Source organism: Lonchura striata, chromosome Z (assembly GCF_050655825.1).
Source record: "Lonchura striata isolate lonStrDom1 chromosome Z, ASM5065582v1, whole genome shotgun sequence".
NCBI lineage: Eukaryota > Metazoa > Chordata > Aves > Passeriformes > Estrildidae > Lonchura > Lonchura striata.
In genome coordinates this window covers 33,310,937-33,455,115 of record NC_140740.1, presented here as the reverse complement: position 1 = coordinate 33,455,115, position 144,179 = coordinate 33,310,937, and the positions used below count along the sequence as shown (strand labels likewise).

General features: G+C 38.5%; 1 protein-coding gene across 12 annotated transcripts; it reads left to right on the top strand.

Annotated features, from left to right (window-relative positions):
- The first annotated feature begins 28,841 nt into the window (after positions 1–28,841).
- ZNF608 (zinc finger protein 608) lies at positions 28,842–130,384 on the top strand. 12 transcript variants are annotated; one of them, XM_085567280.1, is made up of 11 exons: positions 28,842–29,209; positions 31,909–32,002; positions 32,272–33,322; positions 65,946–66,222; positions 109,342–109,429; positions 109,909–112,360; positions 114,127–114,544; positions 115,089–115,261; positions 116,153–116,306; positions 117,406–117,487; positions 118,532–130,384. In XM_085567280.1, the coding sequence occupies exons 3-11, from the start codon at positions 32,435–32,437 to the stop codon at positions 118,536–118,538; spliced, it is 4,539 nt and encodes a 1,512-aa protein (XP_085423406.1). In that variant the 5' UTR covers positions 28,842–29,209; positions 31,909–32,002; positions 32,272–32,434; the 3' UTR covers positions 118,539–130,384. The 12 variants fall into 12 exon arrangements, 11 of the variants coding, with proteins under 11 accessions (XP_085423406.1, XP_085423407.1, XP_021401920.1 ...); XM_021546245.4 differs by having other exon boundaries at positions 28,843–29,209; positions 65,946–66,201; XM_085567282.1 differs by lacking the exon at positions 28,842–29,209 and adding an exon at positions 29,224–29,736.
- Positions 130,385–144,179: the final 13,795 nt, after the last annotated feature.

The following is a 144,179-nucleotide window of genomic DNA, read 5'->3' as shown; positions in this document are numbered from 1 at the left end:
TGACACCCAGCCCTCAGCGAATAAAGCAGCGCCTGAGAGACAACCTGCCGTGGTGTACGCATTCTTATTACCACCGTATCGGCGGAGCCTCCGTACCGGAGAGCCGCGCCTAGATACTCACTTCTACTTTAACCATGAGAGATATAAAATAGAAAAACTACATCTCATAAGATATGCAGTTTAGCAAGGTGAATCACAGCCATGCATGTATCTCTGAGCTAATGCTGTTGTCAGACACACTTAGCCAATTAACCATTGGATTTTGTTTGCTATAATGACAGCTGCCCTTAAGTAGAGAAGAACTGAGGGAAGAGATCACAGAAGTATGTCAGAAGGCTAAAGCTGTGCTATGAGGTCAATATGTCATTCCTGCTCCTGCAAAGGTCTCTGCCTTCTTAGCTGCAAGATGATCCTCTCCAGACTGGTGTCACCTTGCAGACAGTGACACCACAAGTGCTTATGTGCTGTGAGCTGGGATCAGGAAATTGATACAGCTCAGAGACTGCCCTTGTCTGTCTCTATGTGTTTCAGATGGATCAGTTCCCTTATCTGGCTTTAGTCTCTGCTTTACAAATGCTGCTTCTGGCAGGTTCTGGTCAGCACAGTGGAGGGAATGGGCAACATGAGGTGTACATGGGAATGGCTGTGATTTTGGCAGCACTGCCAGTTTACAGGTGCCTAATCCTACAGCCTAAGATTGTCAATAAATGATAAGGCTTCATGACACAAGGGTTCCTTGGATTCTTTTGTCTTATAAATTAGACATGACTGAAAAGTTATATATACTACCAGTACAGAACTTATAAATAAAGTAGGAATGTAGTTTTATAGTGTAGTTTCCTACTCTATAAATAAAGTAGGAAAAACACACAGGCAATGCAGTCTTAGAAATAATTTACCAGAGCTGCATTTTTCTCCTTTCTGTCTCTCTTCACAGCATGAAGTCATTCAGTTAAGCCTTCTCCTTATTAAAGTAATCTCTTAGTTGTACAGGATGGCCTTTTCTTATGATCTGTTACAATGACAGAAACAATACACAATAAAGATCATATATGGATCCAGGATCTCCTTTGTCAAGATTATCCCAGGTAATGCAGAGGTTAGTAATCAATATATCTGTTCAACAGAGGAGATTTTAATTATGTATATTTCTACTAATTCACAAAAAGTCATCCTGGTAGGGAAACACTATGAAAGGAAACTTATATTGCCATACTCTGAAAGGATTGTGTGCAACTAGTAGAACAGTAATGAGAAAGTAAACATTTATATTTCTCTATCTTTCTCCACACAGACTATCTAGCTGACTATAACTGAAGGATTGTTACCAGAGGAATACTTTTACAAATCCCTTATTTCCCATTACATGTCCAGGAAAGACCAGTAAAGTTAATTTGTACTTAAGGAAAGGGAAAAGAACAGAATATTCCTTTACAATATCATCCTAAACCTTCCTTTTAGGGCCATGTCTTTCACAGTGATAACACCATGATGATACACATTACAGAACACCCACTTCATAATTATTCTTCTAGGAAATGGTAGCTACTGGAAAACAAACTAACAACCCAAACAAACAAATAGAGAACAACACCACCCACGGTTGCAAAAGCTTATGTGAACCATTTGAATAGCATTTGTCATTAGCAGATACCACTGCAATGAAAGAAAACATGGTGCCAACTCATACAACTGATTTTAACCTCTGCTCCCAATGGATCAGATGTTGACATGGCCAGGGAGATGTCAGAGCTGGTAGGGCTAGAGCGGTTGCAGTCCAATGGGGTGTGAACAGCTTCTACCATCTAAACAAATCCCTATTTCATGTGACTCAGCGGCTCTTGAATCTTCAGTTTGTTTTGCCTTGGTGAGGTCTAACTTTTAGGACCTTGCCTAGAGCAATGCTCTGTTTACATATGATTTTTAAATGTTGGCTACTAATTGTATTGTACTTAAAGAGACCTGAACTCAAACAACAAAATTTGCACAAAATTGTATGTCTCTTTTTGTCTTGCCATGCAACAGTAACACCACGGGGGAAAGAAAAAGGAGTCCTGTTGCTTGTCATGGTTGATAAAATAAATATGTTTTTCAATCCATTAGTGATATAGTGCTTTCAACAGAGGAGTGAATAATACCAGGTGTTCTGTGGGATAGAGACACTGTACTCACATTTTGTTTCATAGGAAACCATGGAATAAAGCCATGTTTGCATTCTATAGCTGAAAACAAAGGAGTGTATACTCTTGAACTGGCTGCCTTCAGTGTGAAATGTGGAATGAGAAAGGTTTTGTTTACTGTGAGGAATGTCACTACCAGGTTTCTTAATCCTTTGTCAACACCCAGCTAATTCAGCTTGCATAAAGATAGGGTAGGGCAATGAGCAAATGGATCAGTTACATTCTTCTACTACCACACTACATTAACATTAGAGTTTGCGGGTTGCTCTGCTGAAAGAACTGTCTAAAATTTATGTTTCACATGGATTCTTTTTGGCTAATAGTTGGCAGACTATGCTTTAGGAATACAAAAAAACAACAGAAGATGTCTGTGAAACAAATATGATGATTTTGCAGTGATCTCAGCTGTGCAGTAATAGCAATTAAAAGCTAAAATATCTCAATGGCCACTACAATTAATGCCATTAAACTAGGCCCAACAGCTGTAGGGTCAAATAAACACAGCTCTGTAAATGACAATATGGCAAATTTAAATTACTGACATTTTCATCTAAATTATATTCCCTAAGTTATCATTTTAACACTAAATAAATAAAGCTATGATAATTCAAAGACAGATTACAGACAGAAAGTAGTGTAACTACTTGCTCCAGAGTGTTAAAATTTAACTGTAATTAATAGCCTTTACTCACTGTCTCTGGTTATACATGGTGTTTCTCATTTACATTCCTTTGCAAGATGCTGACAGCACTAAACATCTGAGAAGAAATATCTCATCCACCAGAGGAAAATGGCTCTTCATGTTTTAGTGCTGATAATGGACTTGGTTACTGCACTGTTCTAATAATAATGACCAGGAAAAGGAACGTGGGAGAAGGAGGCTCTAAGCTGTTTTCTTTTTGGTTTTGTGTTCCAAGTCTTTCCTGGAGTCAATGTGAAATGTAATTGCTCTTTTGACCTCTATCTTCTCTCTCCCCAGGTCTGAGGAAGAGCTACACTGGTTGATTATTGCAGGAATGAAAGGCCCTCTGACCTTGCCGACCGAACGCCTTGCTGCTTTCAATGTTGCCCATTATGCTGAAGGCAGGCAACTCCTGGAGAGAGGTGAAATCTACAGGAGCACTGCTTGCCGGGCAGGCTGCCAGCAAGGGCTCTAGCACACATGGGAAGCCAGCTGGGGGAGGAAGAGGGGGGAGACTATATCAAAACATTGTTAGCACAGGGTATAAAGAGCTCTCAGATGCTGATCACAGGTTGCTTCTTCATTAGTAAGACTTTATTTACACCATCTACCTTAAATGAAAAGGAACAGAGACATAAGGGAGAAAGAAGAGTACAGTGATAATGTTTTTAAAATGGAATCTGACAGTCATTAAATTTAAATAAATAAATAAATTTAAAAGCCAACAAACCAAACAAAAAAACCTGAGCCCAAAGCCACAATTTTCACAAGAGGAGACAGATTCTTGCTGCATAAGGATCCATTGAAAATACTCCTCCAAGGAAAATGGGTCAAATACTCAGTTGCTATAACTATGCTAAGTTGGAAAACATTCACCATAAAATCTTCCATAGAATATTTCTGGAGCTGTAAAAGGTTGGAAAATGTACCAAATTCTATTTTACATTCTCTCTCTTTTCATGTGTGCATGTTTTTATATTTACATATATTTCAGAAAATTAAAACCTCAGAATTCACACAAGTAATAAGATATTATTTGAAATTATTTCCTATCATTCTGACTCTAAGTTTCATTGCCCTAAGCCAGCCACAATGACTGGCTGAAAGAGGTTTGTGATTTGACTCAAAGATAATACAGATACTCAGGTGGAGCTCATGAAGGGCACTTACAGTTTGAAGACAGCCCATTCTAAATAAAGCTGTCCAAAATGATGTTCAAATAACATGGGCATTTCATTTAGAAGCTGAGTTTATCTCAGCAGAGCCATCAGTATTTCAGTGTCATCATGACTTGAAGACGTGTATGTCTCATGTTTCTCTAGTGATTAATTAAAAATGAATTGGTGTGTTTGGTGGTTTTTGCTTTCTTTTTTCTCTCAGTCATTTATCCCTATCACAAAAAAACTCAAATAAATGCAGGCAAGAAACACACATTTTGTTTCCCCAGGCTGATGCAAGGACTGGGTGATTGCTAGACCACTCTAATGGTCTAAGCTAATACTGCTCTCTTGCCTTTGAGTGGGAGAGCAGCTGCCTTAGGACGACAAACACAGCACACATCCTGGATCCAGCAGCCATGCCGCACATTTCCCAGGTCCTCATATGTCCTGCCAGGCTGTGGACAGTGGTGATGGCTGCTTTTTGTGGTAGCCGAGCCAGAATATGCTGGCAATCCCTGCCCTCCCCCTTGCCATTCCCTGTCTCTATTCTAGGAAGCAAGGCACGTGTCATGCCTTCACAGGCACTGTCTGCCTTGAGAAGCTGGTTTTCTCAGGTCACTGCTGCTCAGAAAGTGAAGCCCTGCACCACACTGATGCTGTGCTGCTGATGCTGTGCTTCAAGAAGCCTGGAGGAAGAAAGACAAAAAAACTGTTTGTAAGTCATGACCAGAACTGGGATTATATTCTCCTCATTGCTTGGGCCAGAGAGTTTGGACCAGAAAGGGAGAATCTAAGAAAATTTAAAAATAGTTAATGACCTTTATTTTTAGAAGGAATGCTGCCTATCAAGATGGCACTGAGATGATCTGAGTTTATCTAAGTTTATCACCAATACATTCCATGCACTTATATCTCTAATGGAGCTCCATATCATCAAATTCCTGATTTGTGGCATTTGTGACTATGACCAACACTCTTCAACTTCTCTGTGATAAATAAATATGGCTGCATACCCCAAAACTTTCACAATGAGGCTTGCTCTCCAGTCTTTCGATTTCTTTTCTAATTATTTCTGCATTTTCTCTGGAATATCAGCAGCTTACTTGAACAGAGTGCTCCTATACGAACTGTCATACTAAAAAATATTTGTAACCTTATTTGAGAATCATCCAGCTTTGTTATTCAGTTGACTATTCGCCATAGGCCTCCATTCTTTTTCAGAGCTGCCAAAGTCCTCTGCCCTGAAATACTGGCTTCTATTATTTGTTCCAAGCTGAATTGCTATATGGTAGGTCTGGTTCTTTTCTCCTTCCTTTTGTTGGAAAAAGAATAGCCATAGTGTTGTGTGAAAATGCAATAAACCATGCTTTAAAATACTATGTGTAAAAAACCTGAGTGAGCAAATACAGTTACCATACTTACCTTGTGCAGTTACCATACCTTCAATAGTTTTTCTATTGAAGGAATACAGATTATATTCTGTATTTATATTGTTATATTAGCACCTTATATAAAAAAGATATTCATATTGAATACTATTTTTGCTATTATTTTTATTAATGCCCTGTACATTTCAAGAAGCAGTTACCAGGATTAGTGAGGGAAAAGGGAGTATATTGTACAGGCAGAATTGACATAGTAACAACAATGAAGCCAGGTGACCAGGAGTCTAACACACAAATGAGAGTAAATATATTTTCTTCAACACACTAAGGAGCTAAAGACTTTTTTTCCCCATTCTTCACAGAGTTCAAATCCTGGCAAACAGCTTGCTGCAGCTCAAGTTGTTTTGTTTGGAGAAATCTAAAAAGGTTAAGCCAACTAACAATATGAAACAAATGGATCAGAGGTATTTGAGCTCTGGAAAGTCAAAGTATTAAATAAATTGTAAGTCCATACTGTGCCAGTTTTTTGTTTTCACTGTTTTAACTTGAAAGATGACACAAAATACAACTACATTAGATAAAAACATAACAAAATATGAGTATGAGTAATAAGACATGACATGTCATGACATGACAATAGTAAATGCTTGTTTTCACTCAGCCAGTTTACATAAAACCTCAGCAAATCTGCTTATTTTTCTTGAAAGCAGTTCAAAGAACACAAGCTGCCATTTGTACCATGTAGTTTTTGCATCTTTCATGCTTGCTACCTAAATGCTTTGTATTGTAGATGCAAAATAGGAGTTTTGATTGTGCACCTGACAACATAGTCTGAGGATTCTGGCTGTCTCAATGGGTACAGTTCTCCACAATACAAGTATCTGCTTAACACAAATGGCTTATGAACATAAAGGTCTGTATGTACTTTCAAAACCAAATATTTCTGAATATTTGGTTTGCAATGCTTTGCACACAGTGGCTTGAGGTACTTATTTTGCCTGCAAATCAGGCATAGTAGGTACTCAGCCTAGAAACACATGATACATCACATGCTCTCTTGCCCACCTGGACTTTCATCCTATGAAAAATAATAGTAAGTGTTATTTTTCTAAAATATGGTAGCATGTTCACCACAAAATCACTGTTAGACTAAAAAAATACATATATTTATGAGTTACCTAGTATAGCGCTAAAAACAACTAAAGCAAGACTTCAAGACTTTCTCTTGGTCCAAAAATAAAAACTGAATAATAATAAAATTGAAATGATACAAGTAATTTTCCAGTGTGTATGTGTGCATTTTGGTCTATAGTCTCCTTTAAACTTTTTGGGAGGTTTTATTCTCTTTGTTTTGGTTGACATTTTTCTTATACATATGACACTTTCTATGCTTAAAGCTCAAAAGAAGGTGTTGGTGAACTTCATAAAGATGACCAGAGTGAAATCCCTGAAAAAATACGTAAAAATGTTGGTTCTTGTCCTATCTGTCCAACCTGGCAAGATGTCAGAGTTTTCCTGTTGTCATTGATCTGATGTGGGAGAGATTATAAACCCCTGGAAAAATTATACACCACTGAGGTCCAAGTGTGTCTGTGGGTTCAACAACTGGGCTTGATGCAAACACGCAATCTAATTCTTGCTCTTTGCTTTATTTTAAAGGTTGGAATGCGACATTTCAAAAACATAATGCCAGATAGGAAGAAGAGTGAATGTTAAGGGTTTACTGAATATCAGATTTCATCCAAAGCGATGAGAAAGACATAATTTCTGCAATATTTGCTAGATTATGACTTTTATTTTCATAGGAAGAGTGGCTGGCAGCTCCTTGTCAGCAGATGGGTAGGAGTACAAGAAGTTCCCTTGTGTTCAGTATCAGCACTCCTGTTTAATTTGCATTTGAGGGAGCTTTTCCCATAGCGTATTCATTTGCCAGTGAGTTAATATGTCCCTGCAAAATCAGATAAGAATGGAATAGAATTACTAATGATAAGAGGAGGTGGAATAAGAGCATGCCAGTAGAGCAGCCTTTCCTTCAACCACTTAATCTGAGTAGGTCATAATTTCAACTATCTCAAGTTTAGGTTGGTCTTATTTCTTTTCCCAAGGTAGAAAGGTTTGTTGTTTGATGTTTGTTTTTATAGGTTTTTTCCCCTCTCAAAGGTGATTTTAGAAAATTAAATGCTATGAATTGGCTATGACAGCTACTACATTCTGTGAAGCTGAAGGATACAAAACTTATACTTGCAGCTAGAAGAATATGTCATTCACCTCCTAAACCAAATAGAAGAGCAAACTAATTAAAGCAGAGTAAAAAATACTCTCTGTGAAGCATGACATGAGAATAATAAAAAAAAAAAACTAGAAAAATGTTGGTTGCAGTGCAACATAATCTTAATATATGCAAATTAATAGTCATACTTGCATTAAGTAAATGCAAATGTCATAAGCCTTTAGGGTTGTAATGTGCCATTCATGGGGCAGCCTGCACAGTGAAGGAAGGAGGACTTCCAAACAGCTTTGTCAGCTGCTATTGAGCCCCTGGGGCTCAGCAACTACGCTGTGAGCGAGCTGCCCAGCCAGACTCGTTGGTGCTCAAGAGGTGGTGCCTTGACCTCAGCTGAGAAGTCACGGCTGCATTGGAGGGGTTTGTGTTGCAGCCAAGGACAATCCTCCAGGCTGTTTAGCAATGCATTTGTGGGCCCTCCTGTATCCTTTGGAAAGGGGCGCAGTGACCAGCAGAAGGCTGCAACATGAAGCTGCAGCATTTTACAACATCCTGCAAAACCCCACGAATTTACCGCTAGCAAATTCATCCCTAGAGGTGTCTCTTGGACAAAGTAGCAGGACAAATGCTCTTGAGTTTTATGTTTCATTTTACTTCTAAATTTCTGTAACTCCACATAGATTATCCCTTCTAGCTGAAATACTTTGTAGCGTAGATTAAGCTACTTTTGAATCAAAGAGAGACAGGTGTTAATGGCCAAGATGCAGGATGCCAAATTTTAAACTCATGCATGATGTAATTTCATTTGGATTAACTCAAATCCTAATTTGGTTTTCTGTGGAAATTCTCAGTGAATTTATTGAGCTACACCATTTAAACACAATAGCTAATGCAGAAAGTTGATACATCATATATTCACCAATTCTGCTTTACAAATTTCATTGTGATTTTAGCATAAAACTGTGAGTATATAAGCCATGATATATTAATAAGTGTCATGAATATCCACAGAAGCATATAAGCAGTTTGAAAGAAAAGGGGAGGAAGAAGGGGGAGAAAAAGAAAATTAAAAAAAAAAAAAAGTGCAGGGGTAAGGGAGGGGATGGAAAGGAATGGAAGGGAAGGCAAAGCAAGGCAAAGGAAAGTCTCTAAAAATGTATTATGTGCCAAACCTCAAACAGTTTCTTCAGCCTAAAGCATTCCTGTGGATTTAAAATTCTTAGACATTTCCTATTTGAATATCATCTGCTCAGCAGGACAGATAAGCCAACTATAAACTATTCTGCCTAACTGACATAAACTACATAACCTTGCACTGGCCTTTGCAAATTATTTGGACCAATGATGTGTTTAATTGGGAATTTAATGAGCAAAATAGATGTTCCTGTGCTTTTCCAATTCACAATTATGTTCTTCTGCTTTTACTTCCAGATAACCCTACTGACTTTGAGGAAGTTACAGTTAGAATGCAAATTTAAAAATAAAAAAAGCAGAGCAACAGGCCCATGAAAATGTTGCTGCTGAGAAAAAGGATTAGGATTTATACCACCATGGAAGAAGAAAATCCAGATGTAAAACAAGGTAAGTAATTACGGTGTCTGCTGAAACCACCTCCCCAAAAGCAGCACCAATCACTGAGAGATGTTTCAGCCACTGACACTAAAACTAAACTTTGAGATTGCAAACCCAATTGAGCATTGAAGAATGCTTGATCCTGTCATTGAAATCACAAGCATCTCCCTCAACCATTACATCCCAAGAATCACCTTAAAATTACACTATAGTCCCTTCTGAAGAAAGCCTACACTTGATGCTACCAAGTTCAGTGTTTCTAGTTACTTTTCTTATAAACTCATTTTTAGTAGATTAATTGAGAAAAAATTATAGCTACCTCAGCAGAATGAGTGTTTTTATATTTTGTTCATCACTGTAAGGCTTGAACATTTAGCACTGTCTTGAGAAATATAGCATAGAGAGTTATGGGGTTACTCACTCATATAGAAATATAGAAATGCTTCAGAAATCATACTCAGAATTCAGATTATACTAAAAAATTCTAGCTTTTGACTGATTTCAAAGTCACCTTATAATTAGCAAACCACAGAGAAGATGCAATATGCAAGACATGAGGGTCTGAGATCCAATACAGAACACAGAGTAAGAAGGCTCATCTCAGACATTATTTAATGCAGAAATGCTAAGATAAAGACATCTAGCCTTTAAGGTAGATACTCATACCAGATGAAGAATCCAAGCAGGATCCTTATTCTAAAGACAAAAATTTAAGAATAAAAGTCATTGACCAAGATATGACAATGAGTTCAGATCACAGAGAAATCAGGAGGAAAAGGTTCTGCTTCAAGTACATTGTGCTGTGAACATATTTGACTTTTCCACTGGCTTCTACTGGTGCCACTGAATTTCATTAATTAATTAAAAAAAAAAAATGCATTCTGGCTGCGCTCACACTAATTCTTCATTCCCTCGTGGAGTCGTGGTAGGCAACTGATAAAGTGACAAGAATTACATGCCTCTGATTTTTAGATATTGTTTTCTTCCTTTCGTACTGAAGATTCTTTTCAAACATAATACATCATTTAATTAATCAGTAAACTTATAAGAACCTTGAATCCACACAAAATTTTCCAAAGCCAGGTGAAACTAGCTTTAGTACTTCAACCTTCCCTCAATCACCTAAGGGACTGGTGTTGCCTTTCAGGTACCCAGAAAATATCTGGGAATATCTGCAATCTTTAGAATATAAAATTCCAGCTCCACCATACTTTTATGAAAGCAAATTATGCATTTTTTCCTAAGCCATAGAAAATGTCAAAAGCCATCAGGCATAATTACAGAGTTAGAGTCCCTGCTGTATTATTTACACACATTAAGATATGTCACAGCAATTGTACAGAAAGAGGCCCAAGTAACTTGTATTTTTAGAGGTCTTCAAGTGGATATTTACATGACAATGCCTGTGAAGACCCAGTAGGTGTGTTGTGCTAGGAAAACCTCTGTGAGTCACTTCTTTCTGCTGCTGGTAAGAGGTTGTTACAAAGCCTAGGAATTGTCTACAAAGTTGTTGTCAGGCAGCCAAAAAAAAAAAAAAAAAAAAATCTGCATTTTAAGAAGGATTTATTCATTCACATAACTAGACTTTACAGCTGTAAGTGGCTGTATGCTTCCACCGGTCTCAAAGCTGCTGCATGTACTTATTGAATTGGCCCATTACAGTTTTTAGCTCTGGTCAGACCTGTCTAATTTTTAGTGCAAAGCGGAACAATTAATTTCATTTACACAAACCACTAAGGTCCCAAGTTAATGCAAGCAAAGATCTGTGTTTTGGATCCATATTATCAAGTCTCTTTCCTAAACTCCATCAACGGCATTAAGGCAATGAGATACAGTCTTCAAGAAAGTTATGCTGAAATCTCTGAAACACAAGGTTTTTTGCTTCAGCAAGGAAGATGAACATCCATTCCTGCCTATTCATAAGCCACCAGAAGGCTTCTGAAACAGTGAACTTGCTTGTAGAAAAACCACAGACTAACAAACTGGATCCTCTGTGGAAACAGGATAATCTCAAATATTTGGGCTATGGTTTCTGTAACTGCACAGTGAGGTGGAAAGATCAGATTTCCAGTATGTGGGCAACCCTCTATTGCTTTGTATCTGATTGTTGCTGCCCAGGCAGCTTCAGGGACCTGCAGGGCTGCTGAGCATCTTTGTAGAGATTGTACAATAGATTCAACATTCATGGAGTTGAGCTTTGTGCACTGTCTGTTGGAGTCTAAGAATGGAGACATGCAACTCCATGCTCTCGGGTGCTCGTGCATAGGAGCAGTAAAGAGAGGAACACTCAGAAACAAGATTCATTATCCTTTTGTTTTGGTCAATTCTTACTCAGTTGTGAAAAACAAAGTGATCACCTTTCTGATTTTGAAATGTAGGTAGTGATGAAAGACATACATAAATTCTGCCAGCAAAGTTAATTCCCTTCTTCTGCTTTAGTGTGTCATGGTGACCTACAAAAACATCCAATGGGCAACAGCGAAAACACTGCAAAAAGAGGAGATGGCGTTAGCAATCAGGTGTTCAAATATTTGTTCTTTTTTTCTCCTGTTTTTTGTCAAAGAGCTGCAACTCAGAATTAAAGTAATTTGATTGCAAATGCAAAGTCTTGTGTATCATTCTGTATTACTGGTCCTATTGTATTCCTTCAACATGGAACAACAGACATCAGTTACTATTTGCAGGTTTGCAGATGTATATATTTGTTACGTCTTTTGTGAAAGGCTTGAAAATAAAAGCATTTCCATTTAGCTTATTAACATTATGCAAATTACAACATAACTAGTCCTGATTTGCTGCTACTACATTGGAAATATTTAAATATTATTATTACTGAGCTCAAGCTTTCAGTTTTATCTCAGAAATTTATGCTTTTAATCTCAATTTATGCTTGTTAACAAATAATGATCATAGATGTGAGCTGGTTCATAATCCAGAGGTGCTAGGTTACAATGTGTTGCCATGGAAACTGTGTTTTATTGCATTTTCTCTACTTGATTTAAAACACTTGACAATCATAGCAACTGTTTGCCTGTCTTCCCATATCATAAAATATTCAAAAACACAAACAACCTATAGGAGACATTCACGCAGGTCTTAGACCTCACAAAAAAAAATAATAAAAAAAAGAAATTACAACCTTATATTTAATAGAGACCTTTTCTGAATAGTTTATCTCATAGAATGCCAAAGAGTGTTGGAAAATTCAGTCAGAGGTTAGTCATCGAATAGACCTGTCTTGCCTGTGGTTAATTTTGTTTATTGCATCATATATCTTTTATGATCACTGGGACTTTAGCCTGAAACAGTATTTTCTTCAACAAGAGCCATGTTTCCTCCAATGTTGATTATTGCATCTGAAACATTACTCTTTGAAACCACAGAACATTTTCAATTGAGCAAAGGTCTGTAACAGCATACAGCATGTCTGTGTTTATTCAGGATCGTGAGTAAAAAATATACCAGTTCATGTAACATTAATCACTTTGCCAGTGTTCAGCTGAGGTCATTTCCACATTCCTAGCAGTATTAAGCCAAGTCAAGATTAATCACGTATGTTAAACCCTGCAAGGAAAGCATGTGCAGCAGATCTGAAATTAAACATTTGGTAAAGGACTAAGAGAGCACTGTAAGAAAATATGTTAGCATTATTGTAGCAATCTTTCAGAACAATTTGAGATTTTTACCTCGCATGTGCTTTTGTCAGCTCATCTATATTTAAGGTCTTGTTGTTGTGTCCTTCATTTAAGCCATTTTTAAGAAGTTCTAAATAAAACCACAATAATCCTTTCTAGATTGTAGGAATTATTTAGCCATTTGTTTACTCATTCAAATATTAAAAAATGCATTAATGTAATCTTTTGTGACTGAAATTTGACTTCTAAGATTCTTAACAAGCAGGTGGTTAAATCCTGAGATATTTTCAGATAGAAAAGTTAATGATAAAATATTATTTCATATCTATTGTCTTTTGTACTTTCACTTATTTTTGTATGTGCACATACATCAGTGCCATAAAGCTTCACATTTTGTGCTGATGCTGGAAGTGTAAAAGATGTATTTTAAACTTTTCCTTTATGTTCTACATGGTAGACAGTTAGAATTCATTTTTCTATTCTTGTAAACTTCCATTAAACATTTGTTTGGTTTTTTATGGTATACGTTTGGTTTTGTTTGGTATTTTACACAATCACAAAAGGATAATTGAAGGACAAATAATTTCCACTCAAAACCCCAAGGAGAAAACCTCATTGTGACATGAAGTTTTAGTCAGTTATTTCTGTCTTGAGAATATGTTGATATGTCAAAAAGATTAGATTAATGTTTAAAAAAAGAAATAGGAAACTCAGCAATTCAGCAACAAAAATGGGAATTAAACTGCTGAACTATAAAATTAAATTAAGCAGATTAACATTATTTTGCCATTCTGCAATGGCTTAGCCTTCAATACCAAATGTTGGGGTTTTTTTTCAAAGATAACAAAGTGTTTCATACAGCAACATCCAAAACTTGGGCTTGCCATAACTGTAAAAATGTACAGTTGTGTCCTTATACAGCAGTACAGGGTCACAGAAGTACATAAAACATGATCTCACACCACCGACTAATCCAAACACACAAAGCACTCCCAGCTGGGGGATAGATGGACCATGCATAGAAGGCAATCCTCTGCTTGGAAAGTTCTCTACATCCTGCCAGACTTTTGTGACTAGCAGAAGCAATATCACCACCTCAGGATCCTCAAGAGAAAGGCTGTATTCTACAGGAAAGGTAAGTGTCATTTCACCTTGACAAAATCTCTCTGGAAAAGGATGCCTAGCACCAGTTTCTGCAAAGGTTCAGATATGATAGCATTTTTTTGTCTCCTTCTTTACAAACCTTCACTCAGCAAGAATGGGCTTTTTGTAGTAAACCAGCACAGAAAGCACTGAGAAAGTTTTATACTTCCTTGCACTTAGAGAACAGCCTTCCTCTTGTGAATCATCAGAGGCAATGGTCACAGATGAAGGCAGAAGATGCTTCTAGTAGCAATGACATTTATGAAACATCTCTGTCATGTGTGTTTCCCACAACTTTATGCTAATCTGATTTCTGGAAAAAATCTTCAGATCTAATTGGCATGCATTCTTGATGTTCTTCCATAGAATTAATATTTTCCTTTTGGTTGTGTGTGAGGTTCTTCTCTGCTGCAGAGGCTTACAACATAGGATAAATAGTCGGCTGCCTTCCTTAGGTATACAATGGCTGTGAATTTTCACATTTTTTTTATAGGTCTCATATTTGCCGTAGGACTTGGAAATGAATTCTGTGGCCTTTGATGTTCCAGTAGTATGTAGAATATATATTCTATGAAACTCCTAAAATAATTATTGCAAGGTTTTGTGCAATGGGAGGGATTGGGATTTCTTACACAGTGTCCTCTCCAAACCCATACTCCAGGGATTCAGTGATTTTGACTGTTTTGCCACAGAGGTTATTAGTGATATTTGATCTTGTTCTTCTGTATATACTACCTGTCTATCTAGCAGTTTGCCTACTAGGTGTCTGTAATATTTTGGCTTCTGCTTCATATTCTAAAAGAGTAATAAACACACCTGCTCAGTTTTTTCTTAAATCTTTGTAGAAAATAAAAGTTAAGAAAACTTAACAAAAGAATCCAAAACACAACATAAAAAAGGAGCACTGGTCTCTCTTTTTTTGCCTTTTGTTCCCAAAAATCTTTATTACTGCAAGTTTAAAGTCAACTGGAAGGATTTTACATGCCTGCAGTTTATCAAACTGCATATGTTTTCCCTGGAAATCAGTTTACCACTGGCTTTATTCAAGACCAAATTCATAGACTCACAGAATATGCTGAGTTAGAAGGAAACCACAAGGATCATTGCATTTAGCTCCTGGTCTTATGCAAGACACCCCGAGAGTCACACCATGAGCCTGAGATCACTGCCCAAACACTTCTTGAGCTCTGTCAGGCTTGCTGCTGTGACCACTTTCCTGGCAAGCCCGTTCCAGCGCCCAACCACCCTCTGGGTGAAGAATTTTCCTGACATCCAACCCAAATCTCTCCTGAAACAACTTCAGGCCATTCCCTTGGGTTCTATCACTGTCACCACAGAGACCAGATCAATGCCTGCCCCTCCTATTCCCCTCCTGAGAGTTGTGACTGCAGTGAGGTCTCCCTTCAGTCTCCTCCTCTCCAGGCTGAGCAGACTGAGTGACCTCAGCCACTCCTCACATGTCTTCCCCTCAAGGCCCTTCACCATCCTCATGGCCCTCCTCTGGACACTCTCTAACAGCTCAATGCCTTTTTTGTGTTGTGGTACCCAGAACTGCCCCCAAAATGTGAGGTGAGGCTGCTCCAGAGCAGAGCAGAGCAGAGCAGGACAATCCCCTCCCCTGCCTGACTGGTGATGCTGTGCCTGATGCCCCGCAGGACACTGGGGTCCCTCCTGGCTGCCAGGGCACTATGGGTTCATTTTCACCCTGTCATTAACCAGGACTCTCATTTGTACCTATGCCATTGGCTTTAGGTGATGCCATAATACTATGCTAGAGTAAAAGAATTCACACAGTAAAAGTTTCATCACCGTAACAATTTGACAATATTTTTCTGAGTATTTTTTGATCTGTTTTGTTTCATGTTTTTGGGTTTGTTTGTTTTTTTGTTTTTGTTTTTTTTTTGGTTGCCATTTTGTGGGAGGGAGTTTGGTTTTTTGTTGTTTTTGGCTTCTTTTGCTGGTGCTGCTGTTGTTGTTTTTGTTGCTAGGTTTTCTGTGCTTTAGTTGGTTGGTTTTGGTTGTTTGTTAATTGATTGATCGACTGACAGTTTTGAATGAATTCCTGATATATTATGGATTTTGAATTAATAGTAAACCTATGCCAGTTCTAAACGTAAGGATGCCTCTTAGAGATAATTATCCATCTCAACTTTAGAGCTAAAGAGACAAAATTAATGTTTCAACAATGCCACTAAATGGTCCAGCAAAGATAAGACTGTTGAAATATTCCATGGAAAAAAAAATGAAACTGTGGCTTCATGTGTTTGTAGTAAATGCTTCCCAGACTGATGCACTGAATACCAAGGAAGACACCACACAAAATATTCTTCATGGGTAAGTCTGATTAACAGGTAAATTAACATCCTGCCCAGAAGACCTGGAAAAAGACAATGGGTATAACATAGCAAGAAATCAGTCACTTTGCATTGAGCCTATGTACTTGAAAGTAGTCACAGAAGATTTACTTTGAATTTCTAAGATTTCTTACAAATTTGTAAGATTGTTTTGTAGTCAACAGCCTGAATATTCTCTCTGATTTTTCCAAATAATTTTCCTTGCAAACCATTTACTACCTTCAGCTCAGCTCATCATCGATTCTATACATTGGTCTCACAGCCAAATCTTAGTTTGCTATGAAAGCAAGTTTATTTCTTCCCTTCATTTGCTTAGAATTTCCCATGTGTCTCTGTGAGCTCCACCTTGATTTCTTTGATATATTCTTTTCACTGAGAAAGTTATTGCAAAGTATACTGTTTTGAACTTATAATGCAGTCATTCTTCTGCACTAAATCCCTCACAATGCTGATGCTCTAAGGACAGAGGTAGATAATTTCTTTTTACTGCACCTGTGTCAGAGGAAGGGATTTCTATCACTAGGTAGCAAAACTTCTTAGCTATTCCTCTGAATGAGGTGTTTTCAAAAGTATGTCTTAATCTGCTCTTGGAAAAATGAATGGGAGCAGGTTATGTCTAAAATGTGATTGTTTTGGGGCACTTTTTTTTTGCAATTCAATCCACAGATCTTCTGGTGGTAGGTCTCTGTCCTTATTGTACAGTTGTATTAAATGGTATAACAATTTCACTGTTTTTGTGATGTTCTTGTGCTGTTCAAGCCTCAGTTTCCTCACCGTTACTCCCACCTAAACTGTACACTACCACTGAGCCCCTTAAGATGTAACACATCTGGTCCTCTCTGACTGCAGAGTGCACTCATTCAGTTCACTGAGCCAGCAGCAAACTAACCCCACAAAACAGTCAACAGTTTTTGTTGGCTTAACAAACTCCATCGACTCACTTAGGGGTCAAATAACTGCCAGATCTGTGCAATGGAGAGGATGAGACCACACAGCTTGAAGGGCTGTAGAAAAAGTGGGAAACCCAGGCCTTAGAGAAAGGAACTTCCTCTCTTGGCAGCAGCAAGCTGTTAGAGCAGCTGAAGTATTTGTCTGAACTGCACCCTCACCGTGCACAAAGGATGCCCATACGAGAAAGAGTGCAGTGATGCGCTGTAAAGTCACACCCCTGCATACTTTGCAGTAACTTCACTTGAGCCATAACTCTTTTGTGCTGTGTTTTGTTCTCCAAATTCTCTCCCTTCAGGAAGGTAAGGGAAGTAGCTTCAGCTAATCCCTTAGCATACCTGTTGTCTGTCTAAAGTACAGTCATTATGTTCGACAAGCCTCCATTGTAACGAGTGTGGGAGAGAGAAGACACAATCCACGTGACTAGGACCCCCATTTGCCAGAGCATTCAGAAATACAGAAAACCTGCAAGCTCACCACACCAAACAGAAATCCTGAATCTTGCCCGTTCACCCCATCACTGCATTATGTCAAGAGTTCAAATTACTAGACACTGATTAGTTGGGAGAAAGATTTGCCAGAAAACTTTTCTGGCTGAATGCACATACACTGAACTGCAGAACATGTCGGGCCTCTCATCTAATTAATTCTGTAATTAACAGACATTGCCCTGTTTTGGAGAAATCAGCCTTTTTGTGAGTGTAAGTAATGCCAGTGACTAGGACAGAAAATGTGGGTTTGAATTAAATTTTCAGTGACCAGTTTTGACCTATTCACTTCAGTAATTAGCAAGAATATTCTACAAGAATCAATGGCTTAACAATAGAGGCAGCTCCAGGATATTACTATTGGGCTGTAAACAACCATTGCAAATGAAATAGAGTTATTCTCTGAGTCTATTGTGACTTGTTTATCACTGCACTCCCATGTCTCTTCCCAGCAATAACTAAATAGCATCTCTTCCAGGAAGAGCCCCATCTAAATCGCCTCTGGTGAAATGGGTTCGACTACTTAAGCAATAGTTTTGCTAATTTGCCTCATTTTGGTTGAAATGATCTAGACAGTGCTCAGGTGGAGGGAATATGATGTACAGTCCCCAGGCAGATGATGAGCTGTATGTCTTCACTGGCACAGCTATTTGCAGAGTACATTGTTATCTCTACTGCTGCAGTCTCCCAGGGAGACAACCAGGAATATCTTCAGAGTAAGAACTTTTAAGGTGCATTTAGACATATTTCAGATAAGCCATTAAAACATTATTTCATTTTAATGATTTGTATATGCAAGAGGACATAACTTAGTAATGGCTGATCAAATTTTGCAGTTCAAGTTATTTAGAAAGACTTCTGAATTGTAGGTTTTAAAAAAACCCCATATACATATATATGTATATATGTATGTATGGATATAAATATGCATATATATATGTGTATGCACATATAGTCTCACACTTATACTACTACAGAAAGAGCTAAAACCAACTTTTTTTTTGTTTCTCACAAAATAAATGGTTCACACATGTTGTCTGGTTTGAAAGTTTCCAAGAGAGCTGATTGCCAGCAATTATTTTATTTTATGATGCATTCTTTCACTCTATATTTGGTTTTGCTCATATGGAATGCCTAGTGCAATGTAAAGGTCTCTATAGGCTTGGAATTCCTAGATTTTTCTTCAAAGCTTGCTACTATTAACAGAGATTGTTTAAAAATCTTTCCCATTGCTACTGGCTGCTCCTGAAATGCATAACAAGATTTCAAGGGAAAAAAATCTACCCGTAAAGAGAAAAAATAATGAGAGGATACTAATTTTCCTCATTCTGAGCAGAAGGTATAAAGTGTTCATAAAGTAATAATAATAAAAAAAACCCAAAAATAAAACAAAAAAAACCCCCAACAAACAAACAACAGCAACAACAATTGGTGCTTTATCTGGACCTTCCAGGTGTACTTCCCCTTTTTGCATTAGCAGTGTGTGTTCTAAAGTTATGAAAAACCATGCAAATCGCATCTTAAGAGGAATTTTATTCTTTTTCCTAGATTTGATTGAAACAGACAGCTACATTTTTTGTATATATAATTAGGCAGTAAAATAGGCTTTGAAGGCAGATTTCTGTTTAGTATGTGAGTCGCACGCACAACAGTCTTTCATTCAGCAATGAAAGACCGATCTTTTTAATGCCTCAATTCGCTCAACATGTTTTCTGAATGCTACATCTTGCAGGAAAAAAAAAGGGAGAGAAAAAAAAAAAAAAAAAAGACAACCCAAGCAGATTTTAAAGCCATATTCTTTCTTTCTTCCAGTTTTTTTCCTTGTTTCCCCAAGTGAAAAACAATCTGAAAAGCCAATCTAGCTAGTCTGTAGTGATTTAACCTTATGACAAACTGATTTTTATCATCTTTCTTTCCAGATTTTTGTCCAGAGCAGCAATGAATGCTGCACCAGCTCTAGGCATATCTAATCCCTCTCATAAAAGGCCATTGTGGTAGTAAAACTGAGACCAATGGCTTTTTCATCCTCCACATCTCAGCTCTCCAAAGTAATGGCAATGGGGTCTCCTCTTCATGTTTTTCTTTTCAAATGCATAATTTCTCCTTTTAATAAGGCTAAAATAGACAGAAATAAAAGGAACACAATCACGTTTTCCTCAAAGGTCATTCTATAAATACCTTCTGGATAACTGAACTTAGGACCAATTATCTGTATTCTGTGTTGTTGGGACACTGTGTGAATATAGTAAACTATTCATGAAAGTTTCTGATCATTATGAAGTATGTTAACATATTTAAATTTGAGGCACTATGACTTAGATCTTCATATTTTCTGCTTAAGGTCACACTGCCATTCTTTATCATCCTAAAGCCTAAGGATACAATAAAGGTAGTACTCAACACCAGGACAGTTCTCATACTTTTTCCCGGCAAAGTAATTCTGTAAAAGCAATTACCACTTATTTTGTGCATTTGCAGTGCATTCCTTTCAACAATATTTTCCCTAAACCATAATCCATGTGTATTTACAAAGAACAACTAAGAAGGCTAGACAGTGAAAATTCTCTGGGGAAAAAAAAAAATAGTGTATTTTTCTTTTTTTTCCTTCTCCAAAAAGCCTTGACCTCAGTGCTAAATGTTTTCATTAACAATATGTTAACAGATTATATTTCAGAATTAGTTCACCATTTTGAACAGCAGTATGAGAGAGCTGGCCTGCATTTAATTACAAATTATTTGACCTCAGAGGAATGCTTTTAACCAGCAAAATACCAAGTGCTAGATAAAATTATTTAGAGCCAGAAACAGCTCACATAAACTCATTTCTCCAAATAAAAAATGGTTGCACTTTAATACACCTGATTAATATTGATATACTTGCAGATATATTTTTATATTACCATTAAAATAAAACTGAACAAATCTGCTTAAATAATGTAGAACTTTGATTCAGGCAAAATATTAATACCTTTTTTTATTATTATTTTTGAGAGCATTACATTTACGCCCTTAAAATTATAGATGTTTAAAATGAAAAAGTAAAATTTTATAGTAAGAAACATATAATTTATTCCTTAATTTCAAATCTGGAATTAAAAGGAAGGAGAGGTATATAGTCTGCAAAACAATATTCCATAGGCCGCAGCATGAAGCAATTAATAAGTATTCTTGCTGTTTAAATACAAGAAATCTTCTAGGTGTTCTTGATGAGTATCTGCTAGAATACGCTCTGTAGAAGCAGTGATCCTAACAGGATTTCTTTCAGTAGTACATCTGTGGGAACATGTTGAAACAGCAATTCTGGCTCCAGGACACCACAGACCTAGGCTCCAGAACAATTCCTAAACATCTCCTAAGGACTCAAGACTTCTTTCACAAGAATTACAAAAAGTGCACTAGGTTTTTGTTTTTTCCACATCCCCAGTGGAAGCTCAGAGAACAGGTCAAAAAGTCTGCTTCCATGCCAATTTAAGGGTTTGAAAGCACAGAGGATCTGTACATAAGGCAGATAAAACTGAGACCCCTGTGCGATTCTTGGGTCTTGTCATTCTTTTCTCTGGTCCCAAAGAAAAGAGCAGTTGCAGTCACTGGAAAGTCTGCTTTAATAGCAGCTATTTGCAATACAGGTCTAAATCTAATGCAGATGTTCTTAATCACATTACACTTGATCTCAATATGCTTAACAAATACAGTCCTCAGGGCACCCTGTAAGGTAAGTAATCACTGTTACATGAAATTACAAGTGAGGAAGCAGAAGCTTTGTGATGAGGATACCTGCAGGTTTCAAAGTCCAGATTGTGCAGAGGCTCACCAGCTAAGCAGATCACCTCTGCCCCCTTGCCTGACACAAACGGTGCTATGTTTGAACACACACCACCGCTCTAAAACAGAGAGATATGAGGTGTTCAGCTTAGCTACAATCACAACTTGCTTCCATTAATACGAAGAATGATCAGGCAGATATGATTCTGTTACTTTCTTGTACCACAGCTGTGGTGTGAAACACCTCCTATGTTTCATGGCCCCTGCTGTGGTAAAACTCCTTGAAGTTGCATATAAAAAGGTGCATAATAAGTTATACACATCCCACATATTAACAGAGCAAGAACTCACTGAAATAATTTTTCATGTTGTATAATATATTCTAGATTCCCAGATGTTTTACTGCCTTCAGTGGGAAAGTCCCATTGCAGGTGGTTTTTTTTTTATTATTTTTTTATTTTTTTATTTTTTATTTTGTTTTGTTTTGTTTTTAACTTGATATTCCTTATTTCTGTCTTGGTGTACTCCCTGCAGTTTTGGTTTGGTTTGTTGTTAGTTTGTTCTTAGGTTTTTTTTCTGTTTTGGGGGTTTGGTTTTGGTTTTGTTTGATTTTGCTGTTGTTTTTTTTTTTTTTTTTTTTTTTTCATTTTCTCTTTTATTTACCAGGCTTCTTTTTAAATTAAATTATGTTTGCAATCATACCTCTGAAGAAAATCTCTAAAAGCTGGATGGGTTTTCTCCTCAAATGTCAATAGTGCAGTTCTGCAATGTTTCAGGTAGCTCCACGGAAAATGTAAACCTTGAAATGAGTAATGTTTCACCTAACTGTGTTTAATCATCAACTGAAAAACATAGCTGTGTTACTTTTGGCTAAAGAAATAATTGATGTTTTGACATTCACTTGTTGCTTTAGTTACTATTTCAAGGCAAGATGGCCAAATCACAGAAGTTGTCACATAATGATGGAGAGACAGCTGAGACTAGACTCCCCCAGTTCACCATCTTCTTTACTAATCTTCACTTTTTGTATTTACATTGTCGTCTTTACTGTCTCCCTCTCTTGGTCTCATCACCCCCTCTGCTTCTCTCCTACTGTCTCACATCCTGTTTCCTCATGCTGCTTTTAGAGCAGGTCCTTTCTTGTGTAGTTGAGGGCACAAAGCTTTCTTTGTGTTTCTGTCCTGCCCCAATACAGCAAAGGAAACAACAAAAGAGCAACAAGGAAAGTCAAGAAAGCAAGAGGTCACAGTTATTTGCTCTGGTACACATAGAGATGTTCTGGTACACATAGAGAGGGTTGTCCTCTTCACTTGTAGCTCCAGTAGCCAATATATTTAGTTTTTTTAAATGCTCCTCATCATGATTATCAAAATCTTTGGTATTTGTGTTGTCTCCTTCCACACCTCTGCAGTTTTAAAAACTACTGGGTTCAAACCTATACAGAAACAGACTCTTATTCTTCTCTGGTGAATTTTCAAGGGTCATACATCTTCAAGCTCCTTTTAGTCAAAAATGTAGCAGCATGTTTTCCTCACACTTCCCGCAAGATTGATATACCTAACCTTGGTTCTGAAAACTTAAGAAGTCATTTCTCACTTTACCAGACACTACACATTCTGACTGTTAGTCACCTTTATCTTATTCCTGGTATATGCTATATGATCTTATATGTGGCCTATTCCTTCTGCTTATTCAACATCATGCTTCTCACTCTCACATTGGGGAAGTCCTTCTCAAACCCGTTTCTGCTGCAGACTCCTTATGCCTAACTGGCTACTCCTCTGCAAATTCCATTTCAAGACTCATCTTTCCTCTCCCTGGCCTATGACTCCTAGCCTTTCCTCTAATAAAACAATCCAATCCTATTCATTAAGCCTCAGTTTCATTTCCCCATGCTCATTTGTTCTCTCTGAAAATGTGAAGTATTGTACCCAGCCTTTTGTACATTTTTCATCTTAGCAAGATTACAACATGGACACACTGTCCCACTAAAATGCTGAAACTGCATCTATCATTTCTATTACAAATTATAATGGACTGTAAAACATTAAGCTTAGGCTATGACAAGACTATAACAGATTTTAACATTAATTGCTTGTTTCCCAGAACACACTCTGTATTATGAAAGAAAAACAATGTTTTAAACATTATCTGAATGTTAATACAAAGCAGTACATAAATAAATATGCTGTTTAAATTATTTGAAAAATTGACTATACAGTGAACTGAAGGCTATACTCATGTCTAGGTAAAAGGTTTGTAGCTCAAATTCTATAGCAGAACTTTGGAGAGCTGTTAATTTACAAAATACAAAAGATTTACTGGGTTATTCTGTCCACTCTAATGCCATATTATTTATTTTTAGTGTTTTTTCTAGCCTAATTTTCAAGTTCTATGCCATGGGACTTAGGAACGTCCTTCTTATTTATCCCTTCTGTATTTATTTCATTGATCAGCACATTTCACTGGTAGGATTTGTATCTATTTCTTTTCTCTTTATCTATTGCTTTTCTCTTTATCTCTTTTATTTATTTTATTTTCCTTTCCTTTTTTTTTTCTCTTCTACATTTTCCCCACCTTTTTTTTTTGTTGTTCTCTTTTGTTTTCTTCTTTTTTTTTTTTTTTTGTTTTCTTTTCTTTCTGTATGCTCTCAGAAGGATAGGTTTTAACCTGTTTACCTTTTACACTCTCTCTGTACTCCCATATAAATACACATATGCACATAGAGGCTCTTTCATAAATCATTCCATCTAGTAGTCAGGTCATCTTTGTTGTTCTTCAACAAACAACATAGCAGCACTTTTCTTCCATATAGAAACTATATTTGTATGCTGAAACATCAGAGACACTGACTTCTAGATTAGGTATCAAATTGAGACTCCTTGTGAATATGCAGATAAATGCAAAAGAGTCTATGACTGTTCTAAAGAAAAAGGAAACATTGTCGGCATTGCCTATGGAAAAAAAAAATGGTATCTAACAGAAGTATCTGCCAAGTGTATAATGACTCCTTTGTAGTTTGTATCATCAGTTCCCACACTCCGGTCTATGGATCACTAGCAGTCAGCAACGCTATAATAAATTACCCACAACTAATCTGCAGAGCCAATAGTTTGTGCACATCAATTGAAAGTTTGTCCATAATACTGTGGGATACTGTGAGGGTTCTAAGGATGCGCTAACCCAAAATATTCGGATCAACACAATTTCCAGTGCACTGCTCTCAAATCTTGTTATGAGAAAACTTTTATGTGCAAAACGTTGTATAGGACAGAAACGCCACTCATTGTTTACGTAATTAGTCTGACAAGTAAATCTTGATGGGAAATGGATATTTGCCCTCTCTTTGGCGCAAGTTGAAGAGAAAGAGAACGATGGGTTTATATTTGCAGACATGCTGTCTATAATGCCGAGATTGGAGGTACGGACCCGTACCCGTGCTCCTGCAACATGGAACACGGGAACAAAGGGAGAAGTGGAGAGACTCTGAATGAGGGGAGGCAATTAAGGCTTCGCTGCTAATGACGGTAGTCCTAGGTGGGATTACTACAGCTCAGTCCGGCAAGTTTAACCCCAGCGCCGCCAGCGGCGGTGGGCCGGGCCGCCCCGCTCTCCACAGGCTCGCGGCCGCCGCTCCCCCGGCAGTGCCCCCGGGACTCGCGCGTGGGGCCCCCGCCCCGCCCCGCGTGCCGCTGACCAATGGCGAGGCGCGAAAGCGATTTCTGGGCGCTGATTGGGCGCCGGCCGCTCAGCAGCCCGGGGAAGCGGGCAGCGAGACCGGCCTCTCGGGCCTCCGCCAAACAAAGAGACCTTCCGGGGTGATTCTTCGTTGCGTGTCCGATGCGTATGTCTGGCAAGGTTAAAAAAAACCACCAACAAAACCAAAACTCTCCTAACAAACAAAACAAAACAGAAATCCCACAGGGATCAGGGTGGGTGAATGGTGATCTCTTGGTATTATTAGCAGTCTGCAGCTGCACCAATTAAGTACGGGTTTCCTATTTTAGACTAACATCACTAATTTATTGGCCTTTTGTCTGTCTTGTAAAATGCACAGGAATACAAAGTTATAATCTAATTTGGCGAGCAGGTAGAAATTAAGGTGGAAAAGCCACTACATCACACAGTAGGCCCTGGCTGATTTTTGAAATACTGATGTTCTCAACCTGACAAGACAATGTGAGTTCAGTGATCTTTTTGCATCCACTCACGGTAATCGGCTGCTGCAGATGCACCCACGGGCCAGCGAGGAGTCTTGCTGTAATTTCTGCGGCAGAAATGGATAAATAAAACCCTGCTTCGGCAACCATGCAACACGCTGGACAGGCTCCTTCTCTGTAGACTCAAGCATAAAAGCTGGGAGGGAATGGGGCAAGAGAGGGAGCTCGCCTCTGAAATTTGTCATCTAAGCAGGTTTTTAAGGATATTTTACCCATCAGTTTGCCTCTGTGGTTAGTAACCCTCTGTGGCTGGCTCTTCCACTGAGGCTTGCTTTCAAATATTAAAATGATGGTGTAAGGCAGATAAAGCAGAGGCACTTTTGTAATCTCTCCCAGTGACTGTTCTTTGGCTAGTTAACAGACCATCTATTCAGAAGCAATTTTCTTTGGGCTGAAATTATGTGCTGACCAAAGCAGATCACTTCCCATAATACCCCTTCCCCCACCCAATGCTAAATACAAACTGTCTCCTACTCACTGTATAATAATGTAAAAATGACTGTAATTTTGCAGACGAGAAGCAGCCCAAAGTGAAATGTGTCTAAACAGAGGTTGATACTGAAAAAATCAGTGCCATTACCTAAATCTGAAAAATACATACTGTAAGGAAACAGGAATAGTAATCCACGACTAAGTAGACCAAAAACTTAGTATTGCTGATCTTAAAATTTTGCTAAACAGTGAGTGACATCACTTAAGAGTTACTCCGGGGAAACTGTGATTTTCAGTACCTTGTAACATTATGCATGCCCACTCCTCCACAAATTGCACATGCTGGGCACAAGTGTCACATCCCTAGGGGGAGGGTGGCAGTGTGTCCAGGCTCCTCCACTGCTGCACCGGCTGGGAAGTGGCCGCTCACAAGTCTCCTTGTGATTATCCCTGCGTTGTTCTAACGCCAAGGTGGGAGGCCAAGGATGTGTTCACTGTTAATACCTCAGCATTTCTTGTTTGTGCTGCACACATGCCATGAGGGCTGTTTTTTTTTTTTTTAGCTTCCTTCTCTGTCTTTGTAATGGCTTAAACATTTAATGTGATCAAGGGCCTCCTTGACAATGAACATATCCCTGCTAATAAACTCTTCATTATCAGCCCCTGAAGGGGAAGCATTTTTACACAGGAGAAATGGAGCAGCCTCAGACCGGGCAGCCTCAAGGCCTCCCAAGGTAGCATACGTTGGTGACTCCAGTGCCCGCAGCGTGAGGGGCTCATAGCAACTGGAGGGCAGCCTTTTCTCCCGGGGCCCCTGGTCACGGTGACCTGGTGGCCATAGTGCGGTCAGGTGCTACGGCGCGGGCAGTTTTTACCCCCACTAGTCTTGTTTCACCTTCTGCAAAGCCCCCGTAGCAAAGCCAGGTCTGAGGGGGGGTTTGCTTCTCTGGTACCTCTCCACTAATCGCCCCTTTGATTGGGAAGCCTGCAATGTGGGGACGCTGACGCGTGTGATTTGCTCAGCTGGACGAAATCCAAAGAGGTATTTTGTCACCCTGTCATGGGTGTGCAGGACATGGTAAATGCCACGCTTTGACTTCTTGCCGGAAATTTTGACTTGGGCGATGCGTACGTTTGGCAAAAAAAACATCCCGTATCGATTTTCACAAGGAGATCAGTTCCAGAGAGATCAAGGGGAAAGGGGGGGCGGGGGGGGGGGGGAAATCAAAGAGATGGAAAAGGAAAGAAAAGAAGAAGAAGGAAAAATAGTAGGTTATGCTTAAGGGTATTAAAAGGAACAAGGTGTCTGCGGGGTTAGTGCCCCCCACCTCCTGACCCTCCCGTGCCCGCGGGCGGCGGGCGCCGCCGCCCCCATTCTATCCCCGCCGTCCGCGAAGGGTTAAACGCAATTTAACGCACTGGTGTAGCATAATGGCTCCCAACGTAAACAAAAGGAATGATTAAGGGGGATATTTTCGAGCTACACAAAGCCCGATAGGGAAGATTTGTGTTACTAATTCCTGTGAAAGGATGTTCACGTGGTAGTTATAGGGTCGCTGGCATTCACACTTCAGTGCGTGTGGCAGTAAATCAGCAGTCTGGAAACAAAAGGGTTATTTTCTGCTCCCCTTCCTTCCGAAAAAGAGGAAGGGAGAAAAAAAAAAAAAAAAAGAATAAAACCCGACCTTGTCTAACTTAAGCCATATTGTAAAAATGAACATGTAATAAAATACATGAGGAGCTGAAAAAGTGAATGCAAGAAAGAGGACTGATCGGAGAGCGCAGTAGCGCCTCGGTGACCCCCAAGCAGAGGTGGGGGTGCTGTCCTACCCTAAACCTCCCCTCAGCCCCTTCCTCCAGATACTGTTTGCTTTTCTCCTCCACTAACCATGAAAATAATCGCACATGTGTATCAGCAACGCTCTCTCGCTGGCTTCAAGCTGTTATAATTTTGAATGAGGGGATATTTAAAAATTATGACTGAGATTCTAAATTGCCTCTTTGAAACCGGCACAGAAAAAATCATTCATCATGGCTTCGAAAACTGCCCTGAAATTAAATTAAAACGAAATGAAGGAGTCTTCCTCCCGACCTGTGAGTCTTGGCAGAGCTACACTTCACCTTGGTTTTCTTTTTTTTTTCCTTCCTCCCCCTCTCTTATTTTCTTTTCCCTCCTCCCCCTCTCTTATTTTTTTTCCTCCCATTTCTTTTCCCTCAGCTTTAAATGTTACGTAGTATAATTGAAATTGGAAACATGATTTTGTATCTGGCTGCAGCAGGGAGGCTCGGTGTAGGCTGCGGGGTGCAGAGCGAGGGGCTGCGTGTGTGTGTGTAGTGTGCGTGAGTGCAGAACGTGTGAGTGTACAATGCGTGAGGGGGTGGTGTGGTGTGAGGGTACCGGGCGGGTGTGAGGGGGCGCAGTGTGTGCAGGGATGTAATGTGTGCGAGGTGAGGGTTGAGGGCGTGTGTTAGGGGGTGCAGTATGAGCACGGCTACAAGGCGCGAGTGCGAGCGGGTGCCGGGGGTGTGAGCGGGTGCGTGTTTGTGTCTCTCACCCTCGCCGGCAGGCAGGAGGAGCGGGCCAATGGCAGGGCCCGGTTTCCTAAAAGCTGGGTGCTGATTGGCCAGCAGGGAAAGGGCATCGCGAACAAAGAAAAGTCCCTCTCAGGTACCGCGCGGAGCGAGGCTCCCACTCCCCCGCCTCGGCCGCTGCCGTGGGGGCAGCGCCCCTGTCCCCTGTGCTTCTGTGTCAGCCTGTGAGGGGACAGACACACATGCCGCGTTTGCCTTCTCTGCCCAGTTTTTATTTTATTTTGCTTTCCTTTTTTTTTTTTTTTTTTTTGTTGTTTTAATTTTGTTTCTAGAAAGAAAGGAAGGTTCATGGTATCTGGTGCTGTCTTCCTCCAAACATAATAAATCTGTTGAAGACATTAGATTTTTTTTTTTCTAAAATAAAAAGCGGCTGCAACAAAAACACACTCAATGCAGTTAGAAGGAAAAGGTCAACTCGATCCAATACAGACCGTAAGTACGGTTGCGTGGTAGATTAGAGGGGATTTTTTTTTCTCTACAAACGGGAGTGTTAAAGAGTTTTGGGAGTTGAGATAACTAATATTCTTGGGGATTTTTAAAGGAGGAAGAAAACCCCAAAACAATCCCACAAACAGGGTGAGTTATTTGAGGGAAGTAAGAGGGTGAAAGCACTGTACCACACAAATCATACTTGACGGTGCACTTGGGGGGCGTTAAAGCGTAGTGCCTTTTTTGGGTTTTAACTAACCCAGGGTGGGGGAGGTGGGGAATAAAAGTGACACCATTACAGCCAAGTCTGCATTGCTTCCCCGCCCCCCCGGGCCCCCAGAGTACTGCGCTCGTTAGCAGGAGCGATGGGCCACCGACAGACCGGGAGGCAACTCGCATATCACACCGAGACACCAGAAACGCGAGGCTGAAGCTGGGGGGTGGTAGTGTGATGGTCCCTCGGCGGCTGCCCGCTTCCATCGCCATCTCGTTCTGCCGGCCCTGAGGTGCAGGGAAGGGAAAGCCCTGAGGTAAATGGGCCACCTCAGGGAGGTGCGGGGGGCTCGGCGAGGCGTTCCTGGGGGTACTCCAGCAGAGGCGGAGGGGCCGGCGGCGCGGCGCGATGCGGGGCGTGTCCGGGGCAGGGCGCGGCCCGCCCCGCTGGGTGTGTGAGGGGCGGCCCCGGCCCTGCTCGGCGGCGGCCAATGGAGCTCGGCGGCGTCACATGACGCGGCGGCGGGACCCTCTGCACTCCTCCTCCCCCCGCCCTCCCGCCACCGGCAATTCATTACGGCTTTTAGCTTCCCATCGCCGGCTAATTAAAAATACTAAGCTAAAGCTCCGGGACCGTCTGACTTGGGGAGGGAGGAGGGAGGCATAGGGAAGGGGGAGGGGGTGATAACGATAGATTGCGAGATTTGCTGAGACAATAAGGTGGGACCGATCTGTCCTGACAAAAAGGTCGTCTGCTTTATCTCCTCGGACTCTAATTACTGAATTACTTACCGCATGACTGACTAGCCCAAGCTCACAGGTTTTTTTTGTTGTTATTATTTTTCCCCCTCGAGACAGTCATTCGAAACTTATACATGCCTATGCTATTTTTTTTTTCTAATTCCTGTTTTTAAAAAGCGCTGATCTAACGCTGGTGGGGGAGGGACGGACAGACGAACGGACGGGGATAGGCACCCCCCCTCCCCGAAATTTTACTCCTGGGAAAATTTAGTTCGTTTCAGAGCACGCAGTCCTTCCTCCACTCCCACAAAATGTTTTGATAACCAGTTTATCAGATCAGTGATTTCCCCCCCCCCTCCCGCTCCTCCTCCTCCTCCTCCTCCTCTTCTTCCTCGGCCCCCCCTCTTCCCCCTCCCCCCGCCTCCCCCGCCTGTTTCCCCTCAAGTTACTTCAAGAAATCAGATCTGTCAGGACGGGCGAAAAAAATGCCACTTCCCAACTAACAGGCGGAATCCAGCCCAGATTTTCAGTCCTTTCTTCTTTTTTCCTTCCTCCCTTTCACTAATTTATCCCGATGTTAGCACATTCTGTCTTGTTGTCTTGTAACACCCGGGCGCCTGTAGATTTCTTTCGTGGGATCATTACTTACTGATCGGGATGGCTCCCAGGTCCGGGGCTGAAGACGGAGTGTGAAGTTGGGGAAACATTTTTTTTCTCTCCCTGTTTTTATTTATTTTTTTTTTTTTTAATATTATTGTGGTGGTTATTACCTCTCGGTGCTTATTCAGGAAAAGCAAACAAACAAAAAATCTGGTCCTTGATGCTTCACTTCTGAATGTGAAATATTACCTCCCAGCTCGTAAAGTTGTGAGGCACAGCATTTTTGGTTTTTTTTTTCTTTTTTTTTCTTTTTTTCTTTTCTTTAAGCAAGGACGAAAAAAAACCTAGACAAACAAACAAACAAACAAAAAAAAAGGACTTCTGATCCGTGTGCCAAAGTAGGGGGAGTTATGTTATTGACCGATTTATACTGGCTGAGATGGTATTTGCTTTCTACTTCTTGATCACTTGCTCTTTAAGTAAAATGAGGCACAGAATTGTTGCTGAGACGAGTGGGAACAGCATTTTGATTTGCTGGTTTAATTAAAAATGATAAAGGATTAAAGGTAAGCATTATGCATATATATGTATAAATATTTCGGTCAGTCGACTGTTAAAAGGGAGAGATCCCTTTAAAAATCGTTTTAACTAAGCTTTGTCAAACACACACTCACTTGCGGTCACTGAGGCCACCTTGGTGCAGATCACTTAAAGTGTATGTCTTAATCAGTTTCCTGTACAGTCAGTAATACTATATTTAACAGACCTAACAATTGTGTGACCTAGGAATACATTAGAACTGCTTTTAGAATTGTTATCTTAAGGATATTTTTTTAAAGAAATAAGAATTTTTATTTCTTCTCACTTTTTTTTTATTTTAACCTATGGATTTTAATATTTTCCAGTAAACATTTGAGTTTGTAGGTTGTTGTTTTTAACAGAAGGTGTATTGTGGCAGGGGAAAATGAGGTTTCCCACTTCCTTTAACACTTTCCTCCCCCCCACCAAGAGATTAAGTGGAAGGGGGGGGTTAAAAGATAATACAGGAGAATCACAAAACTTCAAGGTTCTGGTTTAAAGCCACAAAATCCATGAAATGCACTGAAGAGTGAATCATGTGTCCTTCCTTTTCTCCTTTTTGTGCCTAGGTGGTGGTCCTAGGGGTTAGATTACAACATGTGCTCCAACAGCTAGGCACCACTTCTCTGACTGTATTTCCTGAACTTTGTGTATTTAAATAAGGTAGATAATTTTTTCTTTTTTTTTCCTTCCTTTTTTTTTGTGTTTTTTATCGACATGGTTCTTAAAGAGAGGTTGTGGATGTTGGTATACAACTAGATTAAAAGTGCTCATTATGAAACACCACAGCCACTGTCTCTGGCTTAACAAACTTAATAACATGGTAATGCTGAATGTTTTTGCTCCCCTCTACCTTGCCCCCTCTTTATTGAGTGATGTTATATCGTGGTAACACCTAGACAAGAAATACTTGACTATTTCCCTCCTCACAGGACAACTTGGATGTGGACTGCAGGTTGTGAGCCTAGACACACCTAGGGGAGGAAGACAAGAAGAGTTGAACTTAAAGAGAGAGCCCAGCGGAGATAAACGAATGTCCCCACATCTCCAAGGAAAAGTTGATCAGATTTTTACTCTAGAGATCTTATCTTCAGGATGTCATTGAACACTTCCACTGCAGGAAAAGGTGTGGATCCAAACGCAGTTGACACTTATGACAGTGGCGATGACTGGGAAATCGGTGTTGGGAATTTAATAATTGATTTGGATGCCGACTTAGAGAAGGACAGACAGAAATTTGAGATGAATAATTCTAATACCAGCAGCAGCAGCAACACCAGTTCCAAGGATTGTGGGGGTCTGGCTTCCAGTGGGGTTAATGCTACCTCAGCCTTAGCTGATGGCCTAAAATTCACTTCTGTTCAGCCCTCTGCTCCCCAGGGGAATTCCTCTCACAAAGAGACTAGCAAATCCAAAGTGAAAAGGAGTAAAACTTCTAAGGATGCTAATAAATCTCTTCCTTCTGCTGCCTTGTATGGAATTCCTGAGATCAGCAGTGGTGGCAAAAGGCAGGAAGTCCAAGGGCGCCCTGGAGAGGCAACTGGCATGAATTCAGCACTGGGTCAAAGTGTGAGCAGTAACCCAAACAGCAATAATAACAACACCAGCAACACCACCACCATAGCCTCTTGTGGGAAAAACAAAGAGGAGAAACCAGGTAAAGCCCCAGGCAGCAGAGGCTCCAAGCGGGATAAGGATGCAGGAAAATCCAGGAAGGACAAGCAGCATGACCTGCAGCAGGGCCACCCCAATGGCAGTGGGGGTGGCAATAGCCAAATTGCCTCTGGGCACGTCTATGGCTTCGGGGCCAAGGGAGGCAATGGTGGAAGCAGCAGCCCCTTCCACTGTACCTCCTCTGCTGTGGGTGAGGTGAGCAAAAGTACCCCGGATTCAGGGTTAATGGGGAACTCTGTTTTGGTAAAGAAGGACGAGGAGGAGGAGGAGGAGAGCCACAGGCGAATCAAGAAATTGAAAACAGAAAAGGTAGGATAAAGCACCTCTCCACCTCTTCTGTGTTTCCCCATGTCTATAATGAGTGTCCCATGACTGTATGTCTGGCTCCTCTGTCTTCCCTGCTGTGTATTTCTGACATGCATATGTCCTTCCTCCTTCCTTTAAAAAAAACAAAAAACAAACCAACCAAACAAAAACACTTAAAAAACCCCCAAAAAAACAAACAAAAAAAATCAACAAAACCGGCAGAGAGACCTTTTCACTACATGGATGATACTATGTTTCCAGTGTGCTGCTCTTCCTTGTGATTTCCTCTCCTGTCTTCGGACCTAGAGAACGTTTCTGTTTTGTCTGTTTTAATTGTGTTTTCTCAGAAGGAGAAACAGAGATGACCCTGACTAAGCTGTCCTAAATTTTAGCAGAGAGCAGCAGTACCAGTGGGACGGCATATGTTTGCAGGCTGGGGCTGCATAGCTCAGGCTCCAGGCACAGCAGGTCTTGAATGTGCTGACTACCACAGCATCAGCAGGCATTTGTGGCCATTCCTCTCCCAGTGTCTAAAGGAACCCCTCTCCCTTTCTCTGATCCTCTGCCTAGAGCTGAGGCTGTGCTTGGGGAGGAAACAGGAGCTGTCAGCAGAGACCAGGGTTCTGCCGTTGCACTTTGAGGAGATGCAGGATGCTTATTGTGTTGGGGTCTTCCATGGTACTGTAGCCCAGAGGCCCTAGAAGCTGGTGTAGTGACTGGGCAGAAGAAGCCAGCAGACAGGCAGTGTCTCTTGTCTTCCTGGAAGGAGGATGCTGGGAGCAGGGAAATGTACCTTGTGCTGAGAATTGTGTGTGCAAAACAGCTTTTGGAACAGAGTGGAGCCGTTTGTCTCCTGTCTGGAGTTTTCCTCTCTGAGCCATGCTGGCTCTTGGATTTGAGCTGCTTGTTTGTTGAATGGTTGAAATGTGTGAAAGAAATCAGATGGGAGTGTGTGGTTTTATTCCTTTCTATTTCAGATGCTTTCTGTCTGAATAGATGGCCACTACTCTATTATTTGGGAAAGGTGGAATGAGACCTTGTTGTCTTTTGTCAGCTGCTGGTTCAAGGGTGTTCTGGTGTTGGTGGGAGTTCAGTCCCTAGGGCAGAAGCCATCTTCTGGGTGTCCAGAGGGTGAGTGTTGGCCCAGGATTACAAGTATGGTAAATTCTACAGGTTGTTAAACAAAGAGAACCTGCTTTGCCTGAAAAATAAAGCAAACCATAACCCTCTAGATGAACAATCTCAGGCTGTTAAGATTGTGACTGTATTGTCAGGTGTTTGTCCTAAATTACCTGCTTTTACAACTTCCCCAGTGAATGTTCAGCAATGGGGAAACTTTGAAGTCGGTGTTAACTGTGTGGTCTGCAAGTGTCTGGGAGGGCTGAATGTCTCAGGGAGTGGGGAGTTATGTCTTCTGGTTACCAGCTTTTTGTATTTCAGTCATGAAGTTTGTGTAATACTAAGTTGACTGGAGGATTAGATTTGGGTGTTTGTGATAGCAGATATTTGTTAGTACTGAAAGATAATTCCAAGGGATTCTGTTCAAGGCAATGAACAAATTAAATTTCATGTTGTATGCATATTATTGCTTTTAAGATAGCATATCTGTGGATGAATTTGAATGAGCCTTATGACCTTGTCTAAATGCAGATGAGAAAACAAGATTGCTGAGTAATTCATATGTATATGCTTGCATTTTGATTTATGAAAAATGCTGATCACGGCAGAAAGGTGTCCAAAAATCTCATGTTCTCTTTATTATCTTAGTACAGTAGGCATTTACTTTTGTTGCCAATAGTCTTCAAATTGGAGTTCTCTAATCTGTTTTAACTATCTAGATAAATTGCCCTAATCCGGTCTTCACAATGGATGTGGTTAAAGAGTCAGAGCCATTTGATTGGATTCAGTGGCTGCCTGGAATGTGGGAGGTACTGCCCTTTTGCAACCCCCTTAGCCTTTTAATCTCTCAGCCAAATGTTCGCATTCAACAATTTTGTTTAGCTGGCAGTCTGAACATTTCAGTATCTCAAAGCTGCTGCCATGGCAACGGAGATTAGAGGGTGGTGTGGTTTCTCCCGTTTTTGTGTTCTTTCAACTCTGTAGTCACACAGTAAATTGTATGAAGAATCTATATACGTGCGAGTAATTTTACGTGCAATGTAAATGGGACGGCGTGCAAATTCAGAGCAAACACATATGGAGGAGTTCAGCGTCAGTGGCACACTCTGTGTGTGTGTTGTAGATGTCGCTCCAGGAGGAGGTCTGGAGCTTGCATTTCCAGCAACAGCCACTGCTGTTGGCACACACCGACTTTAATATAGGCTTTGCACACCAGAGTCGTGCAGCCTTGGCCATTGTCTGGCACAATGGTGTGCTTGCTTGCTATCTTAAATAAAGTCCCTTAGCATTTTTTCATGGCCGAGAATGTTCCCTTTTATAATAACAATAATAGTAATAATGTGTATCTTGTTGGTGATAATGGTTGATATTATGAGTCCTGCCAGTAGCAACATTAGTAATATTCAAATGTTTATGTTTGTTGATCTGCGTTAGGGTTTTTTGGTGGGTGTTTTGTGGGGGGGTTTTTGTTTGGTTTTTTTTTTTTTGTTTTTCCCAAATCGTCTTTGGAAAGAATTATTTAAAGGTTTTAGATTTGTTTTGACTGTATATGCTGGAACATATATGCTATACTTGCAGAAAGCAACTTTTATTTGTAGATAAATACATAATTTTCAGCCTACATGTTGAAATCAATGGTCAGTTATCTTACAGTTGTGCAAGACATGCCTCATGAATTTAGAAGTTTTCTTTTAGAATCAGATGAGTTCATGACTGCTGATTAAAAATCTACATGTTTTTATATGTGGCATGGAATATAATACTGCATTTGTTTACTATTTGTGAAAAGCTTGGAGCAGATTCCCAGGAGTTGTAGTCACTGTTTAGCTTTCAGAGCATGCTTCACTTCTATTTTTAGTCTATTTATTATGTTTCCTTGCTGCAGAAAGTCATGTAAAACATGATAAATTGGATCTTACGAAGCCTAATTAAATCAATGACTGTGTTCTGCTGGCTGTTTTATGCCGAAACCACAAGTATGTTGTAAAAGTCGCCACTCCCCTAATATGTGGATAAAGTTAAAGTGTGCTGTAATGTTTGAGCTATATTTGTGCAGTCCATTTTATGGCTAAGCCAACACTGACATGTCTGAATAAGTAGCTTTGACAGGTAGGCTAACCACTCCTAAGATTTTTGGTGTTAAAACCTGTCTCCATTTTCCATTTATTATCCACACTGTTTTTAGCACAGTTACTGACTGTTTGTCAGCATGAACTCATCATCTGTTCCAGCTAAGGTTTTTGTTTTTTAACAGCTGTTACATTGAAAAGTATTCAGAATAGCTACAAAATTTGCTTTGTATGCATTGTGAGGAGATTTTAGAATTAATTTAGTCATAATTAACTCTGAGATATGGGAAGACTTAATTTGGTATGTGAAAAACAGTATGTTTACATGAAATTAATGCAGAAGATACAAAGCTGTAATCAGAAGGATTTAGTTGCAGTTCTAGATGTATCAGTCTAGTGATACTTCAGGATAGAATTTTTCTCTTTTTTAGCTTCATGCTTCTCATCAAGATCGCATTTCACATTTAAAAGCTGTCTTTAGCAAATTAGCATATTGGCCTTGTGTTTTAGTGTTAGGATTTGATAGTGTTTTGTATGCCATCAGGAATCTCTGGGTGAATTTTACCTGTTGATGTCAATAATTTAAGTACATGCTTTGATTAATGATGTTATGGAGATATGCTCTTCATGTACTTTTCTTGCTGGCCTTGTGTGTAGTTTATTCACTGTGAAATAAAAGGGCAGGGAGGTCACTTGCTGTAATTAAAGAACAAAGTCTATTGTTGTTTGACAGCAAACTGTTTTGAAAGCTACATAAGGGATTTAGCTGTTAAAAACATTGATAAGTATGGGTGTCTAACAATAAGCACAGCTCAAGGTTCTTAAAGTTCTGTAGTGTTGTCTAGTAGTGTGACGGTGCTTTTTGAGCTGGGTGAAGAGGTGTTGCCCTTTGGCCATGGAAAGCTTTCCGTGTGAACCTGCTGACCTCTGCCAATATGTATGACCAGATCTTCTATTGAATTCCTCTGCAAAGCAAGAGTTAGTGTAGCACAATGGAGGCTGGTCTAGAGCATCTATCAAACAAAGTAGGGAAGCCGATAACCATATTCAGAACTACAGGAAAAATATTTCACTTTGGGCATTAGTAGTTTTATAATTTTAATAACTTCATAAATACCCAGTAAAGAGGAAAGGATTGATTGTCCAGATGTCATGAGGTTAACCATGTTCTCCATGTTAAAAGACTTTCCTGCAAGACTTTTAATTATAGCTATATAAAGACTTGCTTTTCCAAAGTAGCATTTTATAGTCCAGTAAACGAAATGTATGTTAAAAGTGCTAAGCAAAATCTCCCGTAGTCATAGAGGTGTTCAATAACCAGATTTAAGTAACATGGAAACTGCCATCTGTTTCTAGTTTTCAGCATAAGCCCAGGAATTGAAAAGCTGAGATTTGCTCATATTTTTCAAACTCTTTCTTTTTTTTTTTAATTATCATTATCATTATTTTTAAAAGTTCACCTGGCACTTTATAGAAGCTTTCTGAAATGCAGTAATACAGGAGAGACTGTGAAAACACATGTTCATACATACAGTTAACCAGTTCCACTTTCATTTAAAGAGATTTCCAGAAGCTCAGTCATTGAAAAATTTATAATAGTGAATCACCTCCTGCAGGCAAACACAATAAGGGTCAGTTCTTCCAACGTTTTGCTATTGAGGTACAACCTTATTTACTCTGTCTTTCCTTACGAAGTAAAATGAAGGGGGAAAAAAACCCACAATCACCCCAACAACAGCAATCAAAAAATCCACCCCTCAAAGGATAACTTTAGCAAGCTCTTATCAGGCACCTAATTGCATATGATAAAACCAGTGACTAAAATTTTCCTTTCAGACTTTACTGCTGTTCAGAGAAGTGTTCTAGAATTCTTGATAGGGAGAAAATCACTCTTTTAAAGATAACTTGTTCTAAACTGTTAGGCAATGAGATTCTTGGCTGCAGCCTATGAGCCCTGGATAAAACGCCATCCGGCCTCTTTTTGAGGTCTTTTACTGAAGCTAATGACTGGTCTTGTGCTGCCCTGAGATAAATGACATTATCTGTGAGTGGTCTGACAGGAAACAGACATGTTAATGGTGAAGCTGCAGGGAGGATCTGCTGTAGTTCTGACAGAAGAGTAAAGCTTCGACCCCTGGTTGTGATCATTAACACAGAATGCATTCCTTCATAATTGGAAAGGTATTTTATCGACAACAACGTAAATTACAAATCTGAAGTCTACAGGGGTTTTTGCATGCTCAAAGTAGTGCCCTTTTTTTATTCCACCGTAGAAGAAATGGGTTATCTTCATAGTACTGACATTAGTGGTAGGGCCTGGGGTCTGCTTTCTGTTAAATGGACACATCCTTTGCACGTTGAATGCAGGTTCCCCTTTATATGCCCTGTGTTATCCATGTTATTTGCATTTCTAGAAGAATAAAAAAAAAGCCCTGTGTTTCTTCATATCTTATACTCTTATTGACACATGTGATATTGAGCATGTTTCACAAGCATCATCAGGAGTATCATTGCAAAAGTACTAACATTTCAGCTATCCTTCACCTTTACTTACATTTTGGATAAGGACATACATATATTTTGGATTTCTGTCACCCACTCTTGAAAAAGGTTGGGTTTCTTCTGCAGCAGTTCAGGCTGTTTTGTGTTACTGCCACATGGTCCATATTTCTCTAATACAGAATTCACTTTTTGAGCTAAGATACTTTGTACAAATAATCCAAGGACCAGGTTGTGATTTTTATAGTATCTTAACATTGTACCAGCTTTATATTCTACTTATATGATGTTCTAATTCACATGGTGATATATTGCTATGTGCCCTCAATGACTGGAGATTGTCTGACTTCTTAACTGTGCTTCATTTTTTACAACAGAAATACATCTTGCCCTCAGTCCTCATATAGGCTCACACCTGTGGATCTATGGATTTGCTTCAACTCAAAGGCTGGCCATAGTCTTTGCTAAAAACTAGCATTAGTTTTAGTGTGCTTACATATCAAGGAGATATTTTTATTTCTTAACAATCACAGATTATATGTGGATTAAAAAAAAATGTGGTGTGTGTATAACATTTCTTGTTTGGTGAAAGATGGAAAAACAGTCTTTCATGAAACTTTCTGATGATGTCATAATTGCAAAAAAAATATTTTCTAAAAAATCAGAAAAGTTCATATATATATATATGTATATATATATATATTTTTTTTTTATATAAACATCTTTCTTTTTCTTTCTTTTTCTTTTTTTTGTAGCACTATTTCTGTCCAGTGCAGCTTTTTTCAGTGCAGCCTTTCACCTGAGTGAACAGTAAAACAATCTATAATTTTTAAATTTGCTTAAAAATATGTTTGAAATGTGATAATTTTAATAAATATAATTACCAGTTGTTATAGCAGGATTTGAGGGGTTTTCTTAAATGAGATTTTAAATTAAAATTTAAAAAAATATTACATTTTTGATTTAATACCACAATGTACTGAAGGCAATGAGTAGCCATTTGGACAAAGAGGAAGGTCAGAGAATGACTTTTGGTTATGCTGTAGGATTTCAGTAAGCACTCTGTTGCACATTCTCTTTTAACTCTTACAAAATGGTCTTGGCAATGGGAACAAAGCCTTTACATTTGAATGAAAGGTTGTACAACTATTCAGAGTGACTTGGCTGACAAGCAGGTTCTTTTTTTTTATTTGAAAAATTGAGAGAAACATCAAGGAGTGGAATAGGTAGTTTGCTCTGTCGCCCCACGTACACGTATGCTTCCATAATATATATGCTTATACATGTGTAACACTACCTGCTTATACAGTTCAAGTGACTGTTCAGGGCAAATTGCATGCAATGAAATAGGAATAATGTCTGTATAGATAGGTTTTCCAGCTCTAGGGCCACTGTAATGCTGATTAAATTTTCTGAAATCTTAAGCCAACTCTGCAAATAAGAAAGTTGCATTTAGTGACAAAGATTTATAATATGTCTGTTTTTATGGTAAGCTGAGAAATACTGCTAAATCTCAAGGTGAAAGGATCAACTTCTCTAGCTTCTGCCTGTCATACCTCTTAGAAATTAAATGTGAAGCTCTTTGTTTCACTAATTTTGAAGTCAAATTATGCTACATTCAGTTGTATGTCCTTTATGATAAATCTTTGCCAGCCAGTCTTCAGAAAAAAATACCAAACATTTGGTTCCTTTATCTTCTTACAGTTTCCTAGCCTAAATCTCACTTTTGTGCACAAACACATTTTGAGGTGTTTGTCTCCAGAGAAACTGCACCAAATAATACTGGAAGGAAAATAACCTCATGAGGATGTTCGAAGCATATGCTAATAGTGGCATGACAATACAATTTTTGCAGTCAAAAGAGCAAACTAAAATCTATTGATTGTGGTTACTTGGTATTTTCAAAACACTAGCATTCTAGTTGTTGAGTTGTCTTATCATGTTAACCAAGAAGCAGACGGCATACACCACAGAAGCGTACTTTTACTTAAAGAAACTTTAGAGGTTTTGAAGCGTTTTCTTTTCTTATTTCCCCGACGGCTTCTTTTTATTGAAGGGTAACATGAGGAGACCTGGTAGCAATTTTTTTGCTTTCCCATAACAGTTTGAAATAATAGGTTTGTCTTTGGTTGCCAGTCAAATTTCTACCAGTCAGCTTGATTTTTTTGATTCTGTTTTTTATCACATGGCAATGGAATATAAAAAGTATATGTTTGTAGTTTGCCCTCCGAAACTGGCTTTTTTTTCCATGCTTCAATTAGCAACAGAAGACTAAGCTCCAATTGGTCACACTTTGGTAAACTCTGAAAGCTTGCTTTCTTCATTCTGATAAAAGAAAGTGCCAAGCTTAGGCTGTGTTTCCCAGGAAATTTTGAGGCACATCTGGCCTCTTTAACTGTGTTCACTAGACAGTTTGATTTTGCACACATTTAGTAATTTGCATTATCCATTGAATTAATTCAGCAGTTTTGTTAAGTGCATCCCCCCTGCAACACAAGTTCATGCTATTCAAATGCCACCTTTATTGGATGAATTTCAGTGATGCTGTGCTGAACTCTGGTAGAAATAGGTCTGTGGGTGCCATGGTTGCTTGTTATATAAGCATAACCTTCATAGTTTTCACCACTTCCCTCAACCAGTAAGAAGAGTGAAAAGCAAACTGTAATCTTCTTTCTCATAGTGCACGGGGCCAAACCAAATTATTTTTGGATTTCCTGTCACCTCTTTGGCTGATTTCTGTGGATGGCTTATGTTAAAAGCAACAATAATGTTTGAATTGGAAGGGTTTGGTCTTTGGGTTTTCATTCTTCATGGAGAACTGTTTATTTGAGTGTGGTTTGCCACACTACATGGATAGTGCTATCAAATCTGTGCTTTATTATAGGCTTGTAGCAGTGAAGTAATGGCAGCATTTGCATGTGTCAGGGTTTCATGTTCTTGCCAAGTCTTTCTTTTCGAAGGAGGGAAATGAAACTAGATCTGTATCTCTTCAAAAAAGGTAATAGTTAGAAGCAAATACAATTAGATGTGGACCTTGTTACTTTGTTGAACTTTGTTTTGCTGATAGGAGTTCTAAATCTGATTTAGTAAATGTTGAGGCATCGGTTTTGTTAGCTTGCCCTGACTACAAGGATCTAATATTCCAAGAGTATTTATGGATATAATAAACATACTTGACATAAAGTTTGGATGGTCAATTTTTGCTCTGGGTTTAATGTTAGGCACTATGTGTTGTGTTGTACTAGAGTTCTGGAATTTGAAGGAAAAACACTGCTGCATTTTGAGAACAATGAAGGTGGTTGTTCCACGCCCAGTTTTACTGAAAATGAAAATTGATATTTTTGTCCACATCAGCCAATAGTAAGGTGGAATATGATGTAATAGTGTTACTAGTTGCTGTTTAAGTAGAGGGTTATGCAAACACGTGTGTGTACATATATCAATATGGATATTAACAAATATGCTGGAGGTGTATATATACATATACATATGTACACATACATGTACTACATAAAAAAAAAAAAAAGAGCTGCTGCTGTTTTATAAATACAGCAACTGAGTTTTGGCTAATAGATTTATTTACATTTCATGTCCAGATCTTTTAACAGTCTTTCCTGTGATGGTGCAATGGATGCCAAGCACTGAAGGCGAAAGCTAGCAGCTGTTTCCATTACAGCATTGTTACATTAGCCTCTGCACTTTATTTTCATTTTATGATCTCCTCTAACCTTTCCTAATCACCTCCTAAAAAGGCTTTTCCCCTTCTGCCTCTGATTTATCTGTCTGCAGGGTTCTGTATTTTTCTTAGCCTTAAAAATATAAAATTTGTGGTTTTTTTTTTTTCCCTAAGAGCTTAATGCTTTGACTCTTACTCACACTGAGCAAGGGCTTACTGTCCTTTTTCAACTCAAGTAAGTAGTTCCTTGTGTTATGTTTCTGTAATCCCTTACTTGAGATGAGTCCAGGTTGCAGAACAGGACCTACTATGACCAATTATATTATTCTTGTAACAACTTGAGCCACTGTATGATTTATAGGTTTTTTTGTACACCACCTGAATAGTGTTTTGTTCATTCTTGCTCTTTCCTTCACCATCTCTTTGAAAGTAATTGTTTCATGGCTGTATGCTCTTATTGCTGAGATATGACTGAAAACTGCACGCAGTACAGTGAAGCACATTCATTTTCATCTAGTACCCGTTTATTGCCTTGAGCACTGTAAATCTGTCAGCTCTTCACGATGCTTTCACCTCTTTCTTCATTTGCTCCAGCTTCTAGTTTGACAGTGTTCCCCTGAGGCAGAATTCTAATCTGCTTCCAATTAGTTGCAAAATCTGACTCAAATTTCCACATTATGTCTGCTGTTTTACTTGCATGCGTACATCTAGAAACAAATTAATGCTCTTGAATATTTATTTTTGGGCCTTCAGATTTACTCTAGGTGGAAAAGTTGCCAACTACATTCAAACAACATACAAGATTTATATTTTTTCTTAAAGTGAAATATTTCTTAAGGGTTTCAAATGCCTCTTACTGCTTAATTTTCACAAACCCTTTTCAACTGGTTGGTAATTATTGAGGGTACATTGTATTTCAATAAATTAAACAAGTTATCAATACACATAATTAACATTTAAATATGGATGTGATTGATGTGTCAGTTCAGGATAAGAGGCATTTCTTTTCTACAGGATCAACACAATTTTTTTTGGAGCCTTTAAGTAGTTTTTCAGGATGAGCATGCATACCTGACACCTATCTGGCACCTCTTATCTGCAGCTTCAGAAGCTGTCATTTGGATGGGGGGAGGCACAGAGACTCAATTGATCTCTGGTGAGTCTTAATAGGTACAGCTCATTAAAATCTTTTTGTGTGTGCTTTTGTATGGGCCTGTGCTTGTGTATTCATCCATATGCATGAGTACATGGGTGTATCTTTAAAATAGGATACCTTAAATTAAGAGGGTTTCCCTGTAGTATTCATTCTCCTATGAGTAGCTACAGTAGGAACATGTTATATTCAGTGGGGGAAAAGTGAGATTTTGAGCGGGAAGTGTGGAAATCAGGACTAAAACCCTGAGGAGAGGACTAAGGGGAATTCTCTCCCCTAAGAAGAGGAATCTAAGGGGAGCTGCAACTTCATTTCTTATTCAGGCAAAACTAGCATTAGGTGCTTTGTGCCAATTCTGCCCTTATCTCTTTAGTTGCCTATACAGAGAAACACTGAGTATTTAATTCAAATATATCAGTAGCTAAACTTGTAGATGAAAATCTTTAGTGGAGATTAACACTCTAAAGCCTGGCAGATTGATGTCAGCAGACTTTAAATAGGCTTGCAGAATTTAATTGGAAGTATATTGCTGAAACTGAAATGGCTAAGTACCTGTCATTTCTAAATGAGATTTACACCTGTGTATTTATCTATCCACTTACACTTTGCTTATTTAAAGTATTAAGTATTAAAACATACAGACATGTTTTTAAAAAAATATTTTATTGTCCTTACTGTTGTGCGTTGAGGTGGTAGCCTGCTAATTCCATGTTGCATGTAGAAATATCTCCATGCAGGCTAATACATGCATGTTGTGTTCTGGTTTTAATCCCTGAGAATGTATTTTCCAGAAAGAACAAAAACTTAAAAATAGTGGTAAAGGATAATTATCTCAATGTTATTTTCTTTTGAGTCATCAGTGACTTTTAACTGCAGAGATGAAAAAGCTAACATGTTATTTACTCCTCTAAAGGTTTCACTTACTCTAGTAGGTTCCTGTGATTCACAACATTGTTCTATATAGAAACAATATTTGCAAACATTGTGAAATGCTGCAGTAGCATGGCATTTTTTTTTCAGCTTTGTAGCCATAGTGAATCACAGTTCCTGTGATTGTCAGTTGTTGATACAAAAGTACATAGTCAATTAAAACTCGAGTGAAATTATGTATTTGTAGCTTACGATAACTTTTTAAAGACATGCTGAGTGAATAACGAAGCCCGTACATAAAAAAACCCTCCCACACATCATCCACATGTATGTGTACACACATATAAACATGCAACCACACATTATTAATTTTTCATGCAGAAATCACAGTGCTTCAGAGAAGCATTAAATGCTTTTGTTGATAGCTTATAGTTTTATAAACTCTGAATGAGCTTATTGCCTTTTAACCAGCACTAAATAATAGAAGAACCTATGAGCCTCCACACTGGACAGCAGCCAAGTAGCCAAAGAAAGAGAGGGAGGAAAAAAATAAGTGAATGGCTTAATTGTAGAACAAATCATTTGTTTACAGATTAAGACCTATTTGGTAGCTAAATCCTATGGACAAGGAGGTGAAAGAATGAGGCACTAAGGTACAGGAAATGAGCTTATATTTTGTGCCCAAGTCCTGCTATTTTTGCCTCCTCCCAAAGAAGAGGAGGCAAGGAAAAAAACTAATTGTTCAACACCAAAGACTGCTGAACAAACCACACATATTAAGTAGGAACAAAAGAGTGGGAGAAGCGAACTGTTGGTGCACTTACGTGCTGACATGAACCTGACAACCAGAGCTGCTTCCAGCTAACGGGCACCAGTCTATGGCAAGAGAGCTGGCCTGTTTTGTTTTCCCTTTGAATGGGGTGGAGGACAAATGCTTCTGTTAATTTGAGCAAGCATAATACATTTTCTTGAACCTCTCTCCCCACTATGTCATGTGGTTTGCTTACTAGAACTGTCTACCCCCCTTTTTTTATGTCTTGCTTTGTCTCTTAAGAGCAAATTTTTAAATAGGCCTTTGTTTCAGTATCATAATTAATTAGTTGACAGTTCAGATTGTTAAGAAGTGCTTGTGATTCCTTCTTTATTGTTGTACAACATTTTGTAAAAGACCCACTTACTGGTAGCCTGCAAATTTGAAGATATCATTTTCATGAATCATTGGTTTAAAGATCAAAACCAAGAAAGCATTATAGCATAAATGGAGTAACCTATGCAGTAAATATTCTTTAAACTTCTTCAGTTAAAACTCACTTTTTCAGTAATTTATAACCTTTCAAAATTCTTACCTTCTGAGTTGAATTTTTTATGACTTCTCTTCATCACTGCTGTGAAAATGAATTTACAAAGTCAGAAGAAGGAAATAGGTCCACAGGTCATGGAAAATAAAACATTTTATTTTACAGAACATCCATGCTGTATCTTGGTTGGTAATGTCTTCTGAGAAGACAAGTCATGATTATTTGTGAGGAAATAGGCTTTGATTTGATCAGATTATAAATAATCTGAAGAATATGTTTGGCCTATGTAAAACAACTATTCAATTTTCTGTCTTCGGTGGCTGTAGTAATTTGCATGGGAAAAAGTAGATATAGCTGAGTTTGGTAAGTTGTGTCTGGTCATTTCTAGTAATAAAATACATTTTTAGTTTGACTTATAATAATAATAAAAAAAACCCCACAAAAATGGGCTTTTTCCTTTGGCTAACTTTGTGTAAATAAAAATCAAAAGATGCATGAAAAAAAGATATTTTCAGTTCTTATTTGAAATCCAGTATAAGAAAGAGAGTTTTTAGTGTGTAATTATACTGTGTAATTTTCCTGAAGGAACAAGGAAAAAGTTAATGAGCTTCAGGTGTTACCATATAAGTGCTTGGCAATTCTGTGCCTTGTTTCTTTACATATTGATTGAAATTCACTGATGTGTTAGAAAATGTCGTGCTCTGCTTATGTATAAACATATGCAGAGTGTGTTGCCAGTAGTTGTGGTGCTAAGAATATATCTCCCTCAAACTAGAGTCTACTAAGTAGCAACCTCCACGAAAGTATTCTTAATAGTGTTTCTTGCTTCAGATTTAGTTTCTGCTGCATTTCCTGACCGTAAGAATGGGAGATAGTGCACGGAAAAGCGCTCCTAGCTGCATTCCCTAGTAACAGGCCACTTCACCCATCCCATTTTTAGGCATAGAAGCCGAATGGTTCAAAATGAGCAGCAACATGACCACAGACAGCTCTGCAAGAAGAATGCTGTTGTGGAGGTTATGTAAGAATTGTGTCTTTTATGTGCAATATATTAATTATAAACGTATTTGTGTATGTTTGTGCCCCTTTGGATTCTCCCTGGGCTCTGTGGGAACTTTAAGTCAGGCTGTTATCTGTTTGGTAAAATGAGCATTGACATATTTGAAGTGATTGAAAGCAGTGTTCTTAGTAACTATTAGAGAACTTTACATTATGTGCATGGTATTGTGATTTTTTCACACTGCACTTTAAAACATGTATAATGTGACTGGCAGAACTGTAAAACCAGTTTGTAATAAGAAATTTGCAGTAGGAAAATTTAAGGCAAAACAGTAGTAATTTTTGCATCTACTTACACATATATATTTTCCTTGTTATTATTGCTTCTAATAGATTCACAATTGGTCCTCAGACTGCAAGTTAAAAGTTATGGCATTGAGATAACAAGTTAAATTTCATTCTATTTCAAAACAAAATTACTCTTTTTTTGTGTATATATGCAAGGTTTAACTACCAGTAGACAAATTTCTTCATCAGTAGTACCTTATCAAGTACTTGATGGATTTGATAAACTTGTTTGTATCCTTGGTAGGGTAAAAACCAATGATGAAGCAATGTTGTCCTGAATGTGAGTTTCAGTAAATTCAAAAAGAAATTTGCATTCTAAATCAACAATTAGACAAAAAAATCATTTAGAAATTAGGTTTTGTTGGTTTTTTTTTTTGGTGTTTTTTGTTGTTGTTGTTGCACTGGAAGCCTAGGAGCTGGTAAAAAGGAATTGCTGACCCTTTAGCTCATTAAGATAACAATAGCTCTGGAGAATATTTATAATGTTATAAGAGCTCATATTTCGTATAATTATGTTTATCAATTTTTAATTCTTTCTGGAAGAGCCATGCTAATACAATATTACTTTCAAAATTGAATGAGGAGTGAGTGGTGTAATTTGCACTAACAGATTTCAGTATTTTGTAAGGAACAAGCCTTTGGTAAGTTTAAGTATAGAGGTCAGAGCACAGTTTTCTTGTCCTGTTTGGCTTGCCATTTTTGCACAGTAAGTCACTGTTTTTGCTTTTGTGAATAACAATCAGCTCTCTTCATCAGCAGATGAGGAGTGTGACACTTTAGTTGTTCATTCCTGTACTTTCAGTATTTTCAGTGTTTTGACTTAGAGAAGGTTAGTTGATGTGGAAGCTTCAAGTCAGTATACCAGCTTTGTCAAATAATTAGGTTAATTTCTTTTAATCATTACTAAATCTGTAAAGCTTTTGCTAACAGACCAGGCTATGAGCAGCAAGGAAATACTACTTAGAGGTCAAATTAATCTCCTTTTAAATTGCGGCTTTATTTAAAATCAAACTTGTAGCCCACTTTAGAGTTGAATTACTGCATTTGTTTGTTTGGGGTGAGAGTAAAGCATCATTACATGTCTTCAGAGTAGGAAAACATATTTCCTTTGGTTTGGTCTAAGTTAAGCTGCACTTAGAGGAGCCAATATATCCAAGACTAACTCCTCCTATAGCACTACAGAAGTTCTTCAGTCTGGCTTTTCCTCTGTGGAAGTGGGCTATGTTAAATCTTGTTTTCTTCACTTCTGGACACAAAAAGTCATGTTTTTTGCTCAGTTCTCCCACAAAAGGTTTTGCACAGTGCTCATGCAAGTGTGTCTGCACAGGTCTTGGCTGTGCCTTAGTCTTTGCATCTGGCTAAGCAGTGAAGCTGTATCTGTGGTATGGGTAGGAATGGAGCAGTGCCAGGACAAAAGTGGAAGATGGTGACCAGAGCATGCCTCAGCCTGCATGTATCAGTGGAAATTTTGTTAGGTTTCTGAAAATGAAACTTGAGCTGTAATCCCACGTGTGATTCTAACAGCATCTTCCCAGAATACTATAAATACATACCACTGAGGAGTAGTTCTACATTTCTACTGAGGCGTATTTCTACATACAGGTGTGGGACATTCCCAAGCCTGCTTCAAAAAAAGGTCCAGGTGATCTATAATAGTGTGCTTTTTCTAACCTAGTGTTCAAGTTGACTGTGGTGAAAGCGAAAGGTACACAGATAATGTGTATGGAAAGGCAGTGATCTCAGAATAGGTCTGATGGGGCTGGTGATGAGCTTTGATACCCTTACTTCTATTTACCTCAGCTGTAAAAGGATATGTGACTGCAACCTGAATCTATTGAATTTATTTGGGCATTTAGGCTGAGGTTTGGAATCTCCTGGATAAACCTAAATTTATTAAAAAACTAAGCAGTACATTGCATGTTTTCTTCATGAAGGCCATCACTACTTTATGTATCATTTTTTCTCCTCTTTCCCACGAGATGAACGATTATTCAGACTTTTTCTTGAATTTGTAAGATAATTTTGTTCCTTGCACATTGTAGTGACTTTTAATGTTTTTCCCATCTTATTCTATATTCAGCATTAGTAGAAGAGATGGAATGTAAGAAGAAAAGTTTCCTCAAGACTCTCCTGTTAATTTGATAGGTTGTAGATGAAGACAAGTCTCTGGTTCCGTCGTGTACTGTATTTGTCTCCCCTGTTGTTTCCATGAACTTATCAGCTTGTTACTGAGAGATATATTTCCAAGTTAATAGGAAAATGTGTTGTGAAACCACAAACATGTACTGAAGTCTTGAGGGTAAGCTGTGTATCTGGAACACTTTGTCAGGGCTTTTCCTTTTTTAAAAGCTTTCATTAACCTGTAGGTACAGAGCTTGTAGAAACCTAATTGCTGAAATCACAGTCTCTGTTTTCTGTCCTGCTTTGGAACTCTCCATCTCTGTAGGATCATCTCTTTAGCAACATTTGAAATTCTTACCTGGCTGTCTGATGGCTAGGTGCTCTGGATATAACTAGGAAGAATATCACACATCATGTGAAGGGCAGATTTTTTGAGCATAATGGTTGGAGTTGGAACTGAGTCACTTGATATAAATGAAGCTCACTTAGAAGAAAATTTGCACTTCAAGTTCTTCAGGGGAAGTTTTTTTCTTTCCTTTTTTTTAATTGCAGGCATGGAGATTGAACATCTGTTACCTGATCGTGAGGAGTTTAGGATTTTGTTGTTGTTGTTTGGTTGTTGTTTGTTTTTTTTGTTGTTGTTTGGGATTTTGTTGTTGTGGCTTTGTTTTATTTTTGTTTTCTGGCCACTGTTTTCATACCACCAGACTCTGGAAAACATCTGCTGTAGCTGGCTTGAGATAGGAATAGCCTCATCTTTATGTTTAACAGTATATTGCTCCTCATTGGTCTGTCAACTGTCTTGTGTACCCAATGAATTAATTTATGATAACCTATGGAAATAGGTAAGCATACAGTTACTAGTGGAGGAATTGCAGGCTCCAGGTGTGACATTCTTTTCCTCTGCATTTAATCCATGTTAGGTAGCTTTCCATAAGATATTCAGTAATGAGTAAATTAAAAATCACCTCTTTGTAAAAGAATAGGAAGCAAGTGAGTGTAAGCTTTTGGCAATGGGAAGACAGTCTCTCCACTGACTGTGTTGCCCACCTTGTAGCAAAGAAGTGACTCTTGCCTTATTTCTCTCTGTGGCCTAGGCCACATACTATTGATGGTGCTTTGTGTAATGCTGAAATGTAGCTTCTAGTAACCATTATAAATTAACAAAGATTTGTAAGTTCCTTCCTATTAGATGTGTTTTCATAGTACAGAAGAGGCTGTGGCACTATTTGCTGAAGAGTTAGTTTTTTCTTCAGTGTGCCATGATTTCCATACAGATGAGTATGTGTGTAGTTACGTGGATTTCAAGCTTCTTTCATCAAGAGAAGCCTAAGAAACCAAGAGATGTGTATTGACTATGTAAGTACTGAGGACTGAAATCAAAACTTTCTTTCTTTCCTGGTTACAGTTAACCCCTGGCTGAACTCTTAACTACTTAAACTGGCACCAGCCCCATTTCTTCCAGAGCTTCCTCATCCGAATTTGTACATACAGATATGTGGGAGTTACTAGGATGATGACAGATGCCATTTAGAGGGCAGTGGAGGGCTAGCTTGATTGGCCTGATCTGAGAAATGCGTTTTAAGTAGTTCTAGAGACAAAGGTATTTCATGTGTGAGGCAAACAAGACTAGTAATGACAGATGGTTCCAGACGGTTCTCCTTTGTCTTGCCTAATTAAAGATCCAGAGAGTTATTTTATACACCATGTATTGTGCTGAGAGCCATAGTTGCTTCCATAAAATTAAACTTAAAGAAGTGTGCATAATCGCAGGAAAGATTTTCGTGGGATGGGTGTGGCTTAAATCTTGAGCACAGAGAAGGGGTCTCTGGTTTGCCTGCAAAATCTGTGGTTAATATAGGGGATAATAATACAGCCTTTGATTATCAGTTTCAAAGTACAGTGACATCCTGTTCTTAAGCTGTTAACTTTTTGAAAAGTCACTGCATCTCAGTTAATTAATGATGTTTATAGGATTAGCATGTTGTTCAATAAGCAAAGCCTTCATATTAATTAAAATGTGAGTGTTATAATCTTAAAATGCAGTTATCTGACCTTTTGAAAGAACGGCTTGTGTGCTACTCTGTGCCAAAATCTAATAATGAGTATGTTTTCTCTCGAGTGAAACTAAGTATGGAGCTCTTTTCCCTGTGTGTCACTGCTGTTACAGTCAAGGGTGTTGTCAGTATTAAAATTTAAATACCACCTCCTCTTCAGTGTGATAACCCATCCTTAAGGGGAAGGTGGGTCATCACATTCACTCAGCACCGCTCAATAAAGTTGTTTTTGATTGCAACCTTACAGATTAGCAGTTCCTTAGTTCCCATATTGCTCTCCAAAGCACAGAGGTAGCCTAAAATGGCTGCAGATTATGATGTATGACTGCTCTTGTGAAGCTGCAGCTGTGAATCTGAAAGAGGATGTAACCATGCAGAATCGCTCTTTTAGATGGTCATTAGCGCTGCATAAGTACAAGCTGCTTTTTCAGACAGCGTTTATTCTTCACGGTTCTTCTACTAGTATGTGATGGCAATGTCATTTGCCAAGCATTGAATAACAATGAATGTTTTATTGAAGTACAGTATTCTGAACGAGGGCTTTTTTTAAGCTGTTTAAACGCTTAATTTTCGTTTGACTGCTCCTTTTCATGCAAATGTGAGTGTAGCAGAAAAATCCAGTACATCCTTCTCTCTTATGCTTGTGTGATGTATTGGACTAAGCTGAAGGCTTGTGTGAGGTAAAAAGAAACACAGCATAATTTATTATCAGTTATCCACTGGCATCCTATCCTATTCCAGTTTTAGTTATTTTCTTTATTTTGTTTAGAACAAGCACGTGCAAAAAAACCAAACCAAATAAAAAACACCTGAAAATTTTCTGCATGATACTAAGGAAAAAAAAACAAGTCAAGAAACAGTCTCTTCATTGCCCCCAAAACTGACCTCAAACAGAGGGAAAATTAAGCACAATATTATTTTTTAAAATGAAAAGTGGAATTTGGTCTAAATATTTCGATGCATGGTGATTTCACTTATCTTCCAAGAACCAAATTGCACTTGGAAGTTCTATGACTTCATTTATGTAGGGCAGGTTTTTACTGTGGTTAACACCTACAGCTTAGGCAAGATGTTTTTGAACAGGCTAGCATCTCCTTTTGTCATTATGAGGATCTGAGGGAAAGCTCATGTACCCATTGTGCTTTGTCCTTTCAAACATCTGGCATCTTGTTTTGATTTGTGAGCTATCTTAAAAATCTGGCATAAGTTCTGGGGTTTAAGTTCTAATTAAATGAAATACACTGTCTGGCCATAAGCTTTGCAATACACTGAGGAAAGGAAGAAGGGAGGGAAAAAGCTGTCTTCATTTTATAGTCAGTGGAATTGAGATGGTGAGACCACAGAGTTATTGAAAATGGTCTATATATTTTGATACTGAATATTTCCTTAAAAAATGGCTTTTGGTGCCTGCATACAGACCAATATAAATGTATCTGTGATCTCAAAATTCCTAGGTTTTAAGACCACAAAGCAAGTTCTGACATTACAGCATGAAAATTAGCCATGCCATGCCATAGTGTAATACATGACTATATCCATTCCTGTATTATCATCAAACTCTTTACTGTGATTTGGGAATGCAAAATAAATTTCAGCTGTTTGAGGGCAGAGCAACAGATACTTTATTTGTTCTGTGGAGCAGTAAACAAATACTTATCAGAATTAAAGTGCTGTGACATAAATATTAATAAAATGCATGATCATTCTCTTCTAATTATAAACAATATCGAAAGCAAGTGGTCAGTCGTCAGAAAGTACTCAAATTAATCCGGTCTAGGGTAGCTTAAATATGTATTTCTTTGCTATGTAAGAGAGGAGAACTTTCTATATCATACCTATTGAAATCAGAGAAGGTTGTGTTTAACCAATTATTTTTGCTATTTTTTCCTCTGTAGAAAACTTAGGTTGAAGTAAGAATGTGCATGAAGTTCTTTGTATTCAATGATCTACTAATTATACCTCTGTATCTTGGGTGTATGATTTTTCCAATGTCTCTATGTGTGTGCCTTCTTTCTCTATCCTCAAACAAGCAATGCATCTCTAGATATCTTTGATCCAGTCTTTTCTGGTCGGCCATTGGTCTTATTGATTCTCCGGTGATAAAGGAAGCTTTGTTCTAAATGTAGGTTTAACAGTTCAGCATCAAGGTCTATCACAGAAACACTGTTGACATCAAAGAATTCGCAAAAAACATGTAATTTTGCAAAAATACAAACTCAGTTATATGTTGCCTTTTGTATTTGAGATAGGGAAAGGAAAACTGAGCAGGTTGGTTTTAATGTCCAAGAGGAGGGAAATTTCAGAAGCAAATAAAAAACAAAGCAGCTCACTCAATATTGAAAAATAAACATGTCCTCACTTCCAGTATCTGTAAGTGGTATTTGAATTGCTTTGTTCGCAGGTAGGCTTTGAACTAAAATACTGTTTACATATATACTGAGAAGTGTTGTCAGCTGCCGCACTTTTTATATTCCTGCTTTAATCCATTTAATCCATCCAAGAGTTAGGCCAATGAGAAGGAAAGGAAAGGCAGCAGAGGTGTAATAAACACTGATTTAATTTTTACAGCACAGTACATTATAGAACTATAAAATTGTGATTAGCCAACTCATTAACACTATCTTAAAGCAACTAAGTGTTTAGAGCTTGACACACGTAGTGCTGGAAACCTTTCTAATAGTAAATTTGAAAAGTAATCAGTGTTGCTTGGAATAAAGATTGTGCTGCTGTGCATCATCAGGAGCTCTGTATCAGGGCTGTCATCCAGTTATTCCATTCTAATGCATTCCCTGTTTTATAGCACTCTATACTGTTTTGACACTTCCTTGAGAGTGGTGCCATGTAAAACTTGCAGAGCACTTTGTCCAGGACTGCCACAAAAATAGCTTAATTAAAGTTTATAAAAGGGTTTATAAAAGGGTTTCTTTTCACTTATTCTTTTGTTCAGCGTTTATTAGTAGTGACTTAGGAGTCATAGTAAGAGCCAATATAAGAGTCATTGTGGTCACTTAAAGTCTGCTTTTCTGGTAGAATCCTATTGAGCCAGATGCTGTGTTAGTTGTTTATGCTCTTAACATTTTCAGTGATGATTTAAGAGATCTAATCTGAATATTCCCATATTTTTGTACAAACACTGATCATGGAGTTCTTTCTGGAAATGATGTATTTTAGTTGGAAATTTAGAAAGTCTTGGCCCCTTTTGTAAGAGTCTAAAAATATATAAAGTGTCTTTTTAATTTGCTAGATACTGGGAGGCCACTCCCATTAAACTAAACTCATGTCACTTGGTGCATTAACTTCAACATTTGGTGTTGGTGTCAATACAAATTAGTTCATCGTTCAAATTTGAAGACAATATTAGAGAATGCCTGGAAAACAAATTTACTGTCTCAGCCAGCTTAACAATAACATGGCCTCTTAATAAATTTAACTTCTTTGAATCAGATTTTTTTTTTTTGTCATTATCAGTTATACACACAATGGTTGAATCACTTTCTTGTTTTAATGCTGTGCTTATAAAGCTACTGCTTTGAAGGAGGTCTGCCTGATGAGTGTTTCTTCAGGTTATCTTTTAAGCAATTGAATTGTAAGATCATATAGAATGACAGAAAGAGGAGAAACACTGAAATTAAAATCCTGAGATGTTTTAGGGTGAAGCTCATAGCATAGTGTTCTTTTTTTGGGTGTATTTCAGAGATAATTTTTAAAAACAGATCTATTCCAAAAACACATCTAGGACAAGATAAAATATATTTCAAAAATTGTGTCAGCCATTAAGCTGCAGGTGATTAACTTTAAGGGCCTATTGCGTTCGAGGCATTGCTTTTGTTATGGGAAAATAAGTATAAACCTGAGTGAATACACAGTATTAAGCTATGTGATTAAGCTCACTGATGCTTAATCAAATGAATTTAGGATGTTCTATTTCTCATAGCAGTTGCCATCTGCATGTCCTGACAGAATGATTGTGGGAGAGTTCTGTGTTCTTTGGTTGCTAGGCTCACACAGAGGCTGTGGTTCCACCTCTGCAGAAGCTGATTTCAGACTGAGCTGTCACTACCACACTTTCTCATGAACCTTGTGCAATGAACTGACACGTCAAGATGAATACCACCAAAAGTATGAGATGAGCTGTGGGATTTAGGTCAGAACCTACAACATGTAAGACTGTATCCTTAGTTAAAATTGCCACTACACGTGTCCCTGGAGGAGTAAAGCTGTGGAAGCTAGCATTGCCATGGCTGCCTGAACAAACAGTCTGGGACTGATACCTCCTTAGCCAGCTGTTTACTAAAGGAGGAGTTCCACAGTATTAAACTGTTGCTTGACATACTTGGTGCCTTTATATGCTTCCTCCAGTAGTAAAGACCCTTTTAGCTGTGTCAATTTGACTAACAGTATGCCATCCTGAAGTAGGCTATCACATGTGTGGTACTCCATATAAGAAATGTGGAGGAAATTATTGTCTGGAAGACCACAGCAAAGTGGGAACTTTTAAAACTGTCAGAACAGAATATGTATTCTGGTGCTGTGCCTAAAGCTACTGCCTCTGGGACAGTGAAGAGTCTAAAAGGTTCCTGCTTCTTGCTTCCTCTTTGCTCTGAGGTTAATTACTAGCAGTAACTGAAATAGTTTTTATAAAGGTAGCTCTGGAAATCCCCACAAATAAATTTTCTCTTCCCTTAAATACACAGTATTGGCAGGATCACATTCAGGCTGTTTGCAGCCATGCTGTGAAGCCTCTCTATTTTTAGACCTTGAGTAGAGTCCAGAGAGGGAGGACAGTGAAGGGACATTTAAAATGTCAGCAACAAGTTGTTTGAGGTCCATCTTTATAGGTATGTTTACTTTTGTACAGAGTAATAGCTGTTCCCTTTGGAGTCACATTCTTGGCTTGCTTCCATTCATTTATATTCAAGAAGAGTAAACCTCTAGTCAACCACAGTCCATAGAAGTTAAGGAGAAAGGCATAATTGTGGATTTTTTTCCCCTCCACACATTTGAAGACACACTTAAACCTAAAAATGTGTTGGTAGTATTTCTACTGCAGTTTTTCAAAATCACTAGCAATACAGAGTAATGTATGTCTTGAAGTCTGGCTAATTTGTATAAATGGTAAATACATCTGGTTTTGAGGATGAGAAAAATCATCAAACACTTCTGTGTATGTTCATTTCCAAATATCTGAATAATAGTTGCAGGATTGATACATCCAGGAGAAGGGAATGCATGGAACTTGTTGCCTTTGTCCACCAAATAGAGATTTTCCAGCCTTTCACAACTTCACATATGCTAATGAAAAACATTTTCTGAGAAATTGGCAGCTTCATGCTTTGTAGCTAATGCCAGCTTTTTTCATAGACCAGTTCAAGGCAGAGCAAAGGGAAAAATGCCTGGTTTTAGTGCATGAATTACTCTGTCAAGCTTTCACATCGCCCCTCCTCTTATTAATATTCTTTTTGACGTGAGCTTGTAAAACAGAGGATTGGCTGTTAATCTCTGGGATCTTGAGGGCTTTTGGCAGTGGCCCATAATTGATGTGCTCACATGGCTGTTGTCTGATGATTCACATGGCTGTCTACTAATGATTAGACAGCAGTGTTATCTCCCAGCTAAATCAGTGTTGCTTATAAATCACACTTGATAAAGTGCAGTTTCATTTCTTCAAAGGGTCTGTACATGTCTATATAGTTTGGTACAACTGCCAGAGCCATTTCATGATTTTGTGACAGCTTAGATTAGGTTTATTTTTATGAGTAAGATATTTTAATTTCTACCAAGCACTCAAAAATGTTTCTTTCTGTTTCCTTGCTTTAAGCTTATTATGCAGTGTGTAGCATAGAAAGGATATGCACAGTTAGGGCAGATTGTCCTAAAAGGTGCAAATAACTGAGGAAAATAGCACATGAAAAGCAGAATACTCAGGCTGTCAATTTCTTTTTCTTTATTTGAACAGAAAGGGAGCTTTGTTTGTAGCATATGTTGATCATGCTGGTATACTATAAAAATAGTCTATGAGAGTATAAGAAAAGACAGTCAAACACAAGGCATTTCAACAATGGCATCTGGGATTTTCTGGATGAAACCAGGTCCTTTTAGCATGCTTCCCTTCTCTTCCATCAGAACAAGAATGAAAAAGCCTTACTAAAAGTCTTAAAATACAAAATTTTGTCTGTGTTTGGGTTCTTAGAATGCATGCTAATGAATATCTTACAATAAATCTAAAAACGAAGGCAAAATCAACAGGTAAAATGTTGTTGAGATAGGGACATGAAAATAGAGATTTCAAGGTGACCTGAATTCTGAGTCACTGAAAGGATAAGATTTGTCTGTCTGTTAGGTAGCCTCTAATCAGATAACTTGGGTGTTGATAGTGTAGATGCTCTCATGAAAAAGAACTAAAAGAGCACTAAATCTGTGTTTCTCTTCTCTGCCCAAACTGAGTGGTCTTAGACCTTGAGGCAAGTGGGTAAGCAAATTTTGAAAGGTTTTTCTTGATAATGCTGGTTATTGTATTTACCTTCACTCTGTAAGATTAGTTCTTCAGTCTCACTGCTAAGGGTTATTGAACACTTCATTTCAGAAACTGGCACTGTAATTGGCACAGTAATTTGGAGGGAACAGGTATCAGTGGCTTCCTTCCCTCAAGGATTATTTTCCTTTGAAAAAATCTTTACATGTATTATTTTCATATTGTTTTTAGAACTCTTATTTGAAATGCTATCTACTTTTCTCCCTGCAAAAACAACCACTACAGTGCAGGTGCTGCCCACAGTTATGCTTCAGTGGACTTAGTCTGGATTTATACCACTAAAAGTGTACACCACTAGGGAGAAATAAAAAAGACTTGTCATAAATTGTCTTTCCTGAAGATACTGTAACTAGCTCAAACTGCATTTAAGAATAAAGATTCTAACTATATATCCAACAGTGGGTAATTTCAAGGAGAGCTAATTTCAGGGATTTTTTTTTTTAGTTGAACTGTCACAGTGTAAAGGAAAACTGAAAGGTCATTTTAGAAGCTTTTCTTTTAATGATTTGCTAAATAATCAGGAATGTGTATGTCCTATTCCTGAAAGTAATAGTACTGTCTTCTTCTTTAAATAAAATAAGGATGCAATATCCTACACTTGGTAGTTTTTGAAGCTAATACTGTGAATATATAAGGTCTAAGGAATAAAGGAAAAACCTAATTGATATGGCTCCTACACCATATCAAAAAGCACAAGAAGGAGACCTCTGAGGCAATAGTACAGGAATATATTTGTTAGAGACCCACATATTTAAAAAGCCTGAGGACTTTTTAAATTAAAAATTTTAGGGTCTGTAGACAGCAATAAATATGAAGCCGTTAAGTCAAATGCTCAATTTTCAGAACATGCCATCCATAGGAATGTAGTCAGGCCTGTTAAAGCGTTTGGTATACAGAGGTTATCAAGGAACTTAGTTCTGTTCTGGAGGATTACAGAAGGACCTTCACAGCCTTTTGGAAAATAAATCATTAATTTAGACAATTTTTCTTAACAAAAAATTATTAAATTCAGGAAGCAACAGCCTCAGTCATAATGCCTGCAACTTTGAGTTGCAAAAAAGTGAGTGGTCAGCAAATGGGTGGCAGGCAACAGTGGGCTATTGACATGCAGAAAGTTGTTAAAGTACATAGAAGCCATGTGTCTGAGTTTTCTTGCCACTTTATTGTACTGGAGTCCTGGAAAAACTCACAATGTTTTATTAAACATTTTCTGTACTCCAGAATGGTTGAAATGGCAGATCTTCCACCAGACTGTGGTCGCATCATCAAGGAGCTGAAACCATCTTTTGGAAGTGGAGAACTCCTGCTTTGGAGTCATAGGTCATTATTAGTTTGGACATTAAGAATGAAAATTTGCAGTGAAGCAGTTAAACGATGATGCCGTGAAGTTAAACATTATCTTCCTATATACAACTGAGAATGAGAAAATTTTCCTTGGTATCTTGTAGTCTTGATCCTTTTTCATGTTGAAGTCTCACATGTATCAGAAATAAACATAGGAAAACTGAAGATAATATTTATTTATAGTGCTATGAGATCTATGTAAGCAAATACCGTATCTATTTTTAGGATCAGAACCCTGAAAGGTTGAGTGTAGCAGAAACTTTGGAATAAAAATAAGTGATTACGGCTGTTGAAATGAAAAGCTTGTAAAGGCTTATATAACTTCATAAAGCAGTATCTAACCTTCACCATCAAGTGGTCATGCCTTGTTTTTTACCATATACAGTTGTATGACACTGACAGATACTGGACATCATTACACAGTTTCTATCTAGCCCCATAGAAATGTCTTCCTTTACTATTCAGAATAAATTCCTTTCTTGATTGTGGAATAGTGTACCTCTCTACACAGGGATAGATATCTTGGGTGAATTTTAGTACTTGTCCTTTTCATATTAAAGCTTAGCATGACTGAAGAAAAGTTTGGAAGTGCAGACTGACCAGGAGAAATCAAGATTCAATGCAGTAAGGTGTTCTAGAGACAATTATCTGAACAAATGTGATTTACATAGTCTGAATGAGGAGAAATATCTCTACAAGAAATTCGCAGGTGGTGATCTGGGCATCCTCCCAGAACTCTGCCAGGCATTAGAGTTGACATACAATTTTTCACAGACTCAGCCTTGGCAAAAGGCTGTCACTGGCAGCTGTCAAATGCTAATCTCTTTCACAGTAAAATGGGTGAATAGCTTGGGAAATTCCACTCATCTGAGCTAGAATAGGAGATCCAGGAGAGGACAAGGAAGTTTCCTTGCTTGTTCAGCACTGTTGTGCTGCATTAGACCAGACCCTGCTCAGTTCTTTGACTTTTCATCATAGTTTTCATTAATACTGTTCTAAAAATAAAATACTAGCATTATCATGTCTGTGGAGGTACTGCAAATCCATAATGTCACCTTTCAAGTCTGAGGTGGTCTGAAGGTCATCAATAAAAAGACTATCAAAAGATGAGTTTGCAGAGTTTGTGCTGGTTACTATGGCTGATGTGGGTGGCAAAGAATATAACTTTGGTACAAGGGAGACTTTTCTTTCTTGTTCCCTGTATCGAAAGCTTAGTAGCAGAGTATGTTTTAAGTGGTTTGTTGTTTGTTTGGTTGTTTTGTTTTTTTTTTTTTACTTAATAGCAACTGTTCAGAATATTGAAATCATTCCAGATGTGAGTGATTTGCTGCTTTATTGGGTAAAAAACCTGATAGTTCTGATAGTCTTTTTGCAGTCTTCAGCTACTCAGCTGATTGAAGTGGAGAAGTTCATTTTAAGAATGGGAAATACTTGGAAACTGCAAGTAGTTACTCAGTTAAACACAATTACAAAAAAAAATCTACAGTTTCTTGTTTATAGTACAATATTTGTAAAGCACAAATATATTTTTTAAGAAAAATATTATTCTCAAACAAAGGTTTCAAAGTGTGGTATTTGAATGAAATTTAGGCAGTTTGAATCACCTTTGTCGTTCGTTTATATTTAAGCTCTTGTGATTCTCAACTAAGTTCACCAGTATAAATCATTTTCTTGGTACCTCTGACCTTCCTGAGCTTTGAATGTAAAGTATGTAATAGATTTGTCTATCCTATGGCAGAAATTCCTTTCTACATCCATGTCTTACAGTATTTCTTTGTTTTCCGTGCTGTCGTTTATGTTGTTTGTCATTTTCTTCCCCCACAACAATTTGATGCAGAATATTTGAAGAAAACAAAATACCACTTCTTTCAAGCATGATGTCACAATGCTTCTGAGTTGGCTTCTGATAGGATTTACAAGCATGAAATATTGAACTGAGATAAAAATGAGATCTTTCAGACAAAATGGAGATTCTTTGCAGTAGTAATTCCTGTTACATGGTAGAATATGAAGGAATAGCTTTAGGTTTTGAATACCTAAATTATCTGTGGGACAATGTCTGTAGCATGAGGAGAATTATCTGGAAGTGCAGACATGCTTCTGAGCGCACAGACATTTTTCTCATGTCACATTCTCCCATATTTGTTCTCTTCCAAAGTAGTTAGTTAATTTCATTAAAATTGCTTCTGATTTGTGATGCTGTGCATGAGATTACAATGAGGTCTTCTGGAGTCATTGTTACTTCAGAAAATTAAGATGGAGGCAAGTATACTTTATGTATAAACAAGCTAGCATCCTTTTCACCATTAAATCTAAAGAAAGCAATTTGTAGGATTCAAAACTTTGAGATAAGGCTGAATTCCTTTATTTCCTGTTTTCTTTTCCAGACATAGTGATTCTGTGATGTGTTAATTCATATCTCTAAAGAACTTGTCAATATAATTTTCAAGGCTGGCAGTTTCTTAGTCCTTTCTGTCTTTATGTTGTCATCTTCTAGAGGGAGGATTTAGGTTTGCAAAGGGCTAGGCTTGGTTTTTTAGTTAGATCTTGTAATAGCATTCAGATCCTCTTTTCACATTCTTTCTATTAGAGCAGACATTCCCACTGGGAATGCTTACAGTAGATTTTTCTTTCACCATTTAAAAAGTGGTGCTTTCTGGGAAGAGCTTGTATTAAGCCTGAAATCTGCTCCTCTGCCTTTCTCCTGGCTGTGTTGGTGGATGGATTAAATGGCTTTTTTGCCATGTACATGTCAAAATCAGCTGGTGGACAACACTGCAGTAGCGTATGAATCACTTTGGTCTTAGGTAGATTATGTTATCATTGAGATACATCTTCAAAGACATGCCTTCATTAAATCAAGAACATGAATTTTGATACACAAAACTTGATTCCAGCACATAAAGTGCCTGAATGGCAACCTTGTTTATTAGGAAGTCGTTTCTATTTCTTGTTGATACGATATTTCCCTTGTCTTCCATATGTGCTTCCTCCTACTGATGAATGTTATGCAGCCACCAAAACAGACTTTTTTTTTTTTGGTAAATATTCAGATAAAGGATTGCTCCAAGGAGCTGTGACTACATTGTTGGCAGGCAGTCTTCATTTCAAACGCTTGGCAGTGGAAAACCGCCATGAGTAACACTGCAGCTTTGTAGCCTTTGTCACCAATCAGTTCTCAAAAGCTTTTGTAATTAGGTGAAGAAAATATTGCTTGAATATTTCTGTCTTTTTGTACTCCTTTGATTGTGTGTCTAAAGAGAGTGTCTATGTAATAGCCTTCTGAAGATTTTCAATCTCATTGGAATCTCTTATGTGATAAACAGCAAGGCTACTGCTCAGTATGCACCAACACCTGGGAATAATAACGAAAAAATAACAGTGAGAAACTGCAGAGCATCTGTTCTTCACATTAACTTTCCTCAGTTTGAAAGACTGCCACAACCAGATGTTAGTCTTATGTGCCTTTTTTCCACTGGAGATGGCAGCTTTCCTGCCTCTCTTTGCCTCTAATACCTTACATCAGTGCTCTTTGGAGAATTCATGAAAACAATTGTGTCACCACAATGATCTCTAAGAACCACCACTTTGCAGTGCTGTTATGATTATCAAATAAGATGGGATAATTTTAAAACATGGAAATTTGGAATAATGTTTAAGCCTATTGTTTTTTTCCTTGTGGCTAAGGTTATACTTGTGCAATGAACATGTATCTCTGTGACAGTAAATGTACACTTATTTCTCAGCCAAAGGTTTAGTGCTTTAATTTACACAGAAACAGCCCCATTTAGTGCAAGCACCCCTATTTGGCCTTGTCCTGAGTTAATGTTTCTAGTGGAAAACATGAACATTTATTAGCAGGTCTAAAAAAACCAGAACTGAGCACAAATATTTGTAACAAAGAACTTAATAGGATACACTGTCAGATCCATGCTTTTGCTAGCTCCCCCTCACTGTTTATAATAGTCAAAAATGGAAAACACATCTGTCAATTTAGTTCATTTAAAACATTGGCTAATTTAGTGTGAGCACAGAAAACACTTAGGATTTTCTTTCTCTGGTTTTGTGATAACTCTATTTTATGGAAGAATGATGTTGTATGTGTCATAGGAGGTTTTGCACAACTTTACAGAACACCATGTAAACTATCAAACAGGCTATTAATCAGATTTTTTTGGGTTTATAATCACATGTGGTTTAGATTTTCCTAAGTGCTAAGCTTCATTTACCTGCTGGTTACTGACCCTGGTTGTCTTCTGGTTTGAAGTAAGGTATGTTAAGAACTCCTAAATGATGTGGGGGTACTTGCTGACCAGGTTTCACTGACAGAGCACCATTACACACCCTTATGCAGGGAACAGTGCTTTGTGTGCCTTCACTTGGCATCAGGCAGCAGGAGCTGCAGAACACAGGATCAGTGTCTCCTCATGCACAGCATCCACAGTTGTGGTTTTGTGTGATGTGTGCTATTAGATACTGCAAGTAATAGCTGCTGCTGAGGGTCAGTTGATATCTGACTTTCCTGTGTGGATTCAAGTCTGCTCTGCAAAGCTTTCTGCCTTTTTTAACTCTGCAACTCTCGGCATAAAGAGAAGAATAAAGACATCATTGCTTGAGTGCATTGTTCTCTCTGCAAGAATTGCTTTAACTGGTAGAATTTTGATGGTATTAGTAGGTTTTTACTCCTTAGGGATGCCTTCAGTATTTATTTTGCTTTGGTTTTGGTGTTGTGGATTTTGTGTTTGTTTGTTTGTGTTTATATTTGTGGATTTTGTTTGCTTTTGTTGGGGTTTTTGTTTGTTCTCTTTTTTGTTTGGTTTACTGGGTTTGTTTGTTTTTTTACCTACCGCTAACCTAAAGCTTTCATTCCCTCTAAATGAGGAATACCTTGGAGAAGACTGTGATTAGGTCCTTTCCTTCTCCTGCTTAGTTCTAATGTAATTGAGATCAGAATCTAGGCTGGTCATACAAAGATCATGCAAAACATTTTTATATTTATATATTTAAGTTATTGAGAATTTAGCACACATAAGGCTTAAACACACAATTAAAAGCCTTGGCACTCGGTTTGCATCTAAAAATAACGCTAAAAAAACCAGAATTGTTACAAAGGCCGATGGTAAAAATTGTTCCAATTTTTAGAAAGTTCTTCTTAATTTGTCATTTTATGTTCTCATAACAAAGTGTCCATCTGATGAAGTGAGCTGGTCTGTGATACATGTACATATGTATCATATGTACATGTATCATCTATGTACATGTATTATCTATGTACATAATACCTTTTAGTCTATCCTTTTCTTTGTATCCCTCTTTTACTTTACAAAAAGGAAAATTAACTTTGATCTATGTTAAGATACATTTGAGCAAAAACCTAGATGATGTATAGGGAGTCATTACATCTTTTCTCTTGAGTCTTCTTATGAGGACCAAAATTAAAAACAGCATAGTCATGAAGACATTTGATCATCTCTTTCAGTGCAGCTAAAAAGCAGCTATTTAAAAAAAAAAGAAAGCCATTAGGTTGAAGAGTGATTTCTTTGAGAGTGGTATCTGTGATCCAATGGGCCAAATGAACGTGAGTTCCAGGTGGTGTAGCTAGTTGACTGGACACACTCATATCCTTATCTAGCTGTCTTTTATGGGACAAGGGACCTTAGAGCCAGAGTGAAGTATTGAAAACCCTCAGCCAAGTAAAATACAGAAAGTACAGAAAATCTGTTCCTGAGTAAACTGGAAGTCATACAAGAGGGAGAAATAACTTCTTCAGTTCAGATGTTGATATTGTCTCTGTGAATTGTCTTGTGTTAAGACTGATTGTCTGGCAAGATGCATTTTTCTAAATATACATTTTGGAAAGCCTGAGAAATAAGATGGTTTGGCTCGTTCTTATAAAAGTCCTCTCTATTATTCCAAATAGAAAGATCTAAATGCTATCTGTAAGGTATTAGGTGGATCATCCTAATGTATTTTAAATGATTGGATGACAAGAGATTGTATTTGATGTCATATAGATATTAGAATTGTTCCAGCTACTCATTTCTCTATGATACAAATGAAAGAATAGCATTTGTGTCTTCGTACCTGTCTTTATAAATGTTTTTCTGTAAATAGAAATGAAGTTCCCAGTTAACAAAAATAATTTCCATCCACAAATCAGGCTCTGTCAGTGCCGAGAAAAAAAGTAAACTTAATCCTTGTTGTAAAAATTTATTATTATTTCATACTAACAGTCTATGACAACAGGGAATAGTCTAGAAGAAACTTAGCAAGTTGCCTTGTTTAGCATGTATGATAGATAGTTTTGTACTTAATTTTTCATGTGTGACATTTGGGCTAATGCCAAAAAATTTGAACTCATAAGACTGCCATTACCTGTGATACACCAAATCTATACATAAAAAAATGCTGTCATGGTAAACTGGACTTTCCATAACTTCTTAAAAAATTATTTATGTATTTTATTTTATATTATTTTATTTTCATTTTAGTTTTTTAACTCTCACAGCACCATTATAGTAAGTTTGTCTGTTGTTTTCAGGTTGATCCCCTGTTTACAGTGCCTGCACCTCCACCTCCGATTTCCAGCAGTATAACACCTCAGATTCTGCCTTCCTACTTTTCCCCATCTTCATCCAATATTGCAGCACCAGTCGAGCAGCTTTTGGTACGGACACGTTCAGTGGGTGTAAATACTTGCGAGGTTGGAGTAGTAACTGAACCCGAATGCCTTGGACCCTGTGAGCCTGGGACCAGCGTGAACTTGGAAGGAATTGTGTGGCATGAAACTGAAGAAGGTAAATTGTTTTTTCCATTAGGTATGTCTCTGAGATATGTCAACAAGAGGGTATATGCTGTATCTTCCTGGGTGCTAGCTAAAGGCCTGCTAATCTGTTGGGACATCATTGTATGCTATAGCATACACAGCTTTACAGTTCAGCTAGTGAGCTTTTATTTTAAAAACAAATGATGGGTCTTTTTATTATTTAAAGCAACTGTCTTTTCCAAATGACATACCATGTAACTGCAGCTAATAATAGAATTGTTTCCTCTTGCTATATTAAGAGAAACAGATGAAGAAATTGCTAATAGAATAGCATAAATGTGCTATTTAAATGTACATCATGGTGGGGGTGTTTGGGAGTGGATGTATGAATAGTTTAGATGAAAACTTAGAAAGATGACTATTTCAGCTGATAAGAAATGCCATGATTACATAACAATTGAGGCCCCAGAGACACTGCAAAAATTCAATTGATTATTTTTGCTTTTTGGTTATCTAAAATATGCTTTAAGAGGAAAGCTTTCAGCCTTGAAGAAAAATGTTCCATGTGGTGAAGAAGTGCTGTCAAAACCAGATTGATTTCTTTAATATCATTTGAAGGCATTTGTCCGAGTAGGAGTGCTGGAGAGCTTTGGGGAACACTAAACGTTGATTTGATTGTTATGATTAGAACAAAGTAAGTAGGAAGAGGATTATGCTGTGATACGCAGATTTTTCCATTTTGGATTTCAAAAGCTCATTATTAAAATACCACCTTTCTCCTGCTAAAAATACTATGTGTACACTAAACTTCTGCAATTTTTCATTTAATAGTAGCAGATGCTTTCATTTATAGCTGTGTGAAAATCTTCCTGTGATAGTTCTTATATTTCTTTTGAGGATTATTTAATTTTTAGTGATCTATCTTCCTCAACAGTGAAAACAAGATTATTTACAAAATGATATAATGACAGAATATAGCAATGCATTGCTTCATGATAAATCCTCACATGCTTCAGACCATATGCACAATGGCACTTCATCCTTCGCAGTGATATATAAGACCTCACCAAAGTGCTCTATGCTGTCCTCTCAAAAATCAATAGAGTCAGATTTACTTGCTTTTATATGCTTTCATCCATCCATCTTTCTCTCTGTGTATGTCTACAGCAGATTCATAAGGTAGATTGATCCTTTTAGATTGTTTTTAAAGCACAGTATAAATTCTGTTTTAAAATATCCCTGCAGAGATGACTGCCCTCAGCAACTCCAATCTTTCTTGACTGGCCTGTATTAACTGGAGTTGGAATGTGTAGGTGTTAACTGTGAAATGGGTGTTAACATGAAAGAGCAGTAGCTGTTAATAGTATTATTCTTGCTGAATAAACTAAACTTCTTAATCCCACTGAATTTAAGATACCAGAAATGCAGTATCAAAAAAAAAGTGTGTTCTGTTCAGGGTGACATTCCATTTACCAGTGTCTCAGCACTCTTAATGGTTTAAAAACTTCTTGTTAGTTAATGGAAATTAACTCTCTTAGCCTTTTTCTAGTTTTGGCTAAAAGAATTTTCTGAAACAATTCAGTGATGGCTTGTTTGAATGAAACTGTTATGAGTGTGCCTATTTTCATACCCTTAAAAACACTCTTTGTGAACACTACAACTATGAGTGACTACAAATATAGATAAAATGGGATTCTAAAATACTCTAGAAATATAGCTAGAGTGTAGATTAAGAGACTGAAGATCCTTGATATGATATAATATTGTGTGGTTTGTACCATGCTGTTTGTGTGTTTCAGATCCTGCTGACTGAAGAAACTAATACAAATTTGTCTGTTTTATCCCAGAGTCCACAATCAACACTGTATTAAGAAAAACGAGTTCCTAATGATGATTTTTGCATTTTAATTAACTTTTGATGTTTGGAGCACACATATAAGTATATATTTATGTGTTTTCAAACTTTATGACATGTTCATGAAAGCAGCTATATAGAAGCTTGCATGGGGCCATTTCTGCCAAATTCTAGGAAATAGGTCTTCTTTTTACCTTTAATAGAAAAAATATATTACCAGATACTCATTTTCTCAAGTTCTGATTTTGACTTTAGGGCAGAATACAACCTTTCCTGAACTGGTGTAAATCCACCTTACTTTAACCAAAGTCTTTGTAACTAGGCACATCAAAAACCATCTTGACACTCATGATGACACACAAAAAATTTTTGTGATTTTCATGTGTTTCTTTAGTTTTCTCCCCCTTTACTGCTTTCCAACAGTAAATAAAAACAACCCATGCAAACTGACACTTTTCTGGCTGTCTATATATCCCATTGCTTCTTAACATAAAACAATTTGAAGAAGCTAAGGAAGGTATGAATATTTCTAATCCTGGCTTGTGTCTTGAGATATTGGAATTATTTTGCATCTAGTTTAGCCACTCTCTAAAATGAGTTGTGATGTGATAAGGTTAGGCTTGTAGGTTGGCTGCATACTCATAGGAACCAAATGTGCTGCTAAGCAGCCTTCATGTACTGCAGCAGCTAGTTGTGGGAATGCAAATACAGAAAGGATGTGGTGAATCATAGTTATTACAACAAGAATAGTAGCCTGAGTGGAGAAAGATAAAATTAAATTGTTTATGCAGAACTTGTTATTAGCATAAATGTAAAACATACTTCATAAAAGAAAAGGTATATATTGAGAATTCCTGTTATGAAGCTATCTGAAATACCCAGTTTTCTTTTATTTATGTTGAGCAAGTTATCACATTCTGTTGCATTTGTTCTTTGAGGTCAGAAAAAGGATGATCAGGCTTATGAGTCATATTTTTAAGATAATCACTTCAAGGGTGGGGGGGCAGGGGAAGAAAACAACACTGGATTTCAGACAAAATTCTGAAAGATCAAAAAGGACATTGTTACAGCTCTTTTCATCACTTCCACACTTTATTTAGTTGACTTGATTTAATAAATTAGACAGGTCATTTTTCCTAGAGTGTTTTAATCTTTAGAGGTGTAGAGGGCAGCTGTCATCTGAAGTCTGTGATATTTAATTACAGGGGGTGGTTACTTTTACAGTTGACTGAGTTATCACATGGTTTTCACATGGGCATTTCTCAGTTGCTCCACTAAGCTTTGTAGTGTTTAATTGCTAGTATGTATGCCATAGGCATTGTCATCTGTATAACAACCTTGTTTGTATATAATTTGGTAGTGGGTCCAAAGTGGTGGTAATGGCTGTGAAACAGAACACTGAAGAGACTATCTAAGTCTATCCTATGGGACAGGAAAGAGTAATTTTTATGTGGGCAAGTCGACCTGAAACTGACAGTTGATGTGGATATTTGAGACCAAAAGCTATCTGCAGTAAAAGCCCTTCACAGAGAGCAGCTTGGTAGCATAAACTGGAGTGTGTGTTTTCGTTTGATTTGTTATTCTGATGTTCTGGGAAATAGCTGCTAGAAGTCTCTATTGCTATACTGAGAAAAAGTTTATCTTGAATCACATACTTGCTAAATTGTATGCTTATCTTCTGGGAAAACAATTTTTAAGTGAGCAATAATTGCTTTTTACTGCCTGGAGAAAATAAAAATGACCCAGAAAAAAAGGGAAACCACCAAACAACTTTGTTCAGCTTCTCGCATGCAGTTGCCCTGGGTCCCGTTCTGGTTTTGGTTCTGCATCTAGCAGTAGAGTCTGCCTTAGGTAGGAACCAGTAGTTCTGATGATGTCTTCTTTTCCTGAAAACTGTGTAGGAGACAGCGCTTTCTGCCTTTGTGTGCAGAACAAGCTGTCTACATGTGGTGACATTCTTCCTCTTTGTGCAGAACAGGTGCAAGCTGCTGCTGTACAGTAACAAATAATGGGGAAATGAGTTCTGTTTTTTAATCAGTGTTAGCTTGTTGGTCTTTATAACCTGAGACTAGTTGCCAAACAGAAGAAACAGATGCTTGAACTCAGAAGCCTGATGGGATAATTTCTAAGGTATTTCAAATTTGTCATAGCATCAGTTCTTACACTATTTCACAGAATTTTTAGAGAAATTTAGTATAAAGGAGAAGGCTTAGATGACAAAAGGCATGCTGGTATTTGTTGTGTATATGGTTTTCCAGCCTGCCACTTTTGCAACTAATATGCATAGTTTGTTTTGAAAATCTTATCTGTTGCACAGAGCTGATGTGGATTCCTCTTTGCCTTACTATGTGGTCTTAGTTTTGCAAAGACTACTTTAAAACAACAGTCTATTTTAAATATCTTTGTTTAGATACGTGTTTGTGCGTGTGTGTGTAAGTAAGGGTGTGTATGTGTTAACAGAAATCTGGCTGTCTGTTATTCCTGTTAGCAATTTTTGTGGTTTAAAAACTTACTTTCACAAATACAGAGGCATGATCAAACAATGAAACTTGTAATGGTGAAAACCATGTCAAATATGTAAGGAAACAAATGTAGAAATTAGAGACTTTGATCAAAAAACATTACAACAATTCATAGAAATTTAGAGAAACATGTTAAATCACACTTTTGTCTTGAACTCAAGCAAAGTTTATTGAGAGAGGCAATATGCTTTATTAAACTAAGTGATATAGTTATAAAGAACAGGTTTGCCTTTAGACTGGGTGCATTTATATTTCTGTGTAATGTAGACCATTGATTTGCTGGGTACAGGAGTTGGGTATTGTTAACCATCTTGTTTTATTCAGAATTGTGTATTTATACGTCAGAAGCATAAAGATAAACTACTGGTCAAAAATCAGGCTTTGTTATGTCCACATTACAGAGAATTGGGCGGTGGAGATAAGTAGGGGTTTTGGCTAGCTACATTAACAGAACACCTAAAATCCAGCTGTTTTCTCCTGCTGCATGGGTTGTCTGCTGAGTATGAACATCACCCATTATCAAAATGTCATCTGTCAAGGAAAAGCCTTTACAGGTATTTATATTTTTACATACTATGTTTAATTTTTGCTCTTTCAACTATATGTGATGCCAGACCCAGTAAATCAGTGGATTTAAGGAAGCCTTAAATATGTGATTTTTCTATAGATTTCCAGATGTCTCACTGTATTATCTCAGGCTCTTGGAGTCTGACATGTATTATGACAGACATGTATTATTACACAGAAACTTGCAGAAGAAGAGATATGCTCTGCATCTCACAATGGAAAGCCACAATCTTGCATAAAAATGTTTGTGGTTTGTGGGAGCTCCACCTACTTTGCAGAAGGAATCTGGGGTGTACACAGACAGTCTGAAACAAGTTTTAAGAGTCGCAGGATTCATACCACAAGATGGATTTAGCTGTAGTTAAAACAAGATTTGTCATGTCTGAAGGGGTCATTTTGATCATCTCAGCTGTTTGTCTGACCTTATCAGAGTATGCACTTGTTTAGGGACATAAATTTTGGCATTGTCCTCTAACTGGCTTCTACACTGTTTCTTGTGAATTTCCTTAAAACATAGAGCTGGCCAGTGTTAGAGACAAGAAATGCCTACTACTTGTAGCCTGTTTTATACCATTTTCATTTTAAATAAATGAAGCAAATAGTAATTTTAGAGTATCTTCAGAAGCCTCTCAATTGATTTTAAACCATTGGGACTGACTTTATGATCCAGGTGTACATGGTTGTGATGTAGCTTCAGTGAGTTGCCCTGAATCAGATGGGTCACAATAACCAGTAACCTTTGCAGGCTCTTTGTTCTCAGCAAACAGTACATAAATCATGTCAGTATAAACATCAGTGAAGCAGAAATTCAAAATAGGTTATGGATGGTCCCTGCTGGCAGAGGAAGGGAGATGGGAGATATTCTGACTTTCCTGAGTTTTAATTCTGATTCTTTTGCAAAGAGCTCCTTTTCCCAAAAATTTCAGTTAGTTATTCATATAAAAATAAATTAAAGTTTGAAGCTGTTTGATTAGATGATGTAAAGCACCACAGATTAGTGAAGAGCTGTAAAAAGAAAAAAAAAAAGAGGTGAAAACAGAACCTTTGTTAATTTCCAGGCTTTCTAAGTGCAGCAGGGAAGTTAAGCTAGCTCTTCTTCCCAATATCATTGCTTTAGATTTTTGAAGACTGCAGACCAACACTGAAAGAAAAGCACTTGGGAAATTTATACTGTTAAATATTAAATTTGTTATTTAAATGTCAGCATTCCTCCTTGAACATAAACACCCCACAGGGTCTAACCAGTGCTAGTCCTACAAATGTGTTTACAGAGGCTGTACATCTCTGTTACATGGAGGAATGTGTGATTTCTGTATGGACTAGTGCTTCTCTTGTTGGTCCACTCTTAATATACTGATCTAATGCTAAGGAAAGTGTAGGTACAATGCAGACCCAATAACTGACCAAAAACATCAGAAGCATCTTATTTACTCCGGGTACTAACTGGCACCTTATCTGAAGGGATCTGGCAAATTCCACATTTTCCAACTGAGGGAGAATCTTTGTGTAATTCTCTTGGTATAACCCAAAGCAGAGAATGAAAAAACTTAACAAATTCCAGATAGTGCTTTCATAAAACTCTGCATATTGCCAGATTCCTACAGAGGAAGACTCCCTGCGCTGCTTGTACATACATAGAAAATTATCCCTTTTACAAACAAGCATATGGGGGCAGGGATGGTGCCTAGAAAAAGGAAGGAGTATAATTGAGATTGGAAACATTTGCTTGGAGCTATTTGAATTTGAAACTGAGCCTGCTGAAGCAGCAAGGTTATGAACACTGAAGGAGCTGCTTCAAGAAAAGCAACAGTTTTGAGCATTTATTGCTCAAAAGCAAAATCTCAGTAGCAGCAGATTGCTTAGAAGTGAGACTGTTCCAAACATGTGATGTTTGGATTTATAGATAGCAGGGGGAGAAATGACTGCTAATGAAGTGTATGTACATCCAGCTGTTTCCTTACTAAATAAATACCATTGGAGTAGGGAATGAAAGCACAACTGTAATAGCATCTTTAGTTGGTGTGCTTCAGGGATTAATCCACTTATTTAAAGATGTTATCTCAGTCAGTATTAATTTCATGAGTAGTTTAAATAGTTAGGACAAGCTGTTGTATTCCAGTTTTACTATACTCCTTATCGGCACCAATCTTGTTCATTAGTGAATGAGAGGTTCTCTTGGTTAATAAGACTGCATGTTTTTACTAATACAGATTAATATAAATTTTAAAAATAATCATTTTTCTCCACTGTTTGAGGCTAAATCATGAAAAGCTGCTTTTGGCATCGGGACTAATTTTGCAGTACCAGCTCAGTGGCTGGCCTAACAAGCAGCTTTTCATTTTCTTAAGAAATAGTAGGCACTTATATTTTGGTATACTGAGGTGTATTTGTAAACTGATGTAGTAGTAACTAGCAACTAATCTGGAATTTTTGGTGGGAAGTAGCAATACAAAAAGCAGGAGGAAAAACTCAATTAAAAATTTTGAACAGTGAAGAGCCCTTTGACCTTCAGGGTTAATAAAAGATTACTGCTTATGTTTTTGTTCTAGAAGAGGGAGGCAGGAAGCACAGAGAATGAAAATGCAAAGGTTGAGGGAGGAAAAAATAATATACATAAATAAGAAAAGCTTAAGGGAAATAGCTTTCTTGATTTAGTCTGAAAAAGTAAGTCTGGATTTACAAAACCTAGTGTTGCAATAGAAAGCACAGTTGAAGTTCATCAATTTTATATCTCCAAGGGCTATGAAATTTAGGGTAATAAAATCCCCTAGAAACATCTTGAATGAAAACAAAAGACCAGTATTAGAGCATTTTTCTTTAATTTGAGCTTTCAGGGAGTTTTTTGTTGGTGGTGTTTATTGGTTTTTTTTTTTAAGGAGCATCAACTAAAGCAAAACACACATCCACCAAAATTAGCACTGCTTTGCGCATACTAGCTGTAAATTTAAATCTTAATAGAACTTAATAGAACTTATAGTTGTGGAAATAAAAGACTGTAGAATTAATTCTTTTAGGGCATATTTTTTTATCATCCATATTAAAGATTTATTCGGAATAAAGAAGAATATTTAAGAAAAGCCTTAAACACCTTCTTTTCCCCTGCTTTTTTTCCCCCTGTTTTAAGATGTTAAGTTTATTTGGGATGTTTTCTAGGCCTTCACTTGGATCAGTACTTCGTGTATTTAAGTGATTTTGTTTTGTTTGAGTTCTGTTGTTATTTCTGTTTGAGTGTTAGAGGAAGATCAGGCTAATTGCTATTCCTGTAGTAATTTATTTAACAGTATAATGATCTCTGTTAATCAAATGTAACTGAGTTAGTTGTCAGGAGATGACAATTCTGTTGTCAGCCCCTAACACTGAGGATAAGTGTTGTGGAAAATCAGTTTCAAGCAGGGGTAGGTCCAAATTAATTTTCAAATAATCTAGAGGTGGTTTGCTTTTTTTTTTTGTCCCCATCACTTAAAACATCTTCATTTTTCATTTAAGTCAGTTGAAGCAAGTGACTATTTTTTACTGCCTGTTTACTTTCCCCTGCAGTGACCAAACCTGTACTTCTTAACCTTGCATTCATATTGAGCTGGCTTTTATGGATCTTTGAAAGCCCTGAGGCTATGTGACCCATTCTAGCTGGGACTTAGTAAGAAAAGTCTCAGGTTTCACTAGAAGAGCTGTTTTACTTAGGGAAGAGAGAAATTGATGTCGCCTTCTAGCAAGAGTATGACTTATACTGTGTTACAGATTTTAAAAAGAAACTTACTTTATAGGTTATTCTCTACAATTTTCTGAAAGTCCTAAAATTTAAGACTGTAGGTTCTGTGGAGAAAGTTTTGCAATAAATTAATATTGAGAGATTTTGTTCAAATGTCATTCTCACCTTTGACAGTGAAGGCAGTACAAGTTTGTCTGCATCCAGGCCAGTTTCATCCAGAGGAATCACTAGCTGTTGGTAGACTTCATATAGCTTCAGACTAGGAAGAATCGCTGGTTATAAGACTGAGCAATTTAAAAAAGTTAAAAAAAATATATATTAGGGGTTCCAGCTAGACTCCTTTATTTAGAAGTGATATAACCAGATGGAAGGCCAATAGATGCTACTGATGTTCATTCCTTGAATGAAGATCAAATTAATTTTTGCTGAATGCTGGAGAGAATGGCATCCCTACATAGCTGCACACATTTGAAAAAGTCTTTCATTTTTCTGTTATTGTGTAAAAGAAAAAAAATTTCCTTGATATTCTTATAAAAATTTAAAATTCAGCATTTTTAAGCACATGTGACTCTTAGCAGAAAAATAATTTAGTCCTTTGACAGTATCTAATTTCTGAGACTTTTCAACTTCAAGTTTTTGCAAACCCCACTTAAACTCATTTATTTTAGGGTGTGTGTTACTTAAGATAGGAGTGAAAGAACGGGGGTCTGAAACATAATTACATAGAAGTTAATTTTTCATTAAACTGGATTCTCAAGGTTGGTTAAAAACAGATTTGTCTGGGAAAATGTCCAAACATACTTCAGGGGTGGAAGAAAAGGTGGCAGCAGTATTGGTGGTGGAAATGCTGCTGGAGATATATATATAATATATAATATATAATATATAATATATAATATATAACATATAACATATTATATATCATATATTATATATTATATATTATATATTTTTAATATATTTATATTTATATTTATATTTATGTTCATATTTATAAAATAAAAAATATTTTCTGTTGTTTGTTGTTGAGGTTCACTTTGTTTTGTTTGGTTTTTTTGGGGAGGACGTATGTATCCCAAAAGCTGGATAGTCTGATTTCCTTGAACTTTCCTCATTCCAGCACCCAAACTTCTGTGAGACTCAGCCACTGTGGTGGTGTGCCAAGGTGCTGCCACTTGCTGAACAGGGAAGCTGCTGTAGGTGCCAGCTGACTTGAGATGGGTTTTGAATGACTGCACTTCCCCTGCAAACACGTTCCTGATGACAATGGGGATGAAGTAGTATAACATTTTAGTAATTTGATTATACTCACTGAAGCTTCTTCTGCAAGAACTGACAGTCAGCTTCTCTGTTGGATAAAGATAAAAGGCAGCATAGAGGTCCAGATTTAGTAACTGATGCATTTTCGTGTGAAATATGAATGGATAGGCTAATGCTGTGTCTTTTTACTTTGATTCTGCCCACACAAGTGGCACATGAGACTAGTATAAATGAGGGAGAAGAAGGACTCTTGAGGGGCAGGAGTAAATCTGTAGTTGGTTTTGCTTCAAGGCAGTAGGTGGTGATTGCATTACAAATGATTCTGTTGGTCTAGACAAGCAAGTGACAGGAAATAACTTATAGAAAATGTTTTTGTATCCCCAAAGTATTATCTTTGAGAAGCACAGTTGGTAATGCTGTTGTGAAAAGAAACCTCCATTTGGACAGACAGCTGATGCAGGCAAAGCTGCTAATTTGTTTTCAGCTTCAAGGAGATTTAGAGCCTTTGCATCTTTGGCAATAACACACAATGTAATTGTCTCCTTTTCCCTTAATCTTCAGTCTAGATACTTTGGCTTAATGTGGCTAGTAGAGGGCTGGAACGTTGACTGAGTTAGCACCAGATATCTTATCCTAACAGGTGAGGAGAAGTTATTCCAGCACTCTTGACTTTGTAGTATGAGAGAAGAACACTGGCTGTTCTTTTCATTGTTGCATCTAGTGGCAGAAACCCTTTTAAACAGACTGGAAAATAAATTGTGGGGTTTGAAAGGGAGGTGACAGAACTAATGTTCCTGCACTGGCAACATTACTCAGCTATTAGATGCTCTCTGTAAATAACAGCTTTGCTTTCATCTATTTTCTGCCTCTTTCTTTCACAAAAGTAATTCTGTAACAGTACAATTTTTAAGTACTGCAAAAAAATCTAACTGTGCAATAGGAGATTTGTTTGCATTCCTGTTATTCAGTTTGGCATTGTTGGTGGGCAGCAGCTGCTTATGTTTGGAATATGTGCCATTAATATACCACTGGTTAAAAACTAGCTCAATTCACCAAATATACAATCTTCAGTAAAAGCATGTAGGACATCATTGAGCAACTAAATTATTTAATCAATCTAGTGGTTAAGCTTGGGTCAGCTTTGAAGGGTAAATTTCATTGCTGGGATACATTCTTGGCTATGAATGCATGAATAATCTGCCTTTGAACCTTAAGATGAACAATAGACACCATAACTCTTGAGTTGAACTCCTCAGAGTGGGCTGATTTATGGGCAGCTGTTGAAAGTGTTCTTAGTCAAATTATTTTTTAATCTGTGAAGTAGAAACCTGTAGTATATTAATTACTGTATACCATTCCAGTGGTAGACAGAAGAAAGCTGTGCAAGTTTTTACGATGAGTTTTTAATTTATAAATTAAAGATTAAAATGAAAAAGTTATGTTTTTGACATGGTACATTGCCGCTAAATGAAAATCACTTGTCAGGGCTCCAGCAGACAAATAGCTGAAGGCATTATTGACCTCAGCTGCTCAGCCAGTTGATCTGTGTAAGTTGTCTCCCGTTTAGCAGAGGCAGCAGTGGGGATTGTGCATGCTCTCAGTGCCAGCAAGTTTACAGACCTGCGTAAGCCAGCATTAGTTTAATTTACATTAATGCTCTGATTGCAGGTGACCAAGGAACTGACACACATTTGTTTCTACCTTTCCTGTTTCAAGGTCTGTAGCCTCAAGAAGAGGGCAGGCGCTGATGTACAGGAGGGTGTAGCCAAGATTCCCTACGTCAAGATTTGGCCACCTTGGTCTGCTGGAGGGCACCTTTTGCTGGAAGGGTCAAGAGGTCACTTTTGTGAGTGACCTTTTGCAGTAGTGCCTTGGTATGGCACCTCTTCAATGCTGGGGAGGATTGAAATCTCCTTGTCTCAGTACCCCTTTCTGAACTATTGTGTCTACATTACACAGTGCTTACAGGGTTTTTTGATTGTTGTAAGGCATTCTGAGTAATTAAAATTGTGTCATGGAAGTTAGGTTTTTTTGGGAGTTCTGAGAATTAGTAACAGAAGGAGCAATTTGATTTTATTTTCTTTCAGCTAACAGGCCAAACAGATGGGGAAGCAGACCTGGAGTGGTTTTGCTGGCTGTCTGCCATGACTCTGTAAATTCTGATTTGTATGGATATGTAACAGTTTCATTTTTCCCTTTTTAGAAAATGTATGCCTGTAAGTCTTTGGGAAATTAATCACTGGCTTCCTGTGAAATGTGCACTTGTAAAACAAATGTAGCAGTGTGCCATGCAAACCCTGTGTTGTGTCAATTAAGAAATGTGACATCAGCAAACTCCATAGACTGTCAAAGGCTAAAGCACTTTTCAAAGCATTGTTCATTCACAGCTCTCCAGAGAAAGAATTAAAAAATTACAGAAATTTGAACTGCAGTTCAGTACAATTTTATTTGTTTTCTTTGGCATTCAAAAGGCACAGGGCTTTTAATTCTGCCCAAATGAGAATTTTAATATCATTTGACCTTGCACTGTTTTGTATTTGAAATTAACAAGACATTAATATTTTCAAAATATGTAGTAATAACCAAGTGTGAGTTGATCAAAACTTGCATATCCTAAATTTAAAAGTTGCATGGGAGAAAGAAGAAAAAAACCTTTGATCCATCCCTCACCACTTCATGCTACTTTTGGCACCTCCTCACCAGAAGAACCTGCAAGCAAAAGTTACTAAAGCTTTTATTAACTGTGGTATTGATGATGATGTAGCTATTAATTACACACCAAGAGGGCTACATTTAACAGTAAAAAATGCTAGAAATTTAAGCACATGACTGACAGCCTGGGTCATAGTCTTTATTTTTTTGTCGCTTTTTCCCTGGAAATTTTAAGAACTGAGCTCTTTACTGCTCACTCAGCATTTGGATCCTTGAGATGAAAAGGCCTTTCCTTCAAAGCATTTCATGTTGTTATTTAAATGGTAGTTGAATCTATCCTCAGTTCAACTGTGAGTATTTTAACTTCCAAAGACTTGGGATTTTCATTATTTTCAGTTCTGTACTTCTGATGGAGGAGGTGATCTGGGCAATGACAAAGATTAATTGCAAATTGGGAAGCTAGTTGCTAGTGACAAGAGTTCAGGAAGTCACACAGACTATTTGAGCAATATGTGCTCCATAATGAATGATCTTGCTGCTCTAATAATTTTTCCCTTTACTGGTGACTCTTGCATCTAGAGCAGCTCCTTACCAACAGATTCATATTTCTGTACAGAGTGGACAGTGAAGTACACATAAATCATGGGATTTTTTAAACTATTTGCCAGCAAACCTTTGGTTTAATACAGTACACTCTCAAGAAAATGCCATGACCATCAAGTGCTTATCTTCAGAAGGGCAGTGCTTGAAGAGTAGCAAGTTTTGGTATATACCTTCTACTGTAATCTTCAGTACTTTCTGGTGAAGAAAAAATTATTTTAACATCATGTCTTTGGGAGATAGACCAATATTTTGCTTTAATCTCTACTCTTTGCTGAACTGGACTTCAGTTCCTCTCTTGTGAAGTCTTAACACCTTCAGCTGTCAGTGTGATGAAGCAGCATGAAAATTGCTATCATTGTTATCCAGGAAAGACACTTTCCCAAGGGAACATACTGCAATATGATACCACTGTCATCATAGTAAGTAAAGTACTACTGAAAAACATGATGAGACACAACTGTATTTCCTGTGCTTGGTGACTTGGTTTTCATTTTTCTCTGGGGAAAAACCAAAACACCCTCAGGTATAAATACTATTAAAGTGGCTAAAATTATTCAGGATTAAAAGGTCCTTGTGCTAAACATCATATGAGAACCTGCAGACCTGAGTCAGAGAAAAAGATAGTTGAATGTGACAGTTTTCAAAATGCCACAGTACAATTTCCATGTCTAAAGGAAAGAGGCATCTGCATAGTCTACAGTGGGGTCTTTGTATTGGTGCTATAGCACCAAGAACTACATTAAAAACCTCTGGTGTTCTCTAATAATATTAGATGTACCTTCCCATTAACAAGCTCATTTTCTTTAGACCACCCAACATTCACATCTAACTTGCAGCCTTTTTATCCCTGCAGTCTCCTTCCTACCCTCCCCCAAATGTATGGTGCGCGTGTATTCATGCTTTTTCTTTCTGCTCACGGAGATATCCAGCTGGGAAAATATAGTCTGTACAATTCTTTCTGCTTTCAACTGACATTTCTCATAAATTGCAACAGAAACACTGCTATCAGCAGCTAAATAGCAGGTATAATACAGCTCTACATAGCAAGTCTCAGCAGGACACTGAAACTATGGTTACCAAATTTCCAAAGAAAAAGGGTTGGCAGGCAGAGTTTTATATAAGAATAACTGGAGAAGGGGAATGAGAAACATTTAAAATGGATTCATTGAAAGCTGCCTTAAAAAAAAAATAAAGGTTTTTAGGGGCTGACTCAGTGGCTTCACATTCACTTTTTGCTGAATTGTTTTAGAAGACCTCTCAAGAGATTTCTGTTATAAGCAATGCAAAACAGTCTTTCCTAGTTGGTTCTTAAAAACACTCCTACCCTCCACACATATTCCTTGAAATACTTGTTGGTAAATGTGTAATTCTTAACTGCTGCTGTAGTAGAAAGTGTTTATGGCAGAATGCCTGGGTCAGCCACAGTGCATTTATCGTTTGATCAAAATAAACTAGTAAATATCATTATGTTTCTAATCACAGGACTTAATAAATTTCATTTTGCCCTCAGCTCTATTCAGACTCAAATCTTGACTGGAAAAGGCTGGAAAACAACCTCACAGCATAGGTTAGAAAATATGCCACAGTATTTATTGGCATAGGATTTTTAAGTTTTTTGGGTTTTTTTCCATGTATGGGGGTTCTTTGTTGTTTTGGGGGGTTTTGTTGTTTTGGGAGTTATTTTTAGTTGGTTTGAAGAGGATATTATGCTGGATGAGATCTTCTTTATCACAGGTTGGTCTGTTCTTTGTGACCATGGTAGTGGAAAGGAAACAATGATCTTAAGTTGTGACAAGAGAGATTCTAGTGACATATTAGAAAAGAATTTCTAACAGCAAAGAGAATGAGGCTGTGGATTAGGTTGTCTGGCAGCTTGTGGAGTCTTCCATTAAAGAAAAACCTATATGAACATTTTTCAGGATAGATGCTGATACTGCTTCAGAAGTAGGAGCAGGGTGGACTGGTCAACTCCTGAAGTCCTCTTTGCTCTTAGTCCAGTGCTGAAAGCAGGATACTTTTGGGTCTAGCTTTTGTTTTGCGTTTTTCTTTTTATTGCATTGGTTTGGTTTGGTGGGTTTTTTTGCTTCTCAGATGGAAATTTCCTAGGAAATTAGGACATGATGTGTCACCTTCCTCCTTTCTTTTTCCCCTTAGATTAAAAATTAGTTGAACAGCATTAGTGAAATATTTTTAAAAGGTCATAAAAAGGAAATTGTTCTGCCTAAACAAGGACTATATATAAATTATAGCAGACAGCTATTAATCAAGGGAACCAAATATGAAACAGAGCATAACTCTGTTATGTACAGCCTAATGAAGACCAACTGTTGACTCCATACAGCTAGAGGAAGAATAAGGAAAGAGTGCAGGTACTCTTTGCTGGGAAGTTACCCCTGTGCTTGGCTTCAGCTTTAATTTTTCATACCAGTACCTAGCTAGAAAATACCTGATCATTTTGAAGGATGCTTCTCCAGTAACGTTTGTGTTTTGCAACACAATCTTTCAAAGGTGTCTTAGGAGGAGCGAGGGAAGGCAGTTTTGTAAACATAGTACAGCATACTGAGATATAAGAATGCCATCAAGTGTGAGGGAGGCACGTAAATAACACTCCTCTTCCTTTTGTGAGGACAGCTATTGGTTTCAGTTTGGAGAGTAATAAGGATATAATCCTCGTCAGTTTCAATGGAATGTTTTATAACAGTAAATCTTCATTAGCATTTTAGTTTGTTTCTTCTAGTGGTATTGGTTGTATGATGAGTTTTGCTTGGAGAGAACTAAAAAAGCCATTTTGGTTTTTTCATGTCTCAAAGACATGACCAAGTCTATTTTATTTCTGCCATCCATAAGACAGTTGGATGGTATAAATCCATCTTGAAGATGTCTTCAAGAGACAGAGCTTCACTCTTGGTCTTCCCACTTTTCTCATTCTTCCTACCATTCAATGGTAATAATATTTAAGGTTTTCCTAGTTTTGTGTTGTTTTCGTTGTAGCTGATTTCCCTGTGACAGAGAAAGAGCATTAGTGAGCTTTACCATTGTCTTTGTTTGAAAAAACAAGTGTCTGCTAAGGAGGGCCAGATCCTCTCTTGAAATGGAAAATATAAACCCCCTCCCTCCAAATTATTTTAATTTTGAAATTAAGAGACTTTCAGACAAAGATATGGGAGTAGGAATAACAGTTATTAGAAAAAAATAAATTAAAATGCAGTAATGCTGCAACACTGACCGAGTCAGAATACAACCTGACACCCTTTTGGTCAGGGTATCGATAGCAATCCAATTGAAATGGTGGCTGTAGTCCTCCTGGAGCAGCAGGTGTGGTTCTGTTGGAGCAGCAATCCTGTAGAAAAGGGTGTAGTTTTCCTCTGAAGATCCAGTGGTGTGTGGATGGGCCTGGTCTTCCTCTGAGAATCCAGTGGGAAAAGGCTGCCTGTGGTGTTCCAAAAGTCAGATCATATCCAGTTAGGAATGCTTGGCTCCTCTCTCTGGGCAGAGCATTTCAGGAGGGGATGCTGTAATTTTATCAGTCATGCAGTGACACTCGATGGCCCTTTAACAGCATATATTTCCTGGAAGGAGGATTGGGTGTGGAAGAGATAAAGAAAACTGCCCAATTAATAGAAGATAGCCCCACCTCTAAGAGATGGTGATAGAATACACACCCCCAGCCACATCTTGCATTGCAACCTTAGACAACCACTAATGTTCTCTTTGATTAATCCTTCATTTGGATTTTTTCCAAAGTCTTCCCTTACACTGCTGATTATGAAGTCTAAATATTTCATATGAATTTCTCAGTTGCTCAGCCATATAGTTTTGTCAAAGAACAGTCATTACGCATTTTGTTATTTAACCATGAATCTCCTTGGCAGTAAGCAACTAGCTTACAAATGTTTTACATTAAAGAAAGAGGATGTTATCTCACAGACATCAGGAGAAAGCTTCATACTTTTCTATTTGTGTAGGCAGATAATTTACTAATCTCCTATTGGGAAGACCTTTAAGAAAAAAAATATTTAACAAATAAGTACATACCTTTTGATTGTGCCTGCTACATTCTCTAGGCAGGACAGGTGAAATGTCAGAAAAGTAAGTTTAAAGTTGTTTAGAATCTAGACAGAATTTCATCCTTTGTGTCGCAGTGATCCTTATGATCATTGTGAACCTCTGAAATCGAGATAAATTTGCAAGATTCTTTATGAAATGCCTTTACTTTCAAACACAAAGACTGAAATTGGCTTAAACCTTACTAAAAGTGTTCTTCCTTGACTGTCATGTGATGATTAAATATTGGAGAGAATAAATTATCTTTCTACTCTTTGAGTGTTTCTGACAGCCTTCTGTAGAGTACAGCCTCCTATCCTTGGAAGTCTGTGGGCTCATTTTCAGCAATTCCCAAAAATACTGGGAATGGATATATTAAACCCCTTAAGAAAGACCTATCAGAGAAAAATAGGTCTTAATTTTTCTAAAACACTGGCTATTGACTTGTGAAATTTAAAGGTACTTGAAATAAACACAGTGAATTTAATTTTACATGGAATAATTTCTGAACTACCTTAGTCTAGCTACTGAAATAATCACTTTGCAGTCGTTTGGTTTAAGGATGTTTTGCTTCCAGTTGTCAGTTTTTAAAATTTACCAGATTTGCCTATTGTCTTTTTTTTGTCTGAAGTACAGTCAAGTCTTTGGACTAGTCTATAGGTGAGTAAAAATAATACAAAAATTCAGAATGAGTACATGAAACTTTTTGAAAGGAATAGTTGTTAAATTAATATTTAAGAAATACAGATTTTTCATGAGCATGCTTATATCTTCAGGATCCTATCACGGTAAACAGCGCACATATAGTCCTTATGAATTCTTAGGTCAAGTTTCCATTTCTAACGGAACAAATGAAGGTTCTGGTGTTCTTAGAAATAGTCCTTAGTTACTTGGCAGTTTTATCAAGGGAAAAAAGGGCCTTTTCAGAGGACAGAAGCTCAAAGTAGTACAACCTTGCAAATCTTACACTAAAGTTAGAATGCATCTCTTGAGCAACAGAGAAACTTTTCCCTAGAGGTTTTCAATTGAATTCTCCTGTTTTAAAAACATCCAAATGAAGGGTAAATGTAACAACTTTCTACCAGCCTACCAATCCTCATCTGGAAAGAGATCACAAAATCTTCAAAATCTTGATGCATGTTTCTTTTAGTGTATCCTCTTGTGTGTCCTCCAGCCTTCTTCCTTGGAATCTGATTCAGTTCAACAAGCAGTCTTTTCATCTATCTGTCCCCAAAAGGTTTCCTGCTGAAAAACAAATTTTTCTGATTGTGCATGGGCCTATGCAAAATGAAATAAGGCTTCACAAAAGTAAGATGCTAAGTGGATTTGGGCTGTCTCTAATATGATTGATGAAGGGAAAAAGACAAACCCTCTTCAGTTGTATTCCATGAGCACATTAAAATCCTAGGGTTTGGATTTTTTTAAAGTAGTCTGGTAGGCATTTTGTGTAGTTTCAGATCTTTGTTAACAAGAATGTATCAGCTTCTGTTATTAAATCTGCAGTCTTCAAATCTTCACTGGTGTCCCTTGTTTCAAAGGCAAGTTTCTTCCGTCCTTAGAGTTTTCATAGATAATTGTAATTTTCTTTCACAAAATGACATTTATTGAAAATTTTCAACCAGAAGTGGAAAAGTCTTCCAGGAGAAAACATTCCTTTAACCAGTGGACACCGGTCCTATTTTGTTCAACTCCCAAAAGAGGCAAAAAGACATTTATATTCTTGTGTCCCTGAACAGTTGAAACAAACATGTGGCCTTACATTGAACTCTAGTACTCTTCTCTGTCACAGGGGAAAGTCTGTGACAAGAAATGCAGCCTCTAAGCATTATTTGAATAAAATACTCAAAGATCATTGAGAGAAACTCTGAACACATTGAAACTGTGAGGAAAAGGTACCAGAGCCTTGGCTGCCTTCTGGGTGAGAGAGGCTTCTGCTAGAGATTTGAAAAAGGCAGCCAACTGTCATTTCTTTCACACCTTCCTGAAGTGTTACAAACTTCTTGTTGTGGCATCTGTTGTTACTGCATTTGGTTGTCTACTCAGAAATGTAGTTCATCAACAGGGAGCTCATGGGTGGAGACATATGGAGGTCTGATCTTTTTTTCCCATTGCCACCCTTCCTTTGTCAGTGCTGGTTTCTTTTACCTGATGAAATGCCCTGAATCTGAGACATTCTATTTTATCCTTTCTTTTAAATGGCCTTAATCTGCTGGTGAATATTGCACAGGAGCATAAGAGAACAAAAAGCAAGTACAGTATCATTTTTGCTGGTTACTTTTGTGGTTTCAGATGGTCATTTTTATAAAATCATAGAATGTGCTGAGTTGGAAGGGATGTACAAGGATCATCAAGTCCAACTCCTGGCCTTATGCAGGACATCCCAAGAGTCACACCACATGCTGGAGAGCATTGTCCAAATATTTCTTGAACTCTGTCAGGCTTGGTGCTGTGACCTCCTCCCTGGAGAGCCTGTTCCAGTGCCCAACCACCCTCTGGGTGAATTAACTTTTTTCTAATACTGAACTTAAACCTCCCCTGAAACAACTTCAGCCTCTCAATCATGTTCTGCCACTGGTTACCAGAACAGAAAGATCAGTGTCTTGCCCCTCCTCTTCCCCTTATGAAGAAATTGTGACTGCAGTGAGGTCTCCTCTCAGTCTCCTCCAGGCTGAGCAGACCAAGTGACCTCAGCCACTCCTCACATGTCTTCCCCTCAAGGCCCTTCACCATCTTCATGGCCCTCCTCTGGACAGTCTCTAACAGCTCAATGCCTTTTTTGTGTTGTGGCACCCAGAACTGTCCCCAGAATGTGAGGTGAGGCTGCCCAAGTGCAGGGCAGAGCAGACAGGACAATCCCCTCCCTTGCCCAGCTGGTGATGCTGTGCCTGATGCACCCCAGGACAGGGTTGGCCCTCCTGGCTGCCAGGGCACTGCTGGCTCAGGTTCAATTGCCATTGACCAGGAACCCCAGAGGCAGGGCCCTTCCTGCCTCCTGAACTTATTTGTTCTGTCAAGCCTCTCATTGCCCAGTCTGTCTGTACATCCAGGGTTGTCCTGTCTCAGATGCAGAATCCAGCACTTTCCCATGTTAAACTTTTTATGGTGGGTGATTACCAATCTCTTCAGGCAACCTTGTCTACTGAAATATGACTCCTCTTCATCAGGTGGGTAGGTGAGTTGAAAGATCCTAACTATATAAATAATGTGGAGAGCCAAGAGCAGAAAAGCAGTCTTACCACGCAATTATCTTCCAGCCAGTAGGAGGATGAATATCTACCACATTGAACCCCACAATCTCTAGGGGTGTAGTAAAAAAATGCATTGGCTAAATGTATTTATGAAACCATATTCACAGGTTAGGACTGAGGGAGGTAGATTTTATAAGGATTTGACACATCATATTGGCATTTCATGAAAGAGGAGGTCCATTTGATATATGCAGATTATTCCACGTAGTAAATGATGGCATCATTTCCCTTGCTTCCATCCTGACAGAAACCATTAGCTGTAGTGGATTAGCTGCTGTCTGAGTGAAAGTTGTTCTGACAAAGATGATCATGTATGGAGTGAGCTGTAGTTTTATATTAGGAGAGAGATCAGAAAACTAATGCATCAGAGGATTTGAAGAGAAAGAACAAAACATTCCCAGAAGCCTTGCTTTTGTGGCCTGTCAGAAGCAGCTTTCTTCATGTGGCCAGAAAGAACATAAATGACAATAAAACATGGAGTGAGGCGTTGTACTTAATCTGACTAAATGCTGTATATAAAGTCTTTGTCAGTCTTTTCTGCTCCTGCTGTTACAGGCATATATTTTAAGGCATTCAGTTCATTTCCCCCTCCCTCTTGCTACTAGACAGGGGCTGCAAAAATTCAAATTTGTTGATATTTTCAGTATCATAGAGAGATATTTCCCCTCCCCCCATCAGTTATACTGCATTACTAAACACTCACAGTGTAGTGGTGATTGAGTTTACAAGCACTGTCATCACATAGATGGGAAATGAAAATGTTTTTTGCCAAAATTTATGAAGAAGTAGCAGTGGAAATCAGAATTAGGCCCTTGGGGTTTTTGGTCAGTGTATGGTGTGCTTGCCAGCACAAGTCTGCATAACAGAATGAAGGGAAGGATCTTCCTCATTAATTCTGTTACAAGGAAGTGAAACAAACCACGCAGCTTGAAATAAAAACTACAAAGTTTTTATTGCTTTATAAATTTTATTCAGACAGAAATAAACCAGTTTCCTCTGTTTTAAACAGAATCAGTTTGGGTTTTTTTAACACAGGGGAAGCTCATCTGTGTTCAAGAACTGATCTGTTTTCTATTAGAAAAGGCTGCTCTTCAGGGAGCTTTTTAACAGTATAATGTATTAACTTAGTGCACCATGTTTAAGAATCTGTGGTTTGGGATTTTTAATTTAGCAACAGCAGATTTTTCTATCTAGTTGGTTTTATGATAAGCAGTGAAGTATCATGAAAGAGATACTGAATTATAAGAAAAACCAGTCTGAGCAGCAACAGATGTGCCAAAGTAAAAAAAAAAATATTTATCTGCTTTTCCAAAAATTTATCAGCACATTTCCAGAAATTTTTCAGCATCCACATTAGGTCTACTGCTATGTTTATTGTAGCATTTGAACTATGTTTTCCTGCTCATTTAGGGGGGACTGTTCAGTCATGGGCATCTTATGTTGTGGCAAACATATTCAGGATTGTCCTTCATTTAAGCTGTATTATTCATTAATAGTTTTAAGCTGCCCTAATACATACAGAACTTACACAGCTTTGTGTGCTTCAATACAGACATGTCCATATTTGAAATCGAAGCCTAATGATCTGTGAGTATCTGAAAAATGAAAACGTATATAGGCAGAGCCCTTGAAACATCCCCCATCTTTTTTCTCTTATTTTTACAATAATGACTGTACAAGATGGGATTTGCATCTCTGAGCAATGAGTTAAATACTTCCAAATCTCCTTGAAATCAATCTTGTGTGTTCATGCATGCAGATTGAAAACCATGACTTTGAGATTTACATTCTGTGAATAAAATTTATGTTCCCTGAAAAGCAAAGACGGCTGTCATTTCATGCTTCCTAACCCTCATTGTCTTTCACTTCAGCAAAAGCCCCGTGCGCCTGCGCACAGTCTTGAGGAACTGCTTTCTGCTCTGTTGATTTTTGTTTTATAGAAGCCCTGTTTTCTTTATTGCATTTACCTATTACATCTGTAAAATTTGTTTAAGCTGTGACAAATTTCTCTTTTGGGCGAGAGTATGAATGAAGAACAGCCATCAGGCTATTGGTAAAAGATTTGTTGGCTTCATTGTTCATTAAATGGTTAGGGTCTGTAGGTGAGTCTAGCTGTCTAAAGCTGCTCTGAGTAGGTCGTTTATGGGCTGTATTTAGGGAATATACATAATCAGGGAGATAAATGTGCTTCAGCAGCCTTTTGTTTTGTTCAGCTAAAATGGGTGCTGATTTTGGACAGCTCAGCAAAATCACTGTCATTTTTCCAAATTAGATGTCATTCAGAGTGCCCATGAAAAACAGCATTTAGCTTAAATATAGCAATATTAGCTGTCGGCTTTGTAAGTTGACAAGAATAGCATTACATTTATGTCCCTTAAAAAAAAAAAATGCTCAAGCCTAACACACTGCTTAGAGTGAGAGTTAATTGACAGAACTGTAAATAAGAATCTTTGCACACTACAAGTCCTGTGCAGTCCCAGGTGCTGCAGTGCTTAGCTTTTCACACTGCTTGGCTGTTTTTTTTCAGTTACATATTATGTCCCTGTAGGGACAAGAAATTTAATGTCAGTACTATTTAAAAGAAAGGAAATAAAAGAACATTTGTAAAGATAAAAACTTGAGTTATTAATATTGTGACTGTTTGATCCACAGTGTCTACATAAATAAATTGAAAGGCCTGCTGTATTTTTACTTTTTATTATGCTATTCCAGCACCACCAGTGCTTACTGTTCTGTCCACAAAAATAACTGTGAAACTTCATTTTCACCACAATCTGAAAACAAGCTATTTGATGAACTGTGAATTATGAATTCTTCTCATTCTTCAGGGCATAAATATGCTTTCAGCTGAAAGCCAGGGAGGGAGTGGAATCCTTCATTTGAAACAAGCTTTTAGTCTGCACTTGCTCTCCTCTGGTTTTGTATGAAAAGCCACATTGGACTGAATGACAGCTGAAAAGGCAAGCTGCTGTGTCAGAGGATTTAGCAGAAGAAAACTGCTGTTCTTTCAGCTAGCACATTCCCAGAAAGCTCTCTGGGTCTTATACCAGTTCAGTGCACTTCTGAAATCAGAGCACTAAAAATATGTAGATGAAACAGTTTAATTGAAAATATATCTCACTGACTTAGTACTGGTGTTCAGGTTTAAGAAAGTAAATAATTCTTCACTTATGGCTACCAATTTCGTGTCTGTAATCTAAAATGAGATAATCCTTTCCTAAGAGCTGAAGTTACAATGGCAGAATCATATAAGGCTACAACTAAGTTAATTTAAAAGGTCCCACCACACCACCCCCCCCCAAAAAAAAAAACAAAACAAAAAAAACCCAAAAAACCCACCACAAAAGCCCATAAAGACAAGAAAGATTTTGCAAACTGCAAAATCTAGTCATGTTACACAATTGTTAAAATTCTTACAGGAAAAGTATTTCTGTGTATTTGGTGACAGCACCTGTTGGTGATATTAAGATTTATGCAGGCAGCTGCAATCATACAGAGTTTTAACAGTAATAATGAAGGGCAAATGTTTTCAAAGATAAGTCAGTGTTCTTCCATGTCACACATGTAGAAGTTCCACTTAAATGATCTTCAGACCTCAGAACAACACTAGGAAAAATAATGACATCATGATTAGTTCTGAAAGTGTTTTTCCATTTTGAGCACAATGCAATATTGATCGTGAAATACTATAGGGTGACTAAAGAAGAAAATATCCATTTGTCCACCGTTAGTGTAGCACAACTTCACTAGGGATATTTTTAATCAAATCTGTTATGGTCACTGGTTTTCTAATACACAAGCTATATTATGATACATGACAACATATGTATGACTGTTCTGTGTGACTGAAAGGTTATTCTTCTTGGTGGAATTATCTTCCAAAATCTTTTTTATTATGTAAAGATGACAATTCTGTTTCAGTGTTACACCTTTCTTTCACATAAGTCTGAGTCTAAGGACTGATCTTTGCTACATATGATTATTAGCAATTAGGAATGTGCTGCTTTCAAGAAAAAGACTTTAGGGCCATTGTTGTGCAGCTCAGAGTCAATAAAACCTGAGCTGCTCATAATAGCCTTTCTTTCTCATTGAAGCTTGGACTTGCTCTAACTTCATCAGGGCAGAGGAAGAAAAGAATAATGTGAACAATAGGAGCCCTGGTGTTTGACTTAGGCCTAATGTGAGGAGGCTGTAAAAGCTGTCAGGGAACTTGATTGATTGGCTCTTGGACTGCAGTCCTCAGTGCAAAGCAATAATGTTCCTGCCTCTTGTGAGAGGGGTGGATGTGTCACCTGGGGTCAGAGCTTATCAGCCTCAGGGGCCAGCATTTCAGATGAGACCAAAGTACAGTCAATAATTTATACAGAAATTTGTGTATAGATTCTGGAGTAAAGCAAGCTTTATCTTGAGACTGTTTGTCTGATCAAAGAAGTAATTAAGTAATATCTGAAAATTCAGTCCTTCCCCCCACCCGCCCCACCCCTTAGTGACATGGGAAACAGTCTCCCAGTATAGAAATATGTGTTTCTGTCGTTGTGTTGGTTGTACTTTTGATGAGGGAGAACATGCCTATAATAATCCTTTAAGGGATGTTACATTACCAAAAGAAACATAGAGATTTTTAGCTGGTTATATTAGTTTTCTAGTGTCCTAATTTTTTACCTACATTTTATGCAACACTGGGCTGTCTTCAGTATCTAAGTAGTTTTGTTTCTAAACCTATGAGGGTCAAAGGTTGGTCAGCTCCAGTGCATAAAAAAGCCAAGAGAAGCTGTAGTAGAGGCATACATCACAGAAGGCCTGGGTAAACTAGCCAGGCTGCTATTAATCAGTGGAGAAACTAGGACAGCATGCACAAAGGATACTTACAGGAAAATTGTTGAACCAGTTGCTGATGAGAAGGAAAGTCTCACAGAAAATGTACTCATCTCTAGTGGGTACTCATTTTGCTGGTAGCTTGCCTTTGCATTGCATCAGTATTGTCAAGCACCTGGAGTAAGCTAGTTGATTAACTAGATGTTTTACTCGTTTACCCACTTGGAAGATAAGTCAAAACATAGGAAAGAAAATCATGGTGAACTTCTCTGCAAAATTTTGACACCACTGAAGCAGGTTAGCTGACAAGTAGCTCACATTTGTTCTGTACCAGCAAAATTACTACTGAACTTCAGTAGATGCTAACAAAGGCCCTTTTACCTTAGTTTTGCTCAAGGAGAACACTATTAGTCACAGTTCATTAGGATTGTTTACAAAACTGAACTGGTATCTTAAGTGTGCATCTTAACTGAAACACTTCTGACTGCTGGGGACATCTTTTCCACCACAAAATTGCAAGAATTTTGTAATTTTGCCTACAATTTTTCAAAGAAAAAACTAGTTGGTGGTGTAAGAACTGCAAAAATTATGTAGTTTCATGGTTTTCAAATCTAGAAGGTAAAGTTTCAAGCATAGTTTGGTTTATAATCTGTTAGCTATAGTAACAAAAGACCTTAAAATTAGGTTAGACCAAATCCTAAACCGCAGCAATTATGTAGGAAGAAGAGCCCCAGGTCTGTGAGACTTTTTTATTTGTCCTTTTTTATACAGAGGAAAAATGGGAGTGCTGGGTCTGGCCACACCAAAGTGATTCCTTTTTGGTGTATCAGTGGGAAAGAGTTAGAGAATTCATCATTCACACTTGCAGCTTTCATAGAACTCCTGTGTACACCCAATGCTTAACTATACACCGTTCATCTTTATGTATTTTGCCATGAGGTTTCTTGGTGGCATATTACTATATTAAGATCTTAACAGAGTTTATATCCCCAAATATAAAGGATGTGTCCCTTCAAGTCCCACAAATGAAAAAAGAAGAGTTATTTGTCTCCTGTTAGTTGTTGCAAGAAAACCTGAAGCAGTTCTTCAGATGAAATCCCAGATGTTTTTATTTCCCTCTCCTTTGTCTTGGATGTGTCTGTTGTAGGTGTTTACTTACCCATTTCCCAGGCTGAAGACAATGAAGTCTTCATGAAATCAGTGAAGCTTAGTACAAAGAGAGAGAGAGAGAAAGATGTAAAATGCAGTTCAGTAGATTTCAATGTTTTCAGTTACTGCTTTAAATTGCTGCTTTAAATTCTAGTGAGTGTAATAATAGAGAAGTTATCATGTCTACTAACTGCAGTTGGCCTTTGTAAAGAATAGCCATTCTTAGGAGGCTTTTCATTGTTAGAAGGCTTTATGATTTACTGAGGCCCACAGCTGGCTGCCAGCAGAGCTACAGGAGTGTGTTCTCTCTTGGGCCTGGAAGCTAGAGATGAAAAGGATCCAAAACTGCAACAAAAGCAAATAAATGCTTTGACTTTAAATAAAGCATCATAATTAATAATGGGCTCTGCTTCTCAGTCCCAGTGAGGTACATGGATCAGTAGGCAGCTCTTTGAGGTTGACCAGAATTGTCTGTCTGGATTGACTGCAATTCTGGTATCTGCAGTCTACAGATTTGGAGGAATTTTCATGGTTTGGGGATTGGAATTGTTTCTTTGTTAATGCTGTTTCTTTTTCATAAATTGTCTCTCTTCTGTCTTCCATTTCTTTATGTTTCATTAGCTACTCTATTGTGTGATAAATAATTGTACCAGTGTTTGCACCTGGCTGCTCTTTATCATGATGTACAGCTCTGGGAAACAAATCACCAAAGACACCTGAAGGTTTATAGGTGCATTTTGGCATCTGTTACTTGCTTGGGATTTGCTCATCAAATTCCTGCAGTAGCAGAGTTCAGAGCTGGGAGACAAACTTCTATTGAGATGCCCTAATACATGCCTTAGGAAGAAAAAAAAAAAAGTCTGAGCTCCTTAAGAGGTTTTGGGGGTTTTGTGAGATTTTTTCTTATAGATGAACACACATGCATACATGTATAAATTTATACCAGCTTCCCTATTTCTGCAGCTGTTTCTCAACAGTCTGCTGATGGAAGTAGTATTTCTGTGGTCTGGTGTCTGAGAAGAAGAATGGAAATGTGGCAGATAATTTTTAAAAGGAACTCCTGAATGGTTGTCTGGGTGAGAAAAAATTGTTTAGGTTTTCCCTTTATTTGGCCTTACTTCTTGCATTGAAGCAGTAGTTTTTTTCCCCATGCTCCAGACTTGTTTTGCTTTTCTATTTACTTGCTCTTGAGGGAGATAGAGTTTGGGAGAGAAGTAAGTAGCTGAAGAATTCCTGTAATTAATATAATATGCAGGAATCAAGTGTGACAGATTAGTTGAAAAGCCCTGTATTCTGTTACTTATCTCAATTGACATATGGTCCTGGAGTAAGAGCAAAGGCAGTGGATTGTGGGGCTTCTTTTTCTTTTGCTCTACAGGAAGTCAGAAGTGTCCATGTGTTCAACAGGCCAGCAGCATAGGAGCTGAAATAACACTCCTTGAGAAGAGAGTGGGAAACTCAGGGGATTACAGAACAGCATTTCCTTCTTCTAAAATTGAGACTGTGACACTTTTCAGTGTCAGGCTATGTGAATCACAGTTATGATTACTGAAGTAAAAAAAGAAAAAAAATCGGCTAGAAACAGAATACTTTATTTCTGAAACAGATACCGTTTTCTTCAGAACATACAGGTTAAATGATTTTCAAATTGCATTTTTAGTATCAGCTGAAATAAAGCGAGACTACAGTTTTATTCTCAAGCTGCAGCAAAATAGTGAAGTTGTTCAGTTACTCTGGCCAAAGAAAAGGTAAGGGCTGCACAAAAACTAGCTCTTTAGTTGTACTCCAGAGGTCAGAAGCCTATGGTTAATTTATAATAACATTAATTGCACATTTTCTTGTAAGCACTGCAGTCATGTGGTCTGACATTCAAGAGGTGTAACAGCAGTTTATCCAAAAGTTTTCCTAATCCTGCCAAATTCTAATCACTTTGATAAAAATCTGGCAGGAGAAAATTATGTGGGTTCTGCGGCTTCATAGTTTTCAAAATCACCACTCTAAGTAGCTCATATTTTAGTAGAACTGCTTAGTTGTTGATAAATCAACAAGCCATTTGGGACCCAATCTGATGTAATTTCTGGGGTATTATCCAGTTTTCATTGAGGCTTTTATTGGTCTTTTAATAAGTGTGAAATTTAGCCTTATATTGGATTAGGACCATTCATATTTCTTTTGGCTTTCAATTTGTATTTAGATCTTGGTCACTGGCTATTTGCTAGCCAGACCAGATTTAGAAGAAATATATGCACTGAAAAAAAATTTAAGGTATCACTATAACTAATAAGGGACATGAGCTCTTAGATTAGATGCTGTCCTGTCTTCCAGAACCAACCTGCCCCCAGAATTTCAATCACAGCCTTGGCCAGAGAAACTGTAATTTCAGCTAACCTCAGCTACATGTCTTCCTAACATGCTGGGGCTTTTTTTATACTAAAGCTGGAAAAGAGTAATATTGCTACAGGGGCAGGAAAAATAAATTAAACCAGAGCTTCTTTTAGCTGACTGTTCAACTGAATATTGACGAGCTGTCTTCATGAGAAAGAACTAGATGGTGGAGAATAAGCTAGAGTCTAGTTTTCCAAGAAGTTCAATGATTTCCCCAAATCAGTTCAGCCCATGAAGCTTCAGAACAAAGGATGTGGGAGACATGACAGTGATGGAATTAGCTTGTATTCTTTTGTGTATTAAGCACATGGGCTCATGGGGAGACAGGATTTCTTCAGTTATGGCAGTGTTTATTCTTTTACATGCACTGAGATAAACTTCTTGATTAATAAAATCTATTACAGTCGGATTAAATAGTTGTCTGCTTGGTGGCCCAGCTCTGTTTCCAAGAGTTACTCCTCAGTGTATAATTGCTGCTTCTTTTTTGAATGCAAATGGTTGTATGTAATGCAAATTCAGGGAACAGGTTCTATAAAACAGTTATTTTTATACTAAGGTGGTAATTCCTACTTTCAATATTACCTTTATTTTACCAATTACTTCATAAAGAAAAGAAAAGAAAAGAAAAGAAAGGGTATGGCATTCAAAGTATGCATGAAATGTAGGTTGTCATTACTCAGAACTTACTGTAAATCACATAGATGTGATCTTACTCTGTTAGGCTGCTGCAGAAACTACTGTAGTTTGTAGCACAGCTTTAACCACCAGCAGAGCAACATTAACTAAAATAGCAGGGTTTAGCCTCTCAGCCCTCTAACCTTTAAACTTGATATGCTTTCATAAAGTACAGAATGCAGAATTAACACCATATCTAAGTGCCTCAGTGGTTTATGACTACACCAACAGTATTTCATTATGCTTATTTGCCTTGATGCTATCCAATCTTCTCATCTTCATTGCTGTACAGTATTTGTTCAGATAAAGTCCAGTGCCCAGGATGACTAATTGCAGATCTGTGTTCCAGATGGTCTGATTACAGGATATGGTTAAAGTGACTTTTCAAACATTCTCTGCTGCAATAGGGCTCTTGGGAAAAAAAAGGGAAAAAAAAAAAAAAAAAAAAAAAAAATCCCACCAGCAAACCAAAACAGAAAAAGCAAACCCACCAGTCTTGCATTTTCAGGCTGCCTGACAATCATTACATTCTCAGGCTGGCTGATGTTGATGCCTGTTACATGTGCACCTGCTGCAGATGTAGTTAAATTCTTGTGCCATGCTAGACAGAGAGTGTGATTAAAGTAGTAAATAAACTCTATGTGTCTTAGATCAGCATTCAGTTTATAAGATGTGACTTCATTGGTACAGTGGTTACTGTTAATTTTAGATTACTTTCTGGATGGAACCAATCAGGGAGGTATAATCCATTTGTATTGCAAGTCTAATATAAAAATTGTTCTGTATTTTTTATTCCAGGATGAATTTCAGGTGTATATGTGGATGTGGGATTGATGATGATGTGGCAGATATGATGTTTGTGAGGCAAATGAGTTGTACTGCTTTTACTAAACCAGTGGAAACAAAAAAGCTCAGTGGAAACAAAAAAGCTTGAGATAATCCTAAGAATATAGATTTTCATCTTGAAGCTTTTTGAATTTCATATATTTTAGCTATTGTTAGAGATTGATGTCAAATAGACACATGTGGGACCAAATAGAATTGCAGTGTCCGATGTGGAATAAAACATGTTTAATCGATGATGGTGGTGTAGTCTTTGATGACAGATATGCCATGGTTTGACTATCCCACGCATATCTGTGCTTGGCATGGCAGGGACAAGAGGCAAATGAAATTTGACTTGCAAACATATTTGTGGATTCATTAATTATAAAGATACAAGGAATTGATTATGCTGTAGAGTTTACAAGTAATACTTATAAACAGTAATCAGTAATGATGTGACACTTCTCTATACCAGGGTTTGCATCTCAACCTTGAAGAGCTACTATGCCATAGAGATTTTTGCTACAAGAATTTATCATATTAACCTTTTAAAGAGATAATCTTACTAAAAAAATTCTGGAAAGTATAGTACGCCTTAGAGATTTTCCTTTGGCATCAGGAAAATTTGTTTTAAAATTATAGTCAGGATAGTAATGGTAGTAGGCAGAACTGTTAATTTTGGAATATTGACCACAGAGGATTCCACTTATGTTTAAGGCTGTGGCTTATGTAACTTTTAAAATATACATGACTTTTCAAACAAACATTCATTCTGATGACTGAAGAGTAGATAAATCATCCCTAGTTTTGAATGATCATTTAAATATTCTTCAACAAATCAGTTACAGAAGTGTTCAGAAAGACTTTTTGCATATCTGGTTTCTCCAGAATTTTACAAACACTTTTGGGCAGATTCTCCACTAAGAGCGAGGGAGCAGCTCTTTTTGCAAAAATGAAGCCTTACCCTCTCAGATAACTGGTGTGTTGAGTTCCCTGTTGAAATAACCAGTTTGCACTAAACCAGTATTTTATATCATTTTCTGTGATCTGAGCACAAAAACAGCCTATGCTGTAAAAATTAAGTCAGGCTTTCCAAACTGATTAATTTCATAGCATCTACTTGTATTGGAATTTGAACATTCATTTTCTAAAGCCAGTATTGTTAAAATATGGGGTCTGCATTTAAGGTATTGATCTGATAATTTGATTCCTCACTACATGATCTCATTTTCGAAGTTTTGAATACAAACATAAACATTCTTGGTTTATGATCATTGCAGAAAACAGAGTCAAGAAAGCAAAGAAATTATTATTTGTTTTAGACTAAGTACTTAAGAGGGTTTTTTTGTCTTTAAACTAAGGAAGGTCTGCAAGAGTGTAGATGTGTCTGCTAAATGTGCAGTGCCAGAGAAATCCATATGAACATTACCCTTACTTGGTATTGAAAATTACTTTGATTGTGATGTTTTATGTCAAAAGAGCACATCTGCATTTCTTAGCAACAGGTTTAGTTACTTAATTTCCAGCTTGTGATGACATATTTCATTCTGTGAGAAATAGTTGATAGTAAACGGCAAATTTTGGTTCTGGCCTTTGTTATGCACTCACTGAAAAGGAGGAAGACAGGACAGGGGAAGAAGGGCTACATCATATCCACAGAGCTCATAAAAAGCGAGGTTTTTGTTGCAGGTTTCTGAAATTATTTTTTGACATACTACTTTTGTGACATGTGACATTTCATTCCATAATAAAGTTAAAATACAAATTGGCACAGTTGTTTTGTATGTTACCCATCAGTAGTGTGTATGTTTGGTGCTCCCATAGTCATGCGTTAGTTTTTCCTGCCATTAACATTGTGGTTATTATTATGACGAGTAATGAAAAAGAGCTCATAATGGTACACATACAGTGAAGGAAAACAGCAAAATACAGAATCTTGTCTTGTTCCTAAAAGGCTGACAATCTTTGATGTTAAAGGACGAGCTTCTATTGACAGTGGTCAGCACCAGATGGCATCCTGGTTGTACCATTGTCATACATTGATACTTTGGCATATGATCCTGCCTTGGCTAATAATGGATTTTGGCAGAAAATCTACAGTAGGTGAACTGTAAAACTTCTGGGTAACATTACCCAATTTTCTTACATTATAACACCATTTTGTAATTCCCACACATAAAATATTGTCTACTTACTGTGTCTACTCTTTAATGACAGAGTAGCATGGGTGGTAACTTCAGAACTTTTAATTTTCATATTCTTTTTTTGCTTTAATGTAAGACATATGACACTGAAAACTTCAGAAAATACTGCTAATTTCAGTAATAGTAATATATATATAAAATATATTACTACATATATTTATAAAATATATATATATATATATAGTAATATAGTTTGAAAATGGAATGATCAACCAAATTAAACAAAGAAATTTATGTCTTCATTTTGGGGAGATTAGTTTTTCTCTACAACATCCAATTCTTGTGAACTATGCTCTGATAATTGGTCAAACTCTTTAAGATTACACCCTTAGTTGCTCAAAGAAGCATTTGTGTTTAGTAAAATATTCACTGTTGTTTGATCCAACCTCACAAGAACAGAATTAGATATTTTGGCTAAGTTTCCTCCTGAATTAGAATCTTAGAGAGTCCAAATACCCTCAGGTACGTTTTGTTACAAGCACCTGATTTTTTTCCCCACCCCCATTCTTCAGTAATGGGTATTTTTAAAAGTTTAGCCTCTTGGGCTTTTTTAAGGTGAAAATGCACCTCTTGTTTCAGACAATATGAAATCTGTGGATTCCTCAGACTGTCTTTGCATTTTCTTTTTTGTTCAGGCAATGTTAAATAAATTAAATTATATGTAGTCTGATGTAACAGGAAGTGTCAGTCCAGGAAATTCTTATGATTTAACACAGCCCCTGAGAGGTTTGATCCTGTGTGTGATGTGTTCCTTCACAAGATGGAGGGACTACGTGGGCACACATATGCACAAAGAGGAGCTGGAATGACCCAAAAAAGCGCTAGTGCATCTCTGAGTCCATGGCAGTGTACTCAGAGGTGATACTGGGAGTGAACTAGACACTGCTCTAGCATTGTCTCTGGCAGGCTGTCCAAGATAGGAGAACCAAGAAGTTTCCTATTACCATCTGAGTAGCAGTTGACTCTGGGCAGTTTTCCTTATCTCCTGTTAATGGGCCCATCAATGTCTTGCCACATGACTCAGAGATAACACTCTCCAGGAGCCATATCTGTTTAACAGGTGATTAAGGACACACCTCGTGACTCAGAATAACATCAGCCCATTGTGAGATGCTCTGCCCAGGGGGGAGGAGCTAGGCATTCCCACCTGGATAAAACCGGGGATTTCTAGACAGAGAGGCAGCCTTTTCACAGGTTTCTGACAAGACACAGCAACCACATCTGCCATCCCAAGAGGGCTGCAGCCACTCCAATTTGGACTGCTACCAACACGCTGGCCAAAGGGGTGTCAGGTTATATTCTGACTTTTGTCAGTGGTCTTCCTTTTGTATCATTGCATGTATTTTTGTCTTTTTTCCCTTTTCCCAATAAATTGTATTTCTGACCTGGAGTTTCTCACTGGTTTTGCTTTCAAACCAGAACATACTTTTGGCACCCAACCTGGGGCAAGAAGGTACTGAGAGAAGTCAGAATTACAATTTTATATTGTAGAGGGTTCCTATTCACTATGATGCTTAACATGCTCTTTTTGTTAGGAAAATAGGGCCTTTTTGTTCATAATATAGAGTTTTCTCACATCCATAGAATAGAGTTTTTACTTAGAGTTTTCACTTGTCTGAATATGTTCTCATTTTGCCAGACATTCCAGTAAGTATCTCTCAAGGACAATTCCGTTACAAACTTTTTAGGGAGTTGAAACTGTTTTAGGGAGTTGATGTTGCTAGGCACCTAAGCACCTAAGCGAGTATCTTTCAAGGACAGTTCCGTTACGGACTTAACAAAACATGTACTCTTGTGAAATGCAAGTAAACGTGCCTAGAGATAACATTTCTTGTTTTGAGAAAATTCCCAGATCACAGGGACAACCTTGAGGAATACTACTGGCCTTCATCCCACGACCACCAAGAGGCAGAAAACGACCACCTAGCAACAGAGTGCGCCTGCGCAGAAAAGACACCAGAACGTCACACATCCGGAAGAGAAGACCCAATAAGTGGGGGGGGACGGGGGACGAAGGCGCGGTAGTTGGAATGACTGCCGCCCAGCGCAGCGCTGATTTGCTTTCGTTTTCTACCATTAATAAATCTTTTTAATTGGATTAGAAAGCCTATTGTGCTCGTTCATAACATTTTGGGTCTTATACCTAGCTCTCTATATTTTCCTGGATGTGGGGAATTATCTGGCAATTATAATGCTCATGTGTAGATCAGTGTATGGTATGAGAATTGCTTTATTAATCTATTATGTCTATTGCATTATAATTTCCGAGGCAATGATTTGGAATATGTACTCAATTCTGTTTGCTTGTCCTAGTCTAGGCTGCTACGTCTGGGGCCTCAGCAACCACACCCAGCCCCTGGGGGAAGGGGTAAAGATTGATTTTTTCCAACCTTTCAGGCTTGACACAGCAGTTTTTGAAAATGTCAGGTTCCCTCTGGATGCCAAGGTCAGCATAATGTTGTTGTTAGTTCTTCTTTGTCTTCTCTGCACAATCTGCAACATGCTTAGAAACAAGCCACTACATGGTGTGATGCAGCAAAACATACATAATGTGGTGCAGCAAAACATACATAGTGTGATGCAACATCTTCTTGATGAAGAGGAAACAAGAAGCAAAGCAGCGGTGTCCGTGTCCATACAGAATGCCACAACAGCGTCCATGTCAACGCAGACTGGCACAGAGGAGGAAGGAACCAAAAGCAAAACAACAGTGTCCGTGTTTATGCAGACTGTCATGGAGGAAGAAACCAAAAGCAAAGCAAAAGTGTCTATGTCTACACAGACTGGCACAGAGGAGGAAGGAACCAAAAGTGCCATCAGCATTTCCACACAAACCATCACCAAATCAGAGCAGCCTGAACCCATAGTAGTTGCCCCCATTCATAAGAAGAAATCAAGGAGCAAATCAGTCCGCATAATGACTGATGAGTGCGCTGCAGGACCTTCACACCCAGTGGAAGAGACAGAGCCAGAAATCATCACTCGGTCTCTATCCCTGGGTGAGCTGCATGACCTGCAGAGAGAATTCACCCACCAGACAAACAAGTCCATCCTGACCTGGCTGCTCCACATCTGGGACACTGCAGCCAATGACACCATTCTGGATGGAAGTGAGGCCAGGCAACTGGGATCACTGTCCCAGGATGTGGTCATTGACCAGGGGATCAGGAGAACCCAAGAAACTCTCAGCCTCTGGTGGCGACTGCTCGCAAGTGTCAGGGACAGATACCTTTGTAAAGAAGACCTCTAGGTGCACCAAGGAAAATGGAACACCATGGAACAAGGTATCCGATGCCTGAGGGAGTTGGCTGTGTTGGAGATAATTTTCTCAGAAGATGAGAGATTTCCTAAGATTGTGTCCAGTGCACATCGCAAATGTGGTTGAGATTTGCACGGCTTGGACCAGAGATGTACTCTTGTTACATGGCAACACTGCAGTGGAGGGAAGGTGAGGACAGGGTGGGCGACTTAACCAATAAATTAAGAATTTATGAGATACTGTCACCGCCCCATTTCGTACCCTTGTCTCGTCTGTGGAAACAAGGTTGGCTGAGCAAGTCCAGGACTTGATTGAAGAGAGTATTCAGAAACTAAAAAAGGAACTTAAGGAAGAAAGCTACCATATTTCACCAGAACCAACAAGAGTCTCTGCCATTAGGAGCTGGCGTTCCCAAGCCAAGGAGAGAGGATACACTCCATGAGGAAACTTCTGGTTTTTTCTTCAGGAGCATGAAGAAGACATGAGGAAGTGGGATGGAAAAACCACCTCCTCCTTAGCAGCCTGCGTACGTGAACTAAAAAGAACACCTAACACAAAAAGCTCATCTAGAGTCAATGCTGCTCCAGTCTCTCACACACAGAATTCCAGACAATATAGGAATGATGATATAACTGATCCTCTTGAAGGAACCTCAAGAACCTATTTACAGGAAGAGAGCAATGTGTACCATGACCAGGAATAGAGGGGCCCTGTCTCTAGCCAGGTAGAGGACAGGGACAATCGGATCTATTGGACTGTGTGGATTTGATGGCCTGGCACATCTGACCCACAAAAATACACATCTTTGATTGACACCGGTGCCCAATGTACCCTGATGCCATCAAGATATGTAGGAGAAGAATCCATTTCTATTTCTGGGGTAACAGGAGGATCCCAGCAGCTTACTGTATTGGAGGCTGAGGTGAGTTTAACTGGGAACAGGTGGCAGAAACACCCCATTGTGACTGGCCCAGAGGCCCCATGCATCCTTGGCATAGACTGTCTCAGAAATGGATATTTCAAAGACCCTGAAGGACCATCATTGGGCTTTCAGAACAGCTGCTATAGAGACAGAAGACATCCGGAAACTGAATACCTTGCCTGGTCTCTCAGATGACCCTTCTGCTGTGGGACTGCTGAGAGTTGAGGAAGAACAGGTACTAATTGCCACAGCAACAGTACACCATCGGCAATATCGTACCAGCAGAGACTCTGTGATCCCCATCCATGAGATGATTCGTAAACTGGAGAGCCAAGGGGTGGTCAGCAAGGCCCATTCACCTTTCAACAGCCCTGTATGGCCAGTGCACAAGTCCAGTGGGGAATGGAGACTGACGGCGGACTACTGCGGCCTGAATGAAATTACACCACCACTGAGCGCTGTCGTGCCAGATATGTTGGAGCTTCAGTACGAGCTGGAGTCCAAGGCAGCAAAGTGGTACGTGACCATCGATATTGCGAACGCCTTCTTCTCCATTCCTTTGGCAGCAGAATGCAGACCTCAGTTTGCCTTCACCTGGAAGGGAGTACAGTACACCTGGAACCGACTGCCCCAGGGGTGGAAGCACAGTCCCACCATCTGCCATGGACTGATCCAGGCTGCACTGGAAAAGAACGAGGCTCCCGAACATCTACAGTATGTTGATGACATCATTGTGTGGGGGAGCACAGCAGGGGAAGCCTTCAAAAAAGGAGGAAAAAATTATCCAGATTCTGCTGAAAGCTAGTTTTGCCATTAAGCAAAGCAAGGTTAAGGGACCAGCTCAAGAAATTCAGTTTCTAGGAATCAAGTGGCAAGATAGACGTCATGAGATCCCGACAGAAGTAATCGACAAGATCACTGCTATGTCTCCACCTACCAACAAGGAGACACAAGCTTTCCTAGGTGCCATAGGCTTTTGGAGGCTGCACATTCCCAAGTACAGCCAGATTGTGAGCCCTCTCTACCTGGTCACCTGCAAGAAGAGTGATTTCCACTGGGGCCCCAAACTGCAAGAAGCCTTCACCCAGATCAAGCAGGAAATTGCTCATGCGGTAGCCCTTGGCCCAGTCAGGATGGGACCAGAGGTAAAGAATGTGCTCTACTCTGTAGCCAGGAGCCATGGTCTGTCCTGGAGCCTTTGGCAGAAGGTGCCTGGGGAGACTTGGGATCGACCACTGGGATTCTGGAGCCAGAGCTACAAAGGCTCTGAAGCAAACTACACTCCCACAGAGAAGGAAATCTTGGCTGCCTATGAAGGAGTTCAAGCTGCCTCAGAAGTAATTGGCACTGAAACGCAGCTGCTTCTGGCACCCCAACTACCAGTGCTGAGGTAGATGTTTAAAGGAAAGGTTTCTTCCACACATCATGCCACAGACACCACATGGAGTAAATGGATTGCCCTCATCACTCAGCGTGCCCATATTGGAAATCTGAATCACCCTTGGATTCTGGAAATTATAACAAACTGGCCTGAGGGGGAGACTTTTGGATTATCTTCTGAAGAGGAAGAGCAAGGTGGCACATGCCGAGGAGGACCCACCATATAATGAGCTACCAGAAACTGAAAGACAATATGCCCTTTTTATGGATGGTTCCTGCCGAATCATAGGCACTAGCCAGAAATGGAAAGCTGCAGTGTGGAGCCCCACACGACAAGTGGCACAAGCTACTGAGGGACAAGGTGGATTGAGTCAGCTTGCAGAGTTTAAAGCCATCCAGCTGGCTTTGGATATTGCTGAGCAAGAGAAGTGGCCAAGGCTCTGTCTCTACACCGACTCATGGATGGTAGCTAATGCTCTGTGGGGATGGCTAAGTCGCTGGAAAAAGGCTAACTGGCAGCGCAGAGGGAAACCCCTCTGGGCCGCCGAGATCTGGCAGGACGTTGCCACCCGAGTAGAGAAGGTGACCGTGAAGATTTGACTTGTGGATGCACACATACCCAAGAGTTGGGCTACTGAAGAGCATCACAACAATGAACAGGTAGACCGAGCTACCAAGGTGAAAATATCACAAGTAGACCTAGATTGGCAGCATAAGGGAGAATTATTCCTAGCTCATTGGGCTCATGATGCTTCTGGTCATCAGGGGAGAGACGCAACATACTGATGGGCCTGTGACCAAGGGGTGGACCTTATGTAATATGGACAACATCTCACAGGTCATGCATGAGTGCGAGACCTGCGCTACAATCAAACAGGCCAAGCAAATGAAGCCTCTGTGGTATGGTGGGCGATGGTTGAAATACAGGTATAAGGAAGCCTGGCAAATTGACTATATCATGCTTCCCCAAACCCACCAAGGCAAGCACTATGGTGGAAGCAACCACAGGATGGTTGGAAACCTACCCTGTGCCTCATGCCACTGCCCGGAACACCATCTTAGGCCTGGAAAAGCAGGTCTTGTGGAGACACAGCACCCCTGAGAGAATTGAGTCGGACAATGGAACACATTTCAAGAACAGCCTTATCAACACCTGGGCCAGAGAACATGGGATTGAGTGCATACATCATATCCCCTATCATGCACCAGCTGCCAGGAAAGTTGAACGATGCAATGGACTGCTTAAGACCACCCTGAAGGCACTCAGTGGGGGAATTTTCAGGAATTGGGAATTGAACTTGGCAAAAGCTACCTGGATGGTCAACACCCAAGGGTCCGTCAATCAAGCTGGTCCTGCCCAATCTGAACCCTTGCACACAGTGGATGGAGATAAAGTCCCTGTGGCACATATGAAAGGTATTTTAGGAAAGACTGTTTGGATTAATCCCACCCCAGGCAAAGACAAACCCATCCATGGGATTGTTTTTGCTCAAGGACCCGGTTATACTTGGTGGGTAATGCAGAAGGATGGGGAAACCTGTTGTGTACCATAAGGAAACTTAGTCTTAAGTGAGAACCATGTGTAAGGTTTCATCATGATGCAGATGGAAATAGGAAAAGGGGTGGATAATGTCCAAGATAGGAGAACCAAGAAGTTTCCTATTACCATCTGAGTAGCAGTTGCCTCTGGGCAGTTTTCCTTATCTCCTGTTAATAGGCCCATCAATGTCTTGGCACATTACTCAGAGATAACTCTCCAGGAGCCACATCTGTTTAACAGGTGATTAAGGACACACCTCGTGACTCAGAATAACATCAGCCCATTGTGAGATGCTCTGCCCAGGGGGGAGGAGCTAGGCATTCCCACCTGGATAAAACCGGGGATTTCTAGACAGAGAGGCAGCCTTTTCACAGGTTTCTGAGAAGACACAGCAACCACATCTGCCATCCCAAGAGGGCTGCAGCCACTCCAATTTGGACTGCTACCAACACGCTGGCCAAAGGGGTGTCAGGTTATATTCTGACTTTTGTCAGTGGTCTTCCTTTTGTATCATTGCATGTATTTTTGTCTTTTTTCCCTTTTCCCAATAAATTGTATTTCTGACCTGGAGTTTCTCACTGGTTTTGCTTTCAAACCAGAACACAGGCTTAGCAGAGATTCTTGGTTTGACTTTGAATGCTATGCCAGGACAAACAGTACACCCTGATTTAGAAGAATAATTAGTTCTCTTCAGCACTGCATCAAGTATAATGTGTGGATTACCAACTCAGTCATCTCCATTTTCATCTTCTGGTGCTTTGGCCTAATAAGCCTCTCCCAGTCATACATTTCCCTTCATAAGTCCTACCTTACTTATAGGTAAGGTTATTTATATTCTCCTCACCCATTTCTGTGATAATCTTAAAAGAGTAAATGGGCTATCTTCCCTGCCAGTTCTGTGGAGTCTTACGTGTGGCTGAGCAATGTGCTGTCCATTATGGAAAGGAAATGTATTCGTTGCCACAGCTAACACAGCATGGAGATTAATATTCTCTCCTACTTGCACAGGACCTTTGCGAAACCTGACAAATTTAATGAGATTCTATATGTAGCAGATTTACAGGAGGAACTTGTGTTTGCTTTTGAAATTCTGACTTTCTTACACTGGAAGGTCATTTAAATGTCTTTTTGGAATTATTGAAATATGTATTGATTTCAGAGGCTTTTATTATTTTCACTATTCTATGCTTGCCCTCTTTTCTGTCAATAGGTAACAAACTATACCTAGGTTTGGTACATTAATAAATGAATAAAGTGCACATAGAGATAGGCAAGATTACAATTATCAGGGAAGATATAGGTGAGAATAAAGTCTTATTAACACATTCCCACAAAAAACCCAAAAAAACCCAAACAAACCATCCTCCCTCCAAAAAACCAAAAAAATCCAAACTCAAGAAATCCCCACAAAGTAACAATTTTTTAAAAAAAAAGTATAAAAGTGAACTAGCTGGGGAAGAATAAATGACAAAGATAGTTCTTCAGTACTGCCTATTACTCCATGAGATATCAGACAGCTCTCTTGCTTGGTACTTTTAGGAGATGGGACAAACACTGGTATGTGAGCTGGAGGAATCAGCTGTGCTGCTTGCAGATAGATGGGCTGCATGCCATAATACAATTTACCAGTGGAAAATACTAATGATTTTCACTTAGAGCCTTACAGAGTCACAGATGACAAGCTGTTATAGTGGAAGAAAGGCATCAAGGCTGCCAGAGAAACATGTTTACAATTTCTTTTCTCTAGGCTGTGAATGGCAAGTGGGAACATAGAGTTGCTCATTGTAAGAAACCCCATTTCCACCAACAGATATTTCCTCTTGGATGTACCGGGTTGTTCTCCTCTTCCTCTTCCTCCCTGGACCCCAGCACCTGCTGGCTGCCTCCATGCCTAGGCAAGGGGCAGCATAAAGTAGCCTTGGTGTCTTTGCAGGCTGCCTAGTTTGCATAGGTCATAAAAATACAGCATGGCATTTTAGCCCTGATCACAGAATCACAAAATCAGTTAGATTGGGAAGGACATTTGAGATCATCATTAGGTCCAACCTATGACCCAACACTACCCTGTCAAGTAGACCATGGGGCTAAGTGCCCCACGGTCAAGTCTCTCCTTAAACATCTTCACCATGCTTCGTCTAGGACTTGACTGACACTGGTTGGAAGTGCAGTTTGTCTTTCATGCTTCAGATCAGTACATTTAAAATACTTCCCTGCTGCTAAAAGACCCCTAAGGAAATAAGCTGGTGCTTGTGTGTTAACTTCACCTCAGTGCAGCAGAGAGGGATGGTTGTAGTGCAAAATTAGAAATTGCACTGGTAAGACAAAGCAAAAAGATGAGCTGGAAACATTCTGGCACAATGCCATAATCATATCTATTACAGAGACACTGCAGATAGAATAAGGGAAGTGTAGAGGGAAAACAAGGCTGTTAGCTGAGAGTTGGTGTCTTCACGCCTCTCATAAATTGAGAACGTTCTGTATTGTGCCTTTCTTTGTTAGATGAAATGTATTTGTTATTTCAGTGTGTTCTAATGAGAAGAGATGTCTGTTTCAATAATACTACCTTCTCTCTATCTGTGGCAGCTAATGAATTAAAGAGGTCATTATGCCGGCTAGTCCATAAACATGATGACAAATTATGTGAAGAAGTGTTTAAGAGCAACCTTAAAATGTTTGAATGACATGCCTCACATTTATTTTCTTGCTACTTACAATAACCGTAGCATTCACAAATTTTACAAGGATAATTGAAATAAAACAAAATTAGAATTCTGCTTTAGGCAGGAAAATCTGCATTTAATACAGGTCATAAGTGGAAAAGTAATTAAATTACAGTAGGTTTTTTTAAGGATTCCTCTTCCTATATAAATATATATTGCAATTACTCTACCTTCACTGTGGTATGGTTAAAGTTTCATATCTAGTCTCTCACTTTCCACAGAAGCAAAAGCAAGGCAAATAATTTGAGCTATATCTGCTGAACAAAATTTGCAGTGCATACGTTGTATATGTTTGTGTGTTTGGATATGAGTAATTTCAAGTAAATAGAAACATCATTATCATATTGTTCAAAGCAAAGCACATTTTTCTTCTCAGTCACCTTCTGATTTAAACACTGTAACTGGTGCTTAGTTTATGCTGGCTGGCTGCCAAGTGAAAGCAATTATGTGCAATAATAGCAAAGTTAAGAGGTGAGTGTTGCTGTTTTACAGCAGGACATGGCAAAACCCATTTCCTTCTGTCAGCTGTATCTTGATTACACACACACCATTACACAGGCAAGCTGTCTTACACGCACACATACATACGTGCACACATTCTTGTTCTTTGTCATTTGCAGTCTTTCCTGTGGGTTTTAACTTAAGGTCACTGAAACCAGAAAAGAGGAAGTATATAGACCAGAATGTTTGAAAGCAAATGAGAGTAAATGACTTACTTTGTGAGGGAAGGACAGGGGAAAAAGAAAAAGAAGAAAAAAAATAAAAGAGCAAAACAAAAAGCCTATCCCAATTATTGTTCTAACATATGATAATACTTTATTTTTCACTCACTGACAGGTGTCCTGGTAGTAAATGTTACGTGGAGGAACAAGACTTACGTGGGAACACTATTGGACTGCACAAAGCATGACTGGGCCCCTCCTAGGTAGGCAAACATTCTGAGTCTGTTTTTTTTCTCTGCTGTATTTTAACCCCTCGTTGCAGGCAAGAGACTGTGCAGAGATTAATAAAGCACAGCTGGTTATAATTGAAAACATGCACAAGTGAAATGAGTAGTTTTCTCTTACAGAGTGAAACGTGGGGTGGGAGCTCTTCTTTATTTTACTTTTGTATTTTTTACAGGGAAGGGGAAATACATGAGATTCAGTCAGAGAGCAGTTGATTTCAAAATGCATTTCTTTAAGTTAGAAAGATTTTTCACTCCATTGTTCTAATCAGGTGCTTACCAATGGTCCTTACCATTTTTGTCCTTTTTTAATGACTTTGCCTTTGATACTGTAGCATTCTCATTTGTCAGAAGAATATCTTTCCTTTACCATATGTGAATTTTCTCTTGTGGGACATGGTGGTGGCTTTTATTTTTTCAATTCAGGCTCCTGCTGATGAAATCTATTGTTTGTACAGGTTTTGTGAATCACCAACAAGTGACCTGGAAATGCGTGGCGGACGGGGCAGGGGAAAGCGGGCAAGATCTGCTGCAGCTGTGGCTGTACCTGGGAATGATGCGAGTTTTGCAGAGTCCAGAGGACTTCAGAATAAAAATCGAGGCGGTGCCAATGGGAAGGGGAGGAGGGGCAGCCTTAACTCGAGTGGGCGCAGAACACCCCCAAACTGCACCATGGATGAAGTCAAAGCCAGCCCCTTGTCCACAAACAAGAGGAAAACTAAGCCTCCTATGGAGCTGGATTTGAACTCCAGTTCAGAGGACAGTAAGTCTGCAAAACGCATCCGTACTAACTCTAGAAGCACTCCCACCACCCCACAGGGGAAACCCGAGACTATTTTTTTGGACCAAGGCTGCTCTTCCCCAGTGCTGATTGACTGTCCTCACCCCAACTGCAACAAGAAGTACAAGCACATTAATGGATTACGCTACCATCAGGCTCATGCACACTTAGACCCAGAAAACAAACTGGAGTTTGAGCCTGACAGTGAAGACAAAATTTCAGACTGTGAGGAGGCACTGAGTAATGTGGCACTTGAATGCAGTGAGCAAAGCACAAATTTGCCAGGCTTTGATCCACTAAAAGCACCAACATCTCCTTCTTCCATTGCTACCCCAGGGACTCCCAAGGGAAAGAGGGAACTGACCAGCAATGGCCCTGGTTCAGTTATCAGTTCCAAAACTGGCAAGAATTCTGGCAAAAAGAAGGGTCTGAACAGTGAATTGAGCACCCTTCCAGTAATTTCTAACATGGCAGCCACACTGGATAATTGCTCATTAGCAGATGGCAATTTGCAAACTGAAATGCCAAAATTGGAAGCTGAAGGGTTAATTGACAAGAAGAATTTGGGTGATAAAGGTAAGAAATCAAACAATTGTAAAATGGATAAAAACCTTTCCAAGCTGAAAACAGCCAGACCCATTGCCCCAGCACCAGCACCAACTCCTCCCCAGTTAATAGCTATACCTACTACAGCCTTTACAACCACCACTACAGGGACAATACCAGGACTGCCCTCTCTAACAACTACTATTGTTCAGGCTACACCAAAGAGCCCTCCACTGAAACCCATTCAACCAAAGCCCACAGTTATGGGAGAGCCAAGCACTGTAAATCCAGCTCTCACATCACTCAAAGACAAAAAGAAAAAGGAGAAGCGCAAGCTGAAGGACAAAGAAAGCAAAGAGATGGGCAGCCCTAAGATGGATTCTAAGCTAGGGAAGCTGGAGGATTCAAAAGGGTCTGGAAAAGACTTATCTGGACATTTTTTAAAGGACCATCTCAACAAGAATGAAGTGCTAGCTAATGGACTGTCAGAATCTCAAGAGAGCAGGATGGCAAGTATTAAGGCTGAAGCTGATAAAGTTTACACATTCACAGACAATGCGCCCAGCCCTTCTATAGGGAGTGCCTCCAGGATGGAATGCAGCACTTTGGTGAATGGACAATCTGCCATGGCCCCACTGCATGTGTTGACACAGAATGGTGCAGACAGCACAGCCACTAAAACCAACAGCCCTGCTTACTCAGATATTTCTGATGCAGCTGATGATGGTGGCTCTGACAGCAGGTCAGAGGGCATGAGGTCAAAGGCCAGCTCTCCATCAGATATTATTTCTAATAAAGATGGTGTTGTAAAAGGACATTCTTCAACCACAGCACAATCAGCTCAAGCAAAAGAGTCTCATTCTCCCTATTACCATGGCTACGATCCTTACTATTCCCCAAGTTACTTGCACTCTGGACAGGTCAGTGCCCCAGCAGCTGGGAATAGTGGTACCCCACAGGGGCTGAAGATTAAAAAAGAGGCTGAGGAAGAGGCTGAAAAGAAAGAGAAGGCAGAATATTCAGATGCCAAGAAAAGTGAAAGCACTTCCTCTAATTTGCCACCGCAACATCAGTCAGTAATAACTCAAAGACACCCTGCACTTGCTCAGTCACTTTATTATGGACAGTATGCCTATGGGCTCTATATGGACCAAAAGTCCTTAATGGCCTCCAACCCTGCTTACAGGCAGCAGTATGAAAAATACTATGAGGACCAGAGACTAGCAGAACAGAAAATGGCACAAAATGGGAGGGACTGTGAAAGGAAGAATGACCCCGCCTTGAAAGAGACTGGGAAGGATGACAACAAGCAGAAGAATATTCCATCTGCCACAATATCAAAGGCCCCTTCAATTCCAGAGTCCAGCAAAAACAGCACTAAAATAGGGTCATCAGTTCCTAACAAAGGTGAGGAGACAAGCAAATCACAGATCCTTTCCAAACACCAGCAGCAGCTTCAATCTGACACTTTCAAAGCCAAACAAATGGAAAACCACCAGCTTATAAAGGAGGCTGTGGAGATGAAATCTGTTATGGACTCAATGAAGCAAACAGGAGTAGATCCAACCACAAGATTTAAACAGGTGAGATCACAGGAAATGGAACAAGAGTGTCTTAGTTTCATCTTTTAGGTTGTGAAATTTTCTTTCTGATTCTGCTACGTTCTTCTACCTCTGCAGCCAAACAAGTTCCACCATAATTTTTTCATGCTGGATTGTATTGTAGTCTGTGAATAAACAAATAAACCTTCCAGTTGAGCTGTTTGAAAAGAACAAAAAAATAAATTAAAAAGTCTAGTTAGGTGGTGACAGAGCACAGGCTTAAGATCTGAACAGACTATTTTAAATTCTATGTATGAATAAAATAGAATTAGATTTCTCTTTTAGATCTAAATTCTAAGCAGTTTGTTTAGTTCAGAAATGAGAAACTTCAAGCAAAATAAGCAGCTTTCATTATGAGAGGACTTAAACTACATTTGATACATGGTTTGAAGTGTTTCTTTTTTTTTGTTAAATGACGGCATTTACTAAAGATGGGTGAGGTGCTTCTTTGAAGAGTTGGCTTAAAGCACAGCTCTTTATCTTAACCCATGGTGACCTTTCTGAAGCAGTTAAGTTCCCCTTCTCTTGTCAACCAACCTCAAGCCCCTACAGACCTACACAATGGATGAAATCCTCTCTTCATTGAAGTCAGTGATAGTTTTGCCATTTACTTCAGTGGGACCAGAATTTTATCCAGTGGCTTCATGCTGGCCCTCGTAGATGGCACATTGCCTTCATTTGAGGCAATGCAACTGTCTCCGTGCTCTGAACTAGAGCCTTAATCCTTGATGCTTTTATGTTCTGGTGTTTGGTACATCCCAGACTTCACCCTTACAGACTGTCTTTCAAGGTACAGTGGGATGAAGGGAGTGGGAGTAGAGAGTTCTAAAGGAAGTGGGATGGTACAGCCCTAAGTAGGAGAAGATTTCTGCTGATTCAAGTATTTGAACCAGTCTGTCCAAGCATTTAGTTGTATGCTTATATTTCTGTGGCATGTGCCATAAATGTCTGTCAGTTGAAGAAAATCTTGACAATTAACTCTTGCATATCCTGTATTGGAAAAAGAAGTCTTCCTGTTACTTCTTGTACTGATTTGGTGTGGTGTTGTGAAGAACTCCCCTCTCTAGTTCTGTAACATGTTTATAAACTGGTCTGTATAATACATTTTTTATAAAAGCATTTACAGTGCCCAGTACATGTTCTTTAAACCATGGAATCCTGATCCAATAAATACTCACCCACCTGTAACTTTACAAACTTAAAATAAGATTGTCAGCTGAAAAGGTTTGCTTTAATATTTTACTTCCACTGATTCCTGGATGTTTGTAATACTGGAGGCAGCATTAGAATCTTGCCAGCTAGATCAGCTTTTCATGTTCATTGTTCCAGGTATTCTAAGTAGTCTGGCATATCATTAACCAGCTCTAATTTTGTGGTTCACAGATACTTTTTGCTCTCTAATGGGAAAAGTCTCTCTGTAGGCTTTAATTAAAATGTTTTATGAATAACATGGTCTCAGAACTTCATTTACATTGCACATATATTTCATGATTAAACTAGTTAAAGGCATGAAGAAGGATATAAAATAAAGCAATTGAATTAAATTTTGATAATAGATTCTTGCTCCTTCATGGGCATATTGGTTTGACTTTGAGCTTGAGGCACTCTGTGGCAACCTCTCCTCTATGTAATGAGGATATGGTATTAAAACAGCTATTAAAAATACATTAACTGAAACATGGGAAATATCAATAACAAACTTAGTTCTATTTCTAAGTTCAGAACAATTTTTTTCTCCTTTTTATTAGGATCCAGATTCACGAACATGGCATCATTATGTTTATCAGCCCAAATACCTTGATCAGCAAAAATCAGAAGAATTTGATCATGAGAAAAAGTTAAAAGAAGACAGCCCTAGAAAAACACCTAACAAGGAAAGTTCCCTGCCTAACCTTCCTGTCTCATTAGCAAGCATTAAAGAGGAGCCCAAAGAGGTCAAGCGTTCTGATTCTCAATCAGTGGATGAGAGCAAGATAAAAAACGATGATCAAAAGACTCCTGTAAATTGGAAGGACTCTCGGGGTGCTAGAGTAGCAGTTTCCTCACCAATGAGTCAGCATCAGTCATACATCCAGTACTTGCATGCTTATCCGTATCCACAGATGTATGATCCCAACCATCCAGCCTATCGCGCAGTCTCTCCTGTCCTAATGCACAGCTATCCTGGTATGTATTCTAAAACCCACCTTGCGCACTAGTTAAGATTTGCATCCTCAGGTTCAGTAAAGCCTGCATTTTAATATTTCTGTTAGTAGCTAGGCTAAATTAGAAGCTTCATGGGTGACGTTGTATTTGCTTGTGCTTCCACTGGGGCATGTTCTGTAGATTAAACTGGTTTAATACAAGATGTTCCTTTTATGAACTCTTAAGTTGCTCAACACTTGACAGTCTACTGTTGCTGTTAGTCTGACAGATAGTTTATTGCCTATAAAAATATTCTAAGAACTTACTGTCAGAATTATTATAGTTACTATTCCTTTTACTTAAAGAGGACCCATAAATGTCTGAAATGGTTATCAACTCAACCCTCTTTATAACCTCCATTCATCAGGGTAAATTAGGTGATGAAACTGAAGAGCAGTCATGCCATTTGGTAGTAATGTGATCTACTTTTGATGTAATTGTCGGTTCTGATATTCTCTCCTCCTACCCAGATATAATCAAAATGTAAAAACAGTAACTTGATGTGGTATTTATTGTTTATCTGCAGGGGCCTATCTCTCTCCAGGATTTCATTATCCAGTTTATGGGAAGATATCAGGGAGAGAAGAGGCAGAGAAGGTCAATACCAGCCCAAGCATCAATGCAAAATCAACCACTGAGTCCAAAGCACTGGATTTGCTCCAGCAGCATGCCAGCCAGTATCGCAGCAAGTCACCTGTTGTAAGGCTTTGTCCGTTCTTACTGGAGAGTGTTACATACGGGGTGGGGAGAGGAAAAACATAATTGTGGGAAGCACACAATCTGGCATCAAGCTATGAGTGCATGATTCTTCTTTATAGTACTGCTTACAATAAAAGCAGTTTATAGTCAGAATGCTTCTGTGGCATAAACTGGAGGTAACACATCTAACACAGTTCTGTGCTGAGGTTTCTTGTCTTGACTAGACTCATATAGAAATACAGATTCAGAAATGCCTCCTGGTGCACAGATTTTTGCAGTTAGACAGGAACCTCCTGTTTGGAAACATAATGAAATGAGAGGTTGGGCTATGGATTTTGATAATAACCCCTCCTTGTATTTGCCAAGAATCTACATCTAAATAGCTGATTACCAGCCCCCATTTCTGAAGATTTATAAACAAGATTTACAAAGTTGGGACAAATACTGCTATTTTACTTTCAGATTTGTTGTTGCTGGTTTTAGCTGTGAGAAAGTCACTGGCTCTCATTCTATTTTCTAAGAGATTTTTCTGCTAATCAGATTCCCAGAAAGCTTTAGAAGGTTGAGCATTTTCAGCAGCTTACCTAGGTTGTTTAGGCATTGGCAAGCCAGGCGAGCTTCAGGGAATGCAAAACTAGAAGTCACCATGGTGTCTTCAAGATGTAGTGCATTGCCTCAAAGTCTTTGTGCATTGGGAAATCTTCCATTATCCAGAAAGATTAGCTGGAGATTAGAATCAAGTGCAAATAATCCGGTAGAGATACTTCTTCCGAAAAAGTGAGATACATCATTTGTATTCAGAAAGTTTTGACAGTAGTGGCACATATTGTTGTTGTGATTTCATCCCTTTTAAAGTTCTCACATCAGTTTTCTTTCACTTTCTGTTACTAGCCTGTGGAAAAATCACCAGCTGAACGTGAGCGGGAAGCAGAAAGGGAGCGAGACCGCCATTCTCCTTTCAGCCAGCGGCATCTCCATACCCACCACCATACACATGTTGGAATGGGCTACCCTCTTATACCTGGACAGTATGACCCGTTTCAAGGTGAGCAGAAAATTGTCAGTGGGTGGGATTAGCTTGCCTTATGGAATTGTTGCCTTGACACTGGAAATTGTGCCTACATTAAGCATTTTGAATAGACAGCCTGCTGTTAGAACAGAAGTGCTTTACATTTAGGAAGAAGGCTTGAAAATCCACAGCATGTACTAGCAATAAATTAATAGCTTCATGTCTGAGAAATACCAAGTTTTGTTTCCCAAACTGGGTGTCAGAGCTTTATTAAAGATGTACCAGTTAGGCTGTCATCCACATGAATGTTTTGATTCCTCCTGCAAAATGACATTAACTGGCTGAAAGGCAGTAAAATATCCAAACCAAACAACCTCCTTTTTGTATAATTAGGGTTGTGTAAGCAATGGGGGAAGTGTAGCAAAAACAAAAGCTTTTTATACTGAACATATTTTATGTATAAGGCATTGCAGTCACAAGGGTTTGTGCTTGTTATAATTTGACTGTTTGAAAGGGGACTCTTTGTATTTTGGCAAATGCCGTGCACAAAGTTGCAGTCAGGGAAAAAGCAGTATAGTAGGATACAATTTATTCTCCCTAGGTTTTATACTGATCTTTGAATGTTTTGTCTCTAACCATGACTCTAGCTGAATTAAAAGGAGGCTTCCTCCCATGCAGCAAAGCATGTGCTACCACAATTGGTGGCTAAATGGCATTTCTTCTTTACATTGACTTGGTGCCTCAGCAGTTATTTTTCCTGTGTAAAAGTCTCAACATTTCTCAGTGTGATTCAGTGATCCTATATGCCTTTTGGGATGCATTATGCTTATTCAGTAGCAAAACTGTAAAAATGGTAAGTTATTATGAAAGTATTGTATCCTGAAAAGCTAGCATGTTGTTTCTGTAATTCACTGTGACTTTTGATTCTTCTTGTTTCCTGACACTTATTATTTCTACTGAGCTTCCTATTCATGAACTCCCATACAAACCACTTAGTATCATGTAGTGCAGTATTTGGACAAGAATGCAGTTAGTAGAAATGCTGTAGTTTCTTGTAGAATATGTATCAAAGACAATTCAGTTTATTACAGAAAGATATATTCATCAGTATTCCTTTGTTTCTTCTTTCTCACAGGATTGACCTCTGCTGCCCTTGTTGCCACTCAGCAGGTGGCTGCACAGGCATCTGCATCTGGTATGTTTCCTGCACAAAGAAGGTAAATGGCCAATAAATTATATATTGTAACATAGAGAGGAGAAAGCAAATAACAGATTTTTTTTTAGCCTGCTGGTGTGCATTTCATTGTATGACACAGTTTTTAAGGTTGAGAAAAAACTTGGTACTCTGGGTTACTTGCACTTTTGTTCTCCTTAGAATGACATTTTGTCCTTAGTTGTGTTCTTTAATTGTAACATAGGTCATTAAGAACAAGTCTTCAGAGATTTTCCATAGAGTGTCTTTTAAGGATTGGTATTAAGATAAAACAAGAGATTATTAAATATAATTTATGAGATCCAAGTTTTTAATAAAATGAGTTTAAAATTGTTCAGTTCAGTTCAGTTGGCTTCATGCATGACCAGAAAAATTTAGGATTTTATCTATTCTGCAAGTCTGCCTGGCTTGCTTATCTTGTTTTTAGAGAGGTTTGTTTGGGAGCCCATGAGACATGATTTTGTATTTAAATTGCACACCCATGTCATACATGCCATACATTGGTATTCAACTTAATGCCATACATGAAGTTGTATACTCATGTCAAGCATGTCATTACATACCTGAAAGCCTCTCAGTTGTTTACTTGTTTGACAAGAGTAAAACTTCTGCACTATGATGTTCCCATATCAAGTGAAATTTCCAAAGCATCTTTTAACACTAGGGTTTCATTCACTGCTGCCATGTTAAGGCTCAGAGTTTAATGTATCAGATAGAACTGTGAAGTTCCATCTTCCGGGTGTCTGTCTGAAAGTTGATGCTGAAACAAACAATATATAGCTAGAATTATTTGAATAAGAAAGGTTTGTAGCCCTGGAAGAGCAGATGGATGATAGGTATCAGCACTCAGAAGAAAAATCCTGGAGCAGGTTACTTCTCAGGATGTTGTTCCTGTCAGGGGAGGGATGAGGACAGGGCTTGCTGCCTTTTCTTCTTGGGTTTGAGAATACTTGTACAGATTTCATTTCATGATGCATTCAAGGTGCAGGAAAAAAAAATATAAGGAAAGGATGCTGCTTACTAAAACCTTCTTCTTTTCTCTTTTCAGAGAATGATGAATTTGGGGATGAACATTGTCATGTGACTAGATCACATGAGGAAGCGCTTTATTACAGACATCAGTTCCATGGTGTTAATTTGAAATGCCTTAATGGCAGGCAAAAACCAGTCATTTCATTTTTGTAAATTGCAGATTTTATCACAGAGTAACAAATGTTGCTGTAATTAGACTTCTGTTTTTATATATATATATATGCGTATATATATATATACATATATATATAAAAATATATATATTCTTTACTTTTTTGTATCAGTACCAAGGCTCGCACACAGGGTCTGCTGCTAAGTTGCGAACCACACACTAAATGGAGATATGTATTTGTCATGTTTAGAAGGCGTTAACCGCAAAAGGCTGTTAGTTTCTTTTCTCTTCTTCTTCCTATTCTTTTTCTTCTCTCTTTTTTCCTTTCCAATTGTAAATAAATAATGTTATGTATCAGTGTGCCTGAACCTTGCATACCCTTCTGGTATTTCCCACAAGCTCTCAGAGAGGCTAACTTTGATGACACTTTGGTACAATGTAGATGTCTATTTGATGATTCCTATTGAGATGCATCAGTGTAAAATGTTACTGTATTCACTGTTTCATTGTAATTGTGTATTGTGAAAAATATACCTTTGGAAGGCATGGGGATTCTAGTACCACAAAAACTGTGTTGTATATAATGTATAGATTTTAAATGGAGATAATGAGCATTTGTGAATAAGGAAATGTCTTTTTTGATAATCTTGAATGGCAGATAACCTAATAGCCTGCATATGAGAAGACATCTGTGATTGTTCTATTACTTGAATAGTCCTGCAGTCTTTGTTTTTAATGTTTACAATTACTCAAATTTAGGAGAGACTTTAATGCCATTACCTGTTTACTTGTTTTAGGCTGTAACCTAGTTTATTTTATGTAAAACCTATATCAAATGCTTTCATTTTTTTACTTGTTGTAAATAATTTGGCAATCAGAATAATGAAAAACTTTGAATTTTTAATTTTTTTTTTTTTTTTCTGGGTATTCTTGAGCCACTCTGAAGGATGTGCCATAAGTGTAGACAGCAGAGGGTGCAGCAAGGGCACAGCTCCTAGTCATGCTCCTGCTGGGCCTATGCCATTTTTTCTCTCCCAGTGGTCAATGCAGGGTCCAAGCCAGATGGCAGATGGACCTTTTTCTGTTGACCCTGATAGGCTCAAAAAAAAGGCCAGTGGTAACACTTTGAATGGTATTAGTGGAACTGAAGTCTCTAATACCTGTTTTAAAGCAGCTCTGTATGCTATAATTTATAGGCAATTTTTTTCCTATTATATCTGTATTGCCCTTCCATCCAAAAATTAATAGATGCCTAAAAACAGAGGACCTATCAATTAAAAAAAAAATCCTTTGCTGTGTCTAACCTGCATTACCGTAAGATAAATATTTTCTGTGGCTATACCACCTGTTTTGTTACAATGCAGTTAACACAGTACACAATAGCATGACATCACTAATCATGATATGAAAAAAAATCAAATTTACTGGTCAGGTTTTTGAGGCTTTAACTATTTTCCTTTTCTGCATATCCTGGTTACATTGATTGTCAAAACTGGTTTTTAAAGTTTTACTGGTTGTTTTTATTTTGTGTTTGTTGGGTTTGTTTTTTTTTTGTTTTTTTTTTTTTTGGCAGGGTGAATTACTGCAAGTTAAAGGTTGTTCTTGAAGTTGGTTCCATTTCTTCTACCTTGTGAATACTTAATACAGAAGGATGAATTAAAGATTCCCAACAGACAAGCACACTTGGACTTTTATATTACTATGATGAATCTGCCATTAATACTGCTATAATTGTTTTATTTTTATAGGCATAAAATCAGTTCCCTTAGTGAATAGTTATAAGGTTTATTGATTTTTATTACACATCATTCATCTGTGGCTTACTATTATTGTCTTGTTCTGAACACATCCAGAAGTCTCACAGTGGTAACATACTACAAGTTAGCCTCATTAAAAAATGGGAAGGAAGGGATGTTTTCTTTGAAAAAGGGGATATTGTGAATGCAGGGCTCTTGAAATAATAAATGCCTTATTACTTCTATAGTAAAGGCTCAGATGGCTTTTGTGTTGAAACATACCATTGACTTTTGGTTTTTCTCCCTAAACCATTAATGCTACCACAGCAAAATAGTTCTTACAAATTCACACTGTTAGTGATTTTTAGTGTGTTTGAGTGTCATAACTGGAATGAATTAGTCTGATTGACACAGGGTAAGCAACAGTTAAAATTACAATTAATGTTATAGTTTTACTGTATCCTTGAAGTCTGTAAGAGTGGCTAACATCTCTTGCCATTTATTGTCTTCCTCCACTTAAGATTATTATGTCTAGCACCTAGCTTCATAGCCTTCTTTTTGGTTTAACACTTGCCATACTGACCTCCCTAAAGGCTGAGCCACAGTGAGTATCACTCTCTGGTTGAGCATTCCCCAAAGCCAAAGGGTACTCGCCCACACATCTGAGCACTGATGTGCAGCTGCCTAAGTCATTTCACCACTGTGTGAGGATCCAAAGGAAGAGCAAACTGAAGCAGTAATACAATTTATACACCTGGGAACTAAGAGCTGTAGAGGCTGATCCCTGAAAAGGGGCAGCAGAAGCATCATGATACAGATACATTTACACTCACTTTTCCACATGATCGGATTATACTTTTTGCTACCTCTAGCTCACCTGTACCACCCTGCCCTTCCAGCAGCAGCTAGCTTCTGTCTTTCATCCAGACATTGCTGGATGTCTTGCAAAGGTGGAGCAGGTCTTATGCAGTACACTCATTTGAGTTTCTAAGTCTGTCCATGTAAATGCAGCTAGAGAAATGAAAGGTCTGTCAGTGCAAGCCCATCACACAGACTCAAAAACCCAGCCGGGGACCTACTCTTGTGATGTTTGCAGGGGGAGAAAAATAGATGTGGACAGCAAAGGAGGGTGGGGTGCTTTTTGAGCTATCATGTAGCTCTAGGGGCTGAAATAGAAGAGAGGTCTAACCAGCCGAGCTGGCTGACTACCAGGGCTAGCCAGAGCTGGTGAAAATGGGGGCTAAGAAAAACATAACTTCAGTTTTGTAATTTTAGAATTCCCTGGTGGCCTTGGGGAGCACCTGAGAGGTCACAAAGCTAATTCTGCGCCACACATCCCCTCCTTGCTTCTGATAAATGCACTGGTTGGGCTTAACCATTTGGTTTGGAGTTACACTTGTCACTCTGCTGTCAGAACAAGGACCCCCAAAGGACATGAATTTAGAGAATCCCTGAATCCATCCTAAAACACACACGAGGGATTGTGGATATTGGCATAAACAAAGGACACTATAGTCCCCTTCTACAACTCTCCACCTTGGTTCTTCTCAGAGAACCAGTGAGTCACGTAGGCAGTCTAATTCATATTTCATTCCTGGCATCAGTCTTGTCAGTCACAACTGACAGAAGTACTGCCCTCATGTTTCTGTCTCAGAATCTCACTCTAGTGTTTGCTTGCCACTCTCTCTCCTCTTTTCTCCTCTCCCCTCTCTGTGCCACTTGCTAGTTTAATGAGCTCTCTTACATCTATCTGATACCATCAAAACTCTATTTGCACATCTAAAAGCTTTCTGCATACATTTGTAAGTTTGACCCTTGACTTGTTCTCTCTTTCCTTTTATCACAATTCATCCGTTGACCTGCACCTTTATCTTAGTCTGTATTAATGTCTCTTGCCTCTATTTAGCCTACAGTGTTTGGGACAGAGAACATATTTCACTTCAAATTCATACACTGCAGTTATATTTATAGCTATCTCTTAATAATAGCAAGAGCCGCTCATAGAGGATAGTGCAAGATACCATGGGTAGCTATGACACGCCACTGGTTAACAAGGAACCTAAGGTAACTAACAAAAAATGTTACAGTTTTCAAAGGTATTTTGAAACCATCCAGTGACTTGAAATTGTGAATGATACAAAGTCCACATAGGAAGTCTGAGCCTTTATCTCCCTCCATCAGAGGGAACTGGAGACATACAGTCATTACTTAATATGCCAGCTTTGTTCTGCTTTAGAAAGAGAGTTCTGGTTTCACTTTCGGCACTTCATGTAGCTCTCTGCCCTAAACACCCTATAACATTACTGTGAACTGCAGTTCTTCCTTGGGAAGATTTCTTTTTTTCTAGGTCTGTATTTCCTAAGTTCTCTAGATTCAGCCTTTTTGCCAAGGTTGGCTTTTTTTCTTTTCCGTCTCTTTTTTTTTTTTTTTTTTTTGTCATTATTTCTTTTTTCTTTTCTTTTGGAGGGGGTAGAATCTCACTGTAACCAAGAAATGCAAGAGGTTTTCATTAAGGAGAGGAGACATCAGGTGAAGTTGTACACATTCCAGTGGTGGGGAGATAGACACCCTGTAAAATTCTTATACTAGCTTTTAGTAATTTCTGTGCAACACACACTAAATAAGGCTTTCAAATTCAATTGCAACTCTGAAATTTCTCATCTGGACTGATAAATTAGCAAGCTTAAAGGTTTAGCAAAGGAAATTATTACTTGCAGCCTAGAAATATTTGTCATGAAGAAAACTTAATCTCCATTTTAACACAATAGAAAAATGTTCTAGGGCTATGAAAGTGTAGATTTTGTTGCAAACAAATGAATTCCTGCAGACCTAGCTGATACCTGTAATTCAGTTCCAGTAGCCTCACAGATGTTTCCACAGTAGCGTGGCCATTTTAGCCACGGTATAAAGATGTATGCTAATTAATTATATGGTATCTATCATTTGAGTTAGCTGACAAGAGGAGCAGCAGCTTGCTGGCTGCTTTGGGCATAATGCTACAGGACATCCTCTTGAAAGAGTGCAGCAATGCCTGATAAAAATTAGATCAGTAGGCAAAGGCTCTCTGAAAGCCTGTTTAAACCCTTAATACAGAAGACTGATTTTAAAGCGTCCATCTCGACAAGTAAATGACTTTGGTTCTTTTAATTGCTTCCAAGGCCCTGAGGGTATTACCAAGCCTTGGTCTGCCTGCCCAGCCTCCCACAGAGCTTCCTCTTCCCACCCTTTCTCAGTGGCCCTGGACTCCCATTTCAGTCTGTTCATCTCTGGCTCAGGGATATAGATGCCTTGGGCTAGAGCTGTACCCTAGCAGTCTTTCCCCTTTGCTAGGGTTAGGGGGGTGGGACATGCCAAGCTCCAGGAGCCCCCAGCCTTGGCTGCACCTTTAGAATTACTAAGAATGTGCAGTTTCTGCTCTTAAGGGATTTGTGTTTGGGCTGTTTCTTACAGAATGTTATGCAGGGAAAGAGCTTTGGTAAGACCCCTGCTAATATTTTTTAAAATAGACAAATATAAAGAGGAATTTTTTCTTTATATGTTTCAAATCAAACAGTGGAAATGAGGTGTGGAATAAAAAGCCTCAGACTTTGGTAAGACCCCTGCTAATATTTTTTTAAATAGACAAATATAAAGAGGAATTTTTTCTTTATATGTTTCAAATCAAACAGTGGAAATGAGGTGTAGAATAAAAAGCCTCAGACTGAAGAGCCCTTGAATAGTTAACAGCCACCATGAAAAATTAGTCCTATTTTTTTTTTTCCTTATTTTTTAGCCCATCTTTCCTCAACAGTATAAACTTGTATTTGGGAGTCCAAGTGACACTAGAAGTCACGTGAGGATACAGGAGCACTTTTTTCCTCTCTCCTTCCAGTGAGAGTGACTGAAAGGGACAGTTAGTTTTAAAAGGAACTGGCTCTTAATACACATACTCAAACTAGGCACCTTCTGTATACAGAACATGTTTATCATTAATGAGCTCCCTATTCAGCAGTGGTCAGCTCTGCTGCCTGCTTCAGCAAGCTACCTTCTTTTGAGGTTCTGTTCTGCAGAAGAGAGTGGGAGGAACCACATCATGGGCTACATGGACTGCAAAAAGAGCAGAAATTTCTGCTTTTCCTTTGCTTATAAAAACCAGAGCAAGGCTTGCTTTTTATAATTTCCTTTTGTTCATACCTTTCCCCACTCTGTCACTAAGTCAGCTTAAGTATTTGCAGTGATGAGCCTCATCAAGCCACTGATTTTCAAGTACAGCTCCAGACAGAAAAGGTCATTAAAATGTCAATGACAACATGTTCCATGCCGTGCATTGGAACACAACAATTCAATACCAAGCTTTACTACAAGTATCTGCAGCCCTAATTTATTATCTTCTTGATTGAAAAGAAACTGATTTACTTGAACAGAGAAAGCATAGAATCCTAAGACTCTAAATGACTTGTGGCTTTCCTGAAACCAGTTGACCACTTTCCCTTTGATCTGTCAGGAGTCTGTCCCCATGTTTGGATTTATTTTCCCAAAAAAGTTGTAGAAGAAGCTGCTAGAGAAAGAAAACACTAAAACCAGCAAGACAGAATCTAGTTCTTTATGCTAGAACACCTCTCATTAGTCTCAGGCAGACTCTTCTGCAATTCAGATAATGATTTTGTTCCTTGAGGCAGAGCAAGTAATTGCTATTTGGTATAACTCCTTCCTTCTTCCTTGAGCATATGTGCTCTCTCAGATGCTCATGTACTTACTCTCCCCTTTATTACAGGGTCACATATATATGCCGTATGCATGATTTGATACCAGTTTGCTTAGAGGTCTCTTTTGTAGCCCACTGGCAATAAAATAGCTGAGCAATGACTGCTCAGCTTTGGAGTTTTGTATCTGCACTTCACACTAGATCACAAGCTTTTAAAACCTTGTCCTACTTCTAAAAGGGTTATGAACATACACTAAAATCCAGTTGTATTAAAGGAGAGCAGGATATGTAGTGTGTTGGCCTGGCAAATTATTCAATGTGCACCCAGAAAGGGTATGGAACAAGTAAATCTGGCCCTGATATGTATAGAGGACAGGACGCATTAACATAAAAGTGACTTGGGATAAAACTTCTGAATATGGTCTAAAGACTTCAGTGCTGTGCTCTGTAGTGACATACACAGGGCTTTCGAGAGTTGTGGGTCCAGCAAAGTCACCCAAGCAGCACAAGGACCAGTGGTGTCACATAAGTCACTGAGTAGGAGCAGGTGAGTGCCCAGACACTGACACTACAAACTGCAGTGAGTCCTACTAAAGAAAGCTCTGGTATTGGATAGGCAGACCTTCACTGTAGAGTTAAGATGGAGCAAATGCCCTTGGGACAGACCTGACTGTTCTGAAGCTGTTGAGTGCTTGCTACATACCACTGGCTTATGAACTGATGAGCTGCCCTCTCGTGTGCTCTGCTTTCCTCAGTGGCAGAAGCCTGCAGCATCAAGGGACAGGGTGTTTACAGTCTGAAAAGAGCTGAATTACGCTAATACATCTGAGCAATTTACAAAGAATAAGATGGGATAAAGTATGGGTCAGTCTTAAAGTTCAAGCATGGCCTTGACAAAAAGTTGTCTTTAAAGAGCACTGCACCTGTCTCATTAGTGACATGCCACTCACCTACAGCAAGAATACACCTTCTGTACCTGCCATCTGAAGGGATGAGTAAAATATAGAGAAAGAGAAGTTTATTGCAAAGTAGAAAACTATCAGTCAAGGGACTGTATGTGGCAAACCAGAGGTGTGTGTCTCCAGTTACATTTCCTCTCATGGTAGTAAGTTGAAACCTTTGGTATGCCTCTCTTTCATTGTTTGTTACCATTATAAATTCTTACATTTTTGGGCCCCATTAAATGGCAGTGTTAGATTACTAGTCACCAGTGTAAAGGGCCTATGTCTCCTCATGTGTGTTTAAGAAGCCAGTTTGAGTATTTTTCACTGTAAGATGGGTATTTCCATCATGGGATATGTTGTTGTACTTGCCATTGTACTTGCTTTCATTTTGGCTGCTCCAGTTTTAAATATTAGCATTTCAGTGTGCAGCTTAGATAAGCTCAGCTGAATCTTCAGGATGCAGTATTTCATATGTTCCTAAGCTCAAAACTGGTACTATACTTTCATATTAAGTGCCCTAAATATATAGTAATGTTTTACAGTCTTGTGGTTTTGTTCCTTGTTGTGGTTTTGTTTGTTTGTTTGTTTGCTTGTTTTAAACCTCGTTCAGTTGAAAGAGGAAAAGAGGCTTGCAGGAATTCAGCTTTGACATTTTGGGGCCTTCCTCCCCATTTTTTCAAAAGGACAAAATTAATTCCCAAATCATTCAGGATTTGGTAAGATTTGGTAGCTGACAGGCAAAACAAGTTTCAAAGCAAGCCATTGATTTAATGAAGACAACATTTATCAATAATATTATTACCCCTCTGACTCATGCCAAAACTCATTTGACTAGTATACAGTGATCAGTAGGATGCAAACTGAAAACCTTCTCGATTTTGAATCTGCAAGGCAAACACAGGACAGTTTTCAGGAGGCTTTATCAGAATGGCTAAGAGCAGCTAGGGACACAGACCAGACCACCATCTCCCTTTCACAACTCCCACACCCCTTTTTGATTATGCTTTGCCCCTGGATCACTGCTTAAATTTGCTATCCATTAGTCCCTAGTGATAACATCAAGGTCAGATGCTCTACTCGAATCAACAGCTGAATTACACATATCTTCTGACACCATGAAAAGCAAATTGCTAGCTAATCACTACAGTAAAGAGACAACAACAAATAGTTCTGTGACCAGCAAGACTAGTAAAGACCACTTTAGTGGATCTCTTTTCTCTTCAGACCCTCAAATATTTAACAAATCGTGATCTTCTTACTTTTTCCTACATGAGACCAGTAACAGGCCATCTCTGCATTGTCTTTTTAGCAATATTTGTCAATGTAGAAATTGTTTTCAGAGTCTGTAGTTTATTTGCAACTGGTCAATAGGCTCAAATGTTTTGTGCCAGGGAAAGGTTGCAGACTTGGTCACAGGAACTTAAATGAGAGCTTTGCAAGGGTTTTCTCTGCATGGCTCTATTGTGTGTATCTCCTGAGCAGTTACAAAGCTGAAAGGTGGCAATGTGTTCGAGAGCATCTTTTTCCCTCACAAAGATGGGAGGTGTTCAGGGCCGGGCCTGGACCCTTTCTGGGAAATAACTCCACCCCACTGCCTTGCACCATGCTCCGTACCACAAGTAAGGTGCAGAACTTTCTATGGCCTAACAGATGTGGTAAACAAAAGTAACTTGTTCAGAATTTAATTAGTCTTAGGGAAAAGTTATGCAAAAGGGAAACTGAAAAAAGCCCAACTCATGGTATTGAGTCTTAAATCCATCAATAATCATGAGAATATATAACTTGGAAGTAGTCCATGATATTTATGTATTGTTCTATAGGCTTTTTGTGTCATTATAATATAGACACAGGCAAAAAAGGAGCCTGGATTTATGAAAAGCTGTAGTCTCTTTTAAATGCTTTTGGGTGCCAGCAAACAACAATGAATTTTTTAGGTGAATAATAAGCTAATTAAGGTACAAAAAAAGGAACAAAGTTATTTTTTAAAGTTCTGGCTATTAAGCACATAATGGTTTCATTATCTAAAGTTCAGTCACAACAAGGACAAAGAAATCTCTCTTATGTGTGCTGAAGAGTTTTTCAGCTTTGAAAAAAATCAATACTATATTCACACTAATGTTGGCTTGCATAATATATTAATTGTAGTCACCACCAGTAGTCACATTGGTGGTTTTGCATAAAGACTTAAAAGCAATTTTGGATGTCTGAAAGATTCTAATTGTTTTTTTCTTTTCCTGAAAGAGTAATGAAAAGATAACTAAAAAGTAGAACTATATAGTTATTTTATAACTGGCACTAACAAATTTCACCAATTACAGAGTCCATTTTGTAAGCAATGAATGTGTGGTTCCCAATTAATCTAGTGTACCTCCAGGCAAGGTCTAAATCAGCTGGATACAGCTAAAGCAATTTGCACACAGCTAAAAGCAAATTGGAAAATAAGTGTTCCATGCTACTGCCTATCTTTTCAAGCCAAATACACAATCAGTATTCTGGCAGCAGCACTCTGTCATGTTATTTGCAACCATCAATTTTAATTATAACAATTATTGATTAATTGGGAAAGTGAATATTCTAATGTTCAAATGAAGTTGGTGCGGCTACTGGGGATCATTTTTCTCTTTAAAGTGCTTGTACATTCAGTGTTAGGAAACACCATGCAAAGAATATACATGTAAAGAATATACATGCAAAGAATATACTTCCACCACTGTGATGAACTCAGGTGACTACCATTGAAGGTGCATCTGTGATATATATATATATATTTTTTTTTTTCCCAGTCTGTTTACAACAAGCATCCAGTTTTAGGATTCACCATTCTGCTGTACAGAGAGGGTAATATGAATTGTATTAAGGTCTGAGAGGACTAAGTGAGGAACATAGGCAAATACTTTCAAACTTGAGCACCTAAAATCAAGCTCCTATTTTCTTACTTAACCACCCAGAGTGCTCCTGCTGCCCATTGGCATGGGTTATTTTTCTAACCTATTTACTTTTAGACTCAAGCTGTTCTTTTGTAGAACAATGCTTCTCTTGGAACAGAGAAAAAAGAAATATCCAGCCCTAGCTGAACTAACAAGAACATTATGTGTTTCAGCTAAATAAATAGCTGGGGGAAGAGGGCATCCTGACTTGAGCAGTTACAGCCACAAAGGCTGAACATGAATTCTCTGAATCCGAGTTCCTGGTACAGGTTCATCTCCATGGCTAATCAAATGCCGTGTAGTGTTTCTAAAGACATTCTGTTTCCATTTGAAGTGATGCAATAAACACTCCACTAATAATTACTGTGCTCCAGGGAAGCCTTTCAAGTGTACTGCAACCTGCCTCTGCTGAGGCTGAGGGAAAACAGGGGAGTTTTCCCATCACATGGGCTCTGCTTGCCTCATGGCTGAACATGCCTGCTGCGCTGGGAACACATCCTACAGTACAGCACAGAGCTGGCACCTGCCCCTTCCATGGGCAGGCTGGGCACACCCATGCCACCTGCCTGGCTGCTGCTCACACAGGCATGACTTTTGAGTTTTAAAAAAGTAACGAGGGTAGCTGGAGGTAGTAATATCCCAAAGCTCTGTACCACCACTGAGGTCAGATGAGAGGGATCAGATCCAGGATCACAATGCTGCCCATTTACCTGCTTTTGAATTTAAAGCAGTGTACTAAGTTAACATTTTTTGTGCAGTTTTGCAAATAATGGTCAGCGGATAAATGGTGTAGTAGGTGACTCATCGCACTGTTGCTGGGAAACTGTGGATGGATGTGAAACTGGGAAGGTCAGCTGCTCCAATTAGTTATCAAGAGAGAATAATTTCAAAGACCTGCACAAGAATATAGCTATGAAACACTCACTGTCTTGTCAAAGCCTAGTACAGCTAATCATCTGCTTTGAAAATGCAGATGTACAAGATCTTCTTTGTACAAGAAGATCTCTCTGCCTATTCACTAGCCAAAAAAATTGTGCTTACAGTGCCTTATACTGAAATAAATAAAGAAAAAAAAATAGCAAAGGCATGGAAATGAGTCCTGAGTGTACTAAACATGGGAAAGCAAGTGTCTGATAACAGAAATACTCTCTGAGAAAAAAAAAATAGTGAGATGCTTAGAAAACATATGTGTTTATATATACATATATGTGAGATACCTGGTGATCAGGTACAGCTTTGGCACACATGTACACACAGTGTAATACTGTTTTCTGACATGTTTTCTGCTTTTGTCTCTCCTCTTTTGTTTGGAGTTTAAATTATTTTATTCTGCCCACCAATGTTTCCAACCTGCTCAGCTTAGTGCTGCACGAATACACTTGCAGGAAGAGGCCTGTCCCCAGCAATTTCATTATTCTTTTCTTTCTCTTTGTTTTGTTGATGAATAAAAGCCCCATATATGGAAATTTCCTGTCTCGTAGTATTTACCACTACAAGTACTCTTCTAATAGAGAATCATGAAATGTTATAGACTTCAATCCTTTAACCGGCTGTAAAATAGTAAGATTTGTATTTTGTTAAGCCATAAATTGATAATGTTGCACCTTCTCTATTATTTAAAACATAGTATTAATGTTAAAATTGCCGTGCCTGTCCATAACTTTGGGATCAGGTATGTACCTCAAAGGATCCTGCTCTATCTGCAATAAGTGTTTTTTCACTTCAGATTAATATATTTTCATTTGCCCTGTCAACCTATGCAGATGGAGCAGGCCTCAAACCACACAGGGTCAAGTAGGAGCTCAATTAGACAGTTATTTTTAAGTTCTGAAGGGCACAGGGTCAACACACTGGAGAGATATAAGCATCTAAAGATGTAGATAGGTGTCTCATGTATTTTCAGAAGTGCTATCACTCTGCAGTCAAGGGGAGCTAGGCATCTGGTAACTATCTTGAAAAGCATGTTTTGAGATTTCTATATAGAGCTTGAATTCTTTTGGAAATCTAGCTTCTCCTGCTGTAGGAAGGTTCAAGGCCACCAGTGGTTTCACGTTTCCAGGCTCATCATCTCAGTTGTGCTGATGTTTATTCTCATGGCTGGGACTCCTGCAGCAGCCCCTGGACATGCCTATGTTGTTCAGGAGGTCACATGTGCATCAACCATCCTGGGAGTCCAGAGTGCTGCGGGAGGAACTCATCAGGAAACAGGGAGGCCAACAACTTTGGGTGAGTCAGCAGCACTTAGGATGGCATGGGAATCTCTGACAGATCTCCTGCCTGGTCAAAGGAAGGTCAGAGAATATAAACTCAACCAGTTTCCAGATAGCCCAGTCATCAGAATTGGCCATTATTAAATGCCTGGAGGAGAGCAAGAGTAGGGAATATTTCAATGCTAATGCTCTTCTATCTTCTGACAATTTTCAGTCAGGGGATTTCTAGTGTAGTTTCTCTATGCAAAAATTAGCAAACTTTTTTTTTTTTTTTTTTTTTTTTTTTTTTGCTGCCAAAGGGCTTTTTCAATCTGCTCTTGAATTCAGTGTGAGCTTTTTGTATCCATGATGTTCCTCCTTTGCCAAGGATTTTCCCACATGTATTGCCAATCACACAAAGATTCTTTTTGTGTCCTGGATACAGTCCTTCTTACCTTTTTTTGATGACCAAGGATTCGTGGAAGAAACAGCAAAGTAATTTCTTTCCTAGACATCCCTCTTATACCTATCATGATTTTATAGTCTCCAACATATTCCACCTTAAATCATCTCTGTTCCACACTAAAGACTCCCAGCCTATTTTTTTCCTCTTCTTCCTATATGGAACTTATTGAATATCCTTGCCATTCTTGTTTGAAACTTTTCTATTTATAATATATCCCCTGTAGAAGCAGGGATTCATGTCTTTCTGCTGTAGAACATCCCATTTATTCCTGTCTTTAACTTCCTAATTTTAGCTGGGTAATCTTTCCTATGTATGTTTTTATACTTATTTAAAAGGCATGGTGAAGGTACCTGTCAAAAGCTTTCTGGAAAGCCAAATAGGAGCAGTCTGCTTGAATCGCCCTTTTCATATACACAAGCCCCGTGACTGTCAACAGGTTTGTGAGGCAGGGCTTCCCTTGCCAGAAATAGTATACAGGAACCAAGTTTAAAAGGTTTCCAGCATGAAAGAATAGTCACTTGGAGCTAGAGGCACTCTGACATTTTAATCTAAGCCTATGAATTGTCTTGGGATTTTAGCCACACTTGGAATACAGCAGATGACACACAGTCCTTAGGATTTCTTTTAGGAAACAACTTAGGAAAATGAGAAACCTGTACCCTCAGCCATATTTTATTAAATCTACCTCATTATTTTGCTCTTAGAATCACAGAATAATTTATCCTGGAAGACACCTGTGAAGGTATGCAGTTCAGCATCTAGCTCAAAAAAGTTTTGATTAGAAGAGGTTTTTCAGGGCTGAAAAAATTCATTTTAAAGGATGGAAATCCCACTCCTCTCTAGACTTCTGTTCCAATATTTCATTATATTCACAGTGAAAATGACCTAGTTGAAATTCCCCATGTTCTATCTCATATCGTTTGTCTTTTTGCCCACCCCTGGGAAGGGGGAAAGCATTGGAAAGGATCTGGCTCCACTTTCTTCTCATCCTTTCACCATATAGCTGTAGCTAGGAGTCAAATCTCCCTTCATCCTTCCTTTTTCAGGACTGAACACACTCAGATCTTTTTAGCCATTATGACCTGATACATTGGTTTGACAGCACCAGCAGCAACAACATGTTTCAGTTCTTGTTCCTAATAATGAATGGGACAGGACCAGGATGTAAATGTTGCCCGCATAGAGTTGGAATAAATCCTTAACAAGTTTTTTAATTAGGTTCCTCAAAAACAGGCAGTTAGATCTAAAGAATTTCACTATAAGTCAGCAACTAATTAATTCCTGAAGCATTGGCTGAATGCAGTAATATGTACAGTACATACGAGGGCAGAGAGTATGTGCACTACAAAGTTAAATCCTAATAGAATAATCACCCCAGAGGTGGTCATTAAAAGCTAGTAGAAATGAAAGCAATGCAGAATGCTCCAGCTTAGACTAAAGTGATTTCCATCAGAGCAGATCTGTAAAGACCAGATGAGGTTTTAACTGCTAGTTTGCATACTTGGGGTCTTACAATATCCAGCAGCTGTGTGTGTTGCTCTTGATATTCCTGTGGTTCCCAGCAGACAGGATGGAGCTGTGCAGTAGGGTGGCAGAGAGAGCCTTCACCATAGTGCTGGGAGTTTCCATGTTAGGTACTATCCCACTCAGTTGTTTGCCATTACATTATTTCACATCTACAAACCTACCATGGAGTAAAATGGCAAGGTGAGTCTTTTCAGTCTGCTGGTGATACAGATTCATCTCCCAGTTGCTCCACAGAGCACACAAAAGTACATTTCCTAGAGTCTGAGTGTGGTATGGGGTAGGTAAAGGCAAATCAGCTGAAATCAATCTGGAGGATAGCAAAAGAACTCTCCAGAACAGCTGTTTTCTTAAGATTCCTGCTATTTTTATAGGAAATACAATTGGCTATTCACAAGACACTGACCACAGCAAATCCAACCCTGACTGTCTACATAGATTGGAATCCAGGTCTGAAATTTAATTTTATTCTGGCTGTGTGTCCTCACATCTGCAGTTCTGAAATTTATTAGAAATCTTTACCATTTCCAGAAAAGTGTATTTAGTGAGTGTCAAAAGAGGAACAATGCTGCAGATAACAGACCAAGCTCCAGTTCCCGGTTTGTTTGGCAGTCAGATACACAACGGCAGCTAGGTGCTTGCTCCAGGCAAAAAGATCGGCCTAAATTTATGTTGATAGCTATGGCTGGTGACCTTGACACCTTTAGGTCCTATCATCCTGTTCTGGCTTCAAATTCATTTTAGCCTTGACAGAAGTTTTGTGAGGCTCCTGGTTACACAAATCTCCTTTAAGAGAATATTAGTATTAGATCTATGCATGTGAGTGTGTGTGTGCACACAGAAGAAACAGCTCTACCTAAAGGGGCCAACAAGAATCTGATCCACTAAATATTTCTAGTGTTGAATACGACATTGTTTCAAAAGTGCTTATGCTTTTCATTTTCATTTGTTCAATTTATTTCAGAGATAATAAGATGAATCTGGTATAATGGTTCTTCATCTTAGTTTTTAGAGATAACAGTGCTAAAAATGCAAAACAGTATCAGTCAAATCTGGACAACATGAAAAACAAATAATAAAAAAAAGAGCAGCCAAGGCTGACCTTCACAGCACTACTGCTGAATATGACCCAGTCTGAATGATGCATCCATCCAACCCAAGGATTTAAATCTCTTACAAGTGGGTTTGTAATATGACAGAGTATTGGTAAGATCTTTTGAAAAAGACGAGAAAATGCACTCTGATGTGAACTTTAAATTTCAAAAGGCTCATTAAAAAGCTTGTAATTAAACCAAATTTCACAGTCAAGTGCATTTCTTTCTCTGTTTTTCTTATTTCTAATATTATAGGTATATATACATATTATATGTAAGTCTACTTTTATGTGTAAGATATTTAAGTATATATACATGCACATAAATATGTAAAACTTCAACTGATTTTCAGACATTAAAATAAATGTAATATTTTCAAAGACATAAATGAAATAAAGTTCACTAAATTGCCCCAAAGTGCAGAAGCTTTAAAGGCTGTTTTTGAAATGTCAGTTGTTTTTTAATTAAACAGAGAAAGAATGTGGATGTAGAAGTTGTGAGCTGCTGTTGACCACTAGCCCAGAGTACATCCCAGCCCTGGCTGATACCTGTGGCAGGTTTCCCTTCATGCTGCAGGAGCAGTGGATGCCACCACTGCCGTCACTGCAGTGAGGGTGGCACTCTGCCTCCACCCTCCCTGGCACGCTAGGCACAGTGATCCTCTGGGAAGGGGATCAGACAGCACATGCTTGTGAACAGCTGTGAGGTGAGTCTTTACTTGGCTGGAGGACATTTTTTAAGTTTTGGGAGCTGTGTTGGGGTCTCCTCCTTTATTAGTATTTCTGATTTTTCTAGAGGACTTTAATACATGTATATACTGCTTTTCAGCACATGGTTAGCCAATACTCCAGAGATGTCCTGGTGCTTTTCTTCCCCCAGAAGCATCACTCAGTTCTGGGGGGGGGGGGGGGCGCTGTGCCAGTCAAGGGCAGACTTTCAGACAGGGCGAATGACATTTTCTTAGTAGAGACAGCAGCCTCCTTTTGGGTATTTATGTTCTATCTCCCAGGCTCATCATTTCCCTGAGTGTTTGGATAGGGTAATGCAGTGCACATTTTGAGAAGGTAGAAGCTGCCACGACCAGCGAGGTTCAAAGAGATGGTGAAAATGTTATGGTCGCCAAGTTTATTTTCTTATACTGACTCTTTCTTTTTGCTACTTCAGCTCTACTCCATTCTCAGCAGGTAAACAATACAGATTTGTATTCACTGTGCCAGAGATGTTGATGTCCCTGATAAATTCAAATTCATAACAGTGTCAAAGGTATAGAGGCAACTTGGCCCAGTGGTCAAAATGGAGTGTAAAAAATAATCTTCTCTTCCCATAGAAATTAACGGAATTTGTTTACACTTAAAGTAGGGCTGACAGTGGTTCAATGACACTGATTTTCACAGAATTGCATTGATTTGCTAATGAGCAATTTATACCACTATTTTCTTGCCTTTAAATTTGACCCTTTCATTTCAGCTTGAATTGATGATTACTGTGAGAACAGAAGGAACTGGATTCATTTCTCTGGAGTGAACATAATTCAGTGAGCAAACTATAGAAGTGTTTGATGGGAAAGTAATCCAAGGATTAAAAAAAGTCACCAAAGAAGCAGCAGAAGAAAGAGTGTCTGTCTGGTGAATGGTCACAGTGACTAGTGCATGATCCCTGGCACCCCTAAAAGCAAATGCTATGGAAGAAGGCTGGCATACACAAATGTGATTTTAATAAACTACTGAAAGGTGCTGCCAGCCCTCTTCCCCTAGATCCTGTGGGCCTGTCTTCAGGGATCTTCAGGGATATTGCAAGGAGCAGGGTGGTGGGTTCCAGGGCATGGGACGCCCTGGTAGTGGCTGCAGGGAGGGCCGAGTCAAAGTGATCTCATTCGTAGAGCTTTGTCCCATCTAAATCAGGGGAATTGGTCCCCACAGAATAGCCTTTCTCTGGGCCACACAGGGCTCTCTGCCTAATTTTCCTCATTGTTAACTTTTGCCTCTCCATAGTACTGAACTGCAAGACAATGCCAGGATGCTTCTTTCTTGATTATATCTTAACTACAGTGCTGATGGGATGGCAGGGTTAAAAATGTTCGCACAGCCGTGGGACAGCTTGAATTCAGGGAGCTGTTCCGGCACTGCCTTTCTGAACTGCAAGGACTCACCAGCTTGAGTACATGCCTCTCTGCCTAAGCCTAACTGTAAACTATTGAGTTTCAACTGATGGTAAAAAATAGCTTCTAAATAATAAAAGTTCCCAAAGCAAAACTTTCATCTAATACTACTAATTGCCTTTGAATTAGTTCTTCTCTATAATGCCACATTAGCACAGTGGCACATTAATTATTAAGCAATATTTAAATCATTACGAACTAAGTAATGTATTCATTTACCACCTCTATTAAATAGGAAATATCTCTTGTACTATGTTACATTTTAAAAACATTTATTATTTAAAATAACATTTTTTGTTTGTCTTTCCACTTTACATAGTTGTGAATTTTTGTGAAGACAATGCTGCAGTTGAACAGCAGGTTCAGAAGAAAAGTATTTCTCATATTTTTAATCTAGTAACTAATATTTTTTAAAATTAGGTCTCTTAGCAAAGTTTATTTTTTTTTCTGTATTGTTTCACTTAGCAAATTGCTTTTTGAAGAAGTCTAATTATTTATATATGACACTAATAAACTAAGTATTCATAAACTGTATTGATTGTGCCAACATAGGCCTTGAATCCATCTCACTATTGAATAGCTAATGTTTACATTCCTCTGGAAAAGAATGTAGCCTTGCTGTGATTTTATGAGCTAATTGTACAGTGTAAAAGGTGAAATAACCTTGCCTAAAAGTAAAGGCAGAAATATACCACAGCAGAAATATATTAGCCACAACTTAATTCCTTTACTATTATTTTACCAAATCCATGTCTTCTTTTACATATATTCAAAATATGGCTTTGTTATTTTATAAGACCTCTTTTGTCTTGTCCTATAGAAAATGCACCTAGTGTCTGTTCTATTAAATTTATCAAACAAGCTTTTGTCCGTGTCTTTAAGGTGCTCAGACAAGAGATTCAGCTCCTGAACAGAGACACCCTAAGATGTAAGCCAGTACCCCTTGCCTGCATAAATAAACCCTCCCAGGCAGCCAAAGCCCCCAGGAGATGTATGTTCTCATGGAGAGCAGGCTAGAGAAGGTGCTGACTTCACAGTTATGTAAGGCTTCACAGTGGGCAGAACAGTGTTGCACGTGTATGGGGTTCATGGGAAAAGGGGAGAGGCACAATCACTGGTCCTTGTCCTGACACATGGGCTGAAGACATTCTTCACAGCTCAGACAGGATTTTTCTTTTCTCTCTACAGCTCTCCAGTTGTTGCTCAAGCTCACCTATAGAACGCTATAAGACCCAAATTAATGTCTAAAGGATTTTCTAGGTGTTACAGGAGCAACTGATTTTGCTGTGCCAATTTGCATGACCTGCAAAGTGCACAAATTTTGGAGGCCCTTCCTTTGTGTCCTTCCACTACATGTGTGTTAAACTGAAAACAATTACATGAAATCACAATTAGATCAAAGCAGATGCATATAGAGAATGCCACAGGCTTTGCTACTGTCCCTGAGAAAATTATGGGACAGGTCCTCTTGCAAGGTATTTTATGCTGGCATAGGGCACAAATGTGACAGGGAAAACCAATACAGATTTACCAATAATAAATGGTGCCTGCTCTCTCTTGTCACAATGTCTGGGGAAACAACTTGCTCGGTGGTGAGCAGAGAGCTGAGGATATCACTTACCACTTTGAGGATTTTAGCAGGATACTTGATGCAATTGTGCCATTGTGCCCTGGCTGGCAACCCATTATGTTAAGGGCCAGGAGGAGTATGGAAAACTGACTGGGGTTGGTGGTAGTCAATAGCTCAAATTGTCTGCCACCAATAAACAGAGCTCCTCAGTGGGAATGCTGGGACCAGCAGTGCTCAATATCCTAATAACTGGCCCAAATAATAGCGCTGAGTGCACCTGCTGCTCCAGGTTCATGTGTGACATGACAGGAAGAGTTGTACATACTCATGAAGGAATAGCCACTCTACAGGGAGATGAGATTGGGTTGTGAAGAGATGTGCAAGGTTCAGCAAAGGGAAACATGAATTCCTGCTCCTGGGAATACAAAGCAAAAGCACAGGCTGAGATCTGTCTGGAGGGGCCTTTTGGTTCCTGGTGGGCAACCAATCTGAGCATGAGCTAGGGGTGTGCTTCAGCAGCAAGGCAAGGTAATCCTGAGACAGATCAGGGCAAATTTTGTGCTTGCTGTCCTATCAGTTTGAAATATGCATAGTCAGACTCATATACCGTGTCTGACAGGACATTATTTCTTCAGTCTCAGATTTCTCCTTTTTAATTACTTGTTCCATTCTGATGCTTCTGATGTTTATATTCCAATTCTGGACTCTTGCAGGGTTTTACTGTCTTCCTCTGGATTCTTGACTTAATGCTTGTTTGCATCTAGTTCTATGAAAAACTCTTTTTTTTTTTTTTTTCTTTCACTGAGATGGTATTTTCCCACATATACTTCTGACATTTAAATCTTCAGGACAATATTCCCTTTGTGAGAAAATCCTTTGACTTCATAACCTCAGCCTTCACTAATATTTGCATTCATTTTGGAACTATGCCCTTTCCCCCAAGCTGTACATTTCCCTAGGTGACTAATAACTGCAGAATGTCCAATGGATAATGAAATTGTTTAGTTGACCCCCTTGTAGGGCTGGATTGCAAGGAATATATGGAAGGATATCTGAATCTTGTGTCTCTAGTTTGTGAAACAAATTTATTCATCTTATCAGTACTAATGGAAGGCATCATAATATTGCTTAAACATAAAAGCCTTCAGCAGAACTTTCCAACACTAAGAGGGAGACTCTACAGAGCAATGCTGTGTAGTTTTGTTGGATTACCTCAACACAGTAGATGAAAGAAATTGTCTAAGACATTTATAATTGTGAAGCATAAATTTTTTTCACAATATCAACATCTAAAGAGGGTCCAAAGATGCCTATGTCTTTGTAAGAGAATTACAGTACAATTTTAGAAATGTCTAAAATTTAAGTAAATTCTAAGGTCAATGATTTTCTAAGTATGCTCGCACTCTTCAGCAACAGGAGGGTTTCTGTGTAAGTACAGTTGGAAGTCTTTGCAAAGCTTTAAATCAATGCTTTCAGATGGGGAGTGTGGACAACCAGCTGTTTTGCATTTGACACTTTCAGAACCACTACAGCAAACTGCAGTCTGGGTTTTATGAGATTTGTGTGAGCTCACCTCTGGAGACAATCAGAGCCTGGGTCACAGGCCCTAGCCAGGTTTTGCTTCTTTTGTTTTGTTTTGTTTTTTCCCCCACCCTCAATTAGTCAGTTCAAGGCTAGTTTTTCACTTTTGCCCCATGACTATAAATAATACTTTCTGTAGGGATTCTTTCTAGGTGAATTTTCAGTCTTTTGTTTCCAGGGGGTTTTGAGAATTCATGAATACTGGGACTTTGATGCACACCTTCCACTTCTTTCCATATCTGAACTGCCTATGATCCTCAGCTGCTACTATTTTCTGAGAGGTAGTTTGGAAGTTGGCACTATTCAGCAATGAGCAAAAATAGCAGCTGTGTCACTGGAACACTTAAGAGTTACTATTTTATTCAAACTGAAGTATTAATCTGAGGAGATCACCTTTTGGGTAGGAGAAATATTTTTCAGGCACATGACATGCTATTTCCAGTGCCTGTACATCACTCATGAAATCTATACATCACTGTGCAAGAAAACATGTTTTTTCTGTATCTCATTTGAGGCTGTGTTTCAGATTCACTGTCGATGACACTTTCCTTCTGGATTATTTTATCCAGTTTGTGCTATAAAACCAGATGCCTAATTATTTTTAGCCTGAATGTAAGAAGTGGAAGATGTTTTGTTTGGTGTCTTTGCCAAGAGCAGTTAGACTGCCTAATGGAAGTCATTTGTCTCAGTCTGTCTCTGAGAATTATGTATGAACATTTTGACCAGAGTAACAAAGTGATGAGTAACATGACAGGTGAGCAAAAGTCTAGCAGGAGACGTGTATCTTCTCCAGGCCTACCTGCTCCAGGCCTACCTGCTCTTTGTCCCTACTTCACTGATAAGATGATCTTGGAAAACATGAGAGTAACAAAGAGAAGAAAGGAGTACAGCTGCCTGAATTAGATGTTGAGCCTGCAGAGTCACTGTGGGAGGGATAAACTCTGTGTGAGAGACAAACACAGGTATTCTTGTTTGTGATGTGGTTCCTTTATTGTCCAAGAATAAAGTGTTTTAAAAAGTCCTTCCTTGTTCTTTTATTTAACAGTGGTTTCTAAGGAGAAACACTTTTGACAAGAGCACTCTGAAAGAGGAGCTCTTTCACAAGAAGATTATATGAGCTACCAAGGAAACTTTGTGATGGAGGGCTTCTTCCCTGACTTGTTCAAGATCCAATTCCCAAGCAAAAAGGAGGCTCCCAACAAAGCACAAGTATCCACATTTCACACAGGTGGCTCACGAGTAGAAAATAGGAGGTTTCTGTGGGGAAATCACAAGACCCTGGGTGGACTGACTGCCAGGCATGTGGTAAGACTCAGCCTGTGCTATAGTGTAAATAAAGCAAGAGGTGAAAGAGCAAGATGGGAGAATAGCATTTCTGTCAAAGTAAACGTATCCTCTGAAGCACTACAGGAAAAAGGACCCCATCAGGAATGAGAGGGTGGAGACACCATATGTTGGGTAGGAAAAGATGTAAGATTGGGATGTAGGGAAATCCCCTGATGAGAAAGAAATAAAGGAAGGGATTCAATGACAAGAAAAAAGAGACTTTGGGGATAAAGGATGAAGAAAAATTAATGTGGTAGGAAAAAAATCAAACAAGCAAAGAAGAGTAGAATGCAATGAAAAGAATCAGACAAAAGAAAAAATGAAATATCACAGGAAAAGGAGAGGAAGTGTGTGAGTCAGTAAAGAGTGATAGGCATAAACACATTAAAGAATGAATGGAGAAAAAAACACTCCTTTCAGGGGGAAAAAGAACAAATAGTTACTGAAGAGAGGCAATAGAACAACATGCAGAACAATAAAAATCTAAGATAAAGAATACAGATGTGAATGAAATGAATCATAACTTATAAAAGAGAAAAGGAGGGGAAAAGACTGAAGATAATAAAAAAAATAGTCAATATTTAGGAAAAATAGATGATGGATTTTAATTGTATTTATTTGCTTGTCTATACCTAACAGTCTTTCTGTAAGAGGTGTATCTTCTGAGATTTTGATTTTTGATATCAGCGGCCATCTATAGAATAATGTGCTGCATTTATCATATTTTGTCAATATAATTCTCATGGAATAACTTGTACTAGTGCTATATTAATACAATCTGAGTGATAAAAGGACTATGTAAAAAAGGTTACCCTATAGGAGAAGTGACCCTGCCGCCAAATTAATTATTCTAATTGTTTTTTCAGATTATAATTGAATTTAATTTGGCCTTTTTAAATTAAGGGGGCAAAAAAAAACTTGTCTGCTTTTGAGTCACAATTTTTTACAAGCCAAATGTTTACAGTTCATCAGAAATCTGAGGGTCACATGCCATGCTCTTTTGCACACAGCAAAATCAGCAGCTTGCATTTAAGATGTTTTTCTTCTTTTCTAAGCCTCTTGCTAGTGTACTTAGCAGAGAATGATTAAAACCTGTGCTCTGTTAGAACTGTTGCAGTGTTTGAACAAGGAAGTCTGTGTTTGTTTAAGAGAATGGGGAAATGGTTATCTTGACAGATTAGACTGAAAAAACAGGACAGCCACAATCCAGCACAGATGTCCAAATTTGCCACTTGGCTGGTTTTTTGAGGTCCTCTAAACAAAACTTCCTTGTGTGTTTGTGCTTTTGCTCTGTTTGACACCTAACTGAGGAATGTGATTAAGCACTACTGCCAGATATTACATGTCTCTCTTGAGCAAGTGTTCACAGGCTGCAGTTTCCTCATGTCTGTCTAACTGCATCATAGCCTGCTATGGGAATACAAGACAAACATCTCAAAATGGATTAGAGCCCTTGAAAAAAAGTTGGATTGTAATGAAATGACTGTTTTGGACAGAAATTCAGTGAATACTTTTTTGAGCTGAAGTTTCTAGCATCTCCATTCTCTTAGTGACAGAACACATGGAAGTGAGAAATATATAATTTGTCTGTGAAGCTATTTGCAAGACACATTGCAGCCTCCCAGATATAAAGCACATTTCAGTGGAGAAAAGTGCTGCATCCTTAATCAGTGTGGGATGATAATTTTCTAATAATTTTTTTTCTAATAATTTTTCTAATACATTACTTCCATGATAGAAAAAGCACTTCCAAATCCACTGCCACTTAATTTCTTTAAAACATGCTTATCTGTAAATGAAGTTTTGCTTGGTTTGATTAATGTTAAGCTGAAAAACAATAACAAGTACTTGATGGATAAAGGCCATATGCCTACCAGAGGAGCTAATTACACTCATCAGGCTCATGTGTGTGTTAGGGTTTGTAATTTCACAGTGCCACATGAAAAGTGCTTTGATTGTTAGGTGTGTTCTGTGTATCACCTACATCCTGGCCATGTACACAAATTTGATATACAATGTAGGTCCCCAGAAATATGTCATAACTCCGGGCCAGATCCCAAAAAACCCCGCTGTGCATGGTGGAGATGTATAAATAGCATTATAACAATTGCCATTGGTTCCAGCCTTTGGAAGCACTCTGAGGAACTCCATCTTTATATGTTTGACTACAGCAGGGTTTTTTTTGAGCTATCAATGGTGAATATACTGCTAGAATGAGAAAGCTCTTTTTTTGAGAAATTACTGGAGATATGTTGAGTTTTTCAGACTCCTATTAGCACAGTGATGTTGGACAGATATATTATAAAGCACGTCTGGCACAGCAATTTATGCAAATCTTTTGTCTTTTTCTTCAGGCTATCCTATATCTTGATTCAAGTAAAGTTTCACCAAGATTCAAGATATGTACCTAACATAAATATTAAGCACCTGGTAAACACGTAATACATGATGAATGTGAAATGCCTGATAAATATGAAAACAAAATTTCTTTGGGATTCAAGTTTCCATACAGCTAAAATGACCCTATAAGCAATTGAATTTTATGATCTGTAGAGTGATTCTATGGCTTTGATGAAAGATTTTGATACCTGCTTTGATAATAGCTTAACTTGCTTTAGCATCTGCTGAAGTATCATGACACTATTTAAAACTGTCATGAAATTGAAGCCACAGTCTAGTTCCACCTCAAAACTTATTGGGTATTTTAACTTTTTGCTGAGGAGCTGTGACAATTTTCAGCCTGACCTCAGAAGTAATGTGAGAAGGCCAAGGACCTTAAGAGAGAAAGTATTTATGCCAGGAGACTTTTATTTAGTTGCTGATAGGTTTTTATCTGTTTCTTTCATCACCACTTCCTGATTTTTGTCTTCTTTCCAAACCTTGGGCTTGAAAGTTCTGATGGTTCTTAAACTATGTGCCAAAAATGCTGTCAGAGCAGAGATGAGTAAACTGCTTAGGATAGAAATTTTAGCTTGAAACCTCTAACTTGCCACAAAGTGCTTTAAAAGGTCTCTAAATTTTTATTTTGTGCTGTGCAAGTGTGAAGAAAGGGATTCTTTGCCAAAGCAAAACAGGAAGCTGTACTAGCTGGTATTCTTTTTTATGCCATGGTGCAGAAATAATTTTACCACCTTTGTTTGCATGGTGAAGAAAATGGGAATTGAGGTTAGCACAGTTTGTTAGCTGAGACTAGGAGGAGAGTTCATATTTAAATTCATAGAATAATGCTACAACAAATAGTAAAACACACTCTATGTAATTACTTTGAACAAGTGTTGGTGAAATAAAAACTTTCCAAATGGTATTGAGTGAGAATGTAAAAAACAACTCTTTAGTGAAAGCTTTCAGGGGCA

What these genes read in the sequence shown, in the direction of transcription:
- ZNF608 (XM_085567284.1), top strand. Translation starts at nt 32,435, where the DNA reads ATGTCATTGAACACTTCCACTGCAGGAAAAGGTGTGGATCCAAACGCA. An exon ending in AGAAATTGAAAACAGAAAAG is followed by an intron (nt 33,323 to 65,945) that starts GTAGGATAAAGC and finishes TGTTGTTTTCAG; the next exon opens with GTTGATCCCCTGTTTACAGT. An exon ending in ACAGTATGACCCGTTTCAAG is followed by an intron (nt 116,307 to 117,405) that starts GTGAGCAGAAAA and finishes TCTTTCTCACAG; the next exon opens with GATTGACCTCTGCTGCCCTT.